This window comes from Dreissena polymorpha, chromosome 1 (genome assembly GCF_020536995.1).
Source record: "Dreissena polymorpha isolate Duluth1 chromosome 1, UMN_Dpol_1.0, whole genome shotgun sequence".
NCBI classification, from domain to species: domain Eukaryota; kingdom Metazoa; phylum Mollusca; class Bivalvia; order Myida; family Dreissenidae; genus Dreissena; species Dreissena polymorpha.
Genome location: NC_068355.1, coordinates 170,762,991 through 170,907,169, shown reverse-complemented (window position 1 = coordinate 170,907,169; position 144,179 = coordinate 170,762,991). Strand labels below are relative to the sequence as shown.

At 34.3% G+C, this 144,179-nt stretch overlaps 8 protein-coding genes and 3 long non-coding RNA genes across 19 annotated transcripts in view; 7 read left to right on the top strand and 4 right to left on the bottom strand.

Moving 5' to 3' along the window:
- LOC127860820 (uncharacterized) overlaps positions 1 to 15,054 on the top strand; it is a 65,205-nt gene extending 50,151 nt beyond the window's left edge. For 4 of the 5 annotated variants that reach the window (XM_052399114.1, XM_052399130.1, XM_052399120.1 and 1 more), the window contains exon 9: positions 13,394 to 15,054. In XM_052399114.1, the coding sequence (XP_052255074.1) occupies positions 13,394 to 14,667 (1,274 nt within the window). In that variant the 3' untranslated portion in view covers positions 14,668 to 15,054. The remainder of the gene's footprint in view (positions 1 to 13,393) is intronic. The other variant, XM_052399145.1, reaches the window with a different exon arrangement.
- The window catches only part of LOC127860853 (uncharacterized), a 70,742-nt gene extending 32,805 nt beyond the window's left edge, over positions 1 to 37,937 (top strand). The window contains exons 2-3 of the long non-coding RNA XR_008039954.1: positions 37,119 to 37,260; positions 37,550 to 37,937. This is a non-coding gene — a long non-coding RNA (uncharacterized LOC127860853). The remainder of the gene's footprint in view (positions 1 to 37,118; positions 37,261 to 37,549) is intronic.
- Positions 21,237 to 23,027, top strand: LOC127860849 (uncharacterized). Its single transcript, XR_008039952.1, has 2 exons — positions 21,237 to 21,595; positions 22,308 to 23,027. It is a non-coding gene; the product is annotated as an uncharacterized LOC127860849 (long non-coding RNA).
- A 9,354-nt stretch (positions 37,938 to 47,291) lies between the features above and the next one.
- Positions 47,292 to 57,876, top strand: LOC127860617 (actin, cytoplasmic-like). The gene is made up of 2 exons (XM_052398828.1): positions 47,292 to 47,300; positions 56,281 to 57,876. The coding sequence occupies exon 2, from the start codon at positions 56,288 to 56,290 to the stop codon at positions 57,425 to 57,427; it is 1,140 nt and encodes a 379-aa protein (XP_052254788.1). The 5' UTR covers positions 47,292 to 47,300; positions 56,281 to 56,287; the 3' UTR covers positions 57,428 to 57,876.
- On the top strand, positions 50,724 to 55,028 carry LOC127864472 (uncharacterized). Its single transcript, XM_052404095.1, has 5 exons — positions 50,724 to 51,029; positions 51,875 to 52,057; positions 52,471 to 52,581; positions 53,136 to 53,222; positions 54,307 to 55,028. The coding sequence occupies exons 1-5, from the start codon at positions 50,724 to 50,726 to the stop codon at positions 54,637 to 54,639; spliced, it is 1,020 nt and encodes a 339-aa protein (XP_052260055.1). The 3' UTR covers positions 54,640 to 55,028.
- Positions 57,877 to 59,434: 1,558 nt separating the features above from the next.
- On the top strand, positions 59,435 to 66,695 carry LOC127860789 (probable glutathione S-transferase 7). 2 transcript variants are annotated; one of them, XM_052399070.1, is made up of 6 exons: positions 59,435 to 59,577; positions 60,944 to 61,078; positions 63,502 to 63,594; positions 64,627 to 64,742; positions 65,360 to 65,464; positions 66,402 to 66,695. In XM_052399070.1, the coding sequence occupies exons 2-6, from the start codon at positions 60,946 to 60,948 to the stop codon at positions 66,564 to 66,566; spliced, it is 612 nt and encodes a 203-aa protein (XP_052255030.1). In that variant the 5' UTR covers positions 59,435 to 59,577; positions 60,944 to 60,945; the 3' UTR covers positions 66,567 to 66,695. The 2 variants fall into 2 exon arrangements, with proteins under 2 accessions (XP_052255030.1, XP_052255036.1); XM_052399076.1 differs by lacking the exons at positions 59,435 to 59,577; positions 64,627 to 64,742 and adding an exon at positions 59,621 to 59,694 and having other exon boundaries at positions 65,364 to 65,464.
- Positions 66,696 to 80,648: 13,953 nt separating this feature from the next.
- On the bottom strand, positions 80,649 to 98,174 carry LOC127860667 (uncharacterized). Of its 2 annotated transcripts, XM_052398915.1 has the most exons (10): positions 98,081 to 98,174; positions 96,864 to 96,891; positions 95,909 to 95,975; positions 87,385 to 87,453; positions 86,988 to 87,037; positions 85,425 to 85,635; positions 84,970 to 85,053; positions 84,706 to 84,777; positions 83,557 to 83,628; positions 82,260 to 82,398 (listed from the first exon to the last, which is right to left on the bottom strand). In XM_052398915.1, the coding sequence occupies exons 1-9, from the start codon at positions 98,115 to 98,117 to the stop codon at positions 83,578 to 83,580; spliced, it is 669 nt and encodes a 222-aa protein (XP_052254875.1). In that variant the 5' UTR covers positions 98,118 to 98,174; the 3' UTR covers positions 82,260 to 82,398; positions 83,557 to 83,577. The 2 variants fall into 2 exon arrangements, with proteins under 2 accessions (XP_052254869.1, XP_052254875.1); XM_052398909.1 differs by lacking the exon at positions 83,557 to 83,628 and having other exon boundaries at positions 80,649 to 82,398.
- A 1,391-nt stretch (positions 98,175 to 99,565) lies between these two features.
- On the bottom strand, positions 99,566 to 113,321 carry LOC127860602 (uncharacterized). The gene is made up of 14 exons (XM_052398749.1): positions 113,080 to 113,321; positions 112,743 to 112,779; positions 112,008 to 112,104; positions 109,862 to 109,893; positions 109,549 to 109,606; positions 107,821 to 107,867; positions 106,974 to 107,031; positions 106,695 to 106,741; positions 106,073 to 106,130; positions 105,706 to 105,752; positions 104,459 to 104,660; positions 102,328 to 102,405; positions 102,121 to 102,192; positions 99,566 to 100,882 (listed from the first exon to the last, which is right to left on the bottom strand). The coding sequence occupies exons 1-14, from the start codon at positions 113,096 to 113,098 to the stop codon at positions 100,544 to 100,546; spliced, it is 1,191 nt and encodes a 396-aa protein (XP_052254709.1). The 5' UTR covers positions 113,099 to 113,321; the 3' UTR covers positions 99,566 to 100,543.
- On the top strand, positions 113,211 to 126,505 carry LOC127860806 (uncharacterized). Its single transcript, XR_008039933.1, has 4 exons — positions 113,211 to 113,311; positions 124,454 to 124,561; positions 124,821 to 124,951; positions 125,550 to 126,505. It is a non-coding gene; the product is annotated as an uncharacterized LOC127860806 (long non-coding RNA).
- Positions 117,083 to 120,062, bottom strand: LOC127860684 (uncharacterized). Of its 2 annotated transcripts, none has more exons than XM_052398932.1 (7): positions 119,928 to 120,062; positions 119,421 to 119,466; positions 119,037 to 119,137; positions 118,413 to 118,605; positions 117,950 to 118,042; positions 117,758 to 117,829; positions 117,083 to 117,644 (listed from the first exon to the last, which is right to left on the bottom strand). In XM_052398932.1, the coding sequence occupies exons 1-7, from the start codon at positions 119,972 to 119,974 to the stop codon at positions 117,300 to 117,302; spliced, it is 897 nt and encodes a 298-aa protein (XP_052254892.1). In that variant the 5' UTR covers positions 119,975 to 120,062; the 3' UTR covers positions 117,083 to 117,299. The 2 variants fall into 2 exon arrangements, with proteins under 2 accessions (XP_052254892.1, XP_052254886.1); XM_052398926.1 differs by lacking the exon at positions 119,928 to 120,062 and adding an exon at positions 119,658 to 119,767.
- A 6,593-nt stretch (positions 126,506 to 133,098) lies between the features above and the next one.
- Positions 133,099 to 141,883, bottom strand: LOC127860656 (heat shock 70 kDa protein 12B-like). 2 transcript variants are annotated; one of them, XM_052398903.1, is made up of 7 exons: positions 141,815 to 141,883; positions 141,174 to 141,292; positions 136,391 to 136,561; positions 135,718 to 135,942; positions 135,391 to 135,553; positions 134,389 to 134,609; positions 133,099 to 134,109 (listed from the first exon to the last, which is right to left on the bottom strand). In XM_052398903.1, the coding sequence occupies exons 2-7, from the start codon at positions 141,282 to 141,284 to the stop codon at positions 134,047 to 134,049; spliced, it is 954 nt and encodes a 317-aa protein (XP_052254863.1). In that variant the 5' UTR covers positions 141,285 to 141,292; positions 141,815 to 141,883; the 3' UTR covers positions 133,099 to 134,046. The 2 variants fall into 2 exon arrangements, with proteins under 2 accessions (XP_052254863.1, XP_052254857.1); XM_052398897.1 differs by having other exon boundaries at positions 141,174 to 141,360; positions 141,815 to 141,863.
- Between the last annotated feature and the right edge of the window lie 2,296 nt (positions 141,884 to 144,179).

The following is a 144,179-nucleotide window of genomic DNA, read 5'->3' as shown; positions in this document are numbered from 1 at the left end:
TTCTTCATTTACATATACAGAGCTCCAGATAAGGTTTTGTGAAATTCTTAAATTACTACCAGATTTTCAAAAAGAATTCTTAACTCTTAAATTTTATTCTTAACGTAACTTCTAAGTTTTGGAAAATAATTCTTATTTTTTCTAAATGACCTAAAAATAAATAATAATGGTTATTTTCATGCAAAAAAAAATCAAAATAAACATACTAGAAATTTTATTTATACGAGTTCAACAGTGTCTTTTCAGTATTATACAATTTTATTTTTCCAATACCTTCATATGCCCAAACTGTGTTTAGATTGCATGCCTTAGATGAATTTGTACATATTTCACATTTAAAACGGGTGTTTTTTGTGTTTAAGTTTGGACCCGTCGTGTCGCGTTTTTGTTTAGCTTTTCCAACTGTGTCGGCAACTGAACATACAACATCGTATTAGATCTTTTCTATAATAACTTTCGAAACATTTAACTTCGGCTCACTTTGTGTACAATTTGTTAAAAGCGTGTTTTTGGACGCTTTGCAGTTTTTTAGGACGCTCTCTGGGCGCCGCCAATGTTTTTTGACAGATAGACTGTATACGCCGCTTTTATTGGAAAAAATGCGCTTTGTTAAACAAACCCGATAACCATTCTATATAAGCACCGCAAAGATCTTTAATACGCGAAAAGAACTCAATAAAAATCGATACGAACCGATGTAAAAATAATATTCGTAACTTGATTTTGTAATTCTTAATGGTACGACAAGATTTTAAAATAAATACGTAACGGACTTGAAAATAATTCGTAATTACGAAAATACGACCCTTATCTGGAGCTCTGTATACATAATATGTATCCATACATATACATAAAACAGCAAGTAGTCTGATGTACACAGTCAATATCGTAAATTAAAGTTACAGTACAGGCACCGTGTACTTAAATGTAAATGTACCAAAGAAAATCATATACTACATGAAGATATTACATGTATGTGCACATGTATGTGTACTTAAATTCGGACAGCACGTTGAGTCGTAAACGTAAATAAAGCATTTAGATGATCAATACGATTGACTCGTATGGTATTAATCAATGCAATTGCCCTTGTTAACAACAAATACCGAGTTTCAAGAAATCAAGAGCATCAAATCATTTATTTACTTGTGCCCGACTTTAAGTACTGTCCGAATTAACATATGGCATCCGTATGTTACAACACTTGTGTGCAGTCAGTATACAATACAATAATTGTTTCAATAATGAAGGAACTGATACAGCGTAACGGTAACGATACAGCATGTTTACATGATATTTTATTAAGAGAAAATGTCAATGCCAAATAATTCGCGAGATACCTCGGTACTTTAGTTGAAATTCTCAACGAAACTTTTAATTGAAATTAAATTATCTCAATGTTGTACCCGCTACGAAATTTTTATTTACAAATACATACACCCACGCCAATTTTCGCGCGCTTTTTATCAGGACAAAGAAATTCATTTCTTAAATGTAGAATTTTGTAACCTAAAATAGCTGTACAAAACGCGTGCAAACCGTGGCAGGTTATTTACGCATGTTGCAATACAACGGTCCTGATTGGGAGCTTATTTCATCATATCTTTAAATAGAACCATATGCCGAAATTCATTTGACACTTTAGAAAATTTCAAACGTTTGTGTTTATGACTCTTATCGTCTATATTACCCACCCATAATTTGGTTTTAAAAATATAAATCGGGCATATATGGGATTATTGATTAACAGCCGATTAATCCAATTATTAATTGACAATGCAAACTAATTAGCAGGTGTTAACCGCATTCACAAAGTTGTCATTAATATTCATTTTCGGTTTCGTTACCGTTTTGAAGAATCCGCTATTGTTTTGATTTATTTAATGTTCGGCGTCCTTGGATATTTAACGACATCAAAAACGTTGTCGCTATTACTCATTGTTGCGGTTAACAAAGAATTCCAAACTGCGAAATGATGTTGCATCATGCGCGCCAACTATCCAACCGGCTCTCATTATATTATTAGCAGACGACAGATGTTGATTCTGATTGGATGATTAAAATACACTGTTACTGTTAAAGACATTACCGCAAGTGATTGGTGACTGATTAGATAATTGATTGCACTTTGTTTTCGGATTATAAGCAATACACAGTGTACAAACACATGGTCAGCGTGTTTATCCTACGTATGTCTGTCAATATAACATTACATATCTTTATTCTGGCATAAAATAGCACAATGCATACTTATAGCCAACAATAGAATTATAGCGTGACCGGGCTACCGCTCTTATAGATTTATTAGTAGCCCGGCGGGCGTCAGCTGGAAAATTTCAGTAGCCCGATGAAAAATTTTGGTAGCCCCCGGGCTCCGGGCAATGGATTTGTCGGACACTGAGTTAAGAGTTATCATGGCTTTAAAGTTTTTATGATTTTATCCTTGAGAAATCATGAATTCAGGACTACTGTTCACGGGAAAAAAAGATAATACCTATAACAATACTATTATGAGTGACTTCCAGTCATTTTCCTTTAGTACTCATCAGTCAAATATTGGCATGAGATATACAAATAAGGAGAAACTTCCAGATGCGTTATTTTAATAATCGTGATTTTACTATTGACCAAGAGAAATCCACTTAAGAGGTAACTTTAAGTTGCATCCATTTTGTACCCATGAACCAACTATCAATTGACATTAGGAGATGACAATAATGATCCGATGGCATCCCCGATTTGATCATTTATTTGATTAGGATTGAAATAAATATGAATTTAAGTTGCATGCCTGAAAAAGTCAACAATTGGCATAGGAGATGAAAAAAAGGACTTACTTTAAGTTGAATACCTGACATAATCATGAATTAACTATTATCAAAGAAGATGAAAATAAGGAACAATTTAAAAATAAAGTGTAGCTTCAAGTTGAATAGCCCTAAAATAACTATAAGTCACAAATTGGCATAGGAAATGAAAGGAGTTAGTTCCAGTCGCATCCCTTTAATAATTATGAGTCAATGTTGGCCTCTTTAGATAAAAATACTTAGTTATTCAAGCCCTAAAATAATCACAAGTCAACTATTGGCTTTCGAGATATGATAAGGAGTAACTTTCAGATGCAGCCCCAAATTAATTAGATAAAAAAGTTGTTTACACCCAGTTACAGCCCTTAAATAATCATATTGGCCTAGGAGGTTAAGATAAGGAGTAACCTTTGGTTTCCTCTCTCTATTTATCTTGAGTCCGGTATGACTAGATACCGAAAACAGTACTGTTTTCGTGAAAACAGTAAAATGTACCGAAAACAGTGTTTTTATTATATGAAAGCATTGACTATTAAGACGAAAACATCGCTCTTTCCTATGCCTGGTTCAAAAAAGAATAGTAGTTTAACGATATTTCAACATATATGTTAAAACTTTTTAATAAAATTTATTTTAATAAAAATAATCCACATTCAGTTTTTTTAGCTCACCTGATTGCTCAGGTGAGCTTTTGTGACTGGTCTTTGTCCGTCGTCCTTCCGTCCGTCCATCCATCTGTTAACAATCGTTCATAAACACTCTAGAGGCCACATTTATTGTCCGATCTTCATGAAACTTGGTCAGAAGCTTCGTCCCAATAAAATCTCGGTCGAGTTCGAAACTGGGTCCTGCCGAGTCAAAAACTAGGTCACAAGGTCAAAAAAAAGAAAAAACTTGTAAACACTGTAGAAGTCACATTTCATGCCCAATCTTCATGTAAATTTGTAAAAATGTTTGTCTTAATGATATGTTGGTTGAGTTCAAAAGTGGTTCCGGTTCGTTAAAAAAACATGGCGGCCAGTGGGCGGGGCAGTTTTCCTAATTTGGCTATAGAGAAACCTTGTAAACACTCTGGAAGTCACAATTTTTGCCCAATCATCATGAAAGTTGGTCAAAACATTGGTTTTTAGCTCATCTATTTTTTGAAAATAAATTATGAGCTATTGTCATCACCTTGGCGTCGGCATCTGCGTCGGCGTTGGCGTCCGGTTAAGTTTTGCGTTTAGGTCCACTTTTCTCAGAAAGTATCAATGCTATTGCATTCAAACTTGGTACACTTACTTACTATCATGAGGGGACTGGGCAGGCAAAGTTAGATAACTCTGGCGTGCATTTTGACTGAATTATGTGCCCTTTTTTATACTTAGAAAATTGAAAATTTTGGTTAAGTTTTGCGTTTAGGTCCACTTTTTTCAGAAAGTATCAATGCTATTGCATTCAAACTTGGTACACTTACTTACTATCATGAGGGGACTGGGCAGGCAAAGTTAGATAACTCTGGCGTGCATTTTGACAGAATTATGTGCCCTTTTTATACTTAGAAAATTGAAAATTTTGGTTAAGTTTTGTGTTTAGGTCCATTTTATTCCTTAAGTATCAAAGCTATTGCTTTCATACTTGAAACACTTACTAACTATCATAAGGGGACTGTGCAGGCAAAGTAATGTAACTCTGACTGGCATTTTGACAGAATTATGTGCCCTTTTTATACTTAGAAAATTGAAAATTTGGTTAAGTTTTGTGTTTAGGTCCACTTTATTCCTACAGTATCAAAGCTATTGCTTTCATACTTGCAACACTTATTAACTATCGTAAGGGGACTGTGCAGGCAAAGTTATGTAACTCTGACTGGCATTTGGACGGAATTATGGGCCCTTTATACTTAGAAAATTGAAAGTTTGGTTAAGTTTTGTGTTTTGGTCCACTTTACCCCTAAAGTATCATAGATATTGCTTTCATACTTGGAACACTCGCAAACTGTCATAAGGGTTCAGTAAAAGGACAAGTTGCATAACTCTGGATGTCATTTTTACGGAATTATGGCCCTTTTTTGACTTAGTAACTTGAATATATGGTTAAATTTTGTGTTTCGATCAACTTTACTTCTTAAGTATCAAAGCTATTGCTTTCAAACTTCAAATACTTTCATGCTATCATGAGGTTACTGTACCTGGCAAGTTGAATTTTACCTTGACCTTTGAATGACCTTGACTCTCAAGGTCAAATTATTAAATTTTGCTAAAATTGCCATAACTTCTTTATTTATGATTAGATTTGATTGATACTTTGACAAAACTACTCTTACCTGACATACCACAATAGACTCCACCCAAACCATCGCCCGTGCCCCCCCCCCCCTTCCTCCCCCCCCCCCCGAATCCCCCCCTATTTTTTTTTTTTTTTTTAAGATCATCTCACAAATGACCACCACACCCTCACACTATACCCCCCCCACCCCACCCCCTCCCCTATTTTTTTTAAACGGTTAAAAAACAAAACTATTTATTTTGATTATTTTATGTTTGAAATACCGTCCAACCATCGCACCCAAGAATCCCCCCCCACCCCCCTTCCCCCCACCCCCCACCCGAATCCCCCCCCCCCTAATTTTTTTTTTTTTTTTTTTTTTTTTAAGATCATCTCACAAATTACCACCACACCCTCACACTATACCCCCCACATCACCCCCCCCCCCCCCCCAATTTTTTTTTGAAACTGTTAAAAAACACAAATATTTATTTTTATTATTTATGTTTGAAATACCCTCCAACCATCGCACCCAAGAATCCCCACCCCACCACCCCCCACCCCCCGAATTTTATTTTATTTTCCTTTTTTTTGCATTTTTGGAACATAATGTAATAAATGTCCACACCCCCACACAATGCACCCCTCTTCACTCCACCCCTCCCTCCTTTGTGATTGAAAATGAGAGTCCCTTCACCTTTAAAAAGAAAATAGATGAGCGGTCTGCACCCGCAAGGCGGTGCTCTTGTATTGATTCCTGGGACGAGTTCGAAAATGGTCCAGATCGGTGAAAAAACATGGCCGCCAGTGGGCTGGGCATTTTTCTCTGTATGTATATAGTGAAAACATGTCAACACTCTAGAAGTCACATTTTTTGCCCAATTTTCATGAAATTTTGTCAGAACTTTTGTTTCCTAGATATGTGAGTTAAGTTTGAAAATGATGCCGGTCTATTAAAAAACATGGTTGCCAGGGGGACCGCGCAGTTTTCCTTATATTTATATAGTAAAACGGCTTGTAAACAATCATGAATTAAGGTCATGTAACATGCGAGACAACTCTTCTAAATATTGCATTTAAGTTTACAGTAGTTACTCCCCTTTGATTATTAATGTTTTTAGCTCACCTGAGCACAACGTGCTCATGGTGAGCTTTTGTGATCGCCTTTTGTCTGTCGTCCGTTGTTCGTCGTGCGTTGTGCGACGTCAATATTTGCCTTATTCACTCTCTAGAGGCCACATTTATTGTCCAATTTTCATGAAATTTGGTCAGAAGATTAGTTTCAATGATATCTTGGATGAGTTCGAAAATGGCAACGTTTGCTTGAAAAACATGGCTGCCAAGGGGCGGGGCATTTTTCCTTATATGGCTATATATGGCTATAGCAAAATCTTGTTAACACTCCAGAGCCACATTTATTGTCCGATCCTCATAAAACTTGGTCAGAAGATTCATCCCAATAATATCTTGGACAAGTTCGAAAATGGTGTTGGTTGAAAAACATGACCGCCAGGAGGCAGGGCATTTTTCCTTATATGGCTATAGTAAAACCTTGTTAACACTCTAGAGACCACATTTAAATTCCGATCTTCATGAAACTTGCTTAGATGATTTGTCCCAATGATATCTTGGATGAGTTCAAAAACGGTAACCTTGGCTTGAAAAACATGGCTGCCAAGGGGCGGGGCATTTTTCCTTATATCGCTATATATGGCTATAGTAAAATCTTGTTAACTTTCTAGTTTGCTCAATCTTCATGAAATTTGGTCAGAACATTGGTTTCCTGTGTAGTAAAGTTGGTTTTATTATGTCAATATTATGTGACATTAACTGTGTTATGTAATTTTTCATAACACAGAATTTTCATAGTTAACATATTTGTTTTAGTCGTCTAAACTTATGATTAGCCTTTCAACTAAGAGATTACTGAAAGAAAGACAACATGTACACGATTTTGCATTATTTATGCAGTATTTATCTCCCTTGTTTAACCTGGTTCAGTAATCTATTTTTAGTTCTGCTCTGGAATTTGGGAAGATATTGACCATTGATAAATGCACTGTTCTGAGGGAAAATTGACTACTCTGCCATTGATCTCTTCTGAACTGTATAAAATAAGCTGTTTGGGCTGATTTAAACACCTCTTGATGCTTTCTTGAAAAGTTAACAGCTCTTGAAAAAGGTTGGAATTTTGAAGTAATTAAACTCTAAATTATTTTTAACACCAGCATCAAGACATTTTGGCATTATTTTCTAATTTATTCTTATTATTTAGATTATTTTTATTTGGCACTTTCTAAATTAGATAGACTCTATTCTATTTCAATAACTGTAGTAAATTTTTAGCTCATCTGATTGCTCAGGTGAGCTTTTGTGACCGATCTTTGTCTGTCGTATGTCCGTCCGTCCGTTAGCATTTGCTCGTAAATAACCTAGAGGCCAAATTTCTTGTCCCATCTTTATGAAACTTGGTCAGAAGCTTTGTCCCAATGAAATCTCGGCCGAGTTCGAAACTGGGTTGTGCCGGGTCAAAAACTAGGTCACTAGGTCAAAAAAAAGAAAAACCTTGTAAACACTGTAGAAGTCACATTTCATGTCCAATCTTCATGTAACTTTGTCAAAATGTTTGTCTTAATGATATCTTGGTTGAGTTTAAAAGTGGTTCCGATCCGTTGAAAAACATGGCCGCCAGTGGGCGGGGCAGTTTTTCTTATTTGGCTATAGAGAAACCTTGTAAACACTCTAGAAGTCACAATTTTGCCCAATTATCATGAAAGTTGGTCAAAACATTGGTTCAATTGATGGCTCGGACAAGATCGAAAATGGTCAAATCGATGAAAAAACATGGCCGCCAGTGGGCAGGGCATTTTTCTCTATATGTATATAGTGGCAGTTTTCCCCATTTGGCTATAGAGAAACCTTGTAAACGCTCTAGAAGTGACAATTTTTGCCCAATTATCATGAAAGTTGGTCAAAACATTGGTTTTATTGATATCTCCGACGAGTTTGAAAATGGTCGGGATCGGTGAAAAAACATGGCCGCCAGTGGGCGGGGCATTTTTCTCTATATGTTTATTGTGAAAACATGTGAACACAGTAGAAGTCACATTTTTGGCCCAATTTTCATGACATTTGCTCAGAACATTGGTTTCCTTGATACGAGAGTGTAGTTCAAAAATGGTTCTGGTCAGTTGAATAACATGGCTGCTGGAAGGGGGGCAGTTTTCTCATTATGCCCCCCCCCTTTCGAAGAAGAGGGGGTATATTGTTTTGCTCATGGCGCACCGTCCATCCACCAGATGGTTTCCGGATGATAACTCAAGAGCGCTTATGCCAAGGATCATGAAACTTCATAGGTACATTGATCATGACTCGCAGATGACCCCTATTGATTTTAAGGTCAGTAGGTCAAAGGTCAAGGCCACGGTGACCCAAAGCAGTAAAATGGTTTCCGGATGATAACTCAAGAACGCTTATGCCTAGGATCATGAAACTTCATAGATACATTGATCATGACTCGCAGATAACCCCTATTGATTTTCAGGTCACTAGGTCAAAGGTCAAGGTCATGATGATCCGAAATAGTAAAATGGTTTCCGGATGATAACTCAAGAACGCTTAGGCCTAGGATCATGAAACTTCATAGGTACATTGATCATAACTCGTAGATGACCCCTATTGATTTTCAGATCACTAGGTCAAAGGTCAAGGTCACGATGACCCAAAATAGTAAAAGGGTTTCCGGATGATAACTCAAGAACGCTTAGGCCTACGATCATGAAACTTCATAGGTACATTGATCATGACTGGTAGATGACCCTTATTGATTTTCAGGTCACTTGGTCAAAGGTCAAGGTCATGGTGACCCGAAATAGTAAAATGGTTTCCAGATGATAAGTCAAGAACGTGTATGCCTAGGATCATGAAACTTCATAGGTACATTGATCATGACTCAAAGATGAACCCTATTGATTTTCAGGTCACTAGGTCAAAGGTCATGGTGACCCAAAGCAGTTAAATGGTTTCCGGATGATAACTCGAGAACGCTTATGCCTAGGATCATGAAACTTCATAGATACATTGATCATGACTCGCAGATAACCCCTTTTGATTTTCAGGTCACTAGGTCAAAGGTCAAGGTCACGATGACCCGAAATGGTAAAATGGTTTCCGGATACTAACTCAAGAACGCTTAGGCCTAGGATCATGAAACTTCATAGGTACAATGATCATGACTGGCAGATGACCCCTATTGATTTTCAGGTCACTAAGTCAAAGGTCAAGGTCACGGTGACCTGAAATAGAAAAATGGTTTCTGGATGATAACTCAAGAACGCTTATGCCTAGGTTCATGAAACTTCATAGGTATATTGATCATGACTTGCAGATGACCCCTATTGATTATCAGGTCACTAGGTCAAAGGTCAAGGTCACAGTGCCAAAAAACCTATTCACACAACGGCTGTCAAGGTCATGGTGACTCAACTTAGAAAAATGGTTTCAAGAATGCTTACGCCTAGGATCATGAAACTTCATAGGTACATTGATCATGACTCGCAGATGAAATAATGATGAAACTTGACCAGGATGTTTGTCTGGACAATATCTAGGTCAAGTTTGACATTTGGTAAAGATTGAATGAACCGACTCCTCTCAGGTGAGCGAACTAGGGCCATCTTGGCCCTCTTGTTCTTATTTTTACATTTGATTCACTGAAGTTTCCTAATCTCCAAAAATATTGTTCTTTAGATTAAATTAGACCTATTTTGTAAACTAGATTTTTGAAGCACTGTCTAGACTAACAGTAACTTATATTTATATCAGTTTTTTTGACAGATTTTGAACTTCTTTTTACATTCATTAAGGTATTTGCTGTATGTTGTTCATTTTTGTAACGATACTTAGATTCTTTAGACTTGGCTTGTACCTGTTCTTAATTTTCTGTCATTGTTCTTCATTGTCCGAGTTCTTGGAATAAAAATTAGTTATTTTTGTTAAAGCTGCCTTGGTTTTCATTTATAAATAAATTCTTTGAGTGTATTTAGGCGTCCCTGAATGAACGCCTTTAGTTAATTGAATTACAACCAGTCAGTATATTCATCCTTACCGAAAATAAGAGTTTGTCAAATAAATATTTCCGCATTACATAAGTGCTTACAAAGTTACATAACTTGTAACCGTCCTGTGACCGGTTCATTTGCGTAAGCGAAGGAGACCGCACTACCACACCTGGATAGGACAGTTGAGTTCCATAATGGTTTGGATCGGTAACAAAACATGGCCGCCAGCGGGGGGGGTCTTTTTCCTTATATTTATATAGTAAAAAAGCTTGTGAACACTCTAAAAGTCACATGTTTTGCCTAATCATCATTGAATTTTGTCAAAACATTAGTTATGTGGATGTCTCGGACGAGGTTGAAAATGGTTGTGATCAGTGAAAAAAAATGGCGGCCAGGGAGTGGGGCAGTTTTCTTTATATGTATATAGTGACAACATGTGAACAGTCTAGAAGACACATTTTTTTCCTAATCTTCATGAAATTGGGACATATCTTGGAAGAGTTAAAAAATGGTTCAGGTCTGTTAAAAAAATATGGCCGCCAAGGGGCCATTTGTTGTTCATTCTTCATGATACTTGGTTAGAACATTTCAATTGATATCTTGGGCTGCAAAGAACAGGTCATTTCTTTTTATCTCAGGTGAGCGACTTTGGGCATTTCAGGCCCTCTTGTCATAATAATACAGTGTAGATATGTGTATCATTAACGTGTTAATTGTTATTCGAGGTTGGGTGTTTTTTTTAGCTCACCTGATTGCTCAGGGGAGCTTTTGTGACCGGTGTTTGTCCGTCATCCGTCCGTCCACATTATTTTGTTCGTAAACACTCTAGAGGCCACATTTATTGTCCGATCTTCATGAAACTTGGTCAGAATATTTGTCCCAATGATATCTCGATCGAGTTCGAAACTGGGTCATGCTGGGTCAAAAACTAGGTCACTAGGTCAAAAAAAGAAAAAGCTTGTAAACACTGTAGAAGTCACATTTAATGCCCAATCTTCATGTAACTTTTTCTAAATGTCTGTCTTAATGATATGTTGGTTGAGTTCAAAAGTGGTTCCGCTCCGTTGAAAAACATGGCCGCCAGTGGGCGGGGCAGTTTTCCTTACATGGCTATAGAGAAACCTTGTAAACACTCTAGAAGTCACAATTTTGGCCCAATCATCATGAAAGTTTATCAAAACATTGGTTTTATTGATATGTCGGACGAGTTCGAAAATGGTCCAGATCGGTGAAAAAACATGGCCGCCAGTGGGCGGGTCATTTTTCTTTATATGTATAGAGTGAAAACATGTGAACACTCTAGAAGTCACATTTTTGGCCCAATTTTCATGAAATTTGGTCAGAATATTTGTTTCCTTGATATAGAGTTGAGTTGGAAACTGGTTCCGGTCAGTTAAATAACATGACTGTCGGGGGGGGGGGCAGTTTTCTTATATTTATATTGTAAAAAAAAGCTTGTGAACACTTTAGAAGTGACATTTTTTGCCCAATCATCATGAAACTTGGTGAAAAGATTGGTTTTATATATATCTCAGATGAGTTTGCAAATGGTCCCGATGGGTCAATAAACATGGCTGCCACGGGGGGGGGGGCAGTTTTCCTTATGTGACTATATAGAGAGAAACCTTGTGATCGAACACTATGGAAGTCACATTTTGCCTAATCATCGTGAAACGTAGTCAATACATTGGTTTTATTGATTTCTTGGACAAGTTGGAAAATGGCTCAGATCGGTGAAACACACTTTTTAGCTGACCTGATTGCTCAGGTGAGGTTTTAGGATTGGTCTTTGTCCGCTGTCCGTCCGTCCACATTTGGTTTGCAAACACTCTAGCATTCACATTTCTCAAGCATTCTTTATCAAAGTTGCTGAAAGATCTCAGTCAAGTTTGATTATAGGTCACCATTTCAAATCTTACAAAAACAAAAACACTCCATACGCCTGAGTTTTTGTTCAATATTGATGAAACTTGACCAGGATGTTTGTCTGGTCAATATCTAGGTCAAGTTTGACATAAGGTAAAGATTGAATGAACCGACTCCTCTCAGGTGAGCGAACCAGGGCAATCTTGGCCCTCTTGTTTCATATACGAAAACAGTAAAATGTACGCCCGAAAACAGTGAACAAATATACGAAAACAGTATATATTCAATATGTTTGTAAGAAATAGATATCGATAATACATAACCAATTCTATTTTATTAATTTGTATAGAAGTCTATTAATTCAAGAACCCTAATTCAAACTATGAAACAAATAAATACTACCGAAAACAGATACCGAAAACAGTTACCGAAAACAGTATAGCAAATGGGTGTCATAATTGATCGCTTTAGTATATAAGTTTGCAAAGTCGGCAATGTTTGATTAACGTTCGGGTTCGTGTGTTCATACTTTTATATATATTTACATTTTATTATAAATAATTTCACTTGATTTATTCGTGTACAGAAAGTTACTATAAAAGAAACAAAATATGCAACTTATGAATTCTTTGTTTGTTCGTCAGTCGTTGTAACACTTTCAATTGTTTGTTTAACAAAAGACGTGCATTACGTTTTTTTGGAGTGAAAAGTATTTGTCATAGGTGTGAAACCATTGTTTAATAACGGCATACATGGTTTTTAACCCAATTACGCAAATGTAATGGGCCATAGGCCTAAGGGATTCATCTGCCAGGTTTTATTAGTTTAATCCGGTCATGAAAAATGCATGATCGAAGTGACACAAGATTTTATGAAAAAAGAAGTAAGTAAAATAGGGAAGAAATCTGGTAAAATAGCGCTGTAAAATGTAGTCTAATGTCCGAAAATTAAGAGTAATAATTTATGGACGAAATCCCGTATGTCCGAAAATCAAGAATCACAAAAAAGAATTAACCGAAAACTTTGAGTAATAACGATATGTTTCATGCTTGTATTTATCCTTTTCCATTATACAAATGCATTCAGAAGTTGTTGTTTTTTTCATTCTTTCAGGTATGCCATATCTGGAGTCATTTGAAATACCAGAGTATCACGAAATCTATCGAGAAAATAAATAATTAATATATAGCATCATTTAAATGCGTACTGGAGAACATACATTTAATTCAAAGTTTAACGCCACTATCACGATGTAAAGGTGGAAAAACTCACTGATTTCAGTAAATCAGCTGTTTTCGGTATCATGTCCTCGAATTATATAATGATTCCGTTTTCAGAACAATTGATCAGTGGAGATATTAGGATAAGTTATAGAAGGAATCTTTCATTAGATTATTATTTCATTTATTTCAGAGTTCGTTGTCACAACATCAGCATATTTCGATAAGAGCGCAGCCGTGCATTTTCTGTATACGAATAATCTGCTTCATGATCGATGGGCACTGCGATTTCTCACAACCTTGATGGAATATGGGAAAGATATTCTCTGTTTGGAAATAGATGACCTTGAACCGGAACACGTTATCTCGACAATCGAGGAAGGACAATTGGAGACCGATGGTTCAGTTATGAATGGTGTTGAGATTAAGTCGGTCAGTAATGATGTTGGCTTTTGGAAGCGTCTTCCAAAAGTTAAGGTTCCAACTGAAAAAGATTCGCAGAGAAAACATAAGAATTTCTGGTGTCATCTGCAAAACAAACTCCCAAAACCTGGGCGAGAAACTATGGTCAATGCAAAGGCGAAATGTGACGATAACAATAGAAGAAATTCTGAAAGGCCTCTACTGGCGGAAAGTGCGCCTTCTTCTCCTATGAATTTTATAGGACCACGTCAAGAAGTAAGCCCAACCTCTGATGCTGTGTTTGAATATGATGAAAATACCGAATACTATCATCGCAATGCGAATATGGACAATGCTTTGAGAGCAGAAACATACCTACACAACCAGGTTCTGCAACTGAACCCACAACAAGCGACCATATATGATCGGATTCTAGATCAGGTCGAAAGGCAGGATTCTGACCATGATATTGCGATGGCCCATATGTATATGAATGCTTTGGAAACAGAGAATGAACAAGTAACAAGAACAATTGTAGCTGACAATCAAACACATGAAAATAAAGCTGAAGATTTGAAGTTTATTGACCCAAATTGGAGCAATCATGACACTGATCAACATGGTAATGCATCACATTGTGACGCTGATAACTTGATTCATCCTATGCGTGGAGAGGGTTTCATGTACTCTGGAGGTGAATCGCCACCAACCAATGCAAGTATGTCTAGGCCATCTGATTTCAATGACTATTTGTTTAGATCTGGTTCCTATACAGGCTCTTCAAGTGGATATAATTCAGCCGGCATTTCTGGTCAAAGTGACCGTGGATATAGCAGAAGTGAGACCAGTTCATCATTTGTCGGGAACAGCGGTACATCGCAGTCTCTTTCCCCGACCAATCAAAGTTTCAACGGTCTATCTTCTGGGGAATTTTCATCCGTAACCGATAGTGGAGTGTTAAAACATGTAGATAAAAAAGCTCTGACACTTACAATAGGGCCGACTGGACATACACAGAATGTAAGCAATACTTTTGTTTCGCCTGAAAGTGGGTACAAATGCTAATCGACCTTTCATCTCAATAACGGACTGATGGGGATGAATTCCAGAAGAATTACGATGTAGTTCAAATGTGAATGATATCCACCTGTATATGGTTTTAAGAGAATAGTGTTCGATGTTCCACTTATCATTGTATCCGTCACAGGGGTAACAATTCATATGATATACCAAAAATAGTCGGTTTAAATCAAATTTTCATTAAACCGTTATGAAAGTTTGTCACTTTGTTTGGACGAGTTTCATATAATAAGCATGAAATTAGTAGTTTCGAATCTTTTTGTAACGTATTGTAAATGAAATAAATATATCTTTGGGATAATTGCTGGTTTCCGTGGATTATCATAAAACAGTTTAATTTACAAGTTATCAGCAAAATTATATTTAATTAATGTGTACTAACTGACTAATGGGGTTATTTACCCTCGGGACTTCGGTTAAAAACCATTGCCCGAGCACACTGCTTAACATAGAACTCTGCATAAAAAGCCGAAAACGGCCATAAAATGGACAGCCCGATTTTACTGGGCTGTACCATTGGTATAAATATAAAACTTTGCAGTGTTGGTGCGGTGCCTTAATAAAAATCTATTGGTTTAAAAATATATAACCTTTATATGAAGCGTTAAAAAGACGCAGTGCTATACAGTGAATAGGCCTAACGCGGTTAAAAAAGCGGCGTTTTAATTGGTTGATGCGCTTATATAACGATGGCGCTGATTGGCCGAAATTTCTTATTAAGGATTTCCAGTAGGTCAATCCGTTTTAAAATAGATTTTCCCACGGCTGACTTTGTACTTTTAAGAAAAAGTAAACAATAATGGTTTATATGCAAAAATATAAATGAAAGAAAAAGAATGAGTTAATCCAAAAGAACTTGGAGTTGTTTTATAGTATTAGATTACTATGTTTTTGTTACGTTACTGTACTTATTATTAATTTATATCATTCATATGATGTTGTTATTGTATGTTATTCTTTGTATTGTTTTTTAAGGAGGAGAGAGAGAAAGAATAGCCCAATTTTTATAAGTAAAGATGGTGAAAACACACATACTGTTGTATGTGGCAGCATCATTACCAGACCCACTGTTCAGTATATACTGCAATGGGTTTGTTGGAGTCTTTAGACTTTGTGATCTGTGGTTTAAAAATTTGAATCCAAATAGGACTATTTTAATATATTAATTATAGAAAAAGGAATACACAGATGTGTAATATGTTTGTGTAACAAAATAATAATATTTGAGGGTTTTCCAGATCACAAAGTGGTTGAACATTGCCACAATATGTTTACATGCATAGTCAAGTACCATTTTTATGTGTATGTTTAAAGTTTAAACTAAACGCCAAACAACAAGATCTAATCATAAGAGAGATATGTTTATATCTAAGAACATTTATTAATAGGGATGCCAGAGCCTGATTTAACAGCTCTCAAATGTATAATTAATGTGTACAATTTATATTAACTATTTAATTGTGTATGGTCAGCAGTAGATTTAGAACAGAAGAAAACTGCAGCCAATGAAAACGCTCAAATTGTAGTCTTTATTCGCAAGGGTTGTATAACACCACGAATAACAAGGTATTGCATGTGCTAAAAAGGGACACAGGGTGATGTCGAGCGGGGTAATACTCGACATCTGTGCACATTCATTGATATTGTTTTGTTAATTTCAAGTTATGGTGTATCGTCATTTCGTCGTATCCCGATTTTTTTCGGCTTATGAACATACTTCATTATTTCCCAATTTAATACGTGTATTTGAACAATCATGTATCGTATTTTATAATTTTAAAAGACATTTAACATTTCTCGGTTTACAAGCCTAGAAGGGGGTCACTACGTTAAGGCAGGTTAGGTTCAGTTTGAGAATTTGCGACGTTTGAACAATTACATATACATGTATATTTTTGAAGAACTCGATTTTTATTTAAGTGTTTGTGTTATTTGGTGTTTTTTTACAATTATCGACGATTTCTCATTAGAATTACGTGTGAATTATTGTATATGACAATTTATTCATTATATCGTTATCATTATGATGTAGATGACTTAAACGTATATTGTATAACTCTTGAAATGGAATAATAATCATAATTTAAAAAAGACCGTAAACCACAGACCTTTGGTACTTGGTAGAGTGACTTTGTAACGGTTGTCGTGCTTTTGTTTTTATATATGAATTCTATCTATGTATTTGTTATTTGATAAAAAATATTTTATTAAAATTATGTATGTAGTGTATATGACATGGACATGTTATTCATATGCACCTTTTGATTATGGTCCTTTTACCGTTGTGTTTCTTCTATTTTACCTGTGATTGTATCTGCTTGTCTACTAGTATATTAATTTGTAAACATTGTTGTTTTTATTCATGAAACATAACTTATACACATACATTATTGTATAGTGTACATGTTTTTAATGGCTCAACCTTCGACTGGTTCCGAGCTTTGTTCGTATTAAATTCATGCCGGCATTACACTCAATGTGATAATTGTCCATTACCGTATTACAACATGTATTATTATCCCCCGCCATAGGCAGAGGGATATTGTTTTAGCGTTGTCCGTCCTTCCGTCCGTCCGTCTTTCCGTCCTTTCGTCCGGCACTTTTGTGCCCGGAGCCATATCTTGGAGGTGTTTTGGCGGATTTTATTGAAACTTGGTATGAGTATATATATGGATAAGCCGAATGGCATTGTACACCATCTGTTAATAACGGAGTTATGGCCCTTTGTATATTGAAAAAAATGTTTTTTTGTGTATCCAGAGCCATTTCTTGGAAGTGCTTTGGCGGATTTCATTGAAACTTGGTATGAGTATATATATGGATAAGAGGATGATGCACGCCGAATGGCATTGTACACCATTGGATAATAACGGAGTAATGGCCCTTTGTATATTGAAAATATGTTTTAAGTGTGTGTCCGGAGCCATATCTTGGAAGTGCTTTGACGGATTTCATTGAAACTTGGTATGAGTATATAAATGGATAAGAGGATGTTGCACGTTGGCGTTGTCCATCCGTCCAGAAATATTTGTGTCCAGAATTATATTTGCAGGGGATATCAATTCAACAAATTTGCTTGTAATTTATGATTTTTATTTTTCCTGTACATTTTTGTCTGCAAACCATTAACAGTTGTAACAAAATGACCATTTTTATAAAATATTGCACGGATTTTAATTTAATAAGACAAGTTACACAGCGACGAGTTTAAAGGATTTACATTGTGATTGCTGTGGGCACAGTTAAGGAGCTGTCAATATAAATTGCCGCCTGCGATACTCTTTGCGTCAATAGTCCACTCAATCTTTTCAATAGCAAAAGTTCCGACTCAAATTTCGTTTGCATCATTCATGACCTCCACACGTGTGAGTTAAATTGTTTAACGAACTTAACATACGTAATTTATTTTGCTCAACACAAATGCAAGTTTACCTCTAAATAATATGTTTGCAGATTTGTTGCATCCACTATAGCCATTGGAAAAATAACGATCCAATTATAAGCATGGCCGTTAGCTTATAGGTTATGTTCAATTCTGTTTTAAATAGATTCTCTTTGAACACAATTTGTACTTCTTAATAATCAGAGTAATTACTTATAACAACATATAGAAAAGAAAATAACGAATCGTTTTTAAATAATAACAAAATTGATCAGTACAAAATAGCCTTTTACGAAGTGACCATACACACTGTAACCGATTTATTCGATGAAATGCCAAAGTGTTGGCTTTTGAGAAAAAAATCTCTGTACTTATGTGGTAAACAAATTGAGACGCCTAGATTCCAAAATGTGTATCATGTAAATGCTTGTATTCTCATACCGTATATTTTATTGTATAGACCGGCTTTTCAGCGTCCATATTTATTGCAAACCCAAATGATGTCAGCTATTTCTGTCAGATATTTATAGTATGTGAAGAGTATTTTTTCTTAAAGGTCCATGCGAGTTTAAGCGCAGAGGTACAGATAATAATCTACAAATAATTGTTGCCACGATGGCTGATTATCTGATCATGGTTAATGTGCATTTTCGAGTTATTGTATATATAACAGCAGTATAAGAATCAAAATAACACATTCGCATAAACTCTCAATCTAAATTTTTCAAGAAGTATCGGTATATAAACGGTAATCTTTATGCTGGAAAATGTGTCAATGCGGATGTGTACTCATATTAACAAAACAATTAAATTTAGTTTCGGATGTAAGAATAAACAAACAGGACGTGTATCGATATAGACAGCAAACACTTAACAACTTGCGCAAGTACCTTTAGGCTATCCGTTTTGTCAAATATTGGCCTGTCTATACCAAACATATACAGATGACTTCAAACATCCTTTCAATAATATTATAATGTTATTAATTAGCGGCCTCAGGCCAATACGGCTGTCTTCAGCTGAATAACAAAGCCAACACGAATTCAACTAATTTATGACAATTTTAATAATTAAATATATATTATTCATCAAGAAAAGCTTGAATTTCACTTTCGAATAACAGGTTTTTGCTACTAAATTGTGTATGCAGTTTTGAAAAATATCAAAATTTCTGTTCTATACAACTTTTTTCATGTTTATATTCCCATGCATGGGGACCTTAAGACCATAGGATCTATGGTCATAATTAATATAGGATCTGGCACGAGTTGTCATATCAAACCATATTTTTATTAAACGAGTTCAGGAATTTTGTTACTAAGCGAGCCTTTGGCGAGCTTACTAACGACTGTCCTGGACTAGTTTAATAAAATATGCTATGATATGTCAAATAGTGTCAGATCTTTTTCATCACATGCTTTTCAATGAGCAAATTAAATAAATATTTACGCAAACATAAATCCAGAATGTTATTTACATTTCGTGACGTCATTTGACGTTGCAACGTCATTTCAGCAAATTAACAAAATGCGAAAACTAAGCCAATGAAAACGCTTTAAAATGTGGTATTACACATGTGTCATATAAACATAATATTTAGTGGTTATATTAATGGGAAACAGTGTATGGCATGTGATAAAGCCCAGACTCCTAACCTATGTAAGCAAACCACACATTTTCTGCTAAGGATAATGAGATAAATGTTAAGAATGATAAATGTCAAGGGCACCATTTAACTAAGCTTTCTTATGCAATTCTTAGATAAAGACAAATATTAGTCTAGTAATAAGTGGAATTTTTTTTAATCTTGCCCAGGTACATAATATGAGCCTTGCTTTCTGAAAACGGGGCTTAATGCATGTATATTAAGTTTCGTTCCAGGTTAGCCTGTGCAGTCAGCACGTGCTAATCTTGGAAAACATTATCTGTCTAAACTGGAATTTTTTCTAAGAAGAGACTTTTTTCATCGAAAAATATCATACAAGCGGAAAGTGTCGTCCCCTATTAGCTTGTGAAGACTGCAAGGCTTATCTGTGAGCACACTTAAGACACGTGTATTAGGACCATTTGTCTTATAGAGAATACTAGGTTAGCGTTGAATACAGAGAAGTTTATGTTGCGAGGCTTAGAACGCCGGGAGCGCGAGCCTTGGCGAGCGCTTTCGGTGTTCGAGCCGAGCAACATAAACTTTTCTGCATTCAACGCTAATCCTAGTATTCTATTTATCCCATTTGATTTTTTTTCAACGTGACATTTAACATACATAGATCTAATAACCTTAACAGTAATTTTAATTCAATCTTAAAAGCGCTTAAAATATAACGAATGTAACCATGCGTAGTGATATAAATGTATTTGCTCTGATACGCAAAATAGTCTTAAAATAAATTCACACACAGAGTGTAAAACGAGAAAAAATATCACCATATGCCTCGATTCAATTTTCCGCAGCATGCAAATTGTAACACATTACGACCGCGAACAGAAGATTTTACTTTAATATAATTCATTTTATTTTCGAAAGAAAATGATCAAAATCCCATATGGCGGCGATTGCTCCTGACAAATGTCGATGTCAACATACATGTATCATGGACGAACCATCTTTCGAACCTCTTAATTTTTGACATGTCAAAAATAAAATTGGAAATAGTGAAACGTATTTGTAAGCGTTTTATGTGATGATTAATTAATTTACATAACTGACAAGTTTAATTGTTATGTAAATCCTCTTTTGTTAACAGATTTGCGTAAGTTTCCAGCACCACCATATCATTTAAAAATGTCATGGCCGCCAAAACAATCGTACCTGCTTTCGAAGCCTTCATTGTTTTCTATTTCAATTCACAATTATATGCAGATTTTGTTCAGTTTTTTTATGAAACTAGAAAATAACATTAAAACTTGATTTATAACTATTTTTTTTATTAAAAATTATATGTTTCTATCTCAATTTTAGTATTTTCACTCTTCACTTTTATGACATGGGCATTCGAAGACATCATTCCGACTAACAACTTTCGGTTTGCAGCAATAAATCAAGTGTGTCCAATGTCCACAGTTTGGCAATCGTGATACATCGGCTATCTCGGATTCCTCCGTAAGATAGGCCTCGTGGCTAACGGTCGCCATATTGCCTTGTATTACTACTTTACTACCCAAAAGGTTGTCAGTCTATTGTTATGAGGCTGTATACGATGCGCGTTGAACTAGCGCCAAACTTTTTACCGAAACTTTGATATAAATAGCACTATTAACGTTCATTTGTGTTGCATTTTGACCTATTATCCAAGTGATTTACTTTTCCATTATTATTTAATCACCCAATCATCCAATTTTTAAGATGAAATTACGGTGTTTACAAAACCAACCAAACCGAAAGTGAAACTGGATGCATTACGTTTCGCGATGTAAACATTAAATATTTGTTCAGTTTGAGGAAGCGAATCGATAATAGACGTTGAAATATGTATGCAATACAGACTATCATTGCCGATTGTAGTACTGGCTAAAAAATACCTTTTATGACAGGTCATGTATAGAACGTTAATCAAATAGTGACCATAAATCACTACAAATGTCTGGGTTGTTCATTAATATAATTAATGCACGTTTCTGATCTAATTGCCTGTATCTAGTTGTAATTAACATGATATTGATAAAATTAAAACGTTTTTTTCATAAATTAACATTACATGTTTTATTTTTATCATTTAGGGAATATATAATTGTATCATTATCATCATTAAATATTCTGAAAATGATCTAAATTATCATGATTACTTTAAAGTAAAATTTTTAAATTTTACTCATTGTTTTTAATGAATTTGCACATTTGCTTGATTCAAAATAAAATGTATTAATAAGGGTTTCAGTTGTTAGTTTTAACCCATTTTTAGTTCGATTAAATTTAAAGTACTAACTACGTACATGTATGTGAAATGCTCTTGAGTTCGTTTCCTGGGCCTAGAACCAGTACTTGGGTGTCTCTTGGAGATTTCTTAAGAATGCTCCCACACTGGGGATCAAACCAGTGACCTCCAGATCATTAGGTGGACACCACATCCATTACACATCAGCGACCTTTAATTAGTAAATTACTTTAGTATTGCAGCATTATATAATGTAATGCTGCTACATATTTTTGGAAAATGATTAATGTGCAGTACTAAATAAATCTAAATGCATACAATTTTAATTGTGTATATTGTGTGATTATTAGTTACAAATTCCCTTTTTACAGGTATACTGGATTATGAAAGACTGATAAACATAAAATTGACAACTCATCTCCCCAACGATACTTTGTGTGGCTCATTCTCGGAACAAACCCATAGTCAGTGAGAAAACTACAGTGTAAAAAGACCACTTGATTGTGACAATTATGGCTGACCAAGCAAATGTTATCATTTAAAATAAAGAAAACTTCCAGTTCAATATACATTTTATACCAATTATGACATTGGCCAACACAGAAAATAATTATAAGGTTGATTTTCTCAAAATTGACTGTTACAATTGGATACTGTTTTAAGCTTCACTCTACTTTGTCTGAATATAAAAGTCCTAAATGATGTAATAGAAACATACATATTTAATTTTTAGTTTTACAAGGATATATATATATATATACATATATATTATAATATCTTTTTATCGATGGTCAATCAATTTAAGTTTAACTAATATATGCATACACATTTCATACATGTGTATGCTTTGATTTTTTTTCTATTGAAGCCAAATTTGTATCCTATTAGATAGATAGATAATATCACAGCAGTATTCCTAGTTTGTCTGCAAGTACTGCAGAAATCATGGATTATTATTTTACTGAGTCAGCCTTAATCTTTATATTATAATTGTTAAAACAGATTAAGATGTGCATTATACAATTGAGGATGCATCAAGATTAAAAAATGGTACATGTATAAATTAATAAAGAATCAATAACAATCAGAAATTGTGCATTTTTTTCAGTATTGTGTGAAAGGATTTGAAGTAATTATGTGTTTTTGAAATATGATTTATGTGAATTTGAATAAATATATAAAATTTAGTGATTTTCTCAGACAAAACTGTTAATTACATACTAAAATATTCAGAATGTATTATTGTAATATTCATTCGAATTTTTTAGTACAAAAAGCACTTTTCCCTGGCATTTGTATTTATAGTAATTGCATATTTTATAATTCTGACAGCATTTATAAACTGTGTTCATGCAAGCATGAAACCGGTTTCATTTTTTTGAGTATTTAAACAAGAGGGCCATGATGGCCCTGTATCGCTCCACTGCTGAAAAAAGGCTGAAACAAATTTCTCTGCATGTGCAAATACTTAAATATAGGCCCTATTTAAGCACATGTACACTTTTGTGACCTTTTGGGCTGGGTCAAATTTAACCCCAGGGGCATAATTTGAGCAAATTTTGTAGAGGACTACTATATCTCACTACATATAAAATGTGGTAGCCCTAGGTCCTAGAGTTAAGGACAAGAATATTTTTAAAGTTTTCAAAAAATAAGCAAGATATAAGCGTATATAATGTTCAATTTTGTGACATGCGGGTCAGGATCAAATTTGACCCAAAGGGCATAATTTGAACAAACTTGGTAGAGGACTATAAGATGTTACTGCATACCAAATTTGGTAGCCATAGTCCAAATGGTTTTCGACAAGAAGATTTTTAAAGATTTCACAAAATAGGCGCTTTAAAAGCGTTTATTCAATTTTGTGACCCCCCGGGGCAGGGTCAAAGTTGACCCCAGAGGCATTATTTGAACAAATTTGGTAGAGGTTTATTAGATGTCACTACATACCAAATTTGGTAGCCCTAGGCCCAATGGTTATGAACAACAAGATTTTTAAAGTTTTCACAAAATAGGCCCCATATAAGTGTATGTTCAGTTTTGTGACCCCGGGCAGGGTCAAATTTGACCCAAGGGGCATAATTTGAACAAACTTGGTAGAGAACCATAACATGTCACTACATACCAAATTTGGTAGCCCTATGCCTTATGGTTAAGGACAAGAAGAGTTTTAAAATTTTCACAAAATAGGCACTTTATAAGCATATAATTGATTTTGTGGCCCCCGGGGCAGGGTCAAATTTGACCCCTGGGGCATAATTTGAACAAACTAAGTAGAGGACTATACAATGTCACTACATACCAAATTGTGTAGCCCTAGGCCTAATGGTTATGGACAAGATTTTTTTTAAGTTATCACAAAATAGGCATTATATAAGCATATGTTCAATTTTGTGACCCCCGGGGCAGGGTCAAATTTGACCCAAGGGATTAAATTTGAACAAATTTGGTAGAGGACTATTAGATGTCACTATATACCAAATTTGATAGCCCTAGGCCGGATTGTTATGGACAAGAATTTTTTTGAAGTTTTCACAAAATAGGCCTTATATAAGCATATGTTCAATTTTGTGACCCTCGGGGCAGGGTCAAACTTGACCCCAGGGGCATAATTTGAACAAACTTGGTAGAGGACTATAAGATGCCACTACATACCAAATTTGGTAGCCCTAGGCCCAATGGTTATAGACGAGAAGATTTGTAAAGTTTTCACAAAATATACCCTATATAAGCATATGTTCAATTTTGTGACCCCCGGGGCAGGGTCAAATTTGACCCCAGGGGTATAATTTGAACAAATTTGGTAGAGGACTATTAGATGTGTCTACATACCAAATTTGATAGCCCTAGGCCTGATGGTTATGGACGGGAGATTTTGAAAGTTTTCACAAAATAGGCCTTATTAAAGCGAATTTTCAATTTTGTGACCCCCAGGGCAGAGTCAAATTTGACCCCATAATTTGAACAAATTTGAAAGAGGTTCACCCCAGGAACATTCCTAAGAAATTTCATCAGAATTGGACCAGTAGTTTAGGAGAAGATGTTTAAAGGAAAAGTTTATGCATGGATGCACGATGGACACAGGACCTTTGGCCAGTGGAGCTAAAAATCAAATTAAACATTTAGTTTTGGTGTAAAATCAGTTTTTATATGCAGTGTCTATTTCACTTATAAATTAAAACAGCATATTATTCATTATTGAAAAGATTATTCCAAGCTTGATGTCATATTTTAACTTTGCATAGTGTAGTTAATTGAACATTGTATTGAACTGTATGGGCAGCTATATTTTTTAATTTATGTATGTTGTATTTTACAAAATGCATTATTTCTACCACAAGTAGACCATTTAAGGCCTACTGCTACTAAATAGGCACTGGTATGAATTTGACACTGTTTTTGATGCTCATACAAAACTTTAATTATTACTACACTTTAGTATATTAAATATTTTCAAGTTTTTGTTCAACATTTTTTGCAAAAGAAAAGAGTGTCTTAATGCATTTGAAAATATACTTAAAACAAACTAAAAATCTATTTTAACATTCCTTTTTCCTGGTAAAGTGTATTTGGGATGATAAAAAATACACTTGAAGAGTATTAATGCTGGAAAAATGCAGAAAAAAATACATTTGTTTCTGTTAGAAGTGTGTCTTGTCTGCATTTTTAAGTGTATTAAATGCACATCAAATGCAGATAAATACAATGCCAATACTGTTACATGTATTGTAATGGACATAAAATGCACTTGTTCTTGTAATTAAATGCTTTAGTGAATTGAAATAACCTTTTATAATGTTTTAACAATTAATAATACCTTTTTATATAAATTTTCTTTTGAAATGTGACACTTAAATGATTTTTGCACCACTAGTAAGAGGTATAATTTGTGCTCATAATGCTTTATCATTACACTATATAATATCATTTGTTGTATGAAAATTGCCCGTAAAATCCATGTGAAAGCTCAAGAGATCTATAGCAGCGTGCTATACCCTGCTCCTTTTTACATGACTTGATGGTATTTAGTCCCCAATTCTACATGGCTAAAGGAAAATTAATGTGCAGATTTGACAAATAAGTCTTAACTGGGATCCAATAGGCAGACTTTCATATTACTTGTATTTAATTTAAATCATGATCTGAATTGCTCTTTGGCAAATCTTTGTTGGTCACAGTATTCAACTGAATTTTGTTCACTTTGTAGTGATTATATTTTCTATATTTATCAGACAACATCTTTCTTAAAAAGTTTAACATGATTGCTTGGTTAATTTAGAAACAAGATCAATGCATCATAACATAAAATGAAAATATGTGTAATAGTAAAAATGGCAGCAAAAAGCACTAGATTATCTGCCTAAAATCTGAGACAATATGTTGATATATTGGAATTTCTCATAAATAATGTGTTCCATAGTTGTATAATTGTATAGTCGCATGCATGAGTGGTGTCAATGTCACAATACCAATTAAAGCCTATAATTTACTAAAACAATTTGAAGTTTGATGTGTTTTTTTTTTCAAGATCTGTTATATATAATTATATATACATGTATATATATATTGTTGAAAAGTTAACATGCAATAAGTTTACTGTAATTAAGTGACAAATAGTTTTACTGATTTGGTTGGATGCATATATGCAGATATATCATGGTTGGTGCAGAGGACAGTAGCAAAAACAAGAGCTGTCTCGGTAGGATGACATATGCCCCCGATAAACGCTTTAATAGAAGTTATGAGCATTTTTCAAAACCTAAACGCCGACCCTAAGTTCAAGGTCAAAGGGGTCAAAATTTGTGTGTGTATGGGAAGGCCTTGTCCATATACACATGCATACCAAATATGAATGTTACATCTGAAGCGACATAGAAGTTATGAGCATTTTTTCGAAACCTAAATGCAAAGTGTGACGGATAGACAGACGGACAGTGCGATCACTATATGCCCTCCTTTGGGGGCATAAAAATGTGTTTCAAATTGTTTTGGTAAATTAGTAATGTAGTTATAAGAACAGAATCATCAATTATAAAGTTATTGATTATAAAGTGTTGCTGGCATATTTGATGCATTCATCTAGCTATAAGAAGGTCCCTGTTTTTATCCCAACTGGCACCGAGTGAGGGTTCTCAAAATCTTTAAACAATATGAATAACTACATATAGGGTCAAGAGCCTTGTTGATATGGGGGCTAAACACCTGAAATCAAAGCGACCCAGGTTAAAGGCCGAGACCAAATAAATAAACCAGAGGCCGCATGAGCCTGCTATACTCTGAACAAGTATTGTTTCTTCTCAGAAAACTGGCTTAAGTGTCTTACTAAGCTTTAGACTTTGAGTTTCAGTGCAATCAATCTAAAATAAATTGGTCAAATTAAATAATAATTTGTAAAAAATAAACATTCTGCACAAATTCAATTATTTACTTTACCTGTGTGCATGAATCATTTCAGTCTTGATGGTTAGTGAACTATGTCAAAAGCACCATATCTATGAAACACTTGTATTTTGAATAGTGCAAGGTTCCACAGAAATGATGCTGATGATAATTCTACACGATGATGAATTATTAGATATATTTCTAAATTCCATTTCCACCAACAATTCGGTTATTTCACTACAAGTTCACATGCTTCATACACAGTTGAAAACAACACTATTTCACTCAACAACCGTGACACATGTACTCAATTTTTCAACTTTTCGCAATTAACCTTGTCTTCTACTGTTATTGTTGTTGTTGTACTTTTTAAAGTAGTTCGAAAGATGGCGACCATTAACCCAGAGATTGATTTATGAAATAAATCGTCTGCTGATCCAGAGTGCACAGTTTGGGTGATCACATTGTGCCCATTTTGTAAACACAAGGGAAACGCAGTTTTTCAGTTCCTTGGGTTGAACAAGTTTACTCGCACAACATTTGTCTTCTTCAGGAACATCATCTTCAGAAGATTGACTATCATTATCACAGATGTTATAAATAACTGCCAATGTGCGAAGGTCCAGGAAAAGTTTCTTAGAGGGAGGACTGGTGTATCTTTGGAACGTGGTAAAGGCTGTGATAACATTTCTTGATTTAAGCAATCACTGGCTATTTCCTGACCAGACACATTATTTCTTAAAGTCTTTTTTAGTGTATTGACATGGTGTGATTTCTTCATTTCAATTATGTTTTCAGCAGTTGTAAAATAATTGTCAATGCATGGCTGAATGCCAGAAACCACTGTGTTTTCTTGAGAACAACATAAGGAATTGATGGCTTAAAAATGTCAGCACTTATCACAGTTCTATTGAATGGAAATATGCCATTCTTTTCAAAAGCAGCCCTCGGGTTATTGACGGATAATGCTGTCACATGTGCATTGGATGCTAATTCTGCAATATTGTATCGTGTGATTTTTGAAGATGGATGTTCTCTGATAAATTTTTGACATGCATAATTATATATTTTCTGCAGAGGTCCATAGCAGGCTACGTCAAGGGGTTGAAGCACTTGAGATGTATGTGCTGGAAAGACAAACAAAATTATGTTGGTTTTCTTTGCCCATTCCAACACAGGGACATTGATGTGAGATTTGTGGCCGTCAAATATGATGATAATTTGCTGATAAGGATCAGATCTTTGAATGTTCTTGATGAAGTGGGATTGTAAATATTCCAGAAAAATGCTTGAATAAGACCAACCTGTCTTTGACATAATTGCATCTGATCCTGAAGAAGCACCTTGCATTAATGTTTCATTCATTCTCGCACCCTTGAAAACAAAGTAGTGAGGAATCTGTGTCCCAATTGCGTTACCGCCACCGATGACTGTGGTTGTTGCTGTCGTGGTTGTTGGATGAGGTGATTGCGGGAGCTGATGCAATACCACTAACTATGTTACTATGGTGTGGCATGTTCAGTTTGAAACCCTTTTTCATCTATGTTATATATACACTCAGGTTTGTCAATAAGGTTCTTACTTTTCAGTATATTTTCTAAATTTGTAAAATAGCTTTCGACAGTTTGTTCATTGGTAGCTTCTGCCCTACATTTAGCTAACCCCCATGGTTTTATGACTCTAAGCTCCGGCCACCTGCTGCGCAAGCCCTTAAACCATTTCACGGTCAATGTTTTGTCCCGTGTTCGCTTCTTAAGAAAGACAGCATAGTCACTTGCTTTTGAGACCACTTCTGTTATGGTAAAACCGTACCCCAAATCAGCCATCAGTTTAATGTGCTCAACTAATTTTGTATCGTGGTTTCTGGATCCACGCGGCCTTTAACCTTGTCACGAAGGCTATTATGTGGCACTCCATATTGTCTAGCAGTAGTTTTAATAGGGATCCCCGTTTCTTTTACAAGTTTGTAAGCATTTGTGAGTGCTGATGGAGAGTACCCCTTATGTTTTTAGCTCACCTGAGCACAACGTGCTCATGGTGAGCTTTTTTGATCGCTTTTTGTCCGTTGTGTGTTGTGCGGCGTCAACATTTGCCTTGTTAATTCTCTAGAGGCCACATTTATTGTCCAATCTTCATGAAATTTGGTCAGAAGATTGGTTTAAATAATATCTTGGATGAGTTCGAAAATGGTTACGTTTGCTTGAAAAACATGGCTGCCAAGGGGCGTGGCATTTTTCCACATATGGCTATATAAGGCTGTAGTAAAATCTTGTTAACACTCTAGAGGCCACATTTATTGTCTGGTCTTCATAAAACTTGGTCAGAAGATTCATCCGAATAATATCTTGGACGAGTTCGAAAATGATGCCAGTTGGTTGAAAAACATGGAAGCCAGGGGGCGGGGCATTTTTCCTTATATGGCTATTGTTAAACCTTGTTAACACTCTATAGAGGCCACATTTATTTTCCGATCTTCATAAAACTTGCTCAGAAGATTTGTCCCACTGATATCTTGGATGAGATAAAAAATGGTAACCTTTGCTTGAAAAACATGGCTGCCAAGGGGCGGGGCATTTTCTTTATATGGCTATAGTAAAATCTTGTAAACACTCTAGAGGCCACATTTATTGTCCAATCTTCATGAAACTTGATCAGAAGATTCTTCCCAATAATGTCGTGGACGAGTTAGAAAATGATGCCGGTTGGTTGAAAAACATGGCCGCCAGGGGGCGGGGCATTTTTCCATAAATGGCTATAGTACGTTAAACCTTGTTAACACTCTAGATGCCACATTTATTGTCCAATCTTGATGAAATATGGTCAGAAGATTTGTCTTAATGATATCTTGGGTGAGTTCGAAAATGGTTACATTTGCTTGAAAAACATGGCCGCCAAGAGCGAGGCATTTTATCTTAAATGGCTATATAAGGCTATAGTAAAATCTTGTTAACACTCTAGAGGCCACATTTATTGTCCGAAATTTATGAAACTTGGTCAGAAGATTCATCCCAATAATATCTTGGACGAGTTCAAAAATGATGCCGGTTGGTTGAAAAACATGGCCACCACGGGGGCGGGGGTATTTTCCTTATATGGCTATAGTAAAACCTTGTTAACACTCTAGAGGTCACATTTAGTTTCCGATCATCATGAAACTTGGTCAGAAGATTTGTCCCAATGATATCTTGAATGAGTTTGAAAATGGTTTTGGTTGCTTCAAAAATTTGGCCACCAGGGGCGGGGCATTTTTCCTTATATGGCTATAGTAAAACCTTGTTATCACTCTAGAGGCCACCTTAATTGTCCAATCTTCATGAAATTTGGTCAGAAGATTGGTCTTAATGATGTCTTGGAAGAGTTCGAAAATAATTATGTTTGCTTGAAAAATATGGCTTCCAAGGGGCGGGGCATTTTTCCTTATATGGCTATAATAAAATCTTGTTAACACTCTAGAGGCCACATTTACTGTCCGATGTTCATGAAACTTGGTCAAAAGATTCATCCCGGTAATATCTTGGACGAGTTCAAAAATAATGCCGGTTGGTTGAAAAACATGGCTGCCAGGGGCGGGGCATTTTTCCTTATATGGCTTAAGTAAAACCTTGTTAACACTCTAGAGGCCACATTTATTTTCCGATCTTCGTGAAACTTGGTCAGAAGATTTGTCTCAATAATATCTTGTTATATCAGTTGAGCGACTTTGGGCCTTTCAGGCCCTCTTGTTTAACTCTTTTTATTAGGAATTTCTGAAATTTGTTTGACAAATATTAAATTAAAAGTTAGAAAAAACACAATCAGAAACATATGTTTTAAGTTGCAACATTTAGTGACATGCAACATTTTACTTCGTTTAAAAATAGCTTTGTCACATGATTTGATCATGGTCACGTGACTTGTTGCCGCAGATGAAAAGTGTTTGTGGTCAAGCAAAGTTTAGATCGAAAGTGAGACCATGTTTCATAGGTTTTACATGAAAATCATAATATAGGTAAAAAAAGCATTAAGAAAAACAATGATTTTTAGGTATTTTAGGTTAAATGTACTTATTTTACCTGTTTGTGACGCAAGTCGTCGTAAACAATGCGTATTTACCCACAAAACGATGACGTTGTGCGCGTGCGCGCATAAATGTAAACAAATGAAAGATTCGAGAAAAGCCGAGGTTCGAGAAGAGGTATCCCGGTGTAATCTAAATTCGACGATGTAACAGTTACACGCAGCAATAACAAATAAATGAAAGAAACATTGAACTGTTAAAGCACACAGTCATTAACTTTAAACTTTGTTTTATTACCTTGGATTGAATCCGAGTCGATGAACAACCATTTTATCGTTACTTGACAACAAAAATGGCGGCATATGACTCACTTCCAGTGTGAATGAAAGGTCATCTAAATTCGAAACATTGAACTGTTAAAGCACACAGTCATTAACTTTAAACTTTGTTTTATTACATTGGATTGAATCCGAGTCGATGAACAACCATTTTATCGTTACTTGACAACAAAAATGGCGGCATATGACTCACTTCCAGTGTGAATGAAAGGTCACCTAAATTCGACGATTTTGATTGGTGGATATTCTCTTCATCATAGAGGTCAATATATGATGGGCTATACAGCCATTTTCAATAACATGAACAGTAAGAGTCAAAAGTTGGTAACTTGAACTAAATTGAACTTATTCACAATGTGTTTAATAGTTATTGATTACTCTTCTGCTTTGCAACATTTGGGACAGAGAAAACTATAACCACGTCTGAGTACTTTAACTCTTGTGCAGAATTTCAAATGAACCCACTTGTTGCAAGTGTCACATTGTCCCCACTGAACTATCTTTATGTGGTCATAATCTGATTTTTCAGGGTAGAATTTTCCACATACACAACACTTTTCTTCTTCAGATTCAATGTCATCATCTGAATCCACGGCAGTGATGGTCTCTACTTTTTGTGTTGAGCTTGTGGCTGTTTCTCTTTTGTTTTATTGATTCTAGAGGTTTCTTTCTGGTGTGTTTGGTGGTCTTTAACAGGAGGAATAAATTTTCTCTTCATAGATGTGGACTGTGATTGAATGTGATTTTGTATTTTTGTTATAACATCCTCATTAGTGATTGCCTTGCCTCCAACAACTTTGCTGAGCGTATTTCTAGTTTTAGCAGCCTTAAAATTTTCTAAAATGTTACCACCTCTGTTGTTAAGGAATGTGTTTTCTGCATCCGTGTAAGTTGTAACAACTTTGGTTTCAGACTGTTTGGTTTTGCTGTTATCACTTCATTGGCAGCTGGAAAGCTCAATGATGGGGCAATGTCATGGTCTGACACAACATCCGGGTTCAGAGGATATACTCCACTCTTCTTGAAGGCTGCTTGAACATTGGCTCTTCCAATCAAGGTTACTGTTTGAGACCTTCCAGATGTTATTGCCTTGGCCTTGTATACAGCACCAGTGATAATTTTGGGGGTTTGTGGTCGACTGAAAGGCCTTTCTCATCAACGTTGAAAATTGCTTCTGGCCGACTCAGCAAATCATTTTCACTCAGGATTTTATTAAGCTCCGTGAAGTAATTGGAAATTGCACCTCTGTTAGCACATCTGGCATGGGCAGACTCAAGACTGCGAGGCTTTTTGACGGACAATTCAGGAAATCTCTTAAGGAATTTGTATAGCCATCTGAGAGTAAGATTTTTATCTCTGAGGCTAAGGTGGACCGCATAGTCAGATGCCAGGTTAATAGCTTCTGTTCGGGAATATTCATACCCGACCTCTGCCATGGAATTCAAATGCCGGGCCAACATGGTTTCTTGGTCTTTTGAGAATAACTGGGTGCGGCCTGACTGAACATTATCTATTGGGATGTTACCATGGACTCTATCTTTTAGTGTAGTAACTGGTACCCCATAATTAGTGGCAGCTCTCTGCACAAACATGTGATTTATCATCACTGCATCATAAGCCAATTTTAAATCTGCCTGGTCATAGCAACTTCGATATGCGCCTCTTTTGATATCAGTATTCTGAAAACAATTTAAAAAAACAAACAACTGATAACCAAAAAATATAAGGTGTCACACGTAAGTACTTGTGATTTTTCTACACTATATACAACGCTTCCTCACGCTTTAAAAAAATCCAAACTTGTTTCTTTGATTGAAAAAACTTTTGCTAGAGAGAAGTGTTTGTATCTAGCTTTAAACACTAAAACAGCTTTTTTTACTAATCAGATATTAGATAATTACATCATTTGGACTGGTCTTGACTTTTGTGCAGCACTTACTTTTCTTTTGGATAACTTGTTTGTTGAATTTAATGGTAAAATATTTAAACAAATTATTGGCGTTCCTATGGGTACTAATTGTGCGCCACTTATAGCTGACCTTTTTTTATATTGTTATGAAAGCGAATTTATGTTAGAATTATCTAAAACTAAGCAAGTAGATTTGATTAATTGTTTTAACCTTACTAGTAGTTACATTGATGCCATACTTAATTTAGATAATCCATCATTTGAACAATATATTCACAAAATCTACCCAAAAGAACTAGTCTTAAATAGATCGTGTATATCCAATACAGACGCTGCGTATTTAGACTTACATTTAACTATTAATAATAATTTGATCAAAACTAGTTTATACGACAAACGGGACGATTTTAACTTTGAAATTGTGAATTTCCCGTTTCTAGATGGCAACATCCCTAAAGGACCTTCCTATGGTATTCACATTTCGCAGTTGGTACGTTATGCCAGAGCATGTTCGTGTATTAAAGATTTTAATGATCGTAATCTAATATTAACTAAAAAAAATGCTAAAACAAGGCTTTTTGTATCATAACCTAACAAATAAATTTGCTAGATTTTACTCTAAGTATGGTGATTTAATTTCAAAATATAATGTTTCTTTAAAATGGCATTTAAATAATGGAATCTCCCATCCATCATTTTACGGAGATGTTTTGAAGCGTGTCCGCAAATTAAAATATGTTAAACCAAATGTTCATATTAAACTTTTCAATTTAATTAACTTGTTTTTATCAAAAGGATACGATGCTTATGTACTTAAAAACACGTGTTTGATGGTTTTCGATTCACTATATCTTTCTTCCCTTAAAATTTGGAATCATTAGTGATATTATAAACTTTTTTCACTGTTGAATAAAATTGTGTCATTGTGTCGTATGAACAATTCTGCATGAAAACTACATAATAGGCATTTTTCACTGTTGAATAAAATTGTGTCATTGTGTCGTATGAACAAATCTGCATGAAAACTACATTTGGACTCAAATCGTACATCAAATCATTTCTGTCTTCAGCTGTCAAAACACCTATATACTGTTTGATTCCAATAATGTCGCTTTAATGGAATTACCATTTTTATTCATTTGCTTCTTAATATTAAATCACCTAAACTTGTTTTATTAGTAGCACAGCCCCATTAATATTTTTATTTAGTACTGCCCCTGGACTTTGTTCACGTCATTATGTCATTATGGATTTGTGGGACGTCATACGACCGACTTTCCCAGTTGTAATCTACATGCATAGGTCATTGGGTTTATAACGTTCCATTTTATTTATATTTTCTCTCTGATAGGCGTTTCTTGTTTGATTTAATTATTTTTATTTTTTTTAGCAGTCACATAAACAACCAAGCTATGTAATATGGAATTTTTACACCCATTATTGCTGCTTCTTCCTGTATTTGCGCGATGATTATCTTAGATATTAACTCCATGACACTATGTTCTCAAATCTTTTTCTATAAAGAAGGAATGTAGTTGACAATTGTTAATGGTTTATTTGATCGTTCGTCAACAAGTTGTAACTCTGTTACTCTTGTATCTTCAATGCAATTGAGTAATTAAATAGTAATTAAATTGAATGCGTTTTAATTCCCTTTTATTATTGTTCAATTTGAGTTACAATGCTATGACGTTAAATTTTATTAACACTTAAATGTATTATGAATATTGCTGGGCCAAGTGTGAGGTTGAGCGCTCTATAACCAGGTTTAAACCCTCAATGCTTTGCATTGATCGTTCCAAGGCGGTGACCCCAGCTTTATTCATATTTTGTGTTTATGTTGGTTTGTATTGTGCTGTATTGTGCTGTTTTGTACTGTTTGGGCAATCTGTCACTTGCCTTAAATAAAGGACCAACTAATTGTTTTTAATGAAAATTCAATACTGCTCCAGCAGCTGGAGTTTCACTTCTTTATATTGGTATTCCGTATTTTTCCAAGAGTTGAGCGAGTGACGTCATAGCTAGTGATTTTTACTAGTATCAATGGCAGACGATGCAGTGTACTACGAACCATTTCAGTAAGAAAACGGGTTTATATGTAGGCATTATATAGTCAGATGTGAAGAAAAGTAATTATCAGAGCTAATTCGTTGAAAAATATAAGAATTACCTGTCTAATCTCCATTATTTTTGGAAATAATCCGGAGCGTAAAGCGGAAGTAGACCGTGGGAAAACAGAAACGACCTTCACCTTTTAAATCGCGCGTGATTTCCGATGACGCGATAAAAACACAACATCGTCGAATTTCGGGGGCAGTCTACAGTTTTTCTTGAAAATCCCCAGGCCGACATCCACTGGGTCTGCAAAACACCCTCAAAACAAGGCCTTCAGTCCCAACCTGAAAATAGATTCAGACAATATTCAGTGCAGCTCATCAACAGCTTGCAAACAAAGCACAAAACGATGCAGAAAAAGCACTTTAAACTAGTATCTGGGGTAAAATAGACCTTTTTGGAGGTCTCGGAACTTGCCTTTAAAAACCCCATTTTCAGATAAACCCGGCAATCACATTTATCTTTCCGGGTAAGAATACGCACACAGTGGAAAACATGCTTTGCACTATCACAGCAAATGCTTTCAAACTGAGCAAAACAAAATGGGTCATTACCATTGAACTTTTTTGCACTGCTAACTTATTTAAACCCATCGTTGAAATCTGTCAAATGCCGGCTGCTTTAAGCAGGAAGTACATGTGTTAACATCTCACTGAGCATGTTGTTGTTGTTGACTAAAATTTAGGTAACTTAGTTTCGAATAACTGAAAACATGTGAAATTACTAGAATATTGACCATTCATACTTTAATTTAAGCTCCTGGAGTCAAAAACAATTGTGTTTAGGTCATACACCTAATGTTCAGGATATTGACCGGGGCCAATGCGCAAATAGGGCTACAGAGAGAATACTAGGTTAGCGTTGAATGTAGAGAAGTTTATGTTGCGAGGCTTAGAACGCCGGGAGCACGAGCCTTGGCGAGCGCTTTCGGTGTTCGAGCCGAGCAACATAAACTTCTCTGTATTCAACGCTAACCTAGTATTCTATTTATCCCATTTTTTTCAACGTGACATTAAAAAAATAGATCTAATAACCTTTACAATAACTTTAATTTATTCTTGAAAGTGCTTTAAATCTAACGAATGCAACCATGCGTAGTGATATACAATGTATTTGTTCTGGTACGCAAAATAGTCTTTAAAAAAATCACACAAAAACTGTACAACGAGAAAAAACATCACCATATGCCTCGAATCAATTTTACGCAGCATGCACATTTAAATACATTACGACCGCGAAAGGAAGATTTTATTATGCCCCCCTTCGAAGAAGAGGGGGTATATTGCTTTGCTCATGTCGGTCGGTCGGTCTGTCGGTCCGTCCACCAGGTGGTTGTCAGACGATAACTCAAGAACGCTTGGGCCTAGGATCATGAAACTTCATAGGTACATTGATCATGACTCGCAGATGACCACTATTGATTTTGAGGTCAAAGGTCAAGGTCACGGTGACCCGAAATAGTAAAATGGTTTCCGGATAACTCAAGAACGCTTAGGCCTAGGATCATGAAACTTGATAGGTAGATTGATCATGACTCGCAGATGACCCCTATTGATTTTCAGGTCACTAGGTCAAAGGTCAAGGTCACAGTGACCCGAAATATTAAAATGGTTTCCGGATGATAACTCAAGAACGCTTAGGCCTAGGATCATGAAACTTGATAGGTAGATTGATCAGGACTCGCAGATGACCCCTATTGATTTTAAGGTCACTAGGTCAAAGGTCAAGGTCACAGTGACCCGAAATAGTAAAATGGTTTCCGGATGATAACTCAAAACGCTTAGGCCTAGGATCATGAAACTTGATAGGTAGATTGATCATGACTCGCAGATGACCCCTATTGATTTTCAGGTCACTAGGTCAAAGGTCAAGGTCACGATGACCCGAAATAGTAAAATGGTTTCCGGATGATAACTGAAGAACGCTCATTCCTAGGATCATAGAACTTGATAGGTAGAATGATCATGACTCGCAGATGACCCCTATTGATTTTCAGGTCACTAGGTCAAAGGTCAAGGTCACGGTGACCCGAAATAGTAAAATGGTGTCCGGATGATAACTCAAGAATGCTTATGGCTAGGATCATGAAACTTCATAGGTACATTGATCATGACTGGCAGATGACCCCTATTGATTTTCAGGTCACTAGGTCAAAGGTCAAGGTCACAGTGACAAAAAACATATTCACACAATGGCTCTCACTACAACGGAGAGCCCATATGGGGGGCATGCATGTTTTACAAACAGCCCTTGTTAATTTTAGTTTCGAAAGAAAATGATCGAAATCAAATATGGCGGCGATTGCTCCTGACAAAATGATGTCGATGTCAACTTACACACAGAGTCGTTCTAAACATAAATTATTAAAAAACTACTCGCCTTATTTGTTCATGGACGCTGCAGATTTTGATGGCGTATTGATCTAGCCTTCACATCCTTTAGTTTGCGATCCAAACACAAGATACATTAATCCGTAAAAAATATATAAAGCTTGTTGCAAACGGGTTATTCTTACTGAATAGACTTTCTTTGATAAAATCACAAAGACAAAGTTTATTCATCAAAGAAAATACCATTACGTTTACTTACTTTCAAAAGCAAAACGAATAGACTACTGAACCAAAATACACACCATCAGTATGCTCTACTATGGCAAGCGGTTCGACGCATAATCCCAAGAAACTAGGTTTCTCATGAGAACCTAGGTTTTCAAATGAGAACCTAGGTTCTTGTAAAAACCTAGGATACCAAACGAGAACTCAAGTTCTCAAAATGAGAACCTAGGTTCTCATGAGAACCTAAGTTCTATGTGTCTATGAGAACCTAGGTTCAGAGCTCCAGATAAGGTTTTGTGAAATTCTTAAATTACTACCAGATTTTTAAAAAGAATTCTTAACTCTGAAATTTTATTCTTAACGTTACTAGCCTGCAACCCGGGTGAGTCGCGGTACTTAAGAAATATTCATTTGCGTCTAGAAACCATCTTCAAATATCAGATAAATAATTTATAAGACAAACATATCTGACTTAACTTCATTAGAAAATAGCCTTTTTATGACGAAAATCCTTCAATTTTAACTGCGGTATCAACAAAAACAACACCACTGTCCGCCATTGTTGTTTATTTTCCCTCCCGGTTGACTCGCGGTAAATAGGTTAAACGACACTTATATAAAATTTAACATGAATAAACATAAAGATCTGACATACCATTCATAGTAACAATCAATAACGTATATAACAATTAGAACATATGGAATTTAAGACATCAAATACAATAAATATCACAGGTATGTTCAAGCAGTGTCTAATTTTAATTCTCAATATTCAAATAACTGTTCATGTTAATTCATTCTTCTGCTTAAGAGCCTGACCTACCGAAATAATTTTTAAAAATCGGTGGTGTGTAACCCCTTCACAAAGAGAATAATATTGGTAGTGTCTGACCTAAGCAACCGCAAGCAGACGAACTTAAAAAGTGAAAAAGTTGAAATTTTTACATGGATTTTTACATAATTTTGGTTTAAAATGATGTTTTAAATCGTTTTTGGGTAGTTACTTACCAAAAATCTATTCAAATTGGCAGCAAAAGATGTTTTCTGTCAGATTTCAAAAGTAGATCACGCAGGTTTGTTTACAAACACAATCCAGAGGGCGCTAATGAAATACCGCGAGTCAAAACGACCCGCGACTCAACCGGGTTTGAGTATACTAAGTTTTGGAAAATAATTATTATTTTTTCTAAATGACCTAAAAATAAATAATAATGATTATTTTCATGCAAAAAATATCAAGATAAACATACTAGCAACCTTATTTATACGAGTTCAACAGTGTCGTTTCAGTATTATACAATTTTATTTTTCAAATACCTTCATATGCCCAAACTGTGCTTAGATTGCATGCCTTGGATGAATTTTTACATATTTCACAATTAAAACGGGTCTCCCCTTCAATCTTTTCAACGATTAGCCACGGGACTTGTCGCTTCCACTCGTTCAATGTTTTTTTGTGTTTAAGTTTGGACCCGTCGTGTCGCCTTTTGTTTAGCTTTTTCGACTGTGTCGGCAACTGAACATACAACATCGTATAAGATCTTTTCTATAATGTCTTTCTAAACATTTAACTTCGGCTCACTTTGCGTACAATATGTTAAAAGCGTGTTTTTGGACGCTTTGCAGTGTTTTAGGACGCTCTCTGGGCGCCGCCATTGTTTTTTGACGGATAGACTGTATACGCCGCTTTTATTTGAAAAAATGCGCTTTGTTAAACAAACCCGATAACCATTCTATATAAGCACCACAAAGATCTTTAATACGCGAAAAGAACTCAATACAAATCATACGAACCGATGTAAAAATAATATTCGTAACTTGATTTTGTAATTCTTAATGGTACGACAAGATTTTAAAATAAATACGTAACGGACTTGAAAATAATTCGTAATTACGAAAATACGACCCTTATCTGGAGCTCTGCCTAGGTTCTCATGAAAAGCCTAGTTTCTCATGAGAACCTAGGTTCTCAAGCGTAAACCAAGGTTTTCAAATGAGAACCTAGGTTCTCATGAGAACCTAGGTTCTCATGAGAAACCTGGTTTCTTGGGATTTCCAAAACCTTGGTTCTCATGAGAACCTAGGTTCTCATGAGAACCTAGGTTCTCGTGAGAAACCTGGTTTCTTGGGATTTCATAAACCTAGGTTCTCATGAGAAACCTAGTTTCTTGGGATTATGCGTCGAACCGCTTGCCATAATTAACCTCCAGTTGTCTCCCATTGCTTGGTACACGCTGGCAGCATATGTGTAAAATGAATAGAAATAGGCGTGAAACCGTGAATGTTTCTCCCCAAGAGCATTTTCTAAACAATGTTCAGACAATGCTCAGTAATATTCTACGAAACTTATCTGTTGAATATTTGTGACAACAGGCATTAGCCGTCGTTGACCGCCTCTTGTTCATGTTTCCGTGCATGGGTGTTCTTGAGGAATGAAATTAGTAAAGTAATCGTTCGACATATGTCTGAACACGTTAATAAAAAATTGAACTGTTTATGAAATACATCTTTAATTGTAAATATTATTTTGAGACTAAAAATTCAGATCAATCGTTACACAATACATTGTTACAGCATTAAATGAGTTTCAAATATTCAGTTCCCTTGTTCGGGCCTCAAACGACTGTACGGTACAGTTTTCTATTTTAAGTATGTCTGTGACCTACATGTAGGAAGCAATCATTATGGTTTAAAATACAAGTTTTATCTCTATTGATTATGTGTAATAATGTATTATTCAATCGTAAGATATCGGCAACACTGCAAGAAAAACTTATGCGCTAAAGACTTTGCAAACATATTTCAATAACTTGAGATATCTGCAAAAATAAAGTTCTTAACGGCGTGTTTTCATTCTGTCCAGCCCGTGTGTGATCATATGTGAACCCCATTGATCCTGCGCCCTGAATAATATGTGTCCCGTGTTCCAAACGAGCAAGTTTACGCCGTCCGACGCGTAATTCTGAAAACCTAGGTTCTCTGAAAACCTAGGTTCTCAGAGAACCTAGGTTTTCAGAGAACCTAGGTTCTCAGAGAACCTAGGTTTTCAAAGAACCTAGGTTCTCATAAGAACCTAGGTTTTATGAGAACCTTGGTTCTCATAATGAGAACCTAGGTTCTCATGAGAACCTAGGTTCTCTGAAAACCTAGGTTCTCAGAGAACCTATGGTTCCCAAATGAAAACCACGGATATGGCAATCAGTTCGACGCATAATCCCAAGAAACTAGGTTTTTCATGAGAACCTAGGTTCTCATTCTAAGAACCTAGGTTCTCATGAAAACCTAGGTTTTCAAATGAGAACCTAGGTTCTCATGAAAACCTAGGTTCTCATTTGAAAACTTGGGTTCTTGACGGCATGTGTAATCTTCAAGCGAGAACCTAGGTTCTCATGAGAAAATTAGTTTCTTGGGATTATGCGTCGAACCGCTTGCCATACTCTTCACACACAAATTCACATCAAAATAGGCACGCTTATTCTGAAAATCAATAACACGAATTAGCTAGATCTACATGTAGATCTAAATCCTTCGTCTCACCGGTTCCATCCGAGGTAAGTAGTCCATAGAATATGCACTTTTTGACGATGCTGGAACAGCGTCGTCTAAGGTTTGATAACCAGTCAAAAAAATCTTCACAATGGGGACCTATGTAAAAGACCGAGCCAGTCCGATTGAGATAACTCGATTTTTCAGTTACTTCCCTTGGCATTCGCCACTGCATAGGAGATTGCTCGTTGATTTTCATTGATAACATTCTCCTAGCAGAGTTGTCGTTCGTGTTGATAAAGGTAAATATTAATAGAACAGCATATCCTGGGGAAACAGATTCAATAAGTGTATCAGAACGTTAATTTAAAATTAGTAATTTTACATCCATTTTATTTTTATGGACCAATGAAACAACTATATATTTTCTCTATTTTGTTTGATATTTGTTCTCGATTTAGTAAATAAATTGCGAATAAAAACATGTAATATTAACTTTTTACGTGATCACAAAACTAAAGAATGCGAACAATTTCGAAGCTGCAAATTGTAAACGCTGCACTGCTATGATATATATAGATTTAACAACATTTCGTTGCGTTATTGTTCGTCCCGCTAGCGCAGTGGTAAGGACGTTCGCTTTTTCACCTTTACGACACCGGTTCGATTCCCGCTCCCGGCGCAATGTTATATTTTGTCTGTTTTGTGGTCACCATTCCGGACAGGTGTTTTTTTTCCGGATAATCTCATCCCCCCCGCAGCATTTGACCATATAAAAAATTAAAAAGTATTTCAGTACAAAACAAATAGCTGGAAATTGCAGCTATCATTCAAAATTCGTCCCAACTGTCGTCAATCTTATCTTATTAGTTAGGAGTGCTGGACACACTCCGCGTCCCAACATTATGCAGCCTCAGCGCGGAGGTAACTCATTACCTTGGAAAAACACAAATACACAGACTGGGTGCAGCCTAGGCGCGTATAGACTCAAACAAGGCAACAAACTCAAATGCGGGCACAATCATTTAAAATTTTCATATTGAATACGAAATTCTAACAGAAATTACACAACCACCTAAGTGTACATACCATGTTTGATATTTCGTTCGATTGTTAGATTTCAGCATATACATGTGTAAGGTCATTTCGCTATTAGTTAACTTATCCATATGTTCGTGGGCGAACTCGGATAGTCAAGTGCTCATACGATTGAGCTCACATGGTCCGGCTATGTGCTCATACCTACTTTCGAGAATCATCATGAAGGTATTGCCATACTTAATGAACAAGAATGTGACCCGCCTCCCAGTTTCGCTCAATGGGTCAAGTTACCTACGTGTACTACTTCCCCGTACCCCTAAACTTTTTTTCGTACCAAAAATGTTTCGTACGCAAATTTTTTTCGTACCAATTTTTTTTTCGTACCCAAAATTTTCGTACCCAAATTTTTTATCGTACCCAAATGTTCGTATCAACATACACAATTGTGGTGATATAGATAGACTTAAATTGATGTTTTATATCCATTCTCTTCAAAAGCATCGTCACACCAGTACTGTCATTACTTTGATTCATAATTACATCCACGAATCGATACATAGACACGAAAAAATGTGTGTCTTCAATGTTTTATTCCCAGACATCGCATACTTGTTTCGTGTACACCTAAAGTTTACTAAAGATGACATCACACAAATGACGCAATAAGAATGTCATTTTATGACGCAATCGATCAGCTGATTCATTTTACGGATGGCGAAAAATTATGTCCCGCGACTAGATCTAAAGGTTGTAGGTTGTATTTATAATTTTAAAGCCAAAGTTTTCTCGACTCTAGAGATTTCTTTCGAAAAATCATTCAGTGGGTGAATAATTTAAAAAGTAGTCCGTGCACGCGACAGGTATATCCCACAGTGTTGGAGACAGGAAAGTATATTCCATAAGCTGTTATACCGTTAATGTCGCGGTGAAAATGGGATAAAAAAAACTGTAGACTGCCTCCTTAACGTTGTCGTCGAATTTGGGTTACGTTATGACTTTCACGATACATGTAGATTTACACACAGAGTCGTTCTAAACATAATTTATCAAAAGAACTATACTCGCCTTATTTTTTCATGGACGCTGCAGATTTTGATGGCGTCTAGATCTAGCCTTCACATCATGTAGTTTGTGACCCAACACAAGATAATCCGTCATAATTATATTCATTTTTGAAACACTTGCTGCATACGGCTTATTCTTACTGAATAGACTTTCTTTGATAAAATAACAAAGACAAAGTTTATTCATAATAGAAAATACCATTACGTTTACTTACACCCAAAAGCAAAACCATTCGAATAGACTACTGTCAGAACCAAAATACACACCCATCAATATGTTCTACACGTGTACACAATTTCACATCCAAATGTGCTCGCACATTATGAACATCAATTACACGAATAAGCTAGATCTACATGTAGATCTTAATCCTTCGTCTCACCGGTCGGTTCCATCCGAGGTAAGTAGTCCATAGAATATGCACTTCATATTATAATTACATCCAGGATAAATGTACACGCGTCCTCAATGTTTTATTCCCAGACATCGCATACTAGTTCGTGTACACCAGAAGATGACGTCACATATGTTTGGAAAATGACGCAATAAGAATGTCATTTTATGACGCCATCAATGAGCTGATTCATAATACGGATGGCGAAAAATTATGTCCCTTGACTAGATTTAAAGGTTGAATGTCGTATAATTTTGAAGCTAAAGTTTTCTCGACTCTAGAGATTTCTTATGAAAAATCATTCAGTGGTAAAGTAAAAAGTAGTCCGTGCACGCGACAGGTATATTCAACAAGGTGGGAGACAGGCAAGTTTATTTCACAAGGTGTTATACCGTCAATGTCGGTATAAAAATGGGATAAAATATAGATCTACCCTAGGTACGGAACATATATTCTAAAACGTACCCATGAATACGAACTTTGAATTGGTCGTTGTCGTTGGCGCCAGGTATATCCTTATCGCAAAACGTTGATGATGCGCCAAATCGGGACTTTTATGTACTACAAGATGAATTTTGTTATTAATCAATCGTATCCTCAATACAAATATGATAAACAATATAATTGTGAACCCGATCCGTGTTGTATTTGGCTAAATCTATGAAGTAATAAAACTGATATTGTCATATTGAGGAACCTATACAAACGATGCTTGTAACATCGGACAGTTGGTTCAGGGAACATAAAACATACTTATAGGTCCCTGCTTGATTGTATAGGTCCTTGGTTAATTTGGAAAGAAGGACAACAGCTCACCCGAATAAGAAATCAATTAATTATTAATTAAACATGTCGGTTATTTTAAATTCATATCACGAATAATTAATTGATTTCTTATATTAACAAATTGGATAATATTTTAAGCAACTTATGTTCGTGTACACGTATTGTTTGGTGCCTGGCTATCAAGGATCCTTACACGTATTAATTAAGTTAACTCACTTTTAACAGTACTAAACAAGTTTAAGCAGTTGAGGTCAATATTTCTAAACCTCTTAAACGTGTTGACATGTGTAAATAAATAAACATGTATAAAAAAAATGAATGTATGAGCTTCATTCCATAAATGGTATGCAATAAATACAGTTTACAACATCTCTCTGTATATGGGTAGTTTTATTAAGGTTGTTTACATATATGAATTGGGAACCTGTAAGACTATTAATAGATACGTATACTGATCACAAAAAGTTTAAGCCATTGCGCAAAATTAAGAGGTTTTAAATTTATAGAAAAGTAAACATAAATAAACTGAATTCAATTATACCATTTATGAACACATGGGCCAGCGCCAGCTATATACTCAAAAAATGGGAGTTGGCGGGGGTCGGATTTGTATAGATTCGATTAATAATCAAGCATTCATGTATAAATAAGAGGTATCCATTAATTAATTCTCTTAAATGATTCAATCGATCCCGTTAACTGAAGTTATGATACAAAAAGGTTTATCTATTTCGTTTTGACGTATTTTCGAGGATTTAATAGACCGCAAGCCAGCCTCCGAAGAACAAAATTATGACATGTGGAATGCACTCTTATACAAATTTCAGAAGGCTTTACTTTTCAAATAAGACGTCGAAACACATTACTAGGTTTTATCACTGGGAAGCTTATTGCTGTCATATTGGACCACGGCGTTTCTTTCTGTAACTGGTGTTTAAGAAACCAATGTGTTAGTAGGTCAGCAACATAGTTTTGTTGGTTTAAGCGTTTTTCGGGTTTAACAGTGTGCGGTCGCTCGCATAATTTAATTGCGACTGGACATATCCTCACTATTAGCATCCCGTATCTCAGGTATTCTCAGATCTCAGGGTCACAAGCTTTAATCTACTATGAATGGTGCAAAGGAAATACATTTTGTATAAAAGGTCAACGCGCGAAGAAAAATGCATCTTCGATTTCGTATAAATAAATGGTACGACTTATGTCAAGGAATGTCTAACATCTTTTAAAATAATTAATTTGTATAATATAGGATACGATTAAAAAATGTTTCGGTTTCACTTAGTCATATAAATATGTATAAAACTAAAATAAATCAGGCGGCAAGGGTGTTTTGTTTTCATGCTTTCAAGTCTTGACCACCAAATAAATACCGGCAATACAATCTTCCCATTCAAAACATTGATATGTAATTCACAATACGCATCTTTGTGTGCATCAGAAGCAAACACAATAGTCATGGACCTCCGTTCCTACTTCCGTTGTCAGTCCAAGCCACACGAATATTGGTGAAGTAGATTAAAATGTATGTTACTTCATAGTATATATGCATTTTATAAAAGTGCATTTTATAAAAAGTAAAACTCGATGTTCACTTATGGTACTGAACATTTATTATGCTCTAAAATATCCATTATATGCATCTTTTGCCAATTTTAAAACCTAAAAAGTATCAACCGTTGCAACGCAAAACGATTGAATAATTTGGGGAGTTCTAGCTGTTGTTAGACTTTTACTCCAGGGTCAGTTGTTCGAGCCTAGTTGATGGCTACTTTTTTCTTTCTTTAATTGTATTCTTGTTTTTTACTTGAGCTTTTTAGATTCAATCTTTACATTTATCCATATTAAGCATTTAATGACAAACTTCAATACATGCCAAAATCTGTGAAAAGGCCCTTTTAACGCGTAATTCTCTCTCTATATAGTGAATATTTTCCGTTAACACGATGCGTGCTCCTAATGTTTGTGCTACAGTATAGGTCAGGTAAATATAGCTATGCTTAAAATAAAGTGAGTCAGCTATCGATCGGTTTTAACTAACGGACTGACTCAGCCATGTATAAAGAATTAAAAATAGATAAACGACGAGAGATCATTTTCCTATTATGGTGAGTAAATTGAATTTCAGCAGTTTGAATCAAATTTATTTATAACAAGATGACTATTTCAGGTTAATTTGGTAGGTATAAATAAGGGCTCCTCAATTTAGTTTCACCATTCAATAAACGCCGAAGAAAGGAAAAGTGAACGACGCAGAAAGTTAAATAAGCTAAGTCTTTTAAAAAACGTGCACAAGGTAAGACAACATTTTTGTAACATTTTGTATTGTAATTCATGTTGTAAACCGATAGTTTATTAGCCATCGCTATAATATTTATACAGTTATTTCATTCTAATCCATTTAAATTGTAGATGTACGTACAACTATGAAAACTACCTAATTAATACTACCTAATGAAAATGCGCCCTTTATTAATGCATCACTCTAAAGCGAATTTGAATAATTTTTATTTTTAAATCGTATGCGTTTATGAAAATAAAAATGGTTAATGTAAATGGTTAAAAATAGCCCAAGAAAATCAAAAGAACAATATATACAATGAAATTATGAATAGATTACATATCTTGTGCCGGTTTGAATACATCACAAACTGCATATGTCATATTATTCAGGCGCATGAGTTAAGTTGCCGGCGGCTCTGTTATTTTCCAAAACGTCGACGTAAGGCCACAACAAATTGATTAAATGTTCGTCGGATTTGCCGCACCTAAAAATCTTAAAACTAAATAAAAATATTTTTATTTTTATATCGCGCCCGCAGCAACAATTTTGCTCCGCATGTATTTGTTTACAGATTTAGTTTAATTTAGCCTACGTATTTTACGACTTTTATAACGCTTTGCGATAATAATGAGATTGGTTTATGGTAAAATAATGGCGGCGCTCGTCTGCATAGTCGTGTCGAAGAAAGAAACCAATGGTAATTCAATTTTTTCTCCTGTGGCAATGTGTCACCGGATTACGGATGATTTTAGCGATTTATTCATCGCAGCCGCATCATCATCAGGCCTCGAAATGTCGCCCGAATGCGTGAATTTTGTAAATATCTGCAGTAAAGTTGGTAGTAGCGATAGAATAAAAATTTCGAACATCAACATGCAACTAAATGTCGCAGTAGTACTTGACAAAAAAATGGTCGAATATACAATTAATTCTGCACGACTTCCATCAACAAGTTCAAACTCCAATGCATTCACAGTTTTAATGAACAAGTCCAAGGTATACATTATGCCCAAAAAATATGAAGTAAACACAAGCTCAAAAGTAAAGAAACTTTTTGGTCCACAACAACTGTACTGCGATTTGATTGATTGGGCCCAAAGTACTGGGTTTGGATGGCCATCTAATATTGTCGAGGACAGTGGAAAACAAGCCCTTAAATCTCTCAGCAATGCCTTGTGGTACGTAGATCACTGCCATGCAAGACTGAAAGATGCCTGGGCCCGTATTCATAAAGCACCTAAGGTTTAAGGAAGAAATTTCCTTAGTTATCAAACAATTTTCCTAAGGTAAGGATTTCCTTAACTTTCGTATTCATAAAGAACCTTAGGTTAATACTTAGGTAAGATTTCAACTTAAAAACTAAGGCAAAATTATCCGATTTCGTCTGTGCGACGATTCGTACTATTTTAGTAACCGCTTCACCGAATCTATAATTAGGTCGCAAATGGTTGTAAAATGAAAATATCGTCTGTTTTGTCGCCATATTTAAGGATTTAGTCGAGAAGTTAAGGCAGCTATGTACGAACCTTAACTTTTAAGGGAAAAATAACAGTCCTAAGGATTTTCCTAAGGTTAAGATTTTTATTAATACATACTTAGGGAATTTCGCAAAGTTAAGGGAAAAAAACGCATAAAACTAAGGAAAATATTTGTAACCTTAGGTAATTTTCACCTTAGGTGCTTTATGAATACCGGCCCAGTTGTCATGTTCCAACTGAATTAAACAAATTTCAAAATTACAACAACTACAAATTACTTAGGCACAGACCACCTATTGTAAAGGCAGCCAGACTTGGCGAATTGGTTGGTGATCTATACTCCGCCCTTAGTTTGCCATCATTGAGTGATAAACGAAACACAGTGTTAGCCAAAATCATGGGTGAATTAGCAGAATCTCTAAAACAATACAAAGACAGACTTGAAAATGATAACCAAAAACACCAAAACATGAGTCATAAAAGAGAAACGGCTAACTGCGGTGACTCGAACTCGGTTTGCATAGATCCTGTAACACCGTCCAATGTTAAAGAAGAATATAGTCATTTAAACGAGACAGTAGTGAAAACATCAGATTATACCTATGTGCACCTTGACAAGTTTTGTCCCGATAATCGTATTGAACGTCGCAAATTCATCAAAAACCTTCGTTTGTCCAAACCGATTATGTTGTATAGGGTTGCTTATGGAGGAAGCATAGGAACATTAAATTTCATTTGGAGTGTTCCAGTAGGTCAAACAGAAGACAAAACATCCCGCAACATGAAAGTTATCTCTCAAATTTCAGAAGATCTTCCGACGTTCTCAAGCAGGGCTATGAGACAAGAATTTATTGACAAGTTTATAAGTTATGTGAAATGCCCAAAGTCAGTAATTAGACACATGTATTTTAGCCTAACAGGGCATGAAGAAAGTGCCAATTCTTCCAGTGAAAAAGAAATTAATGAAAGGGTGTCGAAGATCATAGGCGCAGATGACTCTCAGTTATTGATTGATTTACGAGCAACTAATGGCTCTGATACATATTATGATGCCTTTTTTGAAGAAATGGGAAAGTTCTTTGAAGAACAGGTTTTACAGGTCAGTGAAAGACGAAAATGTGATGAAATGTATTTGCCATTGGCAATTTCAATAGAGACTTTAAAGAATGACATTTGTAAAAGAGTGCCTGATGGAACACCCATTCCTAGCAATGAAACGATCCGACTGCAGTTTTGTCCCAGTAATCCATTTCATAAAACTGCTCTAAGGTACACTGGTCAGTTCAATGTTAAATTCCATGTGCAGACACGCCAGGCAAGAGTTTCACATCCTCATTCACACTATGCTGCAAAATACTTTCAGTATATGAAAGAATTGTGTGTGATGTTTAGAGACAGTGCTATGTTCTTATGCATGGACGACAAGGCAATAGTTCCAGTGGGAGAACCAGGAATCACTATATCGACTGGAGTAAGAGGGCATAACAAGGTTCTAACACCTTCAGAGGGACCTGTATTAGTTTCAACTGACCATGATTTTCATCGTTGCGGTCTTGTTCCTTCAGTTGTTCTTGTCACAGAAATTCCTAGGGACTCCAAAGACAGCTTCTTTTCAGGGGGCATGCATGTGACAACAAAAGAAAAGGTATTCAGCCCATCTAACCCATTTCGACATGCTGCTGAAGTTATTGAACTCGTAAGATTAAATGATGCCTACTCTGCAGATGGATTAAATTTGAGAACCCCAATCATGTGCCTTTATACTGATGGAGGACCGAATCATAGAGTCACTTATGAAACGGTTAAGTTGTCGCTCACTCTTATCTTCATGCATTTAGATTTGGACATGCTATTTGCACTCCAAACAGCACCATCACATAGTTGGACCAACCCAGCTGAACGTTGCATGTCCATTTTGAATTTGGCCTTGCAGCATGTTGCGCTAGACAGAAATGAAATGGAAGAGAAGTATGAACAGATGGTTAAAAACTTGTCTTCTCTAACTGCAGTAAGAAACCAAGCCAGAATAAAAGATGGTCTGAAAGAGGCTTTCAAGAAAAGTATGGAACCAGTGGTTGATCTTGTGAACAAACGTTTCTCACAAATGAGCTTGAAAGGAAACCCTGTTAAAACTTTGAAAGGGGTATCAGATGAAGAGATCACATCCATCTTAGATATCACTGGTGTTGGCTTTGGAGCAGATAGTCAAGTAGCCGCAGCTGACACAAAAAGCGCTGAATTGAAGAAAAGCAAGCATCTGCAGGTAAAACAAACTAAATTTATTTTTTAAAGAAAAATGCATAGATAATGTCCTGCTTGTCTGGAAATGATATAATAATTGTTGTTCTCAGTAAAATTATATTGATATAACTGTATATTGCCCTCTACTAAAATTGCTTATGGTCACTGGTTACATAATGCATATTTATATTAGTTTTTAATATGTCACTTCCAATTTAAGTATTTGTTTCGCATTAAATTAATATGCGCCAGTGCGTATACTATTATCTGACAGAAAAACAAATAAAGGGTTTTAACATTCAACCTTAAAATATGCAACTGGCACAGGCAAGCAATTTGTCTAGGTTATGGAAAGTTTAATTGTGTCGTTTTCTGAGAAAACTGGGCATAATGCATGTGCGTAAAGTGTCGTCCCAGATTAGCCTGTGCAGTTCGCACAGGCTAATCAGGGACGACATTTTCCCCCTATACTGGATTTTTGCTAAGAAGAGACATTATTTAAACGAAAAATTCCATAAAAGCGGAAATTGTCGTCCCTGATTAGCCTGTGTGGACTGCACAGGCTAATCTGGGATGACAATTTATGCACAAGCATTATGTCCAGTTTTCTAAGAACAATACACAATTATTCAATTTTAAAAGTTTAATGTTTACCGGGTAACATTATTCATTTTTTTATTAAATATTGGATATTGTGAAGGATATGCTGTCTTATTAACAATATTAATGAAAACGTGTGTTTATTATATTTTATAATGGAAAAATCAACCTATGTATAAAGATCCATCTTGTTTAAAAAATGACAAAAAAAAACATGTTATTAATATGGAAGAGGGTCTATAAACATCAGTGTCCTTTCTTCTAAAGGATTTCTTTGAGAGGCATGCAGAATCCAGCCACTACTGCCTCCAGTTAAAGAAGTGTTCATCCCATGAATGTGGCTACTGCTCCGTCAACCCAGTCCGAGATCAGGATGTTTTTGACCGCCTCAGGTTCCTCCCTGAACCAAAGCCGGACGAAAATGGTGAACACTACCTACCATTCAGTGAGGTATATTTATCGCATTTGTATTCCATTATATGACATATTTATTGAATGGATGAAGTTGTGTAAATTACAAATATATTATGGAAACTTACTTTGGCATTTGAAGGTTGTGTACCTGTGCAAATGGTCAATAGCTACAATTAAATTTGAATAATCAATTTACTCATGTTTACTTCATTGATCTGACAACATATTATGTTCTGCCTTTTGTTTAATAAAAAGGCATAAATATACTTAACTTTATACCTTGTTGACATTTTAGTTAACTTTACTTGTCCAGCTGACATGTAGTTAATTTAATGATTTAAATGATAATGTGTGACTATTGTGTTTAGAAACTGGAAGCAACATTTGAGATAAGATTTAAACATGCCAATTCAATTATATAAATTATAATAACATAATAATAATTCCAGTTGTTTGGGAAAGCCCTGACCCGTGACAAGTACAGACCCTCAACCAGACCATGTGGAACCTATGATGAGGAATTACAAAACCATGATAAAGAGAATCGAGAAATTTTGAGGGTAATGATAATTATAATATTTTAGAAGCTCGCAAATCACTTAACACGTTATTTCATGTTTATATTACTATATTTAGGTCAAACTGTCAAACCTTATTGTAAGGTCGCCGTGGCAAAGTGGATATGGTGTCCGCCTAGCGACCGAGAGGTCACGGGTTCAATCGCCATAGTAGGAGCGTGCTTTAGATCTCCCCATAGACACCAAGTACTGGTTCTAGTCCCAGGAAAACAACTCTAGAGCGTTTCAAAAAAGCCTAAGGCTTTCAATGCAATCGAGCTAAAATAAATAGGTTTAAACAAAACCTCATTGAATTACAACTGTGATATTAAAATAAAAATCAGAGAAATATTCCAAGTGCATTTCTGTTGCAGTATACATCCCTTCCTTCTTCCACCTGGCAATTGGCAACACCAAGAGAAAAAGTGATCATGTCAAAATGATATCATGTTGTCAACATTTTTGCAGGCTGGAAAGTGAAGCGGGCATTTTGCCGTAAAAAGCATTTTTTAAATATTTTTGCTTTCATTACACTATATCTTTCCATGTTGTTTTAGAATGAGAAGCTTCGAGATGCTGTCCTTTGCGGAGAATGTAGCAGGCCAAGATGTGTCTTCAGTCCAAACAAGCTTGACCGACAACAGGTAAACGTTTTGTAAAAATACAATCTACAGCGTGTTTCAACATTATAGGATCATAACATGTTGGTTACATAATTTTTAAGAGTCTAAATTAACATTTAAACATCACAGTTATACACAGTTTGGCAGGATTATAAAAAGGCACGTATTGATCCAATAAATTGATATGAATAATACATATTTGTACAGATCAGAAAAAAATTCTTTGGCTTGTTGGTTTGCAACTTAGAGCCCGAATATTTTTTGTTAATGTCTGATCAAACACGGTATGTGTTAATATATCACCAGATTGACATTGCAAAACATTGTTTTTTATTTCATACCATCAAAGGCCCATTCAAGATATAAATAGTTGTAAAACAAAAAATGCATTGGTAAATGATAATCTTAATATGAAGGAAATGCATTCGTTTTTGCTTTGATTTGAATAGGTTTCAAGTCTAATACTGCTGCAAACACAAAGGTTGGGAGGCAATTTATTGGAGTCACTCTGTCGGTCAATCCTTCTGGCAATTTGTTTGCATGCAAATCCCCATAAAGTGTAGATTAACATGACACAATTTTCACACATATTGATTCACTTATTCCTTAGTTACATGTATGTGCTCTTGAACTTAGCCAAGACATAGCTGCCATCAATTCCATGTCTATGAAGAGGCTTTGGAGAAGTATTACAGTAATAGAAATTTAGTAATATGGGAAATTTTACTAGCCTGAGTCAGAATTTTCGAGCGCAGCCATTTGTGTACATTTTGTTCAAAATAACAGACACAATTTATTTTTTATTTAATCCTTCGAATACATGGCAATTTTCTTCGTACTTTTATCTTTCTGAAATTAAGCTTCTAATGGCAGTTGATTAAAGTTGCTTAAAGTTGCTCAAATTCTTTTTGGAAAAAAATAGCGAAAATAAAATTAGAAATTGTTTAATATCTGTTTTATGAGTTTTACAAGCACTTCAGGCTGGTAAAATTGGGAATTTCTATAAGCCTGAAAAAAAGACCATAGATTTTTTCTGTTTGGATAGGGCGAATAATGATGACTGTCAATTTTGTGAAAAGCTCCATAACATTTCACTTCCTTGCAGGAGGAATTCTTGCGGAACATTAAGGCATGCCATTCGTATATCTGTGGAGATCAGTTGGAAGATGCACCTGACCTCTATGTTCGGAGATGCGTGACCTGCAGCTCTGAGGTGGAAACAGCTTATTTCTCAGCCAAGTGTCGGCATTACCTACCACCAGTGTGCATCCACTGTGGATCTCCTGATTGTCTGTTAGATGACAACGATGCATATGTTGCAGATTTGTATACAAAATATTCCATAGTCAGGCCAATTTGTGTGTCTTGTCGACATTCTGGAAAAGAGGCAAAAACATGGGGCGCCAAGAAGTTTGTAAAAAAACAAAAAGTCAAATGAACTCATTCAAGCCTTCAAAAGTTCTTACTTTGATTTGGTTTGTAAATGAGACCAAAGCAAAAGTATGTGTATATGATGACCATCATCATCATGTTTATAAATGTTAACATGTTGTGATTGAAAATGAAAAATCATGGATTGGAATAAAGAGCAAATGCTTTAACTTTTAAAAATATTAGTGTTTCGTATTTTCCAGTTTAATTTCTATTTCTACAGATTTTAATTGTTTTGTGTTAAGATTAAAGTTGATACTAGTCATTTGTGATTGCACTTTTCTTGGAAAAGTATGTTTTATTGTAAATTGATGTGTTTTTTAAATAGTCACGCTAAATATAGTTCTACTACTATTGTTATAAATATATATTATAGTACTAGTCATTTACTAGAACTGATGCTAGTCGTTTTATGCCCCCGGTAGGGTTCAACTGTCCGTCTGTCTGTCTGTCCGAAAACTTTAACATTGGCCATACTTTTTGCAATATTGACTTGATATTTGGCATGCACGTGTATCTCATGGAGCTGCACATTTGGAGTGGTGAAAGGTCAAGTTCATGTAAAAAAATAAATATATATTTTCAAAGCGGCGCAGTAGGGGGCATTGTGTTTCTGACAAACACATCTTATGTTTGGCACTCAAATTAGACAAATATATGTCACTGTGCTATGTTAAAATAAAGGGCTCCTACTAATCACATCTATAAATAGTTTTGATTAAAAGGCATGTGTTTTATATTAAAATCAAAAAAACTTTAACTATCCGTTTCTTATTGTTCTTTCATTAGGAAGTTATGTTTTTTTTTACTTTACAAAACTTAAAACTTCTCATTTCTAATTTTAACGTTGCTAAACTAACCAAAGTTATGCATTTGAGTATAATGTATACTACTATAACCTATGATATTTAGAACTAATACAGATTCAATATATTTCTTATGCTTGATGTTTAGCATATTATTTATTGTCATGCTATTTAACTTTCATTGACAGAAGACTGAGCTTCTTATATAACTTTGCTAGTGAAAAGTACAGTGTACCATGTTAACATTAAGTAGTCACTACCTGTTGTGAATAAGCAGAATAACTATTTGAGAATATTTTGTTATCATTCTTTAACAAACATTGGACTAGAGTTAAACATAGTTAGTACTACTAAATGACCTTGTGTTTGTATTTTGAAGATATCATGCATTTATTTGGCAACAAATATCAATTCACAGAGACATTATATCTTTTTTTTATTTTTCGCTCTTCGCTCGCCTGTGATTTTTTTAAAAATAGAATAAAAATTAATTTATTTTTATTTCGCTCGCTCGCTCCATTTTTGTTTGGCTAAAATCCGTAGAACAAATCATCAATTTGTTGTGGCCTAATGCGTTACATACGTTTAATAATTTAATTTTAAATGATCATTATCCATATGAAACGATCGTATGCCGAATAAATATTTCGATATCAGAACTTTCATTTTGTTATATTTTATATAAAAAGACACGTCTTATATAGGAAAATTAATTTCCCATTTCAACTCTGTGATAAATACCCGTTAGTAAAGAAATACAATTGAATTGATTTCACTTTTTAATTGAAACGGTTTTAAAAAATTACCTATTTATTAATAATTTGTGATCTGCGTTTTTTCAGTGTAATCATGTCACAGTACTTTGACGATGATATTGCCGGCGTCGTAATTGACAACGGAAGTGGAATGTGCAAGGCCGGTTTCGCCGGCGACGATGCTCCCCGCGCCGTGTTTCCGGCCATTACCGGCCGTCCTCGCTACGACATGGTCATGGCAGGAATGGGGCTTAAGGACACCTATATCGGCGATGAAGCGCAGAACAGACGGGGAATACTCTCACTGCGGTATCCTGTAGAGCACGGTGTCGTAACCAACTGGGACGATATGGAAAAAATCTGGCATCACACGTTTTATAACGAACTGCGAGTGGCACCCGAGGAACATCCGGTTCTCCTCACGGAGGCGCCATTAAATCCGAAAGCAAACCGAGAAAGAATGACCCAGATAATATTCGAGACTTTTAACGCGCCAGCCTTTTATGTAGGTATCCAGGCGGTTTTGTCGCTCTATGCATCCGGTCGCACGACGGGAGTTGTGTTCGATTCCGGTGACGGCGTGTCTCACGTTGTACCGATCTACGAGGGGTACGCGCTGCCGCACGCGATCGAGCGGATGAACCTCGCAGGAAGGGATCTGACACACTATCTCTCCCGGATCTTGTGCGAACGCGGGTACAGTTTTACATCCTCGTCGGAACAGGAAATAGTACGTGATATCAAAGAGAAACTGTGCTACTCTGCCTTGGACTTTGATAGCGAAATGCAGTCTGCAGGTAGCTCATCGTCGGTTGAGAAAAGCTATGAATTACCCGACGGAGGGATTATCACCATTGGAAACGAGCGTTGTCGGTGCGTGGAGACCATGTTCCAACCGTCTTTTATCGGAATGGAGAGCTGCGGAGTACACGAACTGCTCTACAACTCGGTGAGGAAGTGCGATATAGACATACGAAAGGATTTGTGGAACAACGTCGTGATGTCCGGTGGTTCGACGATGTTTCCCGGCATCGCTGATCGGATGAAGAAGGAGCTGGATAATCTGGTTCCCAGCGGCATGAAAGTGAAGGTCATCGCGCCGCCCGAGCGGAAGTACTCGGTGTGGATCGGAGGCTCTATCCTGTCCTCTCTGACTTCATTCAGCTCCATGTGGATATCAAAGCAGGAGTACGACGAGTGCGGGCCGGGAATCGTTCACCGGAAGTGCTTCTAGGTGTAAAACTGAGCGCGAAATTCAAAATGACGTGGGAAGACAAAATATAATTGTTTTAGCATTTTTTTATCCACGTGCTCGTATGATTTGTTTTACATGCACAGCTTGAACAGTCGACTTAAATTTATTTCTACTTTTTAAACGCAATCATAGTTAATATGTTATGTGTCCGTTTAACGTATTTACGTATACCCAAAGACGTAAATTGTGTTTGTATGAACTTGGTATATAAGTATTATATAATATTTTAAGCAGTGAATGCTCGTGAACAGTTCTTCATTTAGAAAGAAGTGTTCGTGGTTATGCATTTAGTGTTCTTTGCTTATGTTTATTACGAAGGTCTTTTAATTGAACATGTTTATGTCACATTTTACATTATTGCTTTATGTATATAATTTTACAATTGTTTTACGAATAAAGGCGAAAATATAGTTTGAAGAGTAGCAAAATGTTTCAACAGAGTTTCTCTCTACGCAATGTTTGTACAATCTACGGAGGTGAGCTCAAAGGGTACCGGTAGTCCCCGACAACGCATGTGCTTTTCAAAAAAAAATTAAATACATATTAAATAAAATCTAATGGATTAAGAAAGGGCGCAGCGAGTACAGCAATGCGACGAAAGTTTTTAGCAAATAAGATTGTACTTGATATGTTCTAACTATCATCACCAAAACAACCACCCTCATCATCATCATCAACAGATATGAATTGACTAACAGTGGTATTTGGTATCTTATTATATCCTGGGTAGTAAGCCAATCGTGAATAGACTCTGCTTCAAATAGATTACGTTAACGGTAATATAACACACACAATGCAGTCATATCAGTGAAATATAGAGCTTATAAATGCATGCAATCCTTTATCCGGCGATATACTTTTCAAGATATTTCGTTGATGTATATAATGTGTTGCTTAAAAATACGTGCGTATCAAATAGAGACGGTACTTAGAATACTTTTGCGTATAATAGTTAAACAATTCTTCCTTATTGATGTATGGTTTTACATTTACTTGAATTGTTTTATACTGAACAGCAACATACGTTTTTTATGTTTGTAGCGATTCGATGTGATGGTCAAGTTTTCTTAACGCCTTTACGGATAGTCAAATAATTCAAAACATGATAAATCAGAACGTAAAAAATAAACGGACAAACGCTTCATATATACACATAGTGCAAAATGCCGAAATTCCACGAACTAACCGCACGTATGTTGTAATTATAATAATAATTTTACCATTTGTAAAGTTTCATGTTAATCTAGTACATACTTACGGTTTCAAAGTCCATAAAAAACACCAGAGTTGTTGGTTTATTGTTGTAATATCATCCACAAATTTAATACTCGTATTGAAATACCAATATAGATAATATCATGTGGAACGCAAACTCTTTCTTTTTCAAAACAAAAGTGCTTATGAGCCAAAAGCCGACAACTATTTGAGCCTCGCTCTGCGAAATGGGTGTTTAATGAATGTGCGAAAATTGACGCCACAGATTAGCCTGTGGAGTCCACACAGGCTACTCAGGGACGAAACTTTCCGCTTTATTGTATGTTTCGTTAAAAGGAATACTCTTCTTGACGAAAACTCAGTTAAGGCGGGAAGTGTCGTCCCTGATAAGTCAGTGCGCACTGCACAGGCTAATCTGGGACGACACTTAACGCACATGCATTAAACGTCCTTTTCACAGAGCGCGGCTGGTTTTTATTTCCACAAATATACCATACAGCAGTACCCCTTTTCGAAAGTAAAACGAGTGTGTTCAATTCAGTTCTAATGTGAATGTGCAGTTTATCATAAAAACGTAATATTTATTTAGTTGACAATATGAATGTTCAAGTTTACATTATAACAAGGTAAACAATACTATATTGTCGGGTTATGACATAAAATACATATACATATAAACTGAAAATTTATAGAGAAGTTAACTCATCTCTAACACTATCCACGAAACTATCCACGAAACTACAGCTAAAATATCTTCGGCCTTAAGTATGAAACAGTCTCAGTGAATGTTCTCACCTCGCTATGATTTATCATCGTTGTACGTGCTATCTCGTGTTCTATATAACCCACTATAAAACTCGTCAACCGTGTGTCGACCTGATTGACTCTACTTACACTTCCCACTGGATTGAGAGGTAAGCCCTTTCATACTTTAAGAATTTACATTTAGTGGGTTAGAAGTAAAGTTTATAAAGGCACGTGTTTAATATGTATAAGTAGTAGTGAATATCAGTAATATTGTTTTTTTATGCGTAAGTTACCTTGAATATATACACATATATGTTGATAAACAAAGGTTGTCGAGTCGTGAAAGTTGATAATTTCTTATGAACTTATATATACTTGTAGCATTGCGGTCTGTATGTGCAAACATTCGCTAGTTGTATTATTATAATCGATCGTGGTGCCTATATTATGTTGCCTTTTATGATTTACATTATTAGTAAGCATGTGTAACTATATTAGATATTAAATAATAACTTAACAGCGACATGCTTACAAGTGCAGTTTTCACTTTACACATGCCAATTATAACACTGGACAAAAATATGCATATATTACGAATAAAACTCCACATTCATGTCATATACGTCGTATTACTCATAGCTAATATTTATCGTGGAACCAAGACATCGTGAAAACCGTTTTTTTTATTTATATAAAATATACGTTAAAGCAATTGAGACGAAACATCACTCAATGACTCTATTTAACAGTTTATATTTGCTACATGTGAAACATTTCCTTTCAACGCTGGCCATAGCCTCTTGACATACCACGCTGTGTGTTTCTCATTTAGCAAGCGTTAATAAAAATAATAAAATTGCGCTGCACGCTGACACAAAGAAGTGCAATGTATGTAATGAAGACAGTAGCAAGAAGCGAGTTACCCATTCCATAGTTGACTGTTTTCCGGCTAATAAAGTCAGTTTATTAAAGGAAACACAACTACTGAGATGCTACTCTGCGTGGGTTTTGGTCTTTCGTCATTGAATAAGTTGTTTATATTAAAATGTACACTAACAGATGGGGGTTGCAGCAACGCTTATTTATATGAGCCTTGTTAAGAGAAAACTGGGCTCAATGCATGTGCGTAAAGTGTCATCCGAGATTAGCCTGTGCAGTCCGCAAAGGCTAATAAGGGACGACACTTTCCGCCTAAACTTGATTTTCGGTAAGGAGGGACTTCATGAAAACTAAAAATACCATACAAGCGGAAAGTGTCGTCCCTGATGAGCCTATGCGAACTGCACAGGCTAATTTGGGACAACACTTAACGCACATGCATTAAGCCCAGTTTTCTCAGAACACAACTAATATGCATTCACTATCGTGGATTACGTACAAGTGAAGTACCTTCTGGGGAAAGGCGCGTCCTGTATCTTGCGCTACTTATTTTGGCAAATTTTAAAGTTCGTCGAATCTTCTGACAACCACGCAACCAGCAATAATTGATAAAACGCCCGCCACACATAACAACATATTATTCTAAACAACCAGCAATGGCGAGCTACAAACTTCACTACTTTGACGTCCGGGGCCGCGCGGAGCTGAGTCGATACCTCTTTCTGGCGGCAGGAAGGGACTTCGAGGACAACCGGATACCTCAAGATGGTTGGTCAAATGTCAAACCAAGTAGGTATCATGAACCGCTCGCAAAAATATATTTAATAAGACATTTTCTTCGTCAATTCTAACATGGACGCTAAAAACAGGATGCAAGTCTTTAACGAAATAACTGCGTTTTCTAATGAATGAAGCATGCACATGCTTGGAAATGACAAAAAACTGTGCAGTGTGTACTGTTATGGTTAATCGCTAAAAAATTTCAGTTGTTTCAATATGTGAAAGAAAATTATTTAAAACACAATCAATCAGATTATGAAACCTTGTGCTTTTATTGATCGCTTAATAATTAATGCATACTTAATGATACAAATCATTGCGTTTGGTAATCCAAACCAGTGTGATATGTGATCCAAACCATCGTGATTGCTTATCTAAATATTTGGTGATCCAAACCATTGCAATTGGTGATCTAAGTAATTGCTGACCCAAACCATTGTTATTTGTGATCTAAATAATTGGTATTCAAAACCATTGTGATTGGTGATTTAAATAATTGCAGACCCAAACCATTGTAATTGGTGATCTAAATAATTGGTGATCAAAACCATTGTGATTGGTGATCTAAATAATAGGTGATCCAAACAATTGTGATAGGCAGACTTAATAATTGATGATCAAAATCAGTGTGATTTGTTATCGAAAAAAATGGTGATCCAAACCATTGTGATTGCTGATCTAAATAATTGATGACCCAATCCATTGGGATTGGTAATCTAAATTATCGGTGATCAAACTCATTTTGATTGATGATCGTAATAATTAGGGATCCAAACCTATGCAATTGGTGATCTAAGTAATTGGTGACTCAAACCATTGTAATTTGTGATCTAAATAAGTGGTGATCAAAACCATTGTGATTGCTTATCTAAATAATTGGAGATCCAAACCATTATGATTGGTGATCTAACAATGTGTGACTCCAACCATTGTGATTGGTGATCTAAATAATGTGTGATCCAAACCATTGTGATTGGTGATCTAAATAATGTGTGATCCAAACCATTGTGATTTGTGATCTAAATAATGTGTGATCCAAACAATTGTGATTGGTGATCTAAATAATATGTGATCCAAACCATTGTGATCGAAATATTAGTGAACTAAATAATTGTGATTTGCGATCTAATTAATTGATTGATTTTTCTATACTGGTATATTCCAATCAGCTTTAAGTCCCCTGTTGAAGTCATAACTTCTGTGTTGTGAAGCGAACATGTGTCTTATGCCCTATGAGGCCAGCTAAGGTCCAGATCAGGCTGCGCATCCGTGCAGTCTTGTCAGGGGCAACCCGTCCGTTATAAAGTAAAGCAAGGTTACACAGTCTCATTAGCGAGTTGCGTACCATTTAACCAGCCTGCACGAATGCCCGTTTAGATGATGATGAAACGATTGAGACACACGTTCGCTTATGTTGTAAAAACTGTACACGTGTACATTCCTTATATGTATGAACACGACTCAATTGTTGACCGCTTTATCTATCACAGCAGTCGATAAATGGTATTATGGTCAATGTGTATAAGATACGACTGCACAACTGGATTAAGTTCAATTTGCAGGCTACGATTGTATTTACAATAGCGCAAAATCATGTTTACTTTTAAGGCTTGGCACGAGGGAAAACTAAGTGTTATTCCACGTTAATCCGGGATGTCGACACAAGAATATAGCTTTATAATGCTTCATGTAACAACAGTGCACAAATTATTTCAAACAAGATTAAGACAAGGGCAATCTCTTATTTTTATTTAAAACAATGATTAGATAAGAGCAATCGCTTAGTTTAAACAAATTTTAGATTAGGACAATCGCTTATAATATACAATGAAAGAGTTATTAAATACTCTGTACATGGAATTTCAAACTTTGTCGTACAACCTGGTATTTCACAATGAAAAGGCAATCCATTACGAAAACGAGGATACGCATTTAATGAAGCATGTACTGTGCCTTTGATAATGATGTTCTACTTTTTTTATATGATATTGCAAACCAGATAGTTGCATAGCGTCGCATCTGTTGAGATTAAGAAATAAGTATTAATAGATTATTTGTATTATGTGTGCTGTTTTACTTAATTTGTGGACATAAAATCCGATCGTGTATACTCAGGTATATATCCGTATGTCGATGATGTTGTTGGTATTGTTTTTTTGTTTGTTATTGAAATAAGTTATTGTCATGATGATGATGATGATGATGATAATGATGATGATGATGATGATGATGATGATGATGATGATGATGATGATGATGATGATGATGCAATAGCCATTCATATGACATTTAGAATAATGATAGTGATTATGATGATTAGGATTATGACGTTTATGAACAAGGGTAATTGTTGATGTTGACAACCACGACATCGACGCTAACATAAAATGATTGTCATGATGTACCTTTATTAAGCCTATTTCCTCTTTCAGCGTTAGTGTACGGACAGGTTCCGGTACTGGAGGTGGACGGGAAGCAGCTGGCGCAGAGCAATGCCATTGCACGATTCCTCGCCAGAGAGTTCGGTACAGTGGCTTCGTTTTTATTCAAATATATATTGATCTGTACAGGAAGTTATGGAAATAATTTCTCATTACTTTGTCTTCTCTTTCTGGGCATGTGGATAATAAGTCATCCACCTGTTGACTTACTTTAAATAAATACTTAACTTGAACTTGAAAATACTACGAGACCAGCAAACTTAAAGAAGTATATTTAGCAATATTTTATACATATACGTATGTAAGATTGATAGTCGCGGAACAAGCATACCAACAAACAACATTTTATTCAAACCCATATCCGAATGTCCAAAGTACAATTTAGCCATGGTCTGCTACCCTCGTTGTTTCATAACCGTGTATGGAAAACGGCGATTAATGATTGGGCATACCATGTCCTACCAGATTAGCTTGCGCAGTTCGAACAGGCCCTCATGTGAAACCCTTTCCGCTTGTATGGTATATTTCGTTTAAGAAAAGTTTCTTCTTATCGAAAAGCCAGAGTAGACTGAAAGTGTCGTCCATAATTAGCATTTGCAGACTGCACGTGCTTGTGTGGGACAAAACGTTACGAATATGAACTAAGCCCAGATTACCAGAACAAGGCTCCATTAATCTTTTACAGAGGTTTTGTGGGTGATCTTAGAAACTCCACTCAGTTGGCTAATGGTTACCCTCTTAAGCGTGTATGTTTCCCCGCTTTAGCGGCTAATGTGTCCCCGCCGAAGTGGCTAATGGGTCCACGCTTAAGTGTCAAATATTTCCCGCTCAAGTAGCTAATATTCCCCGCCTCTATGGCTAATGGGTCCCCGCTTAAGTGGTTAATAGTTACCCGCTTTAGTGGCTAATGGTTCCCCGCTTCAGTGGATAAAGGATCCCAGCTCAAGTGACTAATTTGTTCGTACTTAAGTAGCTAATGATTCTCCGCTCAAGTGGCGAAAGGTTCCCCGCTTAAGTGGCTAATAGGGCCCGCTTAAGTGGCTAATGGGTCCCTGTCAATTTTTCCTGCCATCCATTTAATCACTTCACGGACTAGTCACACTGTGCGTGTTTTAGATCTGGCTGGTGCGAACAGCTGGGAGCAGGCGCTGTGTGACCAGACCCTGGAGCTCATTAACGACCTCATTCAGGAAGTCGTCAAGTACTTCTTCGAAAAGGACGAGGACAAAAAGGTATGTGTCACATGTGCGTAGTGTGGTGTTACTCTATGTATTTATACCTGTCATATCGGATCAGCATTTTGTTTTTGATAAAATTACTGCTGTAACGCACTTTAATCGAAATATTTCAGTTCTGAATCAGAACAAATAAGAAAGAAATGTTATAAATAAGTATTTTTCATAAGCGAGTTGTTGATATTAATAAGTCGGCAAATCCATAAATAAAGTATTAATTAAATTTATAATATATAATTTATAAATATAAATAAATTAATAAATAAATGATATATGATTTTATATTTATATAGAATTAATTGACATGTTTTAGTAGCGTGTAACGTGTGGTAACTATATTGTGTACAGTGTTATGTCCACGACTGTTATATATTTAATCACTGCTGCAATTTGTATAAGATACGAATATATGTTCTAAATACAAGGCAACAGTGTTCTCTTATAGACTGAATGCATAACATGTGTCAATTATTTGTGTAACCTGTATGCCAGTTAATAAGAAGTGTAAGCTCTAAGGTTGATTTCCATTTTTAGTTATTTCAACATACGAATATTTTGTTCTAAAATAGTTCGTTTCGTACATGACACTATCTCATGATTTTTTAATGTTTCAGAAAGAGATGGGGAAAAATTTAGCTGAAGTAGTATATCCTAAATTCTTGGGATACTTCGAAAAACAGCTCGAAAATAACGGCGGAAAATATTTAGTAGGAAGCGGGGTAAGTTGAACGAAAAGTGTGAACTAACGAATTGCGTATAAACAAAAAATTGTGTTGTCTTAACATAAGGAGTTCCGTATATTTAAGTAGATGCAGTAAATATTATTTGGTTACTCCATTCAATATAGGTATATGCATGTTTCTGTAGGTTTAATGCGCTTTTTTAAGTGTAACTAAAGACATGGAATGTATTAAATTAACAAACGAAACAACGAACTGTGAAAATATAGAAACCGCATTTAAGCCAAAGAAACTTTATATGCTGTAAGTTATCCAGGGTGCAGAATAATATGGTTTTCAGCGGTTTACACACGGACTAGACAGAATGTAATGCCACCGTTATGAACTTTATTTTTGTAAATATCGCAGGTTATTAAAATACATTTGTAACAAACTTTAGCGTATTTTTTTTTCTTGCAGTGTGTGCCGATATTTTAAGGTATAAGAAAAAATCCTTGAATACTTATGAAATCGTTGACAAAATTTTATGGTGCGTGAAGCATAACCGTGTAGTACAAATCCAATTTTGAACAAGAACACATGCTTATTAAATAAAGTAATTCTGATGTATTCCACATTGCCGTAAGTAGCATAATAATGTGTATTTTATGCTTTAGTTGAATTTATAAAGAACACTTGTCTTAAAAAGTTATTTGAAATAAAACACCACTTACCGTCGTGTTTACATCCATTAAATTTAAAAGGGGGATACCCACAAAGTCACGTGATCCTGCACCCTGTATCCGTAGTGGAGTTAGGCTTAACAGCCATGCGAGAGTAATCTGTTTATTACAGTGACATTGACAAAGAATGCGAGACAAAGACAGTTAACTAACCATACTTTCATTATCAAGTAGTAAACAGTTTCAGATTAAGCAGTGAAATCATTTTTTATAAATCAGAAAAAGTAAAAAGCGGAGCGCATTTATAATTTCAGTTAACCGTAGCAGATTTGTCAGTTTATGCTGTATTGGATACGGCCGTGCAGAAGTCGGAAACCTTCTTGGAGAAGAACGAGAAATTGCGGGCTCACCGAGACATGGTAGGCGCCATACCGAAGATACAGGAATATGTCAGCAACAGAAAAAAGACTGACATCTAGACTTGTATCGCCATAATAACTGAACAAAATATATATTGTTAACTTAGTATTATATGGTATGTACAGATGTTAGTATATATATAATGTATACTTGTAATAATTATACTATGAAATAAACAAGTAAACAAATGTCCTTTTAATTAAATGTTTACGAGATAAATGTTATAAAAATTAATAATAATATACACGCTACCTGAAGATGGTGAACTATACATAGGAACGAAATTAATTTGTTAGACCTTTACGACGTTATAGCTCGGGAATATTGACATAACACTGATCTATATGCGTTAGTAAAATAAAATACCGTAACGATAATAATAGGAGTTACGGTACAGGAACAAGCAATACGTGTTTTGTTATATAACATAATGATCACGTGCACAAACAAAACCGACTTTGGAAAACAATTCAAGCGCGTACATTTCTGCCTTTATTGCAGTTGAATAGTATCATGTTAATATTGTCAAACAACATCTTCGTATTATCCGTATGCATGTCATATGTTCAAGAAATGAACATGATTTGAACCTTGCTATGGGCAAAAAACGGGCTTCATGCATATGCGTTAGTATTGTTTGCACATACTTATCGTAGGCGAAAATTCTCCAAGACCGACTTTTTGTTTTTGAAAGACTTCCTTTATACGACCAAGTCCACATAACAGGAAAGTGTCTCGCCTGATTAAACTATTCGGGCCACACAGGCTAATCAGGGACCACACTTTGTGCACGTGCATAAGGCCCTTTTTTCTAGTACGCGACTGGATTCTATTTAATACGTTGCGTCTGTATCCTATTCACAGACATTATTTCACATCCTTACTCATTTATGTCGAACAGTCGTAATTTTTCTTCATGTGTTAGAATCGTTTGTATTACACACTATCAATACGGAGATTGGCTTATACAAATTTCATTACAAGTTGGTAAGTATATCACAATAAGTAAAAAGTTAACTGTATAATATTAAGTAATAGCTCACTCCATATGTACGTTACAACAAAAATATCATTACTTGTTTTAATCACTTAGACATGCCTTTGATTGACAAACAAGACAAAGCTAAGTTTTATCTGCTACTTCACAGGTTGGGAAAATGCCAACAAATGATAAATTGTATTTCAAATTAAAACAATATGCAATACTTTTATACAAAATGTCTCCAATAGCATTAAACAGGCTTTACATATAGCAAAGTTCGTGGATTAGTCGATTCAGCGCTATGTTTTAAGTCAATACCAAACGCGACTCGATGCGCTGTCAACTTTTTATAACTCTTGTTAATGAGGAAATCATTGTATTTTATTTTTATTTTATTTCCGGAGTTCCATGGCTTTCAAACGATAAGTTCAAAATAACCAGCTGTTCAGAATATCCAAGGTTCAATAACAGAGGCCTAGATAAAAATATCATGCATATGAGCCGCGCGCTGTGAAAATGGGGTTTAATGCATGTGCGATAAGTGTCGTCCCAGATTAGCCTGTGCAGTCCACACAGTCTAATCAAGGACGACACTTTTCGCTTTTATGATATTTCGCGTTTCAAGAAAGTATCTTCATAAATAATATAGTTTAGGCGGAAAATGTCGTCTCTGATTAGCCTGTGCGGACTCCACAGTCTAATCTGGGACAATTTTTACGCACATGCAATAAACCCCCTTTTCAAAGAGCGAGGCTCATATATACAATTTATATTTGGGATACAACTGTCAAATTTCCTACACAAGACTACATTTCCTACACAACACTACGATGTGAACAAACGCCCAAAGTTAACTTTCAACACAAAGGATTACCTCTATAAGGACATCAAAGTAATTTATGTCTATGAAAATCACACATTTTGCAGTGATCTAGTAGCTTTTTAACGGGCCTTTTCACAGATTCTGACATGTATTGAAGCTTGTCATAAAATGCTTTATATTTATAAATTTAAACATTGGACATAAAACTCTCCAGAGAAAAAAAAGAATTAAAAAAAAGTAACCCTCAACTGGGCTTGAACCACCGATCCCTGGAGTCCCGGAGAAAAAAGTCTTCCTCTTAGACCACTCAACCATCCGTGCTCGTATGAGCAGATGTATTTTTTACTTCTATCAGCAACCCTCGTTGTTTCACAAAAAATAACGACAACAGCAGAACTTTCCAAAGTTTTCATTCGCTTCGCGTTGCAACGCTTTATAATTTTCAGGTTTTCAAATCATCAAAAGATGCATATAAAGAATATTAAAGAGGATGGTAAATGTTGAGTATTACTATTTTATTACAAATATCATAACTAAAACGAAAACTAGCGAATCTGAAACAACTTTTTTAATTTTGTCAATTTACCAAAACGTGAAAACGCCCCTTTAAAGTTTCATTCAGAGAGTTCGATATCATTATAGCTGTGTACCGCTGAAAACTGAACATTACAGTAGAAATAAAGCTCTTTTTTTGTAAATATTTATTTTGCTAGTTTCATATATTCATAGTATTAGAGAAGAATTCATCAATTACGTTTACTTTTTTTGCTATATATGAAAAGAACACGTATTCAATTTACTAAAACAATATATTACATTTTGTACAGTTGGCAATACCTATAGAAATTTCTAAAAGGCGATTTAATTGGTTAGATAACATATTTAACAATTAAAAAAGAATCATGCCACGAATAACATTTTAAAACATTAAGCCGGATTCAAACCAGTACCCAGTGGAATATAAAGTAACTGCCAAAAGCACTCGGCTAGGTGGACGTTTGTACGTCAGATTTCAATTTATGTTTGATATACGTGATCCGTGTATTGAAACACACTTAAACGAAAACAGCAGAATCATATAAAATTGTAAGTCGTTTCGTGTTTGTAACGATTTAAAATATATAATAAATTTCAATTATAGTTCATCACCAAATCTGTATTTTCACTATAAGTCATTTGAATCCATGTCGCATAGGTGAGAAGTGTGTGTACTATCCACTGGGCTAAACGAACTGCTATTGAAGATACTAATATATGTGAAAGATAATGCCCGATTTTCTATCAACCTGGCCTCTAAAGCACAACTTCAATTTATTTGTTTCTCCACCATATGAAGGCGACCTCGAACTTAAAGCACCGATATTCCACCACACCCTTCCCATCTTCTTCCATCTCCATAAACGCTTTTAGCGTCCATGGCATCAGGGATGCGCACTCGGTCGGGCGTCCGGTCCAACCGTACAATCTTCAGGAGCTCTGTCCGGTCCGAACACTTTCTCCTCTGCGGACCGCTCGTCGCTGTCTTTGCATGAGATCATATATCGAGTCAAGGAGGCTGCTGCGCTCCTGTTCTTCTGTAGTGAGGAAACTTCCTGAGCGACTTCTCCACTGGTCCCATGTCGCGATCTTTCGGTGACTGTTTGTAGTATTTCCTTAATTGTGACAAGAGAAAATGTCCGAGATTTCCTCGAATTAATGTTCATCTTGAAATAATGAATACAGGGAGCACCATCAATGTAATAAAATGTCTGTTTCTTAAAGCATGATCACGGCATCTAACATCTAGTGTGCTATCTCGATTAATGAATTTGTATTCAAATAGCTTTAATCTTTTAATCAATATAACTAATAATTGTAAAAAAAAAACGGAATTTTAGAACTTTTTTTTCGTCAATCAGGTTGACGGTCCATTTAAATAAAAGAGGAATTCAACTTGTTTAGAGTAGTCTTGATGGCCGCCCTTTATATTATAAAATGCTTGCGATTATGTCATGATGCCATACGAAAGATAACCTTTCTAAAACCATCAGTTGCACTAAAAATTGCAGAACGTACAACGTCTATTAATGACACGTTAGTTGTTTTCTCAACATGTTTTTCTTTTTACTTACATAGATTATCATATCAACGCAGAAACAACTATCATATATAATTTTGCACACTCAGACAAGCACAGAGCTAAATTAGAAAATATTTTTGTTTTCAATTACTTGAAATGCCGCCATGCAGTTGGACACGACTGACGCAAACGTGCAACATTTCTTTTTCGGAATTATAAAATATTGGCTAGTTTGTGCTTTAACAACAATTTCATCTATAATTTTATATGTTTTTCACTATTCCATGAACTCTATGTATAATAAATTAAAGTAACATTAAAGGTATTAAATAAGGCATACATATCAGATTAATACAATTGAGCTTTTCGACATATGACAAAACTTTATCAACGTTGCACTATTAAAACTTTTATTATGTTGTTGAGCGACAAAGGCTAAAACTGTTCTAGTATTAATAAAAATCAGTCTGTCCATGTTACAAAATATACGAAACGTTGCAGAAATACTTTACCATTCAGATAACTAATCATTCAAGTACCGGTGATGCCTCTCTAGTGAATTGGTATGTATGATAGTGTGTATTCCATTCGTTCTTTTATTTAGATTCAAAGATTTTGATAATTGAACACAATTTTAGCTCAAATGAACACAAGTTGTTGATCTTTTGTGACTGCTTTTTGTCTGTTGTGCATCATGAACATTTGCTTTGGGAACACTCTAAATGCCGCATGTATTGCTAAATTGTCATGCAACTTGATCAGAACATTTGTTCCAATGATATATCAACTGAGTTGCGAGTGGGTTGCATGGAGTGAAAATTTAGGTTAATATAACAGATTTGAGAAACAGCTTTTGAACACTCTGGATGTCACATGTTTTATTCTATATAATGAACCTTTTTCAAAACTGTATTCCCAATGATATGTTGATGAAGCTCAAAACTAGCTCAAAATGGATTAAAAACAGGTGCCAAGGGGTCAAAAACTAGATCACTAGGTAAATTAAAGAACATGCGTGTGCAAAATTTTATTGCACAATCTTCATGCACCTTTGTCGGAATATTTGTTCCAATGATATTTGGGATCAGTTCAAAACTAGGTAACGTGTTGTAAAAAACTAGGTTTCTGTTTCAGATAAAAAAAGAAGCATGTGACCACTTTAGTTGCCTCATTATTGTCCAATAATTATGAAACTTGTTGAGACTTATTTCCCTAATATATATTGGCTGAGTTCGAAACTGGATCAATTCGAATCAAAGACTAGGCTACTAGTTCAAATGAAAGAAAAAGTTTAAAAACCTTTTGGAGGCAACTCAGAACTCATCTAAACTGAGTTGATATCTTTGTCATGTGGGATCATAAACTAGGTCACTAAGAAAAAGTACATAAACAGCTTGTGAACACTCTCGATGCCTCATTTATTTCACAGTCTTCACAAATTTGGTCAGAACATTTGTCCCAATTATATCTCGACGGAGTTTTTAGCTGGGTAACCTGGTGTAAAAATATGTCACTAAGATGATTTAAAAAAGCCTTTGAACATTCCTCAGGCCAAATGTATTGCCTAGTATTTATGAAACTTGGTCTGAACATTATTTAGCTCAAATAATTTAATCGCAGAATGAGATATGATTTCATTTCATTTAAAACATGACTGCCGTGAGGTGGGTCATTCTTTCGTATCTAACTATATTAAAACCATTTGAACAGTCTACAAATCACTAGTGTAGCCCAGTTATCATGCAACTTGCTGATAAATGTTTTAACATTGTGTTGTTATGATTTCTGGGCTGATTTAAAAATGATTGTGGCTTGTTAAAACATGTCTGCCGGGTGTTGGGACATTGTTTTGTGAAACCTAGCAAAGACTACCAGCTGGATCAGTTAGATTTCTTAGGGTCTCGGATGAGTGCCTTTGGGCATTTTGCCCTCTTGCGTTAAAGGGGGAATAGTTTTCATTGAACGTATCATCAATAAAATTCAAATCTATAAGTGAATTCAAATCTAAAATTCAGTATATGCATTTCGTTTGACTGGACGTTTTACCATCAATAATCTCTTTTCTATTACGAAAGCAATACGATGAGCAACCACAAGCTAAACGAGGAGGCTGGGGAGTTAACCGAACTTGACTTTCTCGACCAGGTCACGTTCTTCAAACATCAACTTCTTCTGCACGTTACCAAACTCATCGCTGTTAGGTTAGACTGGTGCCAAAATTTCTGATATATAGAATGCGTATTATCATTTATGTTTGTTGATTATTATACTTTATTAAACTTGTAAAATTAAAAATGTATGTTTGTGAAAAAAAACAACATTTGTATGGGGGGGGGGGAATTGTAGGGTGGGATGGTTGGACAGTTTTTCAAAAATAAAATAATAAAAATAAATATTTGTGTTTCTTTTGAACCATGTTTAAACAAATTTTTTTTTTGGTTGGGGGTGGGGGTGGGGGGTATTGAGAGGTGGTATAGTGTGGGTGTGGTCATTTATTAGATGATCTTTCAAAAATAAGAAAAACATGGAAAAAAAATAAAAACATTTAGGAGGGGGATTCTGAGTGGGGCCTGGGGGATGGTTTGAATGGAGTATATTGTGGTATGTCAGGTAGGTGTCGTTTTGTCAAAGTATTAATCAAATCTGATTATTAATAAAGAAGTTATGGAAAGTTTAGCAAAATTTAATACTTTGACCTTGAGAGTCAAGGTCATTGAACGGTCAAGGCCGAATTCAACTTGCCAGGTACAGTTCCTTCATAAAAGAAACAAAGTATTTGAAGTTTGAAAGCAATGGCTTTGATACTTTAGAAGTAAAGTGGATCTAAAGACAAAATTTAACCAACTACTCGAAGTTACTAAGTCAAAAATGGGCCATAATTCTGTAAATATGCCAGTCAGAGTTACATTAGCTTGTCTGCACAGTCGCCTTATGATAGTTAGTAAGTTTTGCAAGTATGCAAGCAATAGCTTTTATACTTTAGGAATAAAGCGGACCTTAACACAAAACTTAACCATTTTTTCAATTTTCTAAGCTCAGGTGATGACAATAGCTCATTTTTGTTTAAAAAAAAATAGATGAATTACAATTACCCACATGTTGCACTTTTCATCACTCCCGGTTGTGCACAGGAAACGAAATTTTTATCAATCTGCAATTGTATAATAATACTATCAAAAACATAAAACGGTTAAATGTTCAACAATTAATACAATGTATGTGCAATTTACGTTGTAGATATATTAAATACACACTGAAAATTGGTAATTTATGGTATTTCGACTAAACACGCGACGACTCATAAATACATTGAGGGATTACATTTTAGTACAGAAGTCACGCGAGGAATTGCTGGTATAAACCATTGCTTTTCATTATTTTGTTTCACGAAGATTAATGCATAAATAGATATTGCATTCAAATAATTCATAGTTTAAAGAAATGTCGAACGTGAACAGATGTTGAATGTTTAAAAAAATATATTTAAAAAAAAACACGGGCAAACACAAAAAAAAACTATGAATCAATCGAACATTGATCTACACGCTATGCTCAGAATCTGACATATACCGGTGTATTCCAATCACGATTTTCTGAATCGTTTAAAGAATCAAAATCAGTAGACTTTTTTAAATTATGATTTGAAAGGCATAATGTTTCACTGAATGAATCATACTTTGTACGAATTTAATGTTGTTAAGTTTTTTTTTTTAAATAATCATGATGTAACGTATAAAAATCACTTGCCATATTTTTCTTTAAACCCATAGGCACCTCGGATGTGGTGTTTTTTTTAAATATTATTTTTTGAAGTCCTTAAGGCATTTTGTTCCACAGAACAGTATCGAAGTGGTAAAAATGTACGAGCATGTTAAGTATTATGTGATTGATATTTACACATCAAAATATACGACAATAGTAAAACTATTCTGATGATGATGTCACCTTAAAATTACACATTCTTTCTTGCAGGAGTAAAATACTTTGTCATCTGCGGTATTGAAAGCCCCATCGCAAATATCGACACACTGAGAGGCGAACAAGTAGGTGATATTAATCAAACCGTTTAATGCATCAAACATTGCGCTGGGAAAAAACACCTTCATAACATGCGGTTTATGAGAACACTTTTTACGAAGGGATTGTTTGACCGAGTTTAAACACTATACAACAAATTATCATTATTACTTTCTATTGAATATGTATGTATACTATTTGTGTTTAAGATAGGAACATATACTAGAGATTTACATAATAGTTGAAAAACAAATCTATATTGTCTAGGCCGAGTTTGAAAAATGTGAGTCCAAAAACTAGGTCTAATATTTGCCAAAAACCATATACTCAGTCTAGAATCCAAATTTTAGACTTAATTTACTTAAATATAACTATATAAAATCCGAGTTCAAGTCTGGGTCACATGCGTCCAAAAACCAGGTTACCAGGCAAATCTTAGAAAAATAGTGTCACCACTATAGAGGCCATATGTATTACTTATTCTTGATGACACTTGGTTATAATGTTTATCTTTCCAATATGTACCTGGTTTGAATCTGGGTCATGTGGGCCAAAAAAGATAAGTTTCAAGGTCAATCGTTTGAGAACCTTGTTTACACTTTAGAGGCCACATTTCTGGCTCGATAGATAAAATAGTGATCAGAACGAAATAAAAGCCACATTTGAATGTAGGTCATTGGAGGTTAAAAACGTGTTAAACATGTGCAGTCTTCAAGGTTAGTGCTTTAAAAGCATCATTGTGCTCTTGTTTATTATAAAAACATTTATAACACAAAGACCTATCAGTCTTAATAAGAATGATAACGTAATATATATATACATATAGTGCTTTCCACATGATTTTTTTCAGACGCCCCGGGACCGTTTTTTAGGGGTACTTATAACTTTTCCCGTCGCTACACATTTCCGGATAATCTCGTATATTTCAGTTTAAAAAGCAAACTCTGGTAAATATTTACGATAAAATTGCTAAACAATTTCAAGAAACAAAAACATTCGCCATTTTTCTTAAGTATCAAATACATGTTGGCATATGTTATTATTTGAAGAAGTGATGAAATGTCTAATCGGGGCGTTTTTTCCCCTCTCCACACACGTTAATCGCCTGACGTGATGTTCTCCTTTTTATACAACACAAAATACATCCACACTTTCCATGCGACGTTCTACATGTCTGCATAATTTTCGCGCGCTTTTTATTGAGACAAAGGATAGAGCACTGTTTATTTTATGTTAGAATTTGTTAATGTCATGTTAGCATTAACATTCGGAAGCGTGTTCGGGATTACAAATTTAATAATACTCATTTGAGAATCGACAGAAACATTGACAGTTGTGCCTAGTTGCAGTATGAAAAATACACACTGATCAGAAAATTTCAAGCGCCCCGCGGACTCTGATTTCGACTTTCAAGCGCCCCGGCGATGGACCGTTAAATGGCCTGTGGAAAACATATATATGGTCACATATTTGAGTCATATTGATTTGTTTCGCAGACCAAAGTAAAAATATATTTCTATCCCAGGCAAGCACTTTGGAATGTTCGCAGACGGATTACTCGCCCCAGAACCCCGAACAAAAAAAACCCCCACAATCAGCAAAAATGACATGAACGCGAAATAGACAGGGCAGAACAACGCGTAGACCGTTGGCAAAGAGGAAACAAAACCAACAAAGCACGAGGGCGACGACAACTCAGCGTACGAGAGCGGTAACGTCATAGATGGTGTGACGCCAGTGTGAAAACGAGTGTTTGGGGGAACTATTCCCGTTGGTCGAGAGGCGGTTGACACGCAGCTTTAATTTGACAGTTCTAGCAAGAAATAACGCTTTGGGCTTGATATATTTCGGAAAAGATACCCCCGCCATGGTTGTGAAATGTGGGTTCTCAATATAGATAGCAAAGACGCTTAATCAAAAACGCATGTCAATTGCATTGTCCCGGAGTCAGTCCTAAAGCTAAACTGTAATTTTGAGAGTGTTTATTTACATGCGCAATCGTTAGCTGAATCTGTCGCTCAGTTAAATAATTAACTTGAGAATAGTGTGGAATAATTTTATCAAGTTATTTAATTGAGAAAAAAAAAGCTTTAACTGTTTCGGACAGAAAAAAATAACTTTGTGTTATAGCGAAATATTTTTGTAGTAAGTGTGTTTTGTATAGTTCAGATCAATCATTGAATGCATAATAAAAGTAATAATTAATATTTATTATAATATACATGAAGATTCCGTTTTATATCCGTTATTAAGTTATACCGAAATAACAAATAATTGTTTTTCTCATTTATGCATTAAAGAAAATCCATTTTTATTTCAACTACTTTTATTGAAATTAATGTAACGGTATATTCAAAAACGTAGTTAAAATTGCCAGCTTTTCTTTTCCAAACAATTCAAATGTTAAAAACCAAATTGGGGAGCAAGAGACAGAAGTCCGTTCTAACTCTGACGAAACTGTAATACTCGATTGAAAAGTGTAGTTCGCAATGCGTTTTAATTTTAGTCTACTGTATTTGACGTTAAAACTGCACTGAATTTTTGTAAAGCTGGAATCGGAACTCGTAATAATAAAACCCATTTTTGTAAGATAAACATATTACCTTCATTCAAATATAGTCCGACATTCAAATGAACTTTAAACAACATACTTCAATTTATCAATTTTCATTACGACCAGCGAAAACGTGTGCGGCCGGTCCCGACTGCGCAATCACACGGTCTGGTCAGGAGCTACTCTGTCTGCTATAATGTTAGGGTGGTGCGGTGGTCGAATGGTAACACTCTGGTCTACCATTCAAGAGGTCCCCGGTTCAATTCCCGGTCGGGGCACTGGCAATTTCAGAAATTGATGTGTTTCCCATTCAACTAGAAATGTACTGGTATGAAACCCAGGTAATTCTCGCGTGTATCGGTGCTATTCAAGGAGCACGTAAATGAACCAATGGATCTATTCCCAAATAGCTAGGGTATCTCACCAGGATTCATTGTATCCCAATACTGTCTCTTCTGCTTGTTGTCTTTTTAGCAAGTTAGGTAGGAAATGATCCAGTTAAAAATAATTGAATAGTGGAAGTGGATCAGAATTGTTTTAAGGATTGAGTTTTATTCCGAGACAATTATTTAATCACTATATTCTTATAGCTTATACCTTTATTTACTAAATGCTCTCGCACAGGTCTTCGAATGCTTTGCTGTAAATGTTCGTCTAGTGTAAACGCCAATTACATGTACTTACCACGATTCTAAAATAAAGTGTCTTCATGTGCTGTTTTCAATGCCAGAAATTGCTTGAATCGAACAGTTCTTTATCCGCCCTGGTCTATTACGTGTTATCATCGCTACTGGTAGTTAATGTGGGAGGGGTTCAGACTAAATGTGTTTTAAACGAGATGCCTCGGCGGCTTCATATTGTTCAAATTCAAGTAACGAGCTTTGAAGTTTCACCAATGCAGTAGTTTAACAATTGAATTATATTTAGTCTTGATAAATTACTACATTAGAATTTACGTAATCAGCTCATACAACGGAATTTACTTAATCATCTCAATATAAGCATGCAAACAATACGGTACAATGCTATTCTGTTAACTTACATATTACATGTGCACACAGTTTACAACTGAACACTGAAAAACTACGGACATGCATTAGTGTTGTCTACGGTTAAAGCTCAGTTGAAAACTAGAAATGTATATGCAAATTCATAGTTTACAAACGGCTTATACATGTTACTTAATATTTAATTAATTTAACACTTACAGCTTCGTTTAATAACACATTAACTCATATTTCTTTTTAATTATTCAGTGTCGACAAATAATAAAAAAGGATCAGGGAAGTGTAACAAACAGAAGGTTGAACTTAAAAAAACGTTGTAATCTGAAGAACAAGTGCATGAGGTAGTAAAATCGATTTGCGAAACGCTGCTCGAAACTCAAGCCGAATACAGTCTCTTTGTAAACAAGACAAGAAAAATTGGCCAAGCGCTGTATTCGAAAGAGAGACAAACAAAGGAAGTGATGCAAGGCTAAGCGAAACAATTATAAGGATAAGTTTATGAATCCAAAACACAGACCAAAGAAAAAAACGAATACATGAACATATGTAATTAATATTAACAATACATTTGTTAAAAATCAGTATATGCCGTGGATTACACAATGCAAATTGTGATATGTTTCCATATTCTTAAACACAACAAATAAACAAGTAAAATAGTTAGTTAAGTTGGTGTATACCTTACGGGTGACTTTGACTGTGGCATAAAATATGCTATTTTTTATCATAGTATCCCGATTTATATAGCTGTAATATATGCCTTGTATCTCGGAATGAATATCGGAATGTTGCAAAGAACAATATTTATATTAAATATGGATAGCATATGTATTGTGTACGGTCAAAGCGAAGTTGAACACTGAAGACGAATATACACATCAACCGGGCGGTCGATACAGACCTCTTTACAGTGGTCATTCAGACCACAACGCCCATGATACTAAATGGAGTATTGACACCCGGCATGTGATCAATTTCTCGAAAAATGTATATTAAATGTTTAGAAAGCTATATTCGTCGTTTTATCACGAACACACATTGTTAACCGTTTTGAATTTTGTAATTTATAACCCTAATAATCGTTGTGTCCATCTGACACATGCGCCACCATCTGCAAATTTCTCTCAAAACTCCGCAAATGTCGGAAGAAAAAAGCAACAAATTACACAAGGTTACAAACATGATGCATGAAATCAATATAACATGGCGTAAATCTAACAGAATATCCAAAAGGTATTTTTGTCAAATGCATGGTACCGAACTAAAACTGGATGCGGGAATTTGATGTGTGAGCGGCCCGGTAATCTTACTAGCACTAGAAACGACCGGTCTCAGGTTCTCGTCGAGGACCGTCTGTACACATTTCAATACCTGCAGACACTTAACACGGCTATAGCTCTGCTGATGACAGAGAAAGTCATACAAGTACCCATATGTATACTTTAATAAGGTGATTGATATGCCAATACAGTTTATCTCACAAGTAATAGTATTTGTACCTTTTCAGGCTACACTAATATTATGCTTCGCAAACAATGCTTGGGAAACAAAATAAGTAAAAAAACATAGGTGTAAATGTTACACTAGTAAATATAAGCTTAAGTTTCATCACGTTAGAAACCATTTTTACAACTAAAGCGCAACACAAGTGCAACATATGGCGTGTGTGCCAAAAGGGGACATAACGCTCATAATGTCGAAAACATAAACCACTGCACCCTCACCCTAGTGCGCAATTTCGTATGCTAATGTTATGCTTCTAAAGACAGTTTCATCGTCCAACCTGTACTACATATATATTATTAGCGCTTCACAAAGATCTGACGGACGGACGAACGCAAATACAGACGTTTGCAAATCTCTACGTCCTTTTCTAAGGAAATCGATAGCATACACTTTGCAGTGCACACTGGCTGAGCATTAAATTAAAAAAAAAGCGCTTGACAGTTGAGGAGTGGTTAACATTTCTAAAACGTTGATACTAAAAACGTATATTAATCAAATAATATAATAATATAAGAGAAAACACTTTTAAAAGCAACAGTCGACACACAGAGGTTCTTAAAATTCGTCAAAACGTACACGTGTTACCACATCACAGGACAATACGCACAACAAACCTCACCACGCTTATCGTGATAATAACTGGGTTGATCTTAATTATTTGCTTACAAACATGTACAATAAATATTTCTGTCTCAATTAGTGTTTATATTATTGCTGTAAATTAACTGTGATCAACTTACACAATATAGAGGTTTAATGAAGCAGAATGTATTTAAATCTCAATTCCAGTTATTGCAAAAGGGAGGTAATCAATACATTAGAGCTGAGGATAACAGATTGTAGCTCATTGAAACGTGTTCCGACCTTTATTAACATCTATAACACTGTCATATTTGGAGTCGAGATTTATACAAAAATATTATATATACTTTGGCGTAAAGCGTTACAAATATACAAGTATTTAAAAATCCTGAGTTAGCCAGCCGGTCAGCAGCTTGTCCAAGCTCTATCTGTATGCTCCGTTGCATTGTGTGGCTACTTAGTCGTAGTTTCGACTCCCACTTATGTTTTAGTGTTTTACACTTGATTTGCTTTTATTTACATAAAGTATCGTTTTGCGTCTCACGTCATATTATAATTAGTTCACATTTTTGTAAATCTTATTTATAACATAATATTGGCGTCGCACTGAAGTGCGGCGACTAGTATGTAATACGTTGTTTTTTTTCGCTTATGGGAGGAGAAGTTATTTTACGGATCAATGTATATATTTTTTTTGTCAGAATATCTTGCATAGTGGTGATTTTTTGTTTGTAATTTAGAGTAAATACGTACTGCATTTGTGCCTATTACAATTACTACAACATTTATTGCCAATAATGCAAAGTAAATTCTTTTAATTAATAACTGATCACAGGGACTGGGCAATAATAAAAGATCACTGGGACTGGGCAAATACGCGAACCGGTGAAACTTTATGGTTTTGTATAAAAATAAAACATAATCAAAATATATTTATTTTGTGGTTTTTCTAATAATAGCGCAGACGTTTGATGTTTGAGTTTTGGTTAACGCGTATTTTCTTCAATTTTACAAGACGACAGCGATTACACGGTTTATTGCTTTATTGATAACCGTTACACTACAGTCACTTATTAATATCTTAGTTAGTTGATTTTTCAAGCGGTTCCGTAGTGTAGTGGTTACACGCTCGCTTCACATGTGAGAGGCCCAAGGTTCGAGCCCCAGTAGAATCAAATTATTGTATTTGTGTACTATGTTAACTCTGTTGATGTAGACATTTTAGTTTAAATAAATATGCTGTTTTATTGTAACCATTTTTTGTTTTTATTATGCCCATGAAATTTATGTGTGAGAGGGTGGGTGGGTTCGTAAACACATTAAAACTTTTACAGTGTTTTCATATCAATGAGTACTCAAGCCCTATCGTAAATGAGCATCGTAAGAATAAGTTCAGAATCATCTTCCCTTGAAGTTGAGAAAAATATGAAATTACGCTTACAAGGTGGAGCAGATTTTTTAAAACCTACACAGTTCTGTTCCATTAAGAAAACTGCACACGGATGCCAGTAAAAAAAGGAAACCAATGTAAATAAAATAAACTATGTAATATTTGGGGGTTACAGCACAAAATCCTAGATAATGGTTATTGAGGAGTTATAGCACAACATCATAGATGATGGTTATTTGGGGGTTATAACACAAAATCATAGATAATGGTTATACCATTATCTTTTTCTATTTTGTTTAAAATAATCGGCCAATATATTAATATTAACAGTAGAAATAAATCGTTCTATGTAACCTGATTGAGTGCCATTTACACTGAAATTCCCGACGCCCTTTGACGCTCTGCATCAATACTTATCTTGTATCATCTACTGTAATATTATTCTTTCTATTAAAGCATTAGAATCATAATATTGATTTGTGTAATGCTCTTAACAATATTGATAAAAGTATTGACACAAACTAAAATAATCAATGGCTTAATATGTACAATACCGTATATATTTTGACAAGTTTCTTTTTATCACAATATCACAGAAACGCAAAAAAAAATCAATTTCTATTTTAAACGATCGTTTCCACACATTTAGGAACTACAAGTACTTCCCCTTTCTTTAAATATCCACTTGCGTCTTTATATTCTACCGATGGTCGTACGACCAACAACACATCCCCGGTTTTTAGCTTTACATTGACAGCTGGCGTAACTTCCGCGGCATACTCTACAAACTTTTCCCTCATTGAAGCCTGAAACTCAAAATTAAGGGACAATACTGGTTGCGAGATCGACATCAACCAACACACATCCGCAAGTTCTTTTATGAAATTTGTTAAAGTAGACGTAAGTTCAGAATGCTTAGTCTTCACTATATTCTTTACATGCTCAGTTTTCATTGTCTTGTCGTATATTTCCTGAAAATAGAACATTATGATTGTAGAAAGTGCTTAATACATACTTCATTTTCATGTTGAACTAAATAAGGTTATCAGTATTAGACATGTTAATATAGGACGAGGATCTCGTGTTTTTTGCTAGAGTGATATAGCATAACTTCGCCAATAAATATGAAAACTCAGCCAATTCAGAAGAAACTCGGCCAATAGGGGAAACCCGCGGCTAATACCAGAATCGGCCAATCAAATATTAACATAATCACACGCTATACTAGATTTGTAAAATACGACCAGGATTTGCTCTATCAATACCTTAACATGGTTTGATAACGCTTAATATCTTAAGACTGCTAAGTGAGATTAAACACTTGTAATTAAACAACACAAAATAAAAGAGTGATGCTTCGGCATAAGTATCAAAGTGAGGAGAAGGCCTTGCAAAGCATTTACAAAAACGACCCGAACACACAGAGTAAAATATGTTTATCCCTTGAAATATCTTTGGTTCATTGTCTTGTTATGGTTTTGAAATACATGCTGCGTTTACCTGCTAGCTATAGAATCTTATCCATGTAAGAATTAAGTAAATAATTATTAACGAAAAAAACACGTTTAAATCAGATGGTATTTTCACTTCAATATGCTTCATGACGTTATAGAGTCAGATAACTAAAGTATCATTAATTTGCTGAATATATATTGGCCTTATTATTTAGCTTCGAACAGTTTTGGTAGCCTGCTGTCTTCAGCAAAAACAGGGTCTGTATCAATTCAACTCATCAATAACATGTTAATATAAGAAAAGTAAACTACTTTATTTTAACATTGTAAAATAAATGTGCGTCTAAAATAACCTATGTAAGTCCACATTCAATGTCTCAACGTATTAAAAAATATGTTTTGACTTTTACTGCGACTCGTGCCGTTTGCTTTGATTCAGGAAACTGGCGATTACGCAAAATAGTAATAATCGCCATGGCCGCTCTTTAGGTACATGATTTCAATTTTTATTTGCCTATTATTTCTTGAAAAATTATTGCTGTGACCAAGGGATATTTTCTGTCTGTTGGACAAAGACTACGCAAGCCTCCCACTCTTTCTAAATGATTTCAAAATTAAATATATATATATATAAAACATTGAAAAAGTGAAACGGATGTATACAAATGACCTTACGTTTTAGACATTTCTATTGGCCTAGTTTGAATATTGCTTCCCCGCCACTCTTAAACTCCATGGTTGTCGTTTCTGCAAGTTTTTTTATCATTATGGTAATTTCAGCAAATCCGTTAATTAATATACCCGAATGATGACCTTGATCATGTATTAATATGCATGATAATCATTTTAATTAGACTTGTCATATCATGTTATTTTAAATTGTACTCTGTTTATACCAATCAATTATGTACACTATACACAGGACAATGAGCACAATACATATAAACTATAACGCTATTGTGGGCATTGAGAACTTGTATCAGTCGAGCTGGTTGTGTGACACGAATGACACAGCCTCAAATGCGATTTAACTCTACACATTTAGCGAGACTAATTTCAACCAGGCCGTCATAGTAATGTAAAACTTATTTTGTTATTATAATTTTTCTGCATATTACTCGTTAAATACAAGACAAATTACTATTTTATATCACGTAGTTTTGTGCCGCAAAACGACATTTACTTCAACGTAAATATAGTTTTAGGAGGTATATGATCATTCGTTGTGTCGACCGAACAAACGTTTTTATCCAAAAATATGTCCAGTTACTATTAATATAAGGAAACAGAACACACCAGTACCGTGAACCGTGGTATTTCAGTTTTGAAACCACTACGAATGAATGGCAGAACATTGATAGTTTTATCATAAAACACAATACATAACAAGTCAAAACCGGATTTATGTACAATAATATGTAATACAATTTTATGTTAAATCGCAATTAGTTGTATGTTGGCTTACAAGAATTATAATTCTTGAATTTGTTATAACAAATTTTTTCGGGGAATTACTTTTGAGAGATAATCATTATGTGGCAACAAGTTCATAACACCTCTTTGTCTTTACGTCCGATATTTGTTTTGTAATATTCCGTTATTACGAATTGCAAATAGACATTTTAAAATGTTCAAACGCAATTATGTTAGAGTCAATATACAAGATACATTGAAACTTCAATTTCTATTCGTAATAAGTTCAAAGACTATAAGTTTATCAAATTATATGAATATCCATTCATATTTGTCAATGTTTTAATTTGACCCGACCAGGCCACAGGGACAACAATTCAAAATATAAGCTTGCACATAATAATAATATACCTGCACAATAGAATCCCTAGTTCTTTCCACTTGACCTGCTCTTTTTCTGACGGCAAGAAGTATGTTAAGCTCCTATAGTCATATGAACGTAATATAAACAAAAACATATTATATTTAATGTAGAAGCATAGTTTTTTTAGTGTTTGTGTATTTACGGATCATTTTGATATGAGGTAAAGTTATGTTATGTCTTTATTGACACTTTTAAAAGCTCGTATTAACGGAGACTTCGCTTAAGAAATACGAGTGTACAGGAATAACCACCTTTTTCGTGACTGTGTCGACATTTCCAAATGTCAAACTTTGAACGGCCTCCTCAGCTTTACGAGAACATTGCTGATACACGAACTGAAAATTACATATACCAATGCAGTATTATAATAAACAAGAACAAAAGTCTGAATGTTTATCAACTTATCAAACGTTCATATCGAGATAATGTGGTAACTTATGTTACAAGTATTTGATACAATACTATTTTGGATCGACATCGGACGATACTGATCGCCCTGACGAGCTGTTCATGATAAGCTAACCTCTAAGACAGTCATGCCTACGTAAATTATAAACTGAGTTTAAAAGGTCAAGTAGCAATTTTCAAATAAGCTAATCATATCCAGTTAGCCTACCATAATTAGGTCGCATGTGCGGCTATGATAAGAGCATGTCATCGAATGATTTGTGCAATTGCAAATACTGTACAATGGCGAGGAACAAACCTTAGTAATACAAGACAATATTTTTAATCGATCTAGCTCTGAAAAGTTTGGATGGTCATGGGATATAAGGTCACACAGGTCCAGCCACAAGTTCTTGACCTTGCCGTCGAACCGGTCAGCCAGCTGACTGTTATTGTGCACATCGTTGGTATTCTCCATACATCCGCTTCTCTCCATTTCCTCAGCACAAGCAGCGTACCAATCGTCCGATCTGCACAGATGGACACTATGTTTCAAATGTTGATACTTAAACAGAGTGTTCGTTGAACCTCAACCAGTTTCCAATAGATAAGAAAGGAAAAGAGAGTTTGTTTGCAGGAAAGTAGGAAAAGCAGAAATATCGTCAATAAAACATAGAATAAGACGGATAGACCTCTGGAATTTAATTTCAAGTCATGAGCGGTGTGTGCTTTTACAGCCCTGGAGTAATGTAGAAAGTAAATTATAAAACAAAAACAATTACAATACTGTGGATATATGCTCTTTTGCCGTAGCACAATACAATCCTGGGAATAGGCCAAGCGGTGTAGGTATCTAAGTGGGTGTGGCAAGCTTCTGTAGTTCAAAGGTCCAGTCATGCGATGCTCACAGCATAAAATCTTGTATTTTACTATATGAGTACCACTATTAAAAACATGTTAATCGTAATGTTGTTATCATTATTGAGATCATCCCAAATGAAACAGCTGACTCAATTTTAACACATGGCATATCTTAGTTTGTACATAAGAGTACAGGGTGATATTATGAAAATAACTGTACTCTACATTAAAACGATTGAGCAAGTGTTTATAATATGTACATATGCATCATACATAAACCCAATATTTATACTGGCTGTACAACTTATGCAGTATACATAATCGGGTAACTAAATTCACCATCCTTAATAAGGCATATATTTTGATATGTTCATGAAATGAAAGGAATATGATTACTTTAAAAGGTATGATTCAATCTGTCTTCTAATTTTTGCTGTCAATTTTCTCTTAAAACTTTTCTACAGATCAAGATCTTTTTTTAAAGTTCGGTCATTATTGTCTAACTTAACTAGCATGCAGCGTTGACCTTAGATTTGCAATTGTTTTATTTGGTTTAGAATAATACAATAGAAAGCTTGAAGAAAAGGTCTAAGATAATCTGCAAAAAAGGGAAAGACGTACTCATATTATTGGTACATATGTTATATGTAATATAATATCAACCATACATGCACATTTCAACCTTATCTAAACAATAACTAAGTACACACATGATTCCTCAAAAATAATCTTAGAAAAACGTTTTTTTTCAACATGAGAGCTGCGCATGCAGTTTTTCAATCACCTGTAACCTCAATAATGTTAAATAAAAATAACAAAACACAGAAAAAGCTTTGTCAAGTGGAGTTAAATAGCATGTCACAGTTCGGTAGAAAAGACATTTGTGATAAATAGATATTAAAATTGAGTATACATATCATGTAGTACAGATATATCCATTATATAAATGTACTGTATGTATAAGTCATTTCATATTTAAGTTAAATGTGTAACAACAAATTTTGCCGCTTTACTTACGTACTTTTGTTTCAACCTCGATATTTCGTTTTGAAATTGCTTCCGTTGCAACGTCTGCAAAGCGTAGTCATAAATATGTTAAACTCAAGTTTCATGAACTTTTTATTTTAATATTATATGCATTTGTGAATAACAAGTTAATATAATGCATGTCTTATTTATGTGTTATTTGTTACCAGCCATCGAAATGCAAACATCACCGCACAATATTTAATATATTATCCAAAACGTGTGATTTGTGTAATAACAAAAGCATCTTACTCTATATAAGGGAATATAAAGAAAATGTTTTGTAAACGTATTTACATTTTATACACTCTTTTTGTAATAAAAACTTTGTCTTTTGAAAACAAACATTTGTCATACTTATACATGTACACGATTAAATGTTTTGAATTTACATATTGTTGTTCTTTTTCTTTCAACTTCGATATTTCCTCTTCATACTCAATCAGCCGCGCTTGCAAATGCTGAAATAAAGCAATAACAATATAAATTATGAAGATAATATTTAATGAGAAGTACGAAAAGACAACCATATCCAAAAACTGTACAATACAACAGAAGCAATATGATACACGTAATAAAATATTAAGTAAACATTATAATTGAAAAGCGATACTATATTCTATGGAAGGAAATATCTGCCAGTTCATGCATAATGTTAAATGACATTCTCATTTTTACTACTAGCATATGCTTTTTTATACATGGTAGTTGCATTTTGCCTAGTTACATTTGCGATGCAAACACTTCATCTCATTGTCACATGTTGATAAGTTTATAATTACTTCATATATATCTTTACTTCGTGTGTGTTATTGACAACTGCAGTTAAACTTTTGGAATTTGTATGAATGCTTATTCTAACGGCGTTCTTTGTTTAACTGTGTGCATTTGGCTATGTTGCTACTGAATTTAACAAGCTGTTAATATCTTTGTAGACATATATTACTTCTTAAGTCGATTGCTAGTGCGTCTCTGATTTAGAATTAGTCTTCGGTTTTGCATACACCGCCATTATAAATAGTTCACAATGCGAAAATGTGAACCAGTATAAAAAAAACTAATTCCAGCGCAAATTGCAGCGTAAATTACTATTGCCGGGAGATCACTCTAAACATCAAAATTAAAATCTCCGGTATCAACCGTGTTACATCGACTATCTCTGGAATCCTCCGTAAAAAAGCGGTGATAGGGTAAAACACTTACCCGTCTACATAATGCCTATTGTTTTGCTTGGAGGTCATAATATACTAAATAGTTTCCCTTTATAATTCAATGTAAAAGCAACAACTTTAAGCGAAAATAAATGCAGCATTTTGCACATAGAGACCCCCATTACCATACCTTTTCTTAAAGGCCATTCTAAGAGCAATCGATTTATGCAATAAAAAAGATATGTCGTGTTCAAACGAAGACATTAACTTCTTAATTTCTACACCGATTCACTTCCAAATGATACTGAATATCTCTCATGACAATACGGTCAATCTCAACTATGCATGGCCCCCCATTACCAACGCTGGGGTGCCCCCTGGGTCAAACATGCGGCGTGCGGATACGCGTCGGCCTCTGCCGCGCCATTTCTAGTTGTTGTTGAATTCAATGTGAATTGCTATGAATGGAATAGTGAGAACTGTCTGTGCTTCTTTAGTATGGTATTGTTTATCATAAATACCAGTTTAATTTATCATCTAGTGTGAATAGCTTTTACATGAAATGCCAATTGTGTTGTTGTTGTTGTTTTTGAAAGATATTTGCATCTTGTTGTAAATAATGAATAAATCTGTTTTATTTGAACAGTAATGAGATTTTCAATCAATTGCAAACCACTATTTTGTCATTGGGTATATTTCTTAATTTAACGGACATTGCTTTAACATTTGAGTCTGGCTCTGGGAAAATTGGACTCAATGCATGCGCTCAAAATGTTGTCTCAGATTAGCCTGTACCGTCAGCACAGGCTTATCAGGGACAACACTTTCCGGCAGAGACTTTTTTATCGAAAAATTCCATTTAGCGAAAATTTCATCACTGATTTGCCCTGATTAACACTTGACAAACATGCATTAAGGCCCATTTTCCCAGACCGAGGCTCAATTATGTTGTTGTTGTGTGTCTTGTAATGACTGTGGATGAAGCCATCCATCATGAAAAATAATCTAAAAATCTAAATACTGAATAATCTTTTTTTTTACAATTTTATTAGAAAATATATGTATAACATGGCATACTGGTTAAATAAATATTAGGATGAAACACACATTACATAAACATCATCTGAAAACAAAATGATCCCTCCGGTCCTGTTGCTAGTGTATCCCACACATACTGCTTATGACTAGACATATGTAACTTTACCATGATCATACATTTGTTTTCAAAACAATCTATAAACTGGTGCAATATAAGTTAAAAACCTACATATACATGTGAGATAGCACTACTGTCTGGCTATATGTAAATGCCTGGATGCACAATGAATAAACCGATTGCTACCTGTCAGTTTGTTTGCCAAACTTTTTTTTACACATGTTAACTTATTTCATGTAAAAGAAGTAATATATGGAAAACATTTTTGGTAGCAAATTATATTGTTGCTAGTGTTCACCTTTTACTTATAAAAGACATAGAATAAGTGCGGAATAGCACATAACCTCATTAAATGCTAGATTTCAGGGTCCTGTCTTAACAAAGATCTTATGACACTTTTTGGTTATGACTGAATATTCAGCTTACAACAAATAGGCATTTGGAATCTGTATGATCCTAAAATAAAGGGGATGAGAATATTGAAAGGAAATAAATACAATTGACCCTTGCTCTGGGAAAATGGGGTTTAATGCATGTTCCTAAAGTGTCGTCGCAGATTAACTTGTACGGTCCGCACAGGCTAATCAGGGAAGACACTTTCTGGTTTTATGAGATTTCTCGTTTAAAGAAAGTTGTTTTTTAAATCCAGTCTAGGCCGAAAGTGTTGTCCCAGATAATCATGTGTGGACAACATAAGCTAATCTGGGACAAAACTTCACACACATGCATAAAGCCTTATTTTTGTCTAAATCTTAATAAAATACCACTTCAGATATTGGATACAGAGCAGCCAAATTCTTAGCAATAAAACACAAAGCACACTCTATTATCATTATCAGAACATTTAGACTGGTCTCTGAAGGTTTTTCTTGAGCTGCTTATAGCTCAAGTTAATATGATTCACCTCTGTGCTGGTGTCTCTCCCGGGTCTCATATAGCTCCTTCAACAGGTGGTCATTAGTTGTAACCAGGGACCTGCATTTACAGTAGGAAAGTGAATGCAAAACATTTGTCTTATTAAGGTTGAAATCATTTAATACTTAGCTTGACTTATGCAAGAACTTAGGCCTTATTTAGAAACACGAAGTATATGCAATTCTATAACTGATAACTTATTATAGTTATTGGCCTTGGATTTAAGGGCAAAAAAAACATTTTTATTCTATAACTGATACCATCAGAGTAACCGGTATAACCTTTGCAGTTTGAATCTGACTCAACTCGATACACATGTTTATTTGTATACAGTTTTATAAGTGCCGTGTTGTGGAATCTGATTTTCTATATTGCAGCAATGGACGGGTACACTTGGGAATTAATTTTTTTTTTAATTCGAAATTGTTTGATATATCCTAAACTATGGAACTCAAACCATAAACCTTTTTAGAGTTAACTGCTAAAAGCATTTTTTCCTCATCATTAATTATGTAGGGGGGTTCCAGAACAAATTGAAAGTACAGGAAGGTCTTGTAAACAATAATTTGGAAGTACATGTATTCAATAATAGATGGCTTCTTTAAGTTTACACAGTAAAATAAGATGTATATGCATGAATATTATGAAACAATATACATCTTTACACTAAAAAAGAATTAGTGTGGTATAAACTGTAGTTCAAAAATATCTAGCACAGGCCAGGGCCTCTTTAGTGATGCCTACCTTATTACTCCTGGGTATAATAGTCTAGTGCTGGCACTGCCACAGTTCCTGTATTTGCATGTCCATGCCTCCTTCTTTTACTGTCGGGAGAAAAATTGCCTTTGCAGCACTAGTGCTTCTGACAGAGGATACTGATGCAGGTGCTGGTATTGTGTACTCTTATCACTTGTGTTGACATTCAACAATTCTGCTGCCTGCCTTAAAAGAGCAGCTGCTCTTTGCTGTTAGCTCATATCTGAAAATGTATTCATGTGAATTATTTTTTATTTATAAACACAAGTCACCAGTATGTAGAATAATGATAGATTCGAGAGATAATAACTGTTACGTAGTCAGATATTACACATGCTGATCAAAGTTTCTACACTTTTTTCATAGAAATATGATCTTATCTGCTTTGATCATCTAAGTACCATCTTTATGGGAAATCTTCACTATTGTCCTACATGTACTAACATCTTTATGTGTTTGTTTGTATGGTGTTTATGTCCGTGTATTTAACTTACATTAAGGCAAATATTCACTTAAGTATGCTTCCTGGGTTTCACCAGAACTAGGCTAGGGCTGTGCAGTCTCGCCAGAGGAATCTCCTATGAAAAAAATCAGCACAGCGTGTAAGAATCGAACCCAGGACCCCTGAGTTACAAACCGTAAACATTAACTGAGTCACTGAGCTACACTTTTTAGATGCAAAAAAAACAAACAAGATCGATCTGCCATTTAAGCGTATAAAAGGAAAAATCTTCATTAACTGTGTCTGTTTGAAGACACCTGTTAGGTAAGTGTTCAACCCGTACTGTGGTCAACTCAAACCCATTTTGGTCAACTTATGCCCGTTTTTTGGTCAACCGGTAACTATTCAAAGTCATCGCTTACCCAATATACAGAAATAGATGTTAGATGGTCAACATATATTGATAATAGTATAAAACAGTATGAGAAATATAATCATTTGAAATGAAAAAGAGAAACCATTTAATTCAAAAATACATAATTATCTTTGTTCGTTAATGAGGTAACTGTGCATACTTATTTTCTCACGTTGCTTTCCATTTTAATTAGCTCTATATATGAATTTCCATGCCGTATTGGGGATAAACTAGTAAAAAAACAATTCAAATGGATACTATGAATAAGATACAATTTTACCATCCTAGGTACGATTTGATTAGATAAAGACAGTGTTACGAAGATATGCGATGAAAATAGTACGAAATTAATAGTTTAATTCAAACATGCCAACAGTTAGACGTTTTGATCATCGTAACCTACCTTCGTTACAATGATACTATATGGGACGTTTGACAAGTAATTGAAAACAATATTACGTCCATTAACTTCAAATAGACCTAAATCACAAACCAAATGACAACTCAACTTTCGAAATGGGGATGTACATGTAATCGTATGCAATATACCAAAAAAACAGTACAATAAACAAGTAAACTTTACCTGAATAAGAACAGTGGAAAATAGGTTCGAAACGACGCGGTAGAGTAATTCATCTGGTAGATATATAATACAACACCGTTATAAATATTAACCTTTTACGAAAACTACAGAAAACTACTGAAAACTCTGGTTCTCCGTCGTGTATGAATTCAGTAGTACTAATGCATTCGTCTTAATGCATTCGGCATTCGGCTTACTTCATGTGAGCTGCTGGCTTGTGCGTATTCATTTCGCTTAGTAGAACTTACAATCAATATGCCATTTTCTAGCATTACAAAGTATTGAAATGATAATAGTTCAGCAACAAGAAGATAGCTTTATGAAAATTATTACAGAAATAATGCATTTGTCATTTACTCGCAAGAATACATGATTAACATACATCGAGTAAACATTAAAAAGAAGTATGCAAGCAATAGTTCACTAACTGATAGAAACAAGCATAAAGACGCAAGGAAGACGCAGTTATTATGTAACAAATAAAATAAAGGAAAATGCAATTGTCATTTAGCCGTAGGCAATTGTCATTTAGCAATATGTAATTGTCATTTGGCAACATGAATGGACTGGCGGATATTCCCTTCCATAATATTCATATGCGAGATTAACATGACTTTGACATAACATAACATAACAAAATGTCGTTAGTACAAAACGATATTGCAAATGCACATAGCATACTGAAAAATGTACAGAACAAAATGATGTTTCTACAGGACAAAATGTAGTTTACACAAAACAACTTAGTAAATGCACAGAACATAAAGACCCGTGCCATCAGAAGACAGCATTGGCGTTCCATACATTCGCAATGAAATAGAGAAGCTATGATAGCTACATAAAATGGCCTACGTAAAAATGCCCACACTCGATTGACCATTAATTATGTTAAACTTGGGTTCTTGCAAGCGGCACGTGTAATGATGAAGTTGCAGTTTTTCTCAAACAAAAGTTAATGCGCCGTTGATTATTTCATTTAGACCATTGTGAGTTTGGTAAAGTTCTTACAAATGATTGATCGTTGCGCGAAATACAATAATTTTGGTTGCAGTATGTTTTCATAAGAAAAGCAATAACTCATGTGTTCTTTTTCCGATCTGGCTCGTTATCGTAATATTTAATATAATTATAGAAGAGCACAGTCTGTTTAGTTTGGTAAAGATATTATTAAGATAATAGTCTCTTATTACATAATTTGTGCCTGGTTTAAATTTGCTTTGGTATTTATTTACTATTTTTCTGATGAAATGGTGTAGTTTTGAAAGTGGTGTATAAAGTTTAAAAAAAGTAAAACCACCTAAGGGCTATCTTTGGGGTACATTTAATACTGGTGAAACGAATGTTAAGGACTTAAATATCATTTAAGTGATATGTTAATCAAAATCAGTTGGATATCGTAAAGAAATTCAACTATCTCGTCTTTTGATGCTTCTGTGTAATACACGGGTTCGTTTTGTTTGTCAAAGCAAACTCAATTCCTTAAACGGCCTCAATATTCCGATAACAGGGTCGTCATTTAGATTCTGTCAATACCATTTAAGAATAATCTAAACTGTCTTTATTACCTCCTTTCAACTCGAAACTTACACACACGCAATATTTTGTTGTTCTTTTTCTAAAAAATACACTGCCATTCATTAAAGCGGGTATATACGATTTTTTATATGTGTTAAATTGTAATATATTGATAAAATATGTTACAATAACACAAAATAGGCAAGAAAAATTATACATTAAAGCCGAATTTCATGAAATGCAGCAAAGACAAGCCGATAGTGACGTACATATTTTCCTACAATAACCGAAGCGTTCGTCTTTGTATTATAAACCGTTAAACTACGATGGGTGTTCCAGAAGTTCGTTGATTTTAGCTATAACTTATTAGTTTGTTGGTAAAAGTCAATGAAATTGACATATTATACAAACCAATTATCACGGACTTTGTATATAAGCTAAAAATGCACGAATTCCATAAAGTGCGTTTGAAACGCGTTGCCATAGAGACCTCAGTAACGACATGCGGCGCACGCGTGTATTTTATTATAAGTATGAGCGTTACGTGAATTTAAATTTGGTTTAAATGTCGTTGATAAACAGAATTTACGGCAAATTTCACGTTACAGCGCCTAAGTCCTCCTTACAGCCCGGATTTGGCCCCTATGGACTTCCGCGTCTTCCCGGAGGTTAAATCACAGTTGCGCGGTATTCGCTTTGCAAGTAAACAGGAACTTACAGTTGCAGCAAAGCGAATCGTGTCGTCTTTTGACGCTGACTGGTATAGAGACACTTTTGACAAGTGGATTTCCCGACACACAAAGTGCATTCGCGTTGGAGGTGATTATGTGGAAAAGATTTGACAGTTGTTAACTTCATAACGTCATTGACGTTGAACAGAAACGTTACACGTGCGTCGGTGTGCGCATTGTGCACATGTTTAAATCTCTTATATATATTTATTGTTATATGTATTTCCATGATATTTGGAGAGTAGATTTGGAAAGGACGAAATATTCTTAACATGCTATTTGTTTGTCCATTTATGTTACCAAATGAAAGTTATAGCGAAAATCCACGAACTTCTGGAACACCCCTCGTAAGTTTAGATGCACATCGTACATGTATGGTATACATGCTGGCGAATTCGGCTGTACAGCCGTTTTCGATTTCAGAATTAAATATCTGGCTTATTTCGCATTTTTCGACATATGTTCTTCTTAACTTTTATTTTAATTTATATTGATATATATATATATATATATATATATATATATATATATATAATAAGTTTTTTTACACAGTTTATATAAATTCATAAATATTTGACAAAATCGTATATACCCGCTTTAAAAGACCACATGTGAAAGAGTGTATACATTACTAGGGTATAAAGTAGGCACTGTTTCATTTCGTTGACAATTGGAGCCGGGAAATTTTCTGTTCGAAATGATCAATTTAGCCGGCTGCCGGCTGTTATTGAATTTGAGCCTAATGCTTTAGTTTTGTATCACCACAATATTATATAAAACACAGTTGTGTGTGCTTAACTGTGGATGCCTTTGAGGGAGCGACTTTAAATAACGGATTAGAAATAAGTGGCTTTGACATATTTAATGATCGCGAACGTATAGATATCATATTATGTGAAATTATTATCCTAACATTTTGAAAAAATATATTATTTAGCAGCATTATGAGCTTGTATCTGGGAAGGTATCCTGTTAACCGAGTTTAAGTCAATAGAAAAATTGTCTGTCTAGTGCGTACACCCCATCGAGTGATTATGTGAAACCGCGTATGTACGTAGACACGTTCATGCTGTAATAGATTTCTAAACTTTTACTTCATAATATATTTTCATAAATAATGATACATGTAAAAATGTATGAATTATATACATATAATGATATTTATATGAATGATAAGTGCTAAACAATTGTAAAATGTACATTGAAACTTATTATTTGCATATTGTTAACATTATCGATGTAATTATTGTACCTCGACATCCCTAGATTTGTGATGACGCGAAAAACGTTGCAATTCTATGTTTTCTGCGTGTTCGATTCTGTAAAGACAAGTTGTTTGTTTCAAATTGGTTGATTGCACATCCAATTTTTTTACCTATGAAATATTATGTTCAATACATGATTTTGAACTACTTTATTTTCAGTCAATAGTCTTAATATTATGGCCTAGATTAGCGAAAAAAAACATTAATTTAAAGCATGATGTTTGTACGGACACACTTCAGTTTGATGGTGAATATTCCGAGGGTCTTGCAATCATTTCATAAACATATACGAACAATTGTACAAATAATTGAGAAAGCATCTGTAACTATATAGAAAATAACAGGTTTTAATACAAAAGTAATTACCAGTGGTTATATACTTATCATGATCATGGTGTTGGTTAACAGTTCTTTAAATGATTTATTCTAAAAATTCGCTTCATGTACATCATACCTAATAGCGAGCGTTCAAAGTAATTTGTTAAGCTCAATATGTGTTAAAGTACAATTGCTCACTAAAAGCATCAAAAATGTAATAATCAGCTCGCCATACTTTAAGCTAGTCTTTGCATGAAGTTTGACTTGTAGGAAAGTGTTAGTATTTTTACAGTGTCAAAAAAATTAAACACAGTCTTATCAAATGAAATGCACAGTCTATGATACATTTTTACTACACTTTAAACGTTATATCGTTACGTTGTAATCTGAATGTAGATTCATTTATAGAGACTTTAATAATAATAAAACGTTAGCTTTATCGATTTATATTGTAGTCTCAAGAGACATGTTTTAAAGAGAAGGTTAAGAAAAGAGACAATATACATCAATATTCATACAGGTTTGTTTTAACGCCGATGCAAGCTGAATATAACATAGACACACAAAAACAATAATACTAAGATTATATAATTGACAAATTAAATGATAATGAACAATGCTTACCTCCTGCTGCTTGTGGAATATCCGTGGTCTTATAAATAAAAAGCATCGCATTCATTCATTATATGATAAAACATGATACAAAAATGGAATACCATTTTCATTTCGGATTATTGCTCGTTAAATTGCTTATTGAACATGGAGTTTTAAATGCATATAGTTCTGTCGATTTGTTTAATGTTTTGTAAGTTGTATTTTAAAAAGATTTATCAATTATTTGAAAATTATACCCGTGTTACACAGTGTATCAAACAACAACCGAAACCTTAAAATTGTCAGTACTTACTTTTTAAATAATACAAACATTGTATTTGATACTTTGATCTTATTTATTTTCAGTTGCAAACCTATACATATATTAGCTCGATTGTATAGAAAGCCATAGGCTAATTTGAAATGCTATCGTGTCCGTTTCCTGGCTCTAGAACCAGTAATTGGTGTTTTTGAGGAAGATCTAAAGAACGCTCCCGTAGTGGGGGTTGAACCCGTGACTACCCTGTCGCTAGGCGGACACCATATCCATAACGCGACGTTTTATGTATTTGTACAAGTGTTTACATATCGTAAGGTTCAAAACTAGTTTAAACCACAGCTCTCTAATGTTCGACTAACTTGCCTATTTATCTTAGTAGTTCATGCGAAATGAATACTTGAAATTGATATGCTGTCCCCAATTATCAGATCATGTGTAGATTTCTAATCAAGTCAAGATCATTGTTATACCTGGCCATTAAACAATAATACCATATGCGTTTCACTATTAATCATCTTAACTTCAAACTCTTAATAAATTGACAACGAGTAATGCCCAATTTTATGATTAAGTTTATTCTAGACACGAAGGATTCGCAATATAATAACACGACGTTCAATTGTGTAACCACGCTAATAAATGCATAAATAAAGACTAAGCTCGGTAAGTATTAATACGTTCTGACTTAGTACAATAACCGGTCGTGAATGTTCATGTCATCATTTGCAGTGTTTTCCAAAGATTTCAAATTTATGTATGACACATTATATTGCATTTAATACTATATTCCTAAAAAGTTTCAAGGGAACAACTGTGATCGCCTTAGCCAAAAATAGTAACAAACCAAACAAACGGAAAATCAAATACAAAACTAGTTTAATTTCCAACATTTACTGAATGATACTTATCAGAAGAAGGACATTATTTATTCATTACAGACACACTTCTAATCAATAAAATAGCTTACCTATTTTGTAACTACACGTGCTCAATCCCTTACCCATTTTTAAAAGTACAATTTACTTTCGATTTGTATATAGTTTACTTTCGTTTTAGATTATACTCATGTTAATCAAAGATAAAGGGGAACAACTGTCGCAACTGCTGCAGGTATAGTTCTTTATATTAGGATTGAAATCGTTTATTGCTATAATAATACTTGATGCGTGACAAATCACAATCCCCGTTAATGATTAATGCACCATGTTTTTTCGAAAAAGTACACTTAACGTCATTTTGGCGATATATATTGTATCTGATTGCACGCAAATACGCCTTATGTACGTCGATAAACCAACGTGTTGCAGAATAAACAAACTACAAAAGTCGGCGGTCGACATTTTCAGCACTTGTATTTATTAACAAAACTTTAAACATTTACGGTAAGTTTTAAAGTTTTAAATATCGGTCATTATAAGATAGTATTTTGGCTTTAAAACGCAAAGAATTGTGTTGTAATTTTCTGACAATTTGGGGAAAATACTGCGAATTTACTTGAGGTTGTTGCAAATATCAACATTGAAATATAAATGTGCATCCATGGTTGAAAGCTCTTATGTTTGCAGTCACACTACTATAAATATATCCGCTCTATGTATTGTTTAAATGCACCAACATAAACTTGCATCGTTATTTTTGTGGAACCATAACATGTAGAACCATACTTTCTATCGAAGTAGATCTATACTATTCACGTTTAGCCTTCTCTCACACTGCTCTGTTCAAAATGTTCGTCATCATCCGTGAATAAACACATCATTCACAGGAAAAACATATTTTAATCGTGCAATACATGCTGTACCGACTTATTTACTTTTGATAGCTCATCTATATACATTTTTAAATTACATTTTGCCTGTTTTGTTATATTCGTTAATATACATGACATGAATCAAATAAATAGCATTCTTTGCTAATTTTTTAAGCAAAATACTTTTGTATTTATTCGTACAAAATAGTATTAATTGGAAATCTCTGTATTCATAATGGTTTCTCACTTTATACTTCCTTAGAATAAATATGTAAATGAATGACTCAAAATCGCAAAAAAGAGAGTAAAACACTTATTGCAGAGTTCGTGTTTGTCAGCAAAGTCGGTTAAACATAAATGAGGAAACAAAAACTGACAACATGAAATTTTTTAGTTATTGATAAAACATTATGTATTACCAGGCGTGTTATCAGTTTTTGTTTGATTACACACATTCATTGATTTTTATAAACTCCATCTTTTGGATGCAGCGATCATTTTCTGATGCAAGCAACACCTCACACATATTTCAGAATTAATAAAAGACCCACCACGCGTCTTAAACGAATGTTAACACGTCATCATATGCAGACAGAAAGAAGACTTGAAAGCTAAAACGCGAGGCTCTAATCGAATATTAAAAACACAATTTTAGTGGACTCGTGTCGTATGGGATGAAAATCTATTAAGAAAAGTTGAGGATATGCTTCAATTTCATTTTAATTTACATAAAATACATCTATAACAGCCTAAAAGCTAACAAGTTTGTGACAGACATGTGTTTTTAACAAATCTTAAAATAAGAAAGATTGCAAATATGTTTCATCCACGCACGAAAAATAGTTCTAATGGTAACAACATCTGAAGACTGTACTAAGACAACATACACACACACTAAAAGAATCTGATGATAGGAATAAGTTTCAATTTTGAAGAAACCATCAAAACAGTTATTTTATTGTCATACACAGCATAGTGTGTTCAATATTGATTTCTGTGAAATTTCGAGTTCCATACTTATGAACGTAGATGTTTTCAATAGTTTCAGTGGATTAGTGAACGCAGTTATTTGCGCGTTGAACGTATGACCATTAACATAACCCTATGCTTAATTTTAAGTGCGTTTATTACATTGTTTTTCTTCCAGTGACTTAGTCCATTTCTAATAATAGAATCAAATAAACATTTTTGCGATGTTTTAGATTTGTATTTCCTAATAAACCGTTAAGGCGTTTCTGCTTTTGCATATTCTAAAAAGCTGTTTAAAAAGTAACAACTGCACCTAAATATAAAAGCGCTCCATCGTTAATATATATTGCAAGTTACATTTAAAAAGGAAATAAAACAAACATAAATATATTATAATTGATACACCCAAGCAAATTCACATCCTGTATATGATAAGGAGCGTGTGCATCACGCTGTTAACTAAAATTCCACATACAATGGACAACAGAAGTTGGGTTCAAACAACTAAGTATTCAAATCACGTAAGTTTCATTTCTTCAAAACTCTAAATACATAAGACCACTTGCTACTACCTAATTGCAAACAATATATGCTTAGAAGAAACACAACCCGATAAATATTATGCCATTAAGCAACAAACAAGCTTTACATTATTGCCATATTGATGTAGAACATCAAACGCGTTTTAAAATATTAAACGATCACAACAAATTAAGGTTTAACGATAACTTCTCCTTTCTTCAAAAATCCACTTTTGTTCCTTTTTTCTACTGATGGCCACACAACTAGCAAAATGGTACCCGGCTTGTAGTTCGATTCCACAGCATCCTCGGTCGAATATTCCGTAAACCTTTCCTTGACATGGGGTGTATACGTGGTGCCTTCCACTTCAAAATTGAGCATCAGGGGAGGCTGTGATATGGCCATTAACCAGCAAATCTTTATAACATCGTGTATAAAATTATGGAGGCTTTGTATGGTTTCGTCAGTAGGATTTGCTTCAGTTATGATCAGAACATCTTCAGTACTCCATACACTATCAGCCAATTCCTGCAAACATTTATTTCTTATATATGATACGTAAGGAACAACTTCTTTCGATACACACAATATCAACCATATCAAATACAACACCGTAAATATGCCCTTGTTGTTAAATACACTATACTGGGTTAGTGTTGTATACATATGATATAAGCGAGCAAATCTTAAACATAAGTCTTGTCGAGTGTTTCCTCTTTTTGTGGAATGGAAATAAACTTATCTTTACACGACATTTACTCCATCATTTTCTCAAACAAAACGTTTTATCTTGTAAAAAACCAAATGATATAGCAAGACAAGGGGCAACATTGTCACAAAATCAGGTTTTTAATTAGAAAAAAGTCTGATAAAGGGAGACAATTCAAAATGTGCATTGTTACCCCATTGGGTAAGATTCAATCTATTTTTACTCATGGCGACCTTGATTTCAATTTGAAAAACAAGTCTGATAAAGGGAGACCAACTCAAAATGTACCTTGTTACTGATTGTTCAAAGTTATCCCTCCCCCTTGTTTGAATATCAATATATTTGTAGTCGTGGCGACCTTGACCTTGGATATATTGGCGTTATTCGTTTGCGCGACACACCGTCCAATGATTGTGAACAAATGTGCTAAATGATTTTAAAATCTCACCATGAATGACATAGTTATGGCCCGGACAAGCTCATTTATGGCCATTTTGACCTTTGAACTCAAAGTGTGACCTTGACCTTTGAGATATTGACGTAATTCTTTGACGCGACACATCGTCTAACGATGGGGAACAAATGTGGCAAATGATTTTTATATCTCACAATGAATGACAAAGTTATGGCCCGTACAAGCTTGTTCCGCCCGCCCGTCCGCCCGCCCGCCCGCCGACATTCGGCAATCTAATAACCAGTTTTTTCCTTCGGAAAACCTGGTTAAAAAAGGACGATACACATACGATGACGTCATTATGACAAAGAAAACTACGTCATTGTTCTACGCAGGGTTTCTTGGCGATGCCGAAATAATTGATTAACTGTTTACTAATCGGTTGTTTATGTTGACAATGCATGCCTGATGATTGAATAAATGATGTATGTTTATGGGTTGTTGCTATTGTTTTATGTTTTAATCATTTATTTTATTCAGCACCTTATCGACACAGATTTTTCAAGCAAAAGTGTGATTGAAAATCAGCAAATCGTGCCAACCCATTTACTCAGATTTCAACAAGAATTACACTCTTGGATTTGAGAACGATTATAATTGTACCTTGACGACGGCCTCCATTTTACTTTCGGTTTGACCACATCTTCTGCGGATGTCCGTTAAGGTGTTCATTTCCTGAATACGAATAATGTGTGTAGGATTCAAGTTATTAAGCTGGATTAACTTACAATTTTGTCGGGGTATATATGTTTTACAAAGCATACCCACACACGAAATGAAATACAGTCTTGTAATGAATGCGTTGATTACCATCTCATCCACTTCAGAGCTGCAGGTGATGCCCTGAATATCTGTATCAGCCTTTTCGGTGCATTTGGTCGATATGTTCTGAAACATTCCGGATACCAAGCTGAATTCCGTTTCACACAATTAATAATCGAACACTGAATATAAAGTAAGCTTGGAAGTATATTTTCATTTCATTTAAGAGTGCATATACTATTTCTGCACTGCATTGGTGTATAAACTGTCAGGAAAATGAAGTATTACTTCGTTGAACGCCGACGGCGTTTATGCATCGATTCGGCTTAATTTGCCAGGCAGTGTATGTATCTATAAAATGCAGAAACACACTACTTAAATCTTAAAATTTCTAATACAATCAAAAGCGTTTTTGAACATTTTCGATCGAAACAATGACATGATGTTGCCCTGTGTTTATAAAAAACAGTTTGATTGATTAAGTTTTAATATACCTTCTTGGTTAGTACTCTTCTAATTAAATTCAGCGTTCACTTGAAAATGAAATGAATTATAATAATTCAATTTTTAAAAACATTTGTATTTAACATTTGTACACTTAAATCCATTTAAATGATGTAAGTTTTTAGTCAATATAAATTCCTGTCCACGGGATCACACATTACAGGAATTGTGTCAGTTTAAGCCTTAATCATGGGTAATACATCAGCTTGACACAAGTATATATTTAGCAGCAGTAATGCCTTGTTATACTGGGTATCTGAAAGTTAATTAAAAATAAAGCCGGTGACCCTTTGCGTTTATTTGATTTTCGCATATAAGTTATATGTATTATCTATCGCGAATATCAATCGTAAAAACACACACAATTTCGCAATACTCATTATGTTGAACAAAGGTTGTGCCCGTTCTTTGCTGCCTTCTGTATTTATTTCGTGTTTTCGCAAAACTGGCTGATTTATTTTCAACTAGACGTTTTGGATTGTTATTTACCACTCTACCGATGACAATCAACGCATTGGCAGTATTAAAAACAATACATGAGTCCCTTCTGTTGAAATATGTGTCAATGAAATTTGGGTTTCACTCTTATGTTCTGTTGTTTTATTTGCCCGTAAAACGTTTCGTTATCAAACCCAATTTCCTTGTGTTACATCAGTTGTAACAAATTTATGGTTCGACATCTGGATAAGAAAGTCTTCGTAGAAATTCCAAACGATCTGAACGGTCACCGCAAGTTTTATGATAATACTTTGCTTATTGCAGTACTTAGTGCCATTCTCCAATGCATTTGTTAATTAACGGTCACATTGTCGCCCGACTCTTGACAGATAAATGGTCATGTATAACCGTGTTATAATTATAAATGTGCATATAAATTGGTAGTGTCTTGCGTGCGTTCCAAATTATTTCAGTTTGTGCTGACGGACGGACAGACCACATATTTGATGATTTATATGAATCATTTAATGTATACAGCATTTTAGTAACAGCGGTCTTACCTTACACCTAATTGAAACAAAAACGAACGGATTAAGGGACAAACGAAGTGGACACAACAATCATCACCGGAAAAACACCAATATATCCCAATTTAAAATATTTGTTTCGCGAGAGGGGAGGGGTTTGTTTAAAGATTGTATACTGACAACAATATTTTCATCCGTACCAATATTTCTAAGATATTTTCGTGATTAACAGCATCATTTCATTAATAGTTGTAGAGCATATACTAAATAATTCGGTATATTTAAAGGCGTTATTCTGATTGGGTTTAAATTAATTGTAAAAAAAACAATTGGTACGATAATTCCTTATTTTACCAGGTTCATTTCGCCATCTAATACAAACTCATGCTTAAATTGTGACGCGAAAAAATCGTTAAACTCTTTAATTACATGAGACTAGAAAACGCAGTTTGGAGAATTTTTTCAATACATGACTAACATTATCAACAAGAAGCAGTCGAAGACAGTGTATCCAATTAATTATCATTTATTAAAATTGAGCGAGTTATCTAAGGAGCCAGATTGTGACAGTCGGACACACGCACGAACGGACACACAAAATAAAAACGACTTACATTTCCATATCCCAACGCATTTCGGATGAGAATCATATCATATTATCATCAGGTCATCTCCTGTTTTTCTTACACATTTTTAATATAGTGTCTTACCTTAATAATTCTAGACAATGCTTGTACACGTTCCCATTCCGTAAAAACGTCGTTCAGAAGGTCACATATATCCAACCATGAATCCTTGACCTTCCCATCAAATCGTTCCGCCAGTCGTGTGTTTGAATACTTATCGTTGGTATTTTCTAAGTGTCCACTTTTGGCCATTGATTTTGAAGCATTTAGATACAATACGTCGACCCTATTAAATAACCATGCGATTTTATAAATAAGCATCTATACGGATAAGTTCCAATTCATAATTAACGATTCGCGTTCTGCGAATTGAAAAAAAAACGATCACACACGTTTCTGATTAAATAAAGTTGTAAAAAGACGAAACGTTTCAAAATACACACTAAAGAGACCGCTGGCGATTAGGACACTAGCTCCCCAAACGCGTCCAGAAAGAATGCATGGAGCAATTTATTTTACTGAAAGCCCCCATTTTACCGATTACTATCCGGTTTACAGCACAATATGTGTTGATAATTTTTGTAATTAATGCCCTATTTAAAATGGGTCCCTACAAAAGTAACCATTTATGTAACACTTCAACAATTACGTGTGCGGTGTGATATAAACTTTATTTGATATCGAACCTTAATCAATCTTATTAATATTATGGCCAGCCATATAATCGAATACTGCCGTGCTATTATTAATTGCGATACAATACATTTTGTCGATTTCCAAGGAAAACAGTTCTACGAATTTAAGTTCGAATCGAACAAGTACTCGGATTTGTTTAACCGATTGAAATACAATATTACAAAGCGTGATAACATCGTTGGGGAACAATAACAGTATGTTAGATATAATTACTTTAGTTTTACCTCTAATGTCAAAGAATGACCGAGTCTAAAAAGGAAGCCTTCTTAACATGTACGTCTGTCATTGACCATGAAGACATCCATCTGTTTTTGTTTTCGTACAAAGTTTAAAAAAATTTTCCAAGAAATATTACAGTATTTAAAACACGAGTGAATTTTTTTGTTCGCAAACCTTTTAGGCTTGTAGAGTTTATAGGTTAGACACGCTTTAAATGCTAAATGTCAAACCTTGACCTTTACATATTACAACGACCTTAAACTAACCAATCGCCATTGTGAATTCAATCGGCGAATGAAAGCGTTGGTCTGTCACTTAAAAATTGTCCCGTTAGAGGAGTAGGGTCATCGTATATTGTCAGCTTAAGGTCTATGTTCACATAATAATTGCACGACAAGAAATAAATATTCACTAACTTGTCCTGTAGCAGTTTCTTGTGTTCTTCAAGTTGTATATTTTTGACCTAAAAAGATTCAATAATAGGGCAGTTCAAACAATAGCAAGCAATAATAAAGCGAGTTGCACAACTGAAGAGAAATAAGACCGAAGTATTCGGAAAGCGATTGGTGCATCTGCATAATGTTGTGGTGAGCTATATACATCATAATGCAGATCAAGATGAGAAAGTTAAAATTATTGAAATACGTGAACATCATTTAAAGTGTTAAATAGATAATATTCGTAGATAGATATCAAACCCGTCTTAGCTGACTAAATTTCATCGTTGAAACTGCATCTTAAGAAATAAACATGAATTTGACTTTTAATATACTATGATCCTACTTTAGAGTCGTTCGCGTCACTGCATAGTTTGCTGATGTGTTCTTCATGAGAGCAACATCTGTAATATAATAAGAGTAGTACTTGTGTCAGTGTAAGCAACGTCTTATTTTACAATAATAGCACGTCCAGAACGGTATGGCATTGTTTTAAAAGGGATACCTTTAAAAATTTAAAGACCTTTACCTAGCTACTTGTTTTTGTGTGTAACAAACGCCGTCTAATAGAGGTTAAGATTGTTTACCAAGATATTTTGGAGTCCTAATAAATGAGGAAACTATAGCTTGAACGAGCTTTATTGCATCATTTAAATGATATTGTTTGACATATTACCTTGAAATACAACCGTGAACGTAATGTTACCATTTGAATTAATTTCAAAAACCTCAAAGAATAAAGACTTTGTTGATTGTGCCAGCTCCAAAGCCGTGTGTTAAACACTTTACTTAAAAAATGACATTTAAATTAGTATAACCATCCGCAAGTGTGCAAATCGTTAAATGTAAGCTCAGGTTTTGGCTTTCATAAAATCAGCCCCGAAATTTAAACTTGGGGGTTGGAGTTGCAGGGTCTTTTCCACTTTAAGTACAACAAAAAACCTTTTACAATATATAAAATAACTAACTGGTCCTGTAACAACTTCTTGTCTTCTTCACATTGTTTTATCCTGACCTAAAAAGGATTATTGTTAAAGCAGTTATTAAGCTATATATTATGCATACAGATTTTAGATCGAGATCAAAACGTGATGAATATTGGAACAAGTCAACCTTATTTTTAATTAATAATTATTAACATTGGTTGATAGATATCAACAACTTGTTGCCTTAACTGAATTTTCGTCGTAAAAATAGAATGTTTATAAATATGTATGAATCTAATTTTCGATGTACTATGAACCTACCTTATAGTTACTTGCGTCACTGCACAGTTTGCGGATGTTCTCTTCAAGAGAGGAACATCTGTAATATAAAACGAGCAATGTTGTAAGTGAAAGCAACGCCGTTTCTGTACAACACTAGTTCGTTCCCGCTGAATGGATTCGATCTTTAAGGTCAAAGAATGACCTTGCCTTTCTTTAAGTAAGGCATTCGCACTGAAAAGAGCTACCCGGTTTATTTGGTACAACAAGTCGCTCAATAGAGACTTAAATGTGTGTGTAAATAAAATTTAGAATCATTTAATTTATCATGATAATACATTTGACCATGATGATTGACATTAAATGCTCATTTTTGTATGTTAAACCGTTTGTCATAGGGTAAGATTCGTGTACAGTTTATTTCAATCCTTTTATAAATGAGAAACATTTATCTCGAAAAATATCTATATAAGCATGAACGAATTTGATTTGTAACCTTGAATGATGACATTGATCTTAAAGAAAGCTATCTGATTTGTGTGTGGAACACATCGTCTTTTACAGAGTGACATTTAGCTCGAAGAAACCTTGTGTTGGCATGCCAAGGCTTTTTATCTACTACATTGAAGTTTTATTTGATTAAAGAAATATCTTTGATTTTCTTGTGTGACACATTTCCCGATGAAAGGTCCAAATTATTGTACTTTTAAAATCATTTGATGAATTTATAAGTTACATGTAGCTCGGGCAATCCTTAAAGCTATTTGTTAAACACTTGACCTTAAAATATGACATTTATTTGACAGAAAATAACGGCCATTCTGTAGCCAAACGGGAAATATAAGCTTTGTTCTGGTATGAGGTTACAACACAAAATAAATTCCCTTACCTTTCCTGTAACAGCTTGTTGTATTCTTCAAGTTGTTTTATCTCGACCTATAACATTTTAATAATGATGACATTAGAACCATAGCAAACGATAGTTGATGAACACATTTTATGAGAAGAATGACAGGAGCACTCGATTAGCGATTTGAGTAGCTTCTAAATTCTTTCCAAAGTTATATATTTTGACTTCATATTACAGATCGAGTGAAGAATATAATTTTCACCGGAACATATGGCACGCCATTACTGACTGCATATGACTGTTGTCGTTGTTTGCAGTACATTAATCATTATTTTCAGTGGAATATTCATTATGCTTTGTGCAATTTTCTTTACGTTCGGTACAGTCGTCATTGTATGCAGTAGTTAAAGCATTACGCGAAGTAGTAACAACATTATGTTCTGTCCAAACCTCTTGACGTTCTTAACATTCAACATTATGTGTAGTAGTTTTATCATTATGCGCTGTGCAAACGTCTTTACGTTCGGTACATTCGTCATTACGTGCAGCAGTTACACCATAATGTGCAGTAGTAACAACATTACGTGCTGTGCAAACTTCTATCCGTTCGGTACATTCTTCATGACTCATTATGTGTAGTAGTTTTATCATTATTCGCTGTGCAAACGTCTTTACGTTCGGTACATTTGTTATTACGTGCAGCAGTTACATCATTAAGTGCAGTAGTAACAACAGTACGTGCTGTGCAAACTTCTTTCCGTTCTGTACATTCAACATTATGTGTAGTAGTTATTTCATTATGCGCTGTGCAAACGTCTTTACGTTCGGTACATTGGTCATTACTTGCAGCAGTTACATCATTATGTGCAGTAGTAACAACATTACGTGCTGTGCAAACTTCTTTACGTTCGGTACATTCAACATTATGTGCAGTAGTTATTTCATTATGCGCTGTGCAAACGTCTTTACGTTCGGTACATTCGTCATTACTTGCAGCAGTTACATCATTATGTGCAGTAGTAACAACATTACGTGCTGTGCAAACTTCTTTCCGTTCAGTACATTCGTCATTATGTGTAGTAGTTTTATCATTATGCGCTGTGCAAACGTCTTTACGTTCGGTACATTCGTGACGAATGTACCGAACGGAAAGAAGTTTGCACAGCACGTAATGTTGTTACTACTGCACATAATGATGTAACTGCTGCACGTAATGACGAATGTACCGAACGTAAAGACGTTTGCACAGCGCATAATGATAAAACTGCTACACATAATGAGTCATGACGAATGTACCGAACGGAAAGAAGTTTGCACAGCACGTAATGTTGTTACTACTGCACATAATGATGTAACTGCTGCACGTAATGACGAATGTACCGAACTTTAAGACGTTTGCACAGCGCATAATGATAAAACTACTACGCATAATGTTGAATGTACAGAACGTCAAGAAGTTTGGACAGAACATAATGTTGTTACTACTTCGCGTAATGCTTTAACAACTGCATACAATGACGAAAGTACCGCACGTAAAGAAAATTGCACAAAGCATAATGTATATTCCACTGAAAATATTGATTAATGTACTGCAAACAACGAAAACAGTCATATGAAGTCAGTAATGGCGTTTCATAGGAACAAGTGTACATCATTTTAAATTGTTAAGTATTAACATTGGTTAATAGTTATCAATAACGTCTCGCTTAACTTAATCTTAACGGTTGAAATGTGCATAAATGTGATTCCTATATACTATGACTACACCTCATGGTTACTTGCAGCACTCCTCAGTTGGCTAATGTGTTCTTCATGATATTCACATCTGTAATATAACATGAGTAGTATAGTAGGTGAACACTACTTTTAAAAAAATACAGTAGCAAGTGAAATCATCATCGTTCCTATACCAAACTATCCCGTAAACCTTCAAATATAACTAGTTTCCCAATTGCAAATTTAAAACAACTATTTAGTCATTTTGGTTTTTAGAATAGATTCGACTTGAAATGAAATGAAGACAACATATATATTATAATTTGTTTCAGCATAAATATTGTCATTCGTAGAAATAATTTACCTTTCACTCTGCTCTCGATTGGACCTCTCCTTCTGAAATGTGTTCGAGGCATGTTATACATCAGAATATATATATATAAATACAAGGTACACCATTAAGAAAAAACTAGTCTGGTAAAGTGAATACAAATTTGGTAATAACGTATAATGCCTGTTTTAGATATTCTTGGTTATTTTTTACAAAAAAAATCAATTTTTGTTAAACAGTACAAAGTGTACAAGTTGAAAGTTATAAGTGTTTGGCCTAAATTCTATGACGACGTGAGTAATTGTGATGTCAATACATTTGTATGTCCTGTTTCCTTTAAGGAATCGATTGTTGAAGCAAGTATTTTTAAAATGTAAATAAATATTAATATACATGGGTATTGAGCTGCATTTGATTATATCATGGTCAAGTACACGCGAAGTCTTCTTATTTGCGAGATAACATAACACGAAAACAAGTCGCAAGGTTGATGAAAACCAACATAATGCTATGCTTATACTCACATATGGGTAGTTAAGCTAATTTGAAACCATACAAGTAGATCGCAACACGAGAAGAAACAACTTAGTATGTGAATAGCTCAAAATATTTTACGCGCGTCATTATGTTTCAAATCAATACTTCAAAGGAATATTTATTAAACATGGTTACGTTAAAAAAGAAAATACGAACAAACCTGTTTCTACAGCCAGTCTGTGAAGAAGTTCAAACACGTGTGTATGTATGTCTGTATCATTGTTAACATTTAAGCAATTGATAAAGAAGTAACACACCTTATATAAAAATATACATGAAGGTGCTCATTGGGTCACGTTGAGTTATGTGTTCACACTTTGAAGGAATATGACTTTCGCTTATTTTTTAAGCAATGACAAAAGCAACTTCGTTTTCGACTTCCTGATTAAACCAAACATGATAACAACCAAATGGTTCAAGAGATTCTTTTAGTGGTTTTACCCATGATGGTTTGATTGGATTCGTTACTGAGGAATATTTTTCAACATATACAGATGGGGTAATCACGTGGTAGTCAAGGTGGCGACGTCCATGCTGAGACATTTGTTTTTCGCCGGTTTATACCCTTTATTACTTTTGATTCATTTTTAAATAACCCACTTTCCAGCCATATCAGTAACATGTGATGAGCATTTATTTCGTATTAAAATTCGCTTTATATCTCTACTTTACTCCACGCAAAATGTCTTAGTGTAGCTTGAATTAGGTCATCCCGCTAAGAAATTTCGCAACAAGTAAAGTCGAGATAAAGAGCGAATATCAAAACGACATAAACGCTAGTAACTTTCTTGCTGATATGGCTGGAACGTGTGCGAAACTTAAACGATAAATACAAGTAACAAAGGGTATAAAGCGGCGAAAAATACCTGCCTCGCCATAAACGTCGCAATCTTGAGTGTCAAGTGATTACACCCTCTGATATAGCATCTGCAATTTCATAGCTGGGCTCCATTCGTTAATGTGTTTTAAATTGTATCAATGCTGAGCAAATGACTCGGTGGAAGCGTTGAAGGTTTATTTCTTACTTTAATTTCTTATTATTATTTTATTTGTTCGATCTAAAATCATGACCTTAACCATGGAATAAGACGTTTTATTTTGCCATCGTCTGTCTTATCATGATTGTCATTTCTGTCCGGTTATTAAATATTCATCCATTATGGACAAGACAAACTTAAGTTACGTGCGTGCTTAAATGAATTGCTTATATATTACATTTGATCACGATTTGTGACATTTGAATGTAACTTAAAGTCTGCTTATTCAGCGCGATATCCCGTTTTTAAAATGATTCTTATAAATTCTGCAAGCCCATATGTTGGACATGAGTATTTTGCTAAGAATGAAATGCTTTGGACAATATCTGTCAATTACAAACGCCCGCCTGTCCGACAACAGGCCAATGTACTAGTTCCCATGCGACAGTTTGCCAAACGGACGATATAATCACAATACATGTATATGGACATAAATGTAAACATAAAGGGAGTATTGTAACAATTTAATTACAATTAAAGTACAATAGTTCGATTTCCAAGGCAGGATGAGGATCTTATCGTATCGAGGAGGTATGTACAATAAACCAGCTGGAACCAACTTACAACTAAATAAAGTCAGTCGTGTAAAATTATACTATTCTTACCTGATGTAATCGGCCTGTGGGTTGTACCCTTATTGGGTTATGCCTCGGGTAAATTAAGCTATCGTCAGACCCATTGCTACTTAGTGTAAAACGTTCGCTGAAAAGATAAAACATATGTTTCATCATAAGGAAACAAGAACATCGCCACACAAAGATCCAAGATTATATTATCGTGATTGAAACCATGGTTGCAATAGAACGTGCAATGCTAGTACCTGAACAGGAAAATAACTTTAATTAAAATTTAATTAATTAATACAACTGTATCCAGTTTAATATCAGATAACAACTTTTAACTTTGATCATAATTATACTGAACTTAATGCATCAATATGATAACGAACAATTATGATGAATATAGAGCGCAAATCAAGTGCGTATTTGTATTGACGAGTTCATGCACATCCGATTTAAAGTATCGTGCTACACACTCTTTCAATATAAATCCGGTAGGGGCCCGCTGTTTTGTCTGTGACAAAGATCTTGTTAAAGTATTGTTTTTAATTCATGTATAGTGATCATGTTAATGTTGTTGGTTTACATTTATATTGCAAGGCTATTAATATGTTAAACACGTATGGATGCAGTTCTGTCCCTTTGGTGATATTTAATCTAGAACACTAAATGTTTTGCTTTTAGTTTTACAGACCACAATTCAAGTCCTAGAATATTTCGTTAAATTATATGTGTTTGCCAATGCAGGAAATAAATTGCGTACACTTGCTAAATTCTTACCGTTTTTTGAAAGATCGGAGGCAAGACTGGATCAAGTCTGTAAACATTTATAATTATTTATGATTCATAGACAAATACCTTACTGAACACGTGTAAAACGATTTAGAAACTTATACACTTAAATATAAAAGTGGGATCGAAAATAAAATTGTTAACAGTAACTTATTCTTTTAGAATATATATTGATAGATCATATAAAAACTGTGATTGTAAAACGAGTTAAAAAGTGCATAGCTATACGATTAATTTTTTCTCAATATTTGCTCAACGATTGAAGACTGTGTGAATACAATATACCTGGCATCACATTTCAAATATATATTATTTAATAACATACCTGTGACACACGAACCCATATTTGTTATTATAATTTACCGTCAAGTACTTTTAAAATAGTACTTTCGGTTTCGAATTAAAATCCGTGTGTACAATATTGACAAGGGAGCCTATCCGTCTACGTTAAGACAAGTCCCTAGTCACACATGTCATTGTATCTGTAATCATGTATGATTAGTGGGAACGGGCACACTAGATAACAAACTTTGTTTGGAGTAATACAATTTCAAAAGGTATGCTGTTCACAATCCTGATTCTAGGTTATCGCCTATGGTGTTTACATGTATTGTGTAGTCACGAATAAGACTACATTATTGATAGTTAAGCTTGTTATATATTGGAAAACGTTCAGCCTCGGTTTCAATAAAGGGGTATAGTTTGTGTGTAAAAATGTATAACCACACTTGAAGGAATCAATAAAATGACGCATTGGTGGACGATTTACATACTGTATAATGGCGAAAACCAACAAACACGGATTTAAGAGTGCACATATTCTAGAGTCCTTTCCTACGATTGAGTAATTAAATGGTAATTAAATTGAATACGTTTTAATTCCCTTCTATTATTGTTTAATTTGAGTTACAATGCTATGAGGTTAAATTCTATTTACACTTAAATGTATCATGAATATTGCTGGGCCAAGTGTGAGGTTGAGTGCTCTAAAACCGGTTTAAACCCCCAATGCTTTGCATTGACCGTTCCAAGGCGGTGACCCCAGCTTTATTCTTATATGTGTTTATGTTGTCTTGTATTGTGCTGTTTTGTGCTGTTTTTTACTGTTTAGGCAATCGGCCACTTACCTTAAATAAAGGACCAACTTATTGTATATAATAAGAATTCAATACTGCTCCAGCAGCTGGAGTTTCACTTCTTTATATTATATTAGAGAAAATACATACATATATCTGTTATTCATATTTCGAAAGCATGCCGAGGCAGTGTGATTGACAAAATGTAATTAACTTACAGATATTATTCTTAACATAATCGATGTGGGTTTAATATGTATATTAAAAGAATTACTGAAACAAAATTGATGTAAAATGTATTATTGTTACAATTGTAATGACACAGTCCTAAAAACCGACACAAACAACGAAACACTTCAGCAAACAATAAATATTATTTCACAATATATGTGACATTCAATAGCAGAAATTATTGTTAACATATACATGTGGAAATAGACGCTTACGATTAACCACCGTTAAGTGTGTTATGTTGTTATATTACTGGTTTAAATAAATAAAGTCCATAATGAGAATTATTGGACAACTGAAATTCATTCCAAATATCGTGGATGTTGCAGAGTAAGCATATCCTCTCCTTTCTCGCAAGTCTATCGAAACCGTATCGACCCCTTTATATACTTAAACCTGTCATAATACAAAATAATGAAATAATTGAAGCGAGACAAAGCGCGGCGGTAAGGCCTTTCAAATAGTGTATCGCCATACAGAACTAGTTTAAACGATTTTCTTAAATATGTGTTTATATGGTTTAGATAGTTTACTACAAAACCCGAGGCGATATCAGCTCTACGTTTCTGTAAATGTATGATACTGTAAATATGCACATGACTACTAAGGATGAGTTATACGTGATATTACTAAGGATGAGTTATACGAGATAAAACATATATCACTTAGGGAGAATTATCATTGATATCCTAATGTACGCGGTGTATAATGACTCATGAATGATAATACTTCAAGGTATATATATATATATATATATATATATATATATATATATATATATATATATATATATAGAGAGAGAGAGAGAGAGAGAGAGAGAGAGAGAGGAGAGAGAGAGAGAGAGAGAGAGAGAGAGAGAGAGAGAGAGAGAGAGAGAGAGAGAGAGAGAGAGAGAGAGAGAGAGAGAGAGAGAGAGAGAGAGAGTTATTAATTCTACTAGCAGTTTTATTATATTGTTTCGAAAGGAAGTTTATATATTAAAAAAAGATAATGATGATTATAAGATACAAAAATGTATGGTACTGTTAATATGCACATAACTACTAAGGTTGAGTAATACGAGATAGTACTAAGGATGAGTTACACGAGATAAAACATAAATCACTTAGGGAGAATTATCATTGTTATCCTAATATACACGGTGTATAATGACTCATGAATGATAATACTTCAAGGTATATATATATATATATAAATATAGATGAATAGATAGATAGATAGATAGATAGATAGATAGATAGATAGATAGATAGATAGATAGATAGATAGATAGATAGATAGATAGATAGATAGATAGATAGATAGATAGACAGACAGATAGATAATAGATAGATAGATAGATAGATAGATAAATAGATAGATAGATAGATAGATAGATAGATAGATAGATAGATAGATAGATAGATAGATAGATAGATAGATAGATAGATAGATAGATAGATAGATAGATAGATAGATAGATATATAGATAGATAGATAGATAGATAGATAGATAGATAGATAGATAGATAGATAGATAGATAGATAGATAGATAGATAGATAGATATATAGATAGATAGATAGATAGATAGATAGATAGATAGATAGATAGATAGATAGATAGATAGATAGATAGATAGATAGATAGTAATTAATTCTACTAGCAGTTTTATTGTATTGTTTTGAAAGAGAATGTTAAACGACGCTATTCCAATGACAAAATATATTTTCTATTAAATAAACACGATTTTTAACAATGATTATTTGTTTTTTGAAAAAAAAGTATTTATACTAATAATTTCCAGGTAAATTAGAGTAGTTCGGATAAGTAAGCACAGCTTATTTCCGAGAGGGCGTTTTGTAAGGTTTTATACAAAGGGGAATCAAATAAAACATAAATCTCATCTTTAACAATAAGTCTCTATTACAAACAGGACAAGTGCGTTGTTCCACACGTATTCCTTTGTTTCGAACTGTTTCAATACGTAAAGGAGCATTCCAACTCCACTTATAGATTTCCATAAAGCAGATCTAGGTGATTAAGCTCTTATTATTTAACAATAATTCTCTACACCATACATGTGTATCCATGTTTCAGTAAGCGAAAGGGTCCCATTTTGTTACCACCTCTTTTAGATGAGCAATTAGAAGAATACATTGTCATAACCATTTTATATAACGCTTAGCATATTACACAACGTTTAACATTTGCTATTTCACAATTAGCCTTGGAGTGTCACAATAGTACAACAAATCGTCATCGTTAGTTTTATGACACGCATATGTTTCTAGCGACTGAAGTAAAGTTTCTGGTGTTGTTTTGCTGTGGAAGCCTGTTGGGCAATTGGTAGCTTCCCATTTATAAATGGCCTTGTCCTATGTTAAGGTTTTCTTCCCGCAGGCGTAGCAGAAATCTCATTAGTCTCTTATCAGTTCGAGAGTCGGTACGTATACCCTCCCCACGTCATGACTGTCTGTCCGTCACTCCTCTACTATCTAAGGTCACATTTCAGGTCATTACCTACTAAAAACGTAGGCATATAATAACCAAACAACTTCCTTACAAATAAGCATAAACAGTGGAAATCAAATTTGTTTATATGGGAGCCTTTGATTCTTCTGTCATTGCCTTTGTTTATTTAAATCTCTGTTCAATCCATCCGTCGGTAAATATTTTGAATAGTAAATATAAAATGATCATGAAACTCGGGATACATTATTTAACTCTTAATTTCTTTAGATATCAAATTTCATGTGGCTGTTGCTAAAACACAAAACCACAAAGTCATGAAATTTGTCAAAAAGTACTTTAAACTTCGGATACAGATACATAGCGATATGACGTCAAATGCATAAGCTTAATGTATCAGAGCCTAATGATGAAATTGAAATGGAAAAACAAAATTGATAAAGGTTAACACCCAACCAGTAGTGGACTCCTTTTTGTAAGCAATTTTGCACACACAAAAATCTGCCACATAAGCCTGTGACGCGTTGGTTATATGCTCAGTCGTTTAATATTAAGTAACCGACAAACCCAATACTACTTCTACAAGAATATGTATTTTAATAGTGTACACGTTTTTTCCCAATAACATAATCAGAGATGCACAGCACCTTATTTCATTTAATAATGTCCCATCCTGTACTACTTGCAAATAATCATTGTGTATCATTGTTCTTTTGAAATCATATTAAACAATAAATATGTTATAAGCTGACATGGTATTTATAAAGACCACCAATTTTTTATTCCATTTAATTATTTGTTTTGTTTGGCATGACAACAACTTCGCCCTTCGTAAGGTAACCTTTGTTATCTTCCAACTCAACAGACGGCCAAGCAACCAACAATACATGTCCAGGTTCGATTCTGCAATCAGAAATAGCTTCAGATATTCCAAAAACTACGAATTTATCCCTGATGTCAGTGGTATATTGTTTCCCCTTGACGTCAAAGTTCAGAATCAATGGTGGATTGGATGTGACCATCAACCAGCAAACCTCAGCAAACTCTGTCAGAAACGTTTGCATACGGTTCCATTTTGTATCACATAATAGTGTTTTGATGTCTTCTGACCAATTGATGGATTCTAATATTTTCTGAAATATAAAATCCAATGGTATATATGCATGTTACATGCGTGTGTATATTCAGTACAGTTTACAGATCGCATTTAACGATATTATGTGGGTATACACACATATATACAGACCTGTACTTGCCTCTTCCGTGTAGCCGTCTTTGCTCCATTTAACGCTCTTGCAAATCGAACCTCCTTGAAGATCTTGAATGATACACATAGTACATTTAAAATAAGACTACGAAAAATTGATATGTCAGGCTATATCTATGTTTGTTTAAACAACAACTAAACAAGTTTTATAAAAATTGATTGTATTCATACCATTTCTGGAACAGTGTTTTCATCACTGAATATGCTTTCGAGAAGTTTGTCATCCGCCTGTTTGATTTCACTTTGAAATGCAGTAAACACCTTCTGTTAATTAAAAGTTACACAAAATTTAACATAAAGCTTCACCACGAACCTGTACCTTTTAAGAATATTGTCCATCTAGTTTAATCGATTTGTTAAAGTACACCACTTAGTTTCGTTTTACAAATAAAAAAACGGTCAGAGTCATGTTTTAATTTTAATTATTGTTTACGCTCTTACTCTCCCATAAACTACTCAGACGCATAAACCTTTTAATTGCATTATCAAAGGTAAAGTCTTTAAGTATTTGGATTTGGCTGAGATCATGTTTTAAAATCAAATATTTGCCATATATTATATTCTTTATGTCAGACGCCCAAGAACTCCAAAGTTCAAAAGGTCGATATGTCAAACACATTTGATTAGTTCTTACCTTGCATAGTTTTGACATAAGTCTTAAACGCTTAATTTCCGTATATTCTGTCTCTAGGTCCTCGCAAACATCAATCCAAAGGTCTTTTACTCTTGAGTCAAACCTTTGAGCAAGTTTGGTGTTTGAAAACTCATCATTTGTGTTTTCCAAACTTCCACTTTTGTTCATAATCTCAGACATCAAACTGTCTAATCTATATATAATAACATTTTCTTTTTTAATTAATTATACACTATCTGAATTGTTACAACTATTAAGGTAAATTTGCAATTTTTCTTTATACAACCGGTATTGTCTTAGACTTTGTATTAGCAAAATCATGCCACTATATGTCAAACACAATTAGAAACTTTACCATCAAAGGCAAAATGTAAGTAAAACATAGTCGATATGTTCAGGTCATATAGATAAGGCGATACAACATAACAGTGTTAATTATAGTTTTCTATTTGTAACAATGTAAATTAAACTAAACACACTATTCATGATCACAAGTCCTGTTGTAAGGAGGGACCCATAATATTTATTTGAAGAAAAACAATGCTCTTTGGTATAAGATGCTTTATAAAAACGAGTCGCGTTTGCTTTTATGTTGCTATATTAATTTACAAATAATAAAATTACCTTCGCCCATGTTCATTTAAAACTTTTTTTCTTTCTTCAATAGTTTGGTCTTTATCATCCAATACTTGATTTACACAAACAATATTCTCTCGTATTTGTTTCTGAAACATTCGAATGCTGGGTGTAATAAGTTTAAAGATATACAATTGCATTTTGTCGTTATGTGAAATATACCCCCATTGCGATTGTATTAGCATACGCCTGGAAAACTTTATTACTGTGCTGAAATGTGTTTAATGGACGTGTATAAAAATAAGTTGGAAAAGTACAGCGGAATCATAAATTTCGCATACATGTTTAATTATCACCATCAAATTATTATCAAATGGAAAATGTCAACGTTTTAAAAACAAATGTAGACACACAATTTTAAGTGTTACGTACCTCCAACTGTTCGCACTTGTGACATGGCCAAAACGTACTGACTGTACTGAAAAATACATTAACATTAACATAACAGCCGGATGAGAACAATTTGGAATGTCCGACTTAAAACGAAGTAAATATCTTTTGTGTAAATTGGTAATCTAGAAATCGTTTACATACATAGCGAACGGTGTTTAACGGTCGGAGATTAAGACATAAGCAAATAATTGCTTAAACAAAATACAAAGTACATACCACAGAATTCGTTGTTCGACAGAGAAATCAGAATGGTTGATTTTTACAAATGCGAAATTCATGTGATTATAAACATTAGTTTCGATTTCTATAAATAACCGCTTTAGGTCATATTATCAATTCAATACTGAGATAACATATCAAGTCAATATTCAGCGCATTGTTAACACATACCTAAGTAGGATCAGTGTTATATACAATGACAAAGAATATAGAAAGATTATCGTAATTTATATACGGTACTGTACATAAAATGGTATGGTTTAATACCTCATAATTGTAATGGAAGATCGAATACGAAATTCACACAAACACATAAACCGTGTATACCACAATGGGTGTCAGGTTTAACTCAAATGTCCGTCTGCTTTATGTAAGTATTATCGACATTAATTTGTATAACGCAACCGTTTATCAATTGGCAGCTCAATTAAAATGGATCTTCAGAAACGTTAAATGGAGACATTAATATCTATGTGTAGTAGGGTAATTAGTGTAGCTTTTAAAGTGACTTCTGTACGTGTTGTCGAAAACATATGATTAATATAATTAAAAACGCACTTTTATATGTTGCCCCGTCTGAATTTATACCAGTGACAATGTACAACAAGAGATGTGTTTGTCAGAAACACACTGCCCCCCACTGCGCCGATTTGATTTATTAGTTGTTTTTTTATCATTTGGCAGGTACAGATAATTATCTCCTTTTGAAGCTCATTACTTGCCTTGGATTTGTTGTTTGACCGTTGACCTTGAATGATTACCTTGACCACGACCTTTGACCACTCAAAAAGTGAAGCTCCAGGAGATACACATGCATGCCAAATATCAAGTTGCTATCTGAAGGGACATAGAAGTTATGAGCATTTTTCGAAACCTAAACGCAGAAACCTAAACGCAAAGTGTAACGGAAAGACAGACGGACGGTCCGATCACTATATGCCCTCCTTCGGGGGCATAAAAATCAAAACGTCTCACATACCCTTTCAAAAACACACCTCGAATGGCAAATCAGTAGATTTGCAACTCATATAAACCCATAACGTGAAACCCGTGATTTTTCGCGCAAAACCCTAAACTTGAAACCCGTGCAATTTTCGCGCAAAATCGATACCGTACTTTCTCTTCTAAATGATCTGTACGAACCAATACTATACCGTATTTATAAAGCTGATAATAATTTCATTTATATAAGAGTTCGTACTGTCTATGTATATTAACATATTCTAACAATTTATTAGCTAATTTGATTTAAACGGTTAAAGTCCTTAATGCATTGCATTGACCGGTCCTAGGCGTTTTTCCGAATTGTGATTATTTAACTAGTGCGTATAATCTCTAATCTTATGTTACTGTACTTTCTGTTTCGTAGTATACTAATTCGCTGCTTTTTGTGTAAGCGTGTATATAGACTTTGTTCACTTGCTTAAAAACGTTGTATTGGTAAAAAGACACTATTAACAATTGATTGTCACACCTCACGTTATATTTGGTCAATGAAACGACCCTTCATTAACTGGTGACAAAACCAATGGTGCAAGGCAATGTTGATTCAAGTGCCTTGTTTAACAATGAAATGATTCAAGAGTAATGAAGTATATTCCAATCAAGGAATTACAATCAAAACTCTATAGGATTTTGAATATACAGAATCGAAACTCCAGCTGCTGGAGCATTGTTGCATTCTTATTACATACAAGTTGTTGGTCATTTATTTATGGCTGACCAAGTGCAAAAACAGTACGAAACAACACAATACGAAACAACATACACACATAGAAGAATAAAGCTGGGGTCACCGCCATGGAACGGCCAATGCAAGCATTGGGGGTTTAAACCGGTTTTAGAGCGCTTAACCTCACACTTGGCCCAGCAATATTCATGATACCGATATTTGTAAATTAAATTTAACCTCATAGAATTGCAACTCAAATTAAACAATACTAACAGGAAGATAAAGCGCATTCAATTCAATTAACATTTACTTACTCAATTGCAGGAAGGAGACCAGAGTTACACATTTTGGAGGAACGATGAAATGAAATTATGAACAAGTGTCAAATACAACCCTTCTTTTTACAAAAAGATTTAAGAATATAGCATCCTATAGTGAATATTTCAGAGCATCATCGTGAAAATACATGAAGAAGTAGCAATATAGGGTGTAAAAGATCCATTTTACATAGCTTGGTTGTTTATGTGACTGCTAAAAAGTAACTCCAACAAGAAACACCCGTCAAAGAGAAAATATTAATAAAGTTTAACGATATAAACTCGATGACCTATGCATTTAGCCAAAACAGTGAAAATGGATCGGATGAGGTAATTTAAAAGCGATGACATGAATTCGTCACCAGTTACTCATTCCAATATAAATAAAGGGACAGTACTGTAAAATAAACAAATATTAAAGGGGAAGAACTGTAAAATCGGATTACCAATTAAACCAGCTGTGTTAATTGAACATTTTAGAATTAAACATATAAAATAGTTATTACAGTAATAATTCAAAATTTTAAGAGAAAAAAGATATAGTGAATCGACAACCAACAAGCATGTTTTTTTAAGTACGTCAGCACCATATCCTTTTGATAAAAATGAGTCAATTAAATTGAAAAGTTTGATATAAACATTTGCTTAAAGATATTTAAATTTACGAACAGGCTTCAAAACATCTCCATAAAATGATGAGTGGGAAAGTCCATAAGTAAAATGCCATTTTAAAGAAATATAACATTTTGAAATAAAATCACAATACTTTGATAGAAATTAAGCGAATTTACGTCGAAGGTTATAATACAAAAAAAAGCCTTGTTTTAGCAATTTCTCTGTTAATATACGATTACGATCATTTAAATCTTTAACACATAAACATGCTCTGGCGTAATGTACCAACTGCGAAATGTAAATTCCAAAGGATGGATCTTTAGGGATGTTACTAGGAAAGGAAAATTTAAAAGTTAAAGTCGTCCCGTATTAACGTGTCTTAATCATATATTATTAATAGTTAGATGTAAGTCTAAATACGCAGCATCTGTATCGGATTGACACGACCTATTTAAGACTAGTTCTTTAGGGTAGATTTTTGGAACATTGTTGAAAGTATGGGTTATCTAAATTTAGCATGTCATCAATGTACCTACTAGTTTGATTAAAACGTTGATTCAAATCTAGTTGTTTAGTTTTCGATAATTCCTACATATAATCGCTTTCATAACAATATAAAAATAGATCAACAACTTTTATATGGCGTTTTATGTAAGTATGTATCCTCCAATTACCTTGAGTCGAGCGGTTAAGGAAACAACTAAAATAATTTCTGAATTAATTCAAACAATGCCGCAATAAACGATGTACCTTTAAAGATTTATTTCATTCCCGTTCAACCCATTTCAAAATTGTTTATTTACAGCGTGTTCAACCACGCACAGCCGATAGTTCCTTACACACTCGCAAATGACATACGCTACGCGCGTTGTTTACCTTAAGTCGAGAGGTCACATCCAAAAAGCGAGACTACTCGATTGCAATAGGCAGATGGTCAACAAAACTTTGAGAATTCGATTAAGAGAACAAATTTACAGAAACTGAAAGATTAATTAAATTATTTATGTAACTTCTATTTACCATTTAACAAGTTTCTGTGTAATTGGTTGATCTTCTTTTGAGCAACTTTGAGAAGAAAAAAGTGCTCAAGAATTGAAAAAGAAATAGCGTTCGCCATTTGTTCAATTAAAATTTCATCATACATGTAAATACTAAAAGATTTGATAAAATTATCATCCAATCGGAACAGGGTTTACCCACTGAACGTGTGTACAGTAACCTATTTTCGCGATGTGCGTTCACAGATTGTTCCATGCAACATTTTCTGGGAATCGTGAAAACATAAAAGAATTTTCATTAAAATAAATCAAATACATGAAATTGTTGTGTTTACACTAGCGGAATGGTCTGCAATTTATGTGCAATTTTAATGAAGAGTACCGAAAAAATGCACTGAAAAGGCATACATTTAGATTATTTCAGTTGATGTAAGATTTTTAAATACAATTAAACTGTGTTTTCCTTGGTTTAGTCGTGTCTGTAATTTTTTTCAAGCATAGTAATATTAGTAAAACAAAATACTCGGAGCGCATGCGTGTGATGTCATCAGGAGAGCCGCGTTCTCAATGTAAACAAAGTGATCGAAATTAGGTTATGCTCGAAATAAGGGAATCGTACGATACATTATATATTTTTTCAATTATCAGTTTCATATGATATTTGTTAAGATTGAAATTATGAAAACATCAATTATAAATTATATGCATATGGGATTGATATTTTTATTAGTAAATAGACAAAAACAATATATCGCATGATGCATTTTTTTAAACTACGGAAGCGTGAAAGTGCCATAAAATTAAAAAAAGTAAAAATTTAAATAAACAACTTATGTTATGTTTTTAATTCTTTTTCCGGAGGAGATGTTTGTTAACCAACATCACGTCTGTTATAATGAGCTCGCTGGTTTTTCAGCTTTATATAGATAAAATAAAGGTATTTTAACTGTATATTTATATATCTTTAAACTATTGTTAATAGCTCTACACATAAGAAACTTTATATGAATAAAATAAAGATATACATGTAAATATAAACTAGATTAGGTTTAGTTTTTGCGTTTTTTTTAATTATATACAGGTGTTATAATGTAACCGTAACATTAATACTTTATTAACTTAAAATACAATATTTTCCGGATAAAGAATAAAAAAACTCTAAAACAATAATGCATGTCTCTTTTTTTTCAGACTAATGCCTTTGCTTTAATCGTCAATTATCTACCTTTGTGTGATCTAAGGATACAACTGTGATTTCTCTGCATATGAGGAAACAACTGTATATAGCAAAAAAATGAGGTAACCAAATTTTGTTTTGTACTTTTATAAATTAATGAATATATATGGTTTTAGAAGATGAACCAGTAATATGTGAGATCATTTACAAAAACATCAGTAAATGACTTAATATTACGATTATAGCTATATACATTTTCATAGCGATGCTGGCTGCATTTATATACTTATTTTGAGGAAAAAAGAAGTACAACTTGATAATATAAAGTATACTTTTTGTATAAAATGCATGTAGCTTTAAAGATATTTTCCATATGTACAGCCTAGAAGAAACCAGTAAAGACATTACTGAAAAGGTGTGTGTCATCTGTAAAGAGCAAGATGACCGTCCAGTTTCAAAACTTGGAGAAAAGGGATGTCAAGGACTTTCATTAGCTGCAAAAAACTATACAGGTACCCTAACTAATAAATTTATTTTCATTTAAGATCATGTATAATAACATAAGATATGGTATATTGTAATGCAAGGCCTCCGGCCAAAAATACAATTATTCAACAATCATCCAATGTGGTGACAATAGAGATATGTCATTTAATAATATATTATCAACAAGAAGAACAACATGAAACTCAAAGACATGAGCATACAATATATATAACATATCGTATAATAACTTTGACATGCAAGTAACTGAAGCTATATCTTTCATAATAAGAGTACTTTTTTACGTCGCGAAACACTTTTATTTTAATAATCAATCAAAAACTTCTTTCAAGTAGTAAACGCTTCGTGCATATATTTTAATATAGCAAGTACACTCTTTCTTTCATAGCCCCACATCATTGTATAAAACAGATTAAAAGTTATATAATGGTTTCCAATAAAGTCCATTAAATATGTAAAAATATTTAATATAATAACACATTGCTATCTAGGTTAATGTATTTATAAAAAAAAGTGCACTTTTCTAATGAAACACTTTATATATATAGATATATGCAATTAAATACCTTAAACACACAATGAAAAAAACAACAACTTTATTTTCAGACCAGATTATCGAGTTTGTTCCGGGACAGTTTGTGCATATTGACTGCCGCAAGAAATATTGCCACCCAAACAAAACCAGTAGTAGAGGGAAAACCGCATCAAACTTAATGTCAAGTCCCAAAATCAGGCAATCAACAAATGGAAATACGTTTGACTTTGGAACAAAATGCTTATTTTGTGGTTCTGATGCTAAATTTTGCCATGGAAAAAGAGGAATTGACGTTAATCCTGTTATGACTCTAGAATTTGAGTTGACTATAAGGGAGTCGTGTAAATCTAGGTGCGATTAATGGGGTGATACTGTTCTTTGGCGACTTGAGTCCACAAATGACCTTCCTGTTGTAGAAGCACGTTACCGCCAAGCTTATTCTGCTGGTTTCAGATAAGGTTACAATGTACCAAAATTGTATAAGAATGAAAATGTCAAGCCTTAAAAGGGTCGGCCACTTGATACTTGTTCTGATGAAGCATTTCTTCAGTTAATGAATTATTTTGAAGAGCATGAATCTGAACAAATGACAGTGAATGATCTTTGTGAGAAAATGAACACATTGTGTGGTAAATCTTCTTATAGTAACATACATATGAAGAAGAAAATTCTCGAACATTTTGATAATAATGTTGTTATAACTGAGCTAAATGGAAAACAAAATGTTGTTACTTTTAACACTACTGCCCATTCTATATTGTATTTATTTTACAAAAGAAGTAATGCAAATGATAAGGAATGTGAAAAGAGAGCTATTATTAAAACTGCAGGTATACTTATTTTTGAATTAAATAAAACACATGGCAGAGATTACAAAAGAACAGTATCCATCTTCAGCAGATATAATGTCTATTGATTCAAATTATAAATATTTACCTGAAGGTCTTTGTTGTTTTTTGCAGCAGCTCATTGACAGTACAAATACAAATAGAAAAATTTCATCTATAGGTCAAGCTGTAATTCAGGCAGCAATAACAAGAAAAGTCATCGCACCACTACAAATTGGTTTAGGTGTTCAAATGCACCATCACTTTGGTTCCAAGTTTCTGATAGAAACCCTCAACAGCCTAGGATTTTGCTCTTCCTACCATGAAGTCCAACGATTTGAACAAAGTGCAGCTGTTTCACAAGGAATACAAATAGAAAGTTCAAATGAACAGATTGTTCAATTTATTTGCGACAATGTAGACCACAACACTGGTTCTATTGATGGACTTTCCATGGAATGGGAATCATTGCTGCAATTACACCTGGTAAGGAACAAAGGCATATCATTCCACGCATACATACGACCTGTGAAGATATTATTGCTGTTGGAAAAATTGATATTAAATTTTACAAACAATCAACAAACAAAATGGAATCAATGTTTTTTCAAAAGTTGTCGAGTATTGACGATGTTGAAGATCAGCTTGAAGAATTGAACTGTTTGATTAAAGGAGCTCGACCTTTAAAACCTGAACTTCCAAGTTGGTCAGAGACGATGCAGTTAGTACAAACAGGAAACTATCCTGGAAAATCAAGCGTAGTATTCATGCCAATGTTAGACATAAATCCTAGTGACATGTCTTGTATATATTAAACCCTGTACTTCATAGAATGCCAATCAAGAAAGATGAACACAACACCAGTGGTAACTTTTGACCAACCACTGGAAGGCATTGAATATTGTCATCAACGAACCTGAAGGAAGTGATGTAAAGGATATCATTGTAAGACTTGGTGGATTTCACACAGAAATGAGTTTCCTAGGCTGTATAGGTAAATTAATGGAAAATACTGGACTGACAAAACTTCTTTCAACTGTGTATGCTCCAAATGCAGTAGGTCACATGTTAAATGGTAAAGCGATTAGTAGAGCGATCTGAGGACATCTTCTTGTAAATGATGCTTTAGAAACATTGCTAGTTGAGCAATCATTTGCTGATACACAACCTGATATTGACGCAAACAATAACACTTTTTTTGAAGACTTAATAGATAAAATTCTCACGAAAGAAACCAAACCAGAGACACTGCTTGACAACCTGACGATAGCCAACATGATGGATCAATATGACAAAACCAAAATAGAGGTAGCCAAATCCAGAACTGCAAAATTATGGCTACAATACATGGAAATGGTTCACATACTTCAACAATTCATAGCAGCTGAGCGCTTAGGAAATTGGAAAGGACATTAATTTGTACCACGCAACAGTTTATCAATTGGCAGCTCAATTAAAATAGATCTTCAGAAACGTTAAATGGAGACATTAATATCTATGTGTAGTAGGGTAATTTGTGTAGCTTTTAAAGGGACTTCTGTACAGGTTGTCGAAAACATATAATTAATAGAATTAAAAACGCAATTTTATATGTTGCCCCGTCTGAATTTCTACCAGTGACAATGTACAACAAGAGATGTGTTTGTCAGAAACACAATGCCTCCTACTGCGCCGCTTTGATTTATTAGTTGTTTTTTATCATTTGGCAGGTACAGATAATTATCTCCTTTTGAAGCTTATTACTTGCCTTGGATTTGTTGTTTGACCTTTGACCTTGAATGATGACCTTGACCTAGACCTTTCACCACTCAAATTGTGCAGCTCCATGAGATACACATGCATACCACATATCAAGTTGCTATTTGAAACGACATAGAAGTTATGAGCATTTTTCGAAACCTAAACGCAGAAACCTAAACGCAAAGTGTAACGGAAAGACAGACGGACGGTCCGATCACTATATGCCGTCCTTCGGGGGAAGAAAAATCGAAACGTCTCACATACCCTATCAAAAACACACCTCGAATGGCAAATTAGTAGATTTGCAACTCATATAAACCCATAACGTGAAACCCGTGATTTTTCGCGCTAAACCCTAAACCTAAAACCCCTGCAAAATCGATACCGTACTTTCTCTTCTAAATGACCTGTACGAACCAATACTATACCGTATTTGTAAAGCTGATAATAATTTCATTTATATAAGAGTTCGTACTGTCTATGTATATTAACATATTCTCACAATTTATTAGCTTATTTGATTTAAACGGTTTAAGTCCTTAATGCATTGTATTGACCGGTCCTAGGCGTTTTCCCAGTTGTGATTATTTAACTAGTGCGTTTAATATCTTGATATGTTATTGTACTTTCTGTTTCGTAATATACTATTTCGCTGCTTTTTGTGTAAGCGTGTATACAGACTTTGGTCACTTGCTAAAAAACGTTGTATTGGTAAAAAGACACTATTAACAACTGATTGTCACACCTCACGTTATATTTGGTCAATGAAACGACCCTTCATTAACTGGTGACAAAACCAATGGTGCAAGACAATGTTGATTCAAGTGCCTTGTTTAACAATGAATTGATTCAAGAGTAATGAAGTATATTTCCAATCAAGGAATTACAATTGAATTTCTATAGGATTTTGAATATACAGAATCGAAACTCCAAATGCTGGAGAATTGTTTCATTCTTATTACATACAAGTTATTTGTCATTTATTTATTGCAAGTGACTGACCAAGTGCAATAACAGTACGAAACAACACAATACGAAACAACATACACACACAGAAGAATAAAGCTGGGGTAACCGCCTTGGAACGGTCAATGCAAGCATTTGGGGTTTGAACCGGTTTAAGAGCGTTCAACCTCACACTTTGCCCAACAATATTCATGATACCGATATTTGTAAATTAAATTTAACCTCATAGCATTGCAACTCAAATTAAACAATACTAACAGGGAGTTAAAGCGCATTCAATTCAATTATCATTTACTTACGCACTTGCAGGAAGGAGACCAGAGTTACACATTTTTGAGGAACGATGAAATGAAATTATGAACAAGTGTCAACTACATCCCTTCTTTTTACAAAAAGATTTAAGAATATATCATCCTATATTTCAGAGCATCATCGTGCAAATACATGAAGAAGCAGCAATATAGGGGGTAAAAGATCCATTTTACATAGCTTGGTTGTTTATGTGACTGCTTAAAGGTAACTCAAACAAGAGAAAATATTAATAAAGTCGAACGATATAAACTCGATGACCTATGCATTTAGCCAAAACAGTGGAAGTGGATCGGATGAGGTAATTTAGAAGCGATGACATGAATACGTCACCAGTTACTCATTCCAATATAATTAAAGGGGCAGTACTGTAAAATAAACAAATATTAAAGGGGAAGAACTGTACAATCGGATTACCAATTAAACCAGCTGTGTTAATTGAACATTTTAGAATTAAACATATAAAATAGTCATTACAGTAATAATTCAAAATTTTAAGAGAAGAAAGATATATTGAATCGACAACCAACAAGCATGTGTTTTTAAGTACATCAGCATCATATCCTTTTGATAAAAATGAGTCAATTAAATTGAAAAGTTTGATATAAACATTTGCTTAAAGATATTTAAATTTGCGAACAGGCTTCAAAACATCTCCATAAAATGATGTGTGGGAAATTCTGTAAGTAAAATGCCATTTTAAAGAAATATTACATTTTGAAATTAAATCACAATACTTTGATAGAAATTAAGCCAATTTACGTCGAAGGTTATAATACAAAAAAACCTTGTTTGAGGAATTTCTCTGTTAATATACGATTACGATCATTTAAATCTTTAACACATGAACATGCTCTGGTGTAATGTACCAACTGCGAAATGTAAATTCCATAGGATGGATCTTTAGGGATGCTTCTAGGAAAGGAAAATTAAAAAGTTAAAGTCGTCCCATATTAACGAGTCTAAATCATATATTATTAATAGTTAGATGTAGGTCTAAATACGCAGCATCTGTATCGGATTGACACGATCTATTTAGGATTAGTTCTTTAGGGTAGATTTTTTGGAACATTGTTCAAAGTATGGGTTATCTAAATTTAGCATGTCATCCATGTACCTACTAGTTTGATTAAAACGTTGAATCAAATCTAGTTGTTTAGTTTTCGATAATTCCTACATATAATCGCTTTCATAACAATATAAAAATAGATCAACGACTTTTATATGGCGTTTTATGTAATTATGTAATTTAGGTATACAGTAAAGTCTATAATATTTATCTTACTTTGTTTTGTGCCTTTTCTAAAATTAATTACAGAACCAGCTTTCCGTACTTTTATTTTTCATTCAATTGATTACGCAATTTATGACGTATTTTTGTGACGTAATTTCTGTGACGAAAAACATCAGTGTTAGCTATTCGGACGTGAAAGGTTTATATAAATATTTTTGAAGCATCGAACGAAAACAAAAACGTATTTCGGATTGTGCATTTGTCGTGCTGAAGCTGAAGCTTTGATAAAATTCTTGTAATTCTTGTAATCGCTCCGACAAGTCTGACATTCAATTTTGTAAATCGTGTATTTGGTGCCAGTGGTTAGCATTCGCAACAATCGTTTAAAAAAATGTGATTCAAAATAAATATAGATAAAAGGGTAGAGTAACAGAAAACGGATTGCACATCGTTGTTATTTTATTATTATAAGCATCGGATTAAAGTTGTCATAGAAGTAAGTTTGTCTTTTACTTTTTACATTTTGCTGTTTGGTGAATCCTGTTAAAGCTAAAAAAAGGCATAAGTCTAATGTGAAGCAGAGTTTCAGTTTCAATCGATATGTGTATTATCCAAATTGCGTGCTACCTGTCATTAAATAATCTAATTATGATTGATTATTTCGTTGATTTGTGGCTAAGACTGAATGTTGACGCCATTTTTTTCCAGTTGAACGTCACGCGCACACATTCTGATGGCCGATTATAAATAATTATTTATAATGACCCTGCAATCGCGATAATGGCGTGAAAAACTATACAATGTATTATATTCAGATAATGTGTCACTAACAACATAAGAAGTAAAGAAAAAGTGGGATGAAAGGAGAGGTTTTTCACTAACATATTGAAAAAAGAGAACAAAATGCGCACACAAATAATGTCCCAAAATGTATTTGTATATACGCTTACCGTTTGAAAATTTGTTCTAAATATATTCAATTTATTTTTGCTTATACATTGTAGCAATAATTTCTGCCAGTTTAAGTGCACGCTGGAGGTAAGCTTTAAAGGTTTGCATTGTCGGATTCTGGTTGAGTCGTATTTTTTAAAATAAAAAAAAATCCAATAATGTAATAAAATTAACCGTTACTGATGTTGGTTAGTTAAGATCTATAATATAACAAACACTCATTTTTTCGTAGGTTTAGTTAATAACATTATATGTATTAATGTAAATTCCATATACAATTTAAGATCATGCCAGAATAGTTGTATTGTTGTGAATTCCCTAAACATATGAATATTTTAGTCAATAACCATGCAACAAAAATCACAAACATCTGAGGGTTTTAGCCCGCGTTGCAGTAAAAAGCTATTGTTTGAACTAATTCTCATTAGATATTGATATTGGAATTCTCTGAGTTAAGTATCGTTTTTAGAAATACAGGTTTAATAAGGAAACTCTTAGAATCAAGATTCTTGTCGAAATATGTTTCCTAGTTCATCATGGACTAAAGCATGTCTGGACCTTCTAATAGGATGCATTTGGAATAAATATGTTAGTAGATTTTGATGCGTTTGTTGATCAGTGAAATTTGGTAATTGGGTTGTGTAGAAAAGGGTACATTCATACTACATAGAGACAAGTATGCGGACTTGTGTAGTATTTCATGTAAATACATTGATTTAAAACATTGGCAACAGCTAACAACGTAATTAATATCATATATTACAACATAAAACAACATAATAAGCAGCCAAAAACTATAAACACTATATTCACAATAATATTAGTATGTATCACAGAACAAATACATGTGTACTTATTCTAAAACATTTTTAAACTGTTGCAATCAAATATGGACTTACCACAAATATATAAATTTGTAATATATATAAATATATATATATAAATATATATATATATAATATACAATTAAAATGATTACAAAGCATATCGCCCGAAATTATTACTTTAAATATAGTATAACACGCTATCGACACATAGCTGTCTCACATCAAAAACTAAACACAAGCATGAATCGTACTTTGAATGCATATAATATCCAATTGGTTTGATTGCATAAGCACAGTTATGCTACTATGCTAAATTTTCACATCATCGGTGCATTTACGCTCAAGGAACTAAACAAATAAACTGTTCTTATACCTCACATTTTGGATTGTCTTATGTAGTTTAAAATATAAGACAATTGCGAATGTCGAAGTGTTTTACGTAAAGGGTGAACCACATCGTAAATATTCCTAACTCTTACTTTGAATATGAAGATCAAGAACGAGAACTATGGAAAAAAAACCATAAAACAACACAAGATTTGACATTTAAAAATATTTCAAATTGCATTTGTGAATATACCATGCCATTTTCAAACAAAAATAGTTCGTAACCCAATGACTCACTACTACAGAAGGCCTATATAATAACACATTAGAAATTAATAGTGGGATTACAGTTTCAAACTGTACACAATCAAAACGACTGGGGTAAAGTTATATAAAAAAAGTTCAATGATTATACTTAAAAAATCGGAACAAAACAGTATTCGTTCTAAAGTTTAATCCCGGCTATAATTCTTAAGTACATGCCAAGCATATATACATACAATATAGGATGTACTTATTGCCCGACATAATTAGTGTCATAAACATCACTAAATAAAATCACGCCTTTAACATCGATTTTATAAAGTTTAAAATTTTATTTTTTTCTTGTATGTTTCCCCGCCATTACTTGTTCCTTTTACTTCTAACTCCGTGCCTCCGAATCGCATGGCTTCTGTAACTGCCTTCCTTGCAATCGGTTTAGCTACAGTTCTCGGAAACTCCACGTCGAACTGACCCACGAACTGACAACCTTCGTCAGTAATATGATTGGTATCCGTTTTATCGGAGGCAAAAACGTAGATAGTCGCCGAAGTTTGGTCATCACTTTCAGGGAAGTAATCCTTGTCGACGATCCATTCTCCAAGTTTAACAGCCTGACCGCGAGTAACGTGTTTCCGAAACGCATTATTTGCCCAAAGCCTCCCACCGTCTTCAAATCTGTGTTCAATGCTATGCCTTTCCGCATTAAAGTCCATGGTACACGACACGCCATACGTGTAAGGCATTATTCGGGAAGTTATGATGTCCTCCTTATGTCAAAAAAGTACTGCACCGAGCAAGACGGCCAACTCCGTGATCTGAGGACGAACAACCGGGATGTTGTTTTCACCAAGCTCCTGTCTCAGTGTTTTTATCACATAGCTCGACATCGCAAAACCTCCAACAGCAATCAGCGCTGTAATAGGCAATTCCTTAATTTTGGGGGACAAACGAATCTTTTTTGTGAAACTCAGAACTTCTTCAACACCTTCATCAAACATGTCGTGGATGATTTTTATAGGAAATGATAGGCGCGAATGTTTGAACTTTATATCTTTTCCTCTAATATAATCTTGTTCCATAATTTCCAAAATGGTTTTGTTAGTTTTTCCTATCCACAAAGTTTTTAGCAGCTCAGGAATTTTAATTGAAATCGCTGTTTTGAATCGGGGTCACTGGGGTGTTTGACCTGTAAAATATTACATCGATACATTTTTAAAACATAAATATATATAATGATATATATTATAGTGTCACGGTTACTTTAACGAAAATATCTGCATAATTATCAATTCAAAAAATTATTATGATAAATACTGTTGGTTTAGTTGTATTTTTATAAAACAGACTTTTGACAACACAACTTATGCTATTATTTTTTTGAATATAGTTGTTTTATTTAACAAATATTTACCTTTAATCAAGGTTTAAATTAACGAATTAAACAGTATCATATATCACGTCCTACCAGTCGTTTTTGTGCTTCAAACTCCATTTGAAGATCGAAGTAATCCATTTTATTATCTTTCACAAATTCTTTGAACACTTCTTGGCCAATTAGGTCTCTGAGCATCATAAAAAACTTTTCATCGATCCTCATACCTCCCCATGGTCCACCACCTGACATCTGCACGTGTTCCATGTGCCCTCTTTCGCTTACTCGAACTGTTGTGACATCAATTGTGCCTCCTAGATTATAATTATATTACGATTGGTTTCTTTTAATGTTGAAGACTAACCTATTAAGGATTTAAAAAAATATAACGCCATCATGTACAGATATGAGCCCAGCATTTTTGAATTACCGACACACTTATTTCATAATTTCGTTCAATACCTCGGACAACGAGGAAACTGTTAAAAACCCATCTGCACCTCATGGTAATGACTTTTTTGAAGTTTTCATTTAATCGCTTGAGAAATGTATAAGTAGTTTCTTCCATAAACCTAAAACCTGTTTAAAGACCATAGAAAGCGTCATGGACACCAACCTACATTGGGACTCCAATAAGCTACATCACAAATGCAAATATAATAACCGATAATTTCCACTTTTATTTTTCACCACTTGAAACACTCGAGTAAAAATATCATAGTATCGAATAAAATATATTATAGAAATATGATACAAATCTATCAATCGATAAACCTTTAGCCTCTTGAAATACATACAGCAAGTTATTATTTTTCTTTTAGATGTTTTATGTTTTGTGGTAGGCATATAATGAACGAAAATAAGTGCACTGTACTAAAAAAATAGGTTACTTCCAATGGCGTGTGTTTAAACTGTTCATATGGTTTACTTATCTAACTTTTATTCAACAGTGTGTTCTAACAATGCATCACGTTCAAATGCAGCTGAACAACGTTTTCTGCTTGCACATTGCCCAACATAACTATAAGTTTTTTTAAGAATTATTTTTTTTTTATTGTTATAACATGATTAATAATGAGTTTAACGCTTTATAACCTCCCATGTCCACCAACATGAGCACGGAGCCCGGTGCCGCGATGTACTGCAGTTTTCCGCCATCACCGTCGATTTCAAGTTGTTGAAGTGTGAGCTGACTGCAGTAGATGGCCGCACATTCCGGTTCTAGAGCAATCGTCAGGTTTTCTGCTGGAATTCCCGCCTTTAAAGCGATCATGTACGATATAATTAATATTTGATGCATTCAAATATTGCAATAAAGTGTTTGAATAATTTTTACCAGATATTTACAATGTAACACTTTTTAAAACATTTGATACATGGTACCATAAAAAGATAAAATTAATGAACGACAACAGTTCGTACCACTTCCGTTGCCGCCTTTCTCATCAAACCCTTCGAACGGTCAGTCCATATAGCCGGAATTGTGATCACCCATTTAGTATCTTCTTCTATATTTGCAAGTCCTGTCTCTTGAAGATGTTTTATGGCGTGGTCTTTCATGAACTGAATGGACTTTCCAAAGACCAATGAAGCTGGCAAGTGACGACCATTAGCGTCTTCCACTGTTGTATTTGCATCTAAAGAACTCTGTAACAGTAAAGTGTTGTGTACCTTCTTTAATACTAATTCAATTATGCCAATAGCCTTTTGCACCAAGCGTTTAAAATATATAATGCATTTAATCCATGTAACAGGCATTTGTATACATTACAAAACATATTCGATTAATACATCGATGAACTACTAACGGCATTCGCATAAAGCATCTTAACCCTCGGAAGAAGTACCAGTTCTCCCAGTCGTCTTCATCTTCATCGATTGTGGTGAATCTCTTGTCTGCTTGAAAACCGAACTCGGCCACCGACATATCAGGCTGTTTGACAACCATACATTTGTTTTGTTTTAAACATTAATTGCATTCACTATAAGCAGGTTAAATCTTTCTTTATGAAAGCACATACATTATCTCGAAGTATCATATTTGTAGACAGCAGACCACAAACCGATCGTTATAGTTTGAGACACCGCGACCTACCTTCAACAACAGCGCAGTAAGTGTTTTGTAGCAAATGATTCCACCCTCGAACCATTTCGTGTTGACATGGATGTCCAGCCGGTCTCGCTCAAAGTCCGTCCGAAACTGCCATGCGTACCCACTCGCGTACGACCCAAAGTCGATCGCTATCACAAGGCGCGAGCCGGATGACTAAAACATTCAAGTTTCTATTTTTAAAGAATAACGTAACCTAAAACATGGCTTTTTTCTGACGTCGGCTTTAAATGTTTACTATCACACGCGATATAAACTAAGCTTAAGGTATAAAAGGCGTATAATATAACGGTTTAATATCATATTTACAAATGCTAATTTTGGGTTCTAAAAAAGATTAATTCCCTGCATGTTGGGATTTGAAATAACAATATATGCCCTAAGTTTACCCTCATAAAGAGTATGTTTAATTTTTCTATAAAACAACGTCAGTAAATATGTGGTTCAAAACCCAAATTGGGTTTTAGAATTTCTTTAATGAAATAAGTTCACTTATTTAAGGTGCTGTAATCTATATTTTTTTCTTGAGTATACCTTATTTTTAACTAGCTTACAACATAACTATTTAGTTGAAACGTGCTAAGACTGTTGCCAATAGTTAGTAAGACATGAAAACTGTCGAAATGTGGATACATTTGTACCATGTAAACAATTATCTTTAAACATTCATACAAAATTGCTAACAGGGTAATAAAAAGCGTTTCAAAGAATATACCGAACGGTTTCATTTAAATTGTCTATAAATCATTGATAACTGTTCAACTGAGATAGGATTGTCGGTATGTCGATACATTTTACCGTGTTGAAAATTACGTTTAAAGATTAAAACAGAGTATGTAACACAAAGGGTATATATACTCGTTTTAAAGAGAAAACTGAAGTTGTGTAGTTTTATTGTATATTAATCATTAAAACCTGTTTATTTGGGACAAATGGAATATAATCGTTAATAAAAATCAACGTTATTCAGAACGTTTCATACTTTAATTTATGAATACCAAACCGAAACACTACTTTTTTTACTATAAAGAAACGAATAAGATTATGTATGACTTACTACGCACGTTATTGTTTGTGCATGATAAAATCACAAGCTTATCTACTAAAGTGTATGTTGGTATATCTCCAGCTCATATAAATACTGATAAAGTAATAATATAATTGCTCAAAAATATTATTTGTTTCATGGCAAATCAATAATAAGCAGTAAATAATATTGCCACAAGATTGGATTAAGGTTTTATGCAGAAAGCATTACATTCCAAGGAATATATTTTATGATAAAAAAACTAAACAGTATCGACATAATACAGCAAAGTACCATTGCATTTTGTAAACCCACTGTTCACGGTCAAACCAACTCAAGACAATTATGAGCATTTTGTTAATAAGCATTTGTATACGCCAACACATTATCCACTTAAACAGATTCACATTCAAGGCGTCTGTAGCTGGCAATTCTCTTTTATTAATCTAAAAAATGTCTGATTATCGACACTGACTAATATTTACTTCAAATATTTGGTGCATGAAAAGATTCATGTTTTCATGAAGATATAAACCGTTTGTTAGGCTTGACCAAGCACACATGTTTATGTACTAGGAATTGATAAATGCAACACAATTTACATTTACTTCGTTTTTTTTAAAGATAATCAAATTTGGAAAATAATTATACGAAAAATTAAAACAGTTCATAACCAAACACTATCAACAATAACAGCAGCAACAACAACAACAATAACAGCATTAATTTTAGTAGTAAAGTTTACCATTAAAACATCAAACCTAAATCGTAAAGACAAATCTTCATCTGGCTTAGAAGACTATTATATTATACGAATGAGGAGAATACAATATTAAAATTCATTAATTATAGTGGGAAATATTAAACATTTTGTGTTTATGTAATTATTGATTGAATAAAAACAACTTGAGTACGTATATATTTTTTCCGGCATGTTCAAAAAGCAAAATACACTTGAATCAATGACAAATTTAAAACCACGTAAAAGATAGTATGATAAACTTCTCACGGTCTATCAAAAACTATATGTATGCACCAGTGACACTAAATTAGTTTAGAAAGATTGTCCTTTAAGTATATACATGTATATCAGATACCTGTATGAAAGACAACACACGGATATTACAAAATGTATACTTAAGACTGACAAATTTATTCACATATACATAAAGTATATATCGCTAGTAAATTTAAACACAAACATGTGGACTATAGTCTATGAGAATACCTTAGCGAGTTTGTGATGAGTAATCATTTTATGGATAACGCCCTGGAATAGTTTTCATCTCTTAAATTCTTTGAGCACATACATGAAATTATGTATTTCATCTAATTTGTAGTTTGTTTGGACATGAGGATCTAAAATTGTGTTATCTTTGGTCATCTGCAATAATAAGTTTAAAGGTATTTCCTTCTCATCTGAAAACATACAGGTTATGTTGTCATGAAATTATATTCGTTTTTTAGTAAATGAGAATGACATGCATTTGTGTCGTCTTTATGTTTGTTATAAAAATGCCTTAGTTCAATTTCAACGTTTTGTGAAGTCAGAATATACATAAAGAGATTTTATATTTACTCTGCTTTATTATTTGTAAGTATAGTTCATATTCAAAACTACTTTTAAATGTGCATTCCGCGCTTAGTCTTTGTTGAGCAATTGTGGTTTTGCTCGTTTGGTGAGTGAATGCGTGCGAAGATTATACGGGAAAAACGTGTTGCATTGTAATGCATGAAGTTTTTGAGCATATTCATCTGATCTGACGCATTGCCGCTTTTAAAATAATAACGTTTATTAAATTATTGAGTCATCATTTACTAAACACTTGTACCCATACCTGGTAGAAAAACAATAATTAAGTTTGAGCGCAATTTCATTAAATGTCATGTTTGTTTACTGTATGATTTTTTATTTAAAAAAAGTACTACTGCGTTATCTGAAAAGTGGTCCCATTCCAGTATAATTAAATCATGTACAAATTTAACACAGTCATACAAAAAAATAGTGATGCTGAGACGGCGTGATGATGTAAAAGTAAATTGACTTATTTTTCCTTTTAAATCATTCGTTCGCAATAACATGATGTTAAAATTACAAATTGAAATAAATATGTGTCCGTGGTTATCTTTTACCGTATCAAGGTTATTACGTAAAAGCAAATTATCAATAGTTTTGTTATCATGCACACAGTATATCGTGACATTTATGTTGCAAATTATAGTTTATAGCCTCTGCATTAAAGCTATCATCAATATTAATATAAAACGGTTCATAATGGTTTATTCCTTTCTCGATTTTTTTTCGAAAAAGAGTCAAAGTCGTTGTTAATTTATCCTTTTAAGTTAGCTGGAGGTATGTAGTACATACAAAATAATCTTTGTTATGAAAAACTAGTTCATTCTTTATTTTCATCCATACTATTCCAAAGCAATTGTGTACAACAATTGATATATTGCTTTTACATTTTTCGTGGATATACACACTACGGCCGCCAATAACACGCAATGTTTTTTCGTACCATGACAGTGATTGATGTAAAGATGTTACCCGCGTATTCGGGTTTTTCTATATAAGTATTGTGCCCTGAATGAGTCCGTGTTCCTATCATATTATTCATAAAGTTTGTAAAGTTGTCAGTATTGATTGCCTTACTAGACTGTTCATATTTCAAGCGTTAGTTATTATTTCCCCATGCATTTCCTAGTTGAATACTTCTGTGAATTTGTCACTGCTGTGGTTCCGCACGATGAATCGGGACCACTACCATACAAATTGCTTCGCTATGAGTGTTTGCGGTTAAACACGTTTCTCATAAGACGTCGTTTGTTAAGAAGGGTATAGTATCTTTGGTTGCCGCTGCTGATGAATTAGTTCTTTAGGATGTTGTACATTCTGGTCGCGGTAGATCTTACTAGCTCGTTTTGTGTTTAGTATTGGAATTCGGCAACGATCGGCATTTACTTGCCTTGATGTGGTTTATCTATCCTGTGCAACTGGTCAAGTACAGTACTGTGTTGTCAATATTTCTTGAGGTGCAGACATGACTTGCTTTAGTAACTACCCACATGTTGCCTGTTGGGCTTCACTTAAGCCATAGAGATTCAAGTGTTCCTGTGTACTTCTGCTGTCTTGGTCGTCTGTCTTTGCTTCTCATTCGCTAGTTTTGCTTTGTGTGCCTGATAAGATAGCTTTTATGTCGGAACACTTATCAGGAAAAGATGTTACACATGAATTAGTATCTTAAATATGTATTATTGTTTCATTCCGCCGCTGTTTGTGCGCTGTATGTTGCTTACGATGTTGTGGACTCGTGTGCCTATCGTACTAGATAAATGTTCAATTGTTTTACTCGTGCGTGTATTCTGTCTACGTGTTGTTCGACCGTATGCAATATTTCGACAGATATTTTAATGAACGTGATATCCTGAATGATTCATAGATTGATGATGTTGGATCATATTGTAGAATGGCGGGATGGCGGGTGATTGGATGGCGGGTAGAATCCGATATTAAGTCGTTGCTAAAGTCCTTGCACGAATGCAAGTTTGGGTCCGTTGACTCTCCAACATAATCTTCTTCTTGTAGCGTGGGGATACCTCATCTTTGTACGTTTCTGTCTACCTTTATTGAGTCCATGTTCTTGACCTTTTTTATCTTTATCCAAAACTCACATTAAATGCATATGTTTATTTTACAAAAAATGCAACACTACTTTAACGTTCATATAATCATACACTTACTTTTTTCCAAGTAGGTGGAGCGGCCCTTAACGTCTCTTGACCTCTAACACTAGACTGTTCAGGGGTCCGAAGGACCGGTGATGGACTAGAGCTCGGTGAATAACTCGCCATGGCAGCAGCTGCTCGATCACAACACATGGTCAGCCAACATTTATATAACTTTCAGTGCTGACATAAATATCTCGAACTACAGTAACAGATATATAATATAAGACATATATATTCAAACAGATTATTTCAAATACGGTATCTTCTTATGTACACGTACGATACGACTTAAAGAGAAAGTTATACATGGACTATTACATTAAATGCAAATATATTATTATAACTTTCATCCAGTTAACTTTACAGAAACAACATTTTATTAATTATAACTCCACAATACATTTCCGCCATCCGCTTTATAAACATAGTATGTTTACAAGACGTAATAACATAATGTATGGCTAATTTGTTACGACCGGCGGTAGGTTGTATTATGGTTTTAAAATGTTGCATTACGAATATCGCAAAATACCTTGAACGCAATTGCTGTTTCCTAAAAATATATCAATTTGATATAGTTTATATATTTAAAAGAAAAAATACGATTTAGTTAAAAATACAAATATAAGTTTAAATAAAATCTAGTTACGCACATAGGCTTTACTCCATAGTCCAATGAGATAAACGAATCTGAGTTGTCCAATCTATTTTTATAAAGAATCCAGTACTGAAAAAATCCACTTACTCGGTATATTCGTATGAATTTACATAATTTTTCGTTTGGTTAATTGAAATGATAAGAACTATTTAAACAAATCAAATTTAACAAATTATTTATAAAAATAAAACACTCTATTCAATATTTCTGTTACGATTACTTATTACGTTATTTATCTGATCTGTTACGTTCGAATTCGGACTTACCTCTGTTTGCAACAAATGTCAGACCTCGTACCTTAGTAGATGTTATTTAAAATCAACTGTTCATTTGTAAATTATTTTGTCTTCTTGACTTTACTTCTTGACGCATTGCTGCATGGTTTTAATATGTTATGTTGGGACGTCGATACCTTGGTTAACCATAGCCTACTCGCAAACACATTGACTTATTCGAATGACTTTTTGTTTTCGCGCGATATTTCAAGACTTTATTATCGAAATTCGAAGACACATAAAAGGAAACATCCTTACGGGGTTGACATAGTAATATTTTCGGGTCGTTTTGATTGAATGATTTTTTGGATAGTTATTTTTATTTTGTTGTATGATTGTAATTGGTATGCAGAATATGGGCACCGAATTATTTATCGAAATTTAAACACGCTTGAAGGCAACCACCTTACTGAATTAAGGGTCATAGGTTAATTGCGGTCCGTTGATCCTTCAAGGAGTTTTATCTCATATTTTTCCCACGCTATCAATTAACGAATATATTCAGAAAGCGCGTAATCTTTAAGCATATTAGTTCACTGACAATCTTGTTTGTAACGGTAATATGCATGAAATTATAAATACAGAGTACATTCATGTTTAAAGGCAAGTCAGCGCTGTCTAAAATTGTAAAATTAGAAGTAAATGTTTCAGAATGACGCAGTTCAAACGATTGTATGCCAGTTTAAGGAAGTTTCGATAAGACTGCAGTCAAAAAGTGAATAGTATTCAGTCCGAATATAATTTGTGCGGATAGACAAATAGAAAACGGTTCTGGGAAAGCCATGCAAATGCCAGTATTTGTTTTAACTAGCCATTCCTGCATGCACATGTATTATAGTGCACCTGAGCCATATGCGTTTTATTTATTGAAACATTGTGCGATAATATTGTCAACAAGAAGGCATGTAAATGATAATTGTATATTATTTGTTTATATGGTGCCTCAGAAAGTTGTAATTCTATTGATCTGGTAGATATTGCAATAACATCGAAATACATGCTACTTTATAATTGTTTATTTGAATTGCGATGCTATCAGGTAAAATTTATTTAAGCATGCCTTTCAGCCGCTTTACATCCCTGCTGCATTGAATAGCCCATTCAAGTCGGGGACCTCAACTTTTATAATTATTTGATGTTTAATGTCGTTAGATATGTAAAACCATATAAAGCAAAGGCGAATGGACTAGCGGACAATACTATTTTTCGCTGATAATGTTTAAAGAATTTCATTATTTATTTATAATTTATGTGAAAACGCTGTATCTGAGTGTCTGCATTTTTTCATGATTTCACCATATTAATGTTATGGAAAAAAGCTATCAATAATAAATTATATGTACTAAAACTTTGTTAAGTTAATATAACTTAATTAAATATTCAATTACTTTTAAGTTTTTAACAAAAATCACTACCCAAAATGCCTAACAAAAACAAAACTGTGCTGAAATTGGCGTCTATTTTTGAATCAAACACACATTATTCATTGATGCCTCGCTATGTGATGTCCGTTTAGTATGTTATTTGTAGTTGAGGCAAGTTAATACGATCTAATAATTCTTTTAGAAAATATATAAAAACGTTCAGAAAAAAAAAACACTAGAATAAACGGTCAGTAAAAGTATTCCTAGAAAATAAACGTGACTAGAGTTTTATTCAATTGAAAATAATTATAGCATAAAACTCATTAAAATACACAAGGCATTACACTGCTAGGAAATCGCTATTGGTCATTGCTGATTACACAAAAAACACAATATTGGAATTGTTCCAGTTCGACTGTGATTTTTATATCATCCATCGTTCATATTCATATGTTCATTTAAGGTTGCGAGAATACAACTACATTAAGATATATAGAGACAACCTTACACTGCAAATTAACGGTTGGTACAATGGTTACATTTCATTCAGGTGTAGTGTATCACAAGGCCGCAGCTACATTGAATGACCATGTACATACCGGCGAATGCGTCGATCGGTAACGTTTCCATGTTCAAGTGAATTTTACATACATAATGAAGCTCGTAACAACAACGAAAAAGCGATGTGTCTGTACTGCTGCTTACCGGAAATATGTGTTGA

What these genes read in the sequence shown, in the direction of transcription:
- LOC127864472 (XM_052404095.1), top strand. Translation starts at nt 50,724, where the DNA reads ATGGAAGAGAAGTATGAACAGATGGTTAAAAACTTGTCTTCTCTAACT. An exon ending in ACTACCTACCATTCAGTGAG is followed by an intron (nt 52,058 to 52,470) that starts GTATATTTATCG and finishes TAATAATTCCAG; the next exon opens with TTGTTTGGGAAAGCCCTGAC. An exon ending in ACAAGCTTGACCGACAACAG is followed by an intron (nt 53,223 to 54,306) that starts GTAAACGTTTTG and finishes ACTTCCTTGCAG; the next exon opens with GAGGAATTCTTGCGGAACAT.
- LOC127860617 (XM_052398828.1), top strand. Translation starts at nt 56,288, where the DNA reads ATGTCACAGTACTTTGACGATGATATTGCCGGCGTCGTAATTGACAAC.
- LOC127860789 (XM_052399070.1), top strand. Translation starts at nt 60,946, where the DNA reads ATGGCGAGCTACAAACTTCACTACTTTGACGTCCGGGGCCGCGCGGAG. An exon ending in TTGGTCAAATGTCAAACCAA is followed by an intron (nt 61,079 to 63,501) that starts GTAGGTATCATG and finishes TTCCTCTTTCAG; the next exon opens with CGTTAGTGTACGGACAGGTT. An exon ending in AAAAGGACGAGGACAAAAAG is followed by an intron (nt 64,743 to 65,359) that starts GTATGTGTCACA and finishes TTAATGTTTCAG; the next exon opens with AAAGAGATGGGGAAAAATTT.
- LOC127860667 (XM_052398909.1), bottom strand. Translation starts at nt 98,117, where the DNA reads ATGGGTAAGGGATTGAGCACGTGTAGTTACAAAATAG. An exon ending in AAGAAAAAGAACAACAATAT is followed by an intron (nt 87,038 to 87,384) that starts GTAAATTCAAAA and finishes TACGCTTTGCAG; the next exon opens with ACGTTGCAACGGAAGCAATT. An exon ending in CTAGGGATTCTATTGTGCAG is followed by an intron (nt 82,399 to 84,705) that starts GTATATTATTAT and finishes TTCTATTTTCAG; the next exon opens with GAAATATACGACAAGACAAT.
- LOC127860602 (XM_052398749.1), bottom strand. An exon ending in AACAAGCTGTTACAGGAAAG is followed by an intron (nt 107,032 to 107,820) that starts GTAAGGGAATTT and finishes TTTATATTACAG; the next exon opens with ATGTTCCTCTCTTGAAGAGA. An exon ending in AAGAAACTGCTACAGGACAA is followed by an intron (nt 104,661 to 105,705) that starts GTTAGTGAATAT and finishes GTTATTTAATAG; the next exon opens with GGTCGACGTATTGTATCTAA.
- LOC127860684 (XM_052398926.1), bottom strand. Translation starts at nt 119,719, where the DNA reads ATGAATTTCGCATTTGTAAAAATCAACCATTCTGATTTCTCTGTCGAA. An exon ending in GTCGAACAACGAATTCTGTG is followed by an intron (nt 119,467 to 119,657) that starts GTATGTACTTTG and finishes TGTATTTTTCAG; the next exon opens with TACAGTCAGTACGTTTTGGC. An exon ending in AAAACACTGTTCCAGAAATG is followed by an intron (nt 117,830 to 117,949) that starts GTATGAATACAA and finishes GTATCATTCAAG; the next exon opens with ATCTTCAAGGAGGTTCGATT.
- LOC127860656 (XM_052398897.1), bottom strand. Translation starts at nt 141,311, where the DNA reads ATGTGTTGTGATCGAGCAGCTGCTGCCATGGCGAGTTATTCACCGAGC. An exon ending in TTACTGCGCTGTTGTTGAAG is followed by an intron (nt 135,943 to 136,390) that starts GTAGGTCGCGGT and finishes TTACTGTTACAG; the next exon opens with AGTTCTTTAGATGCAAATAC. An exon ending in GAAAGGCGGCAACGGAAGTG is followed by an intron (nt 135,554 to 135,717) that starts GTACGAACTGTT and finishes ATCGCTTTAAAG; the next exon opens with GCGGGAATTCCAGCAGAAAA.